This window comes from Ochotona curzoniae, unplaced genomic scaffold (genome assembly GCF_017591425.1).
Source record: "Ochotona curzoniae isolate NIBS_2020 unplaced genomic scaffold, NIBS_Ocur_1.0 contig_3498, whole genome shotgun sequence".
NCBI classification, from domain to species: Eukaryota; Metazoa; Chordata; class Mammalia; order Lagomorpha; family Ochotonidae; genus Ochotona; species Ochotona curzoniae.
In genome coordinates this window covers 2,979,369-3,123,547 of record NW_024465885.1, presented here as the reverse complement: position 1 = coordinate 3,123,547, position 144,179 = coordinate 2,979,369, and the positions used below count along the sequence as shown (strand labels likewise).

Below are 144,179 nucleotides of genomic sequence, written 5' to 3'. Positions count from 1 at the left end.
GTTGAGAAGCCAGTATTAAGTGAGCCAATCTGCAGTATCTTCCTCCAACTCACAACTCAGACTGATAGTACCTGGCAGTGGAAGCCACAAGGTTTTTTTATTTTCTTTCTCTTTTTTTTTCTTTCCTCCTCTTTTTTCTTTTCTCTTCTCTTCAAGGTTTAGTTTTATTTGCTTGAAAGGTAGAGTTACAAAGAGAGGAGGAGATGCAGACAGATCTTCCACCTGCTGGTTTGCTACCCAAATAGTCACAATGGCCAGAGCTTGGCCTAGCCAAAGACAGGAACCAGGAAATTCTTGGGGCCTCCCACATGGGTACAGGGGCACAGGCACTTCTTCATATGTGTATTACTACTGTGGATAAAGTGTTTCATCACCTCCAGGACACTGAAAACCAACATTGAACACATACTGTAAGGCTGAGGAAGCTGGGCACATTCACATCTGACTAGTGTCCTTGTGCTCCCATAACAAATGGTCCCAATGTGATGGCTTAAGTTGGCATAGTTATTATCCAACAGTTCTGGAGGCCAGAAGCTCAAAATAGGTCACCCCCTAGGGCTGCCTATGGAAGCTGTATGGGACAATCCATTTGTTTGCCTTTTTCAGCTCCTGGAAGCCACTTATCTTCCTTGGCTGAAGTCTCCTTCTTCCATTTTTTAAGCTATCAGTCCAGCTTCTTCAAATTTTTTAACAGTGTATTAATAAAAATAAAACTCTGAAGAACCAAAGGAACTTCCTTGTTCTGAAACAGATTTCTAACATAATAATTACCACTAATAATAAACTAAATTACTAAATAATACTAAACACTACTAGATTACTACTAAGTAATTCAATTATTATTACTAAATTATTACTAGCTAAGTTATTAAAAATAAACTCTGATAATTACTTTAGAGTATATCTATTAGAAAATACTATGTTCTTTATTTGATTCAAGAGTTTGTTCTTTACTTTAGAAAGTGGATGATGGCAGGATGATGTGATCCGCACATCAAGACAAACAAACTAGAGCAAATTCAAAAACACATAAATAACTTGTATTAAAACATTACAAAGCAGGAAACAAAGTTCTCCACAGAGCACCAAATACAAGAGGGTGAGGATATGTGATCAACAGCCCTGATTGCATGCCAGCTTCTGTACACAAGGAAAGAGGAGATGCAATGGAATAAACGATGGAAAAGAATGAGAACAAATTGTTCAGAGGAGCTCATGGGAGCACCAGTGGGCCGACTGGAAACAGCAGGAGGTTGTGCCCACCACCTGAGTGGGTAGCCACAGGAGCTTGTCATGAGAAGTGAAGAAGCAAACAAAGATACTTACACTGGAGCCACCAAAACTTCCCTGCTTGGACCCTGCACTGGGTAGAACCTTCTAGAAAATGCAGTCAAGTAGAATAAAAAAAACAGAGATAAAGAAAATAATTTTAAATGATGGTGGAGGGAATAAAGTTTGAAGAAACACTGAAGATTAAAAATAGCCACACATTGATCATAATCAGTTATTCAACATGTGTAAAATAGGATGGATTCTGTCACCATGGAAATGATAATCCAGTAAAGACTTAAATGCATACAAATATGTGTAACACAAAATAGTAGGAAATAGGGAACTGGCACTGTGGCATGCAGCATTGCCATCCCATATGGATGTCGGTTCGAGTCATAACTGCTATATTTCTTATCCAGCTCCGTACTAATGCACCTGGGAATGCAGCAAAAGATATCTCAATCGACTGAGTCCCTGCACCCATGTGGGAGACCTAGAACAAACTCCTGGCTCCTGATGTCAGCCCCACTGCCGTATCACAGAGGAGTGAGCCCACAGAGGGAAGATTGTGTGTGTGTGTGTGTGTGTGTCTTCTGTCTTTATGCAACTCTGCCTTTCAAATAAATAAATAAAATCCTAAAAAAGAAACAAACAAAAAAATAGTATGCAACAAGTGTCATAGTGGAGGCACAACCAAAATTTGGAGTTTGTCATTTACTATTATTTGTATGACAATTTCAAGCTTTCTGATCTCTCTGGGCATTTATCCCCTTGGTTGTAAAGTAAGGAAATTAAAGTGCCTTAAAACTCTATATTCTATTGGTCATCATAGAAAGGGGTTTTTACCAATACTCACCCTCACCTAGGTGAGAACTGCTCTCTTCTGGGAGTCTTCTTGCCTTTCTCTCTAGTATTTTAAGGTATGTTGCTGCTGTTTGAGACTAAAAGATTATTCACATATGGAGGCCTTCAAGCAACTTGATTTTCTGCAAAAATCTTCGTGAGTTTATCTCTAATTATCTCAATTATGATGGGAGACAAAGCAAGACATCAAAAATAAAAGCACTAACTTGAAACACTGAGAAGTAACATGATGGGACCTGTCATTTACTCATCAGAAGACCCAGGCATCTTACATAGATTGATTTTCTGGTTGTAATTTCTCCAGCCTACTTGAGACTGTCAGTGGTATTTATGATTTCCTGTTCATCCCATATATTGTTTTTTTTTAATTTATTCGCAATTCAGATATGCAGAGAGGAGGAGAAACAGAGAGGAACATCCTCCATCCGCTGATTCACTCCCCCAGCGGCCGCAACAGCCAGAGCTGAGCCAATCCAAAGCCAGGAGCCCAGAGTCTCTTCTGGGTCTCCCATGTGGGTGCAGGGTCCCAAGGCTTTGGGCTATCCTCGACTGCTTTCCAGGCCAAAAGCAAGGAGTGGATGGGCAGCGGCAAGGGATTAGAAACTGGGCACCACATGAGATCTTGGAGGTGCCAGGGTGGGACTCAATCACGTAGGTGTGTGCGAGCCATATCCGATATATTCTAATACTTGGTGCACAGCAAATTTTTTAAAGATTTATTTACTTGAAAGACATGAGGATTCAGAGAACAAGACAGCAAGAGAGACAAATCTTCATTTGCTGTTTCACTTCCCAAATGATTGCAACTGCCAAGGCTAAGCAAGGAGCCTGGAACTCCATCTGGGTCTCCATGTGTGTGGTACAGATCCTAACACCTGGGCCATCTTCTGCTGCTATCTCAGGCACAGTAACAAGAAGCTTGATCAGAAGTGGAGCAGCTGGGACTTGAACCAGGGTCCTTTGGGCTGCTGGTGTGGCAAATAGTGGCTTAACTTGGATGCAACACAACACCAGTCTCCATAGCAGTTGTTTAATAACTGCTTCTCAAATACATAAATGAATGAATGGGGATGACAAATTCCCTACAAAATATTTCTAAAATGATTCTGCTCTTATTTTTGTCTCTCTAGAACTTCTTTTGTACAGAAACTGTCTGTTTCTTGTTATGTGCTATAAGATTTTGTGATTTATGCCTCTAGAAAATGCCTGAGGTGGGTCCAGTGCAATGGCTCAATTGACTAATCTTTCCCCATCAAGCACTGGGATCCCATATGGGTACTGGTTCATGTCCTGACTGCTCCACTTCACACTCAGTTCCCTGCTTATGACTTGGGAAAGCAATGGAGGATGGCCCAGAGCCTTGGGATCCTGCACATACATGGGAGATCAGAAAGAAGATTCAGGCTCCTGGCTCCAGTTCGACTCAGCTCTGGCCATTGAAGCCACTTGAGGGAGTGAACCAGTGGATGGAAGATGTTTCTCTATGCCTCTTCTCTCTGTAAATCTGCCTTTCTAATAAAAATAAATAAATCTTTAAAACAGAAGAAAATGTGTTGGGCTGAATTGTTCTGTCCCCAGTACTTAAGTGTTGAAGTGTCCATGCCCAAGGTGAGTGCACTTGTGTTAGGACCTAACCAAAGGTAATACAGGTTAACAGAAGCCATAAGAGTGGAGGCCTTAATGCAGTAGGGCTGTTCTCCCTCTCTGACCCTTCCCTAAACCCTCTCCGCACCACAAACACTAGGTCTTATGAGGACACAGAGAGGGTGGCTGTTTACAAAACAGAAGGGGTAATTACAAAACAGAAAGGGTACTCCCTGGAAACCAAAGTTGCTGGAACATTGACATGGTCTTGTAGCCTCCAGCATGTGACAAAATACACTTCTACTGTGTAAGCCACCTGATCTATGATATTGTTCTCTGGCAGCCAAGGCAGACTTAACACTAGCACAGTGCCTTCCTATAATTTCTGTTACAGGAAATTCATTTTAAGCCACTAAGGCTCCTCCAAGTAGAAAACTTCAAAGTTTCCTTTGATTACAACCTGGAGGAAACACAGGATCCTGTTTTTGGTTTGTTTATTTCATACTCCAGATGCACTAAAATCATGAACACAGGTGTAAAAGTTACTTTTATACACCGTGAGACAACCACTTCCTACTAATTTACTGGTTTTAAATCCGTTTTTTGGTCACAGTCACTTTGAAAACTACTTGCCATTTGTTGAATGAGGGACAGGACTGTGATTGCTAAGGAGCTGAAAGTTTATCACTGTGAAAATCAAAGAAAAAGTTGTAAGGAAGAGTTTTGGGGGGAGCGGAGAGACACAGGCAGAACTATAGGGTGAAAAGTATCACCCCATTCCTATTTTTCATTGTGAAATACAGGAAATTTGTTGAGTTTATAAAATCAGTCACAGAACGCACCCACCCCACCCCATCCACAAAAAACCTAAAGAAGGCTCTTTAGCAACACATCCAGTTAATAATCTCTGCTGTCCAACATGGAAGCTAATCAGATCAAGATTGTTGCCAAAAACAGCAAAGGATCTGGAAGATTCCTGTACCCACAAGCTAACAAATTGGCTTGTGACAGTTTCACATATGTGGTAGAAACCCCAAGTTTCTTTGATAAGCTCTAAAGGAAAGTTGCTTTTTCACAGCAATAGCAGTAGCTGGAGTATCATTCTTCCGTTATGTAATGTGTTAAGCTTTATCCCATTCTCAGAGTGATGCAAAAAGGGCATATGGTATCTGCATACACAGTGATGGCATTATGAAGATGCACCTTGAACTTAAGGAACCAAAAAAAAAAAAAAACCCTGTTACAATGGGCAATAAGCAAATAATTGGAATGATTAATGACATTTTTCCAAGAAGGAGATTGTGTCTTTACAGCATTGTAGAGTAAGCAAATCTGTGCTTTCCTCTAAAGAAACTATATGTTTCAAGGTTCTTCATTATACAAATATCCTTTAAAAGATGGTCTAGAACAAAACTGTGAACGGTACATCTGGTCACAATATATTTATAGCTACTTGACAGTCCCTTGGAGGGCTGTCTCCCAAATGGGATCCACATATATTCTGTAGCTGATGGAACTGCTGACGATATATCGATTGCTTTTGAAATAAGGTCAGGGCAAGCAGAGCATGCACAGTGAGATCCTTTCAATTCAACATTGCACTGCAGGCCTAGTCACTGCTATGACACAAGAAATAAAAGCACATGTAAAAGACAAAATGTAAAACTATACAAGGAGAACATAAGGTTTACATGGAAGATTATAAGGAATCTACAACATAAAACAAGGAATTTGCACTTGATATTTTCTATTTATTTTTGTTTTAGTACAAACTACTTAGAAGATACCTTAAAATGCCAAGCGAATGTTCATTTTGATTTTGTATTCTTCTAAAATCTACTCCATGGGGACCATCCCATAATGTACAAAGCAGGATATATACACATATGTATTTACAGAAGTCTTCTGATTCTTATGATAAGAAAAACAGCAAATTATATGATTAGCTAGGAGACTAACAGAACATTCCCACAACTAAATACTAAACAACCATTGTCACTCATGATACAGACATACATTATCTTGATAATGACAGATGGCCACAAGGGTTACAGAACAATATAAATAACATATCTCCTCTTTGTCAATGTAGAGACACATCCATCCATATACCTACTTACATGAATCTGTAGATAACACACCTTTATATGCATTCAGACATGGAGGGATCACTAGATGAATATTTGTGAAAATATCTAAATTATTCACTCAAAGAAATGTGAATAAGTCTTTTATTTTCTTCTCTATACTTGTTTTTACATTTTACAATGAGCACATATCCTCACAAAACACTTACTACCCAAGGTTGGGTGGCAATAGAGCAAGAGTTAGAGGGGGGAAAGGAGGTGGAGGAAGAGATGAAGGAAAAGATATACTCACATAATAACATAAAAGTAAGCAGCTTTATGTATTTGTACAGAAATAATTTCCAAGACTTATGTGATGAATATGACCTAGTTTATACCCCTTCTAAATTCATCTGTTGAAATTCCAATAAACAGCACTGAGGAATATAATTCTATTTGTAGACAGGGTCTTTAAAGTGATTCTGAAGTTAAAATGAAATCATCAAGACAGGCCCTAACCCAGTATGCCTAATGTCCTTGTAAGGAGAAAAATGTGGATACAGATACTGAAAAAGATACTATCATAACAGTCTTAAGTCTGTTTTGTGTCACTATTAAAAAAAAAAAAAACGAAAAACAGAAACTGCGCAAAGAGGTTTGTTTTGGCTCGTGGTTTAGAGGTCCAAGAACGTGGTGTCTGAATTGGCGTCTGGTAAGGCATCAAGTCAGACAACATCATGTGGCAGGAGTACATCCCAAAAGAAGTCATATGATGAAAAAGGATTCAAGAAAGGGAGTTAAGAAAGCACAACTCAGGTTGTAACTGCCTGCTCTCAAGGTAAACAATCTAGTCTCCAAAGTCTTAACCCGCTCCCACAAGATGGGCACTAATCTCTCTGAGTGTGCTACACCCAACTGCTCTGGACCCTACCTCATACAAGTTCCCCCATCTCTCAATACCATTACAAGGTGGTCCAACATTTCCACATTGAGCCTTTGGCGGGGGGGGGGGATTACATTCATATCAGAAATGACCATACTTTACTCAGACTCCTAAATGTTCTTCCAGTTTCATGAGAACCTTGCTTATCTGGCAAGAACTGATACCGCCACCCTACCCCCAAAAGTTGATTAGGTTCCTCATACACCATGTTTTGCCAAGAATTCTTGTGGGTGAGGTTAGCCAGAATCTTGCTTACCCCTGATTCTTCCTTTCTATGTCAACCCTCTAATTCGCTCTTAGCTATAAATTTCCACTTGCTCATACAGTGTTAAATCTCATTATGGTGGTCTCCACATCTATTGATCTATTGATTGTCCTAAATATAAAGCCTACCTTCTTGTCTCTTTTTTTTTTCCTTTTAAAAGTTTTACTGCAAGAAGAAGATACAAAGTTCTTCCATCCTCTGATTCACTCTCCAAGTGGTTGTAATGGCTAAAGCGAAGCCTGTCCGAAGCCAGGAGTTTCTTCCAGTTTTCCCCACACATGCAAGTTCCCAAAGTTTTGGACCATTCTCGACTGGTTTCTCAGGCCACAAGCAGGGAGTTGGATGGGAAGTCGAACAGCCAGTACATGAACCAGCACCCATATAGTATACTGGCACTTGCAAGGCAAGGACTTAGCCACTGAGCCATCATGCCAGGTCCACCTTCTTTTCTTTTAATCAGTATCATTGGCATCACTGAATAATTTTTAAGAAAGTTTCCATATATTCTTTTTGTTGTTGTAGTTAATTTTAGCAAAAACCCACCAGAGGCAGGGCCAAGCCAATCTGAAGCCAGAAACCAGAAAGTTGAAGCAGATCTCCCACATGAAGGGGTGGCAGGGTTAGAGGCTCAATCATATGAGCTATCACTGCTGCCTCTCCAAGTCATTAACAAGAACATGCAGTCATGAGTTAGAAGTTGATATCAAACTCAGATATTCCAGTCTAGGGCATGGGTATCCTAACATGAGTCCTAATTCCTGGACCCGGAAACATTTTTTTTACGTATAACTTTCTTCTCCTAAGATAAAAATCTCTGTGAAAAACTCTAATACATCCAACACACAAATGCGAGTTGTCTGGGTAGACAGTGTTGGGAGAGAACTGGCTGTTGTCCCCTGCCCTCATCTTCATCCTGAACACTTCTGACGCAGCATGAACACACTAAAGGCTCTTGGAGGAAAAGGCTGAAAATTCAAATATTTAATTCATTATTTTAGAGTTGGGAATCTGAGGTGAGGTGCACTAGATGTGAAAGACTATGAAGGACACAGAGGTCACAGATAACTATACAATAATTACATTATGTGGCTACATCATCATTTTTCAATAAATGGAGGAGACTCTGAAGCATAAAAGAGGTTCATCAATACCATCTGCATTTTCCTTTAGAACAAAATAGTAGTAGGTGGGAGAAATGTGCTACATCTGATACCTCTCCAGAAACTTTAGATACTTACTGTTCCACTGCCCTCTGCTGGATGCAATTTGTGAAGTTCTCACAGTGGTTGCAGTCCTAAGCCACAGTCATGTCCATCATCACTCCAGCAGAATGCCTTTATCCTCCTAACTGTGTGGCAAGAAGGTGATATCCTTACTCTTTTGTTTTAAGAAAGGAAATGAAATAATGTCACATCACTTGGGATTAAATATAAATTCTATAATCCAGCTCCTAAAAACCTGCTGCTCATCAAATTTTATTTTCTTATTTAGCAGCTTTATGAGTGATGAATTTGGAATAGTAGCACCATCTGGGGCCTGTCGGGACAATTGTAAAGATAATGGCTAAAAAATGACATTGTTGCAAAAAAGCTTGAAATCTGTTCCTTTAACTTGTGTCACAATTTATCAGAGCGTTAAGTTCACACTTCAACTGAGAAGAAAAATATTTCTCAGAGTTCCCCAAAGTGTGACATGGTCTCCTGTGTTACAGACATGTGAGGTGCACTTGCAGGTGTCAGAAGTAGAAGTGGCAAGATTTTGAATTAGCAACTGCATGACAGCAATGCTAACTGAAATGGGAGAAACACCCAGAGAGAAGCATGGGTTTTTATCGGTAGTTCAGTTGGGGTAGCTGTTTTAAGTTGAATATACAAAGAGGAGTTTTGGTCTAGACATGTTAGTTTCATGAATCACATAGGTAACTCTACATAAATGTAGAAAAAGGAAAACTAGAGAAGAAATAACTTATTTTTCTGATTCCTATTTGAGATCTTTTGTGCTGTTCCATGTCTGTTTCTGATTGTTGCACGATACTAATTCTAGCAATGATAAATGACCAGACATCTTGTTTGCAACTCCTGCTACCACAGACAAGACGGTAATGGTCATCTTCTTATGGTCCCTGAGGTTCTCTGCATCCTTTTCTTTGAGGTGTATAAACAGGAGTGGTATGTACATGATTTTATTATATACTGCCAAATTTATCCCAAAATAGTTAGATCAAATCATTAAAAGGACTTCTCTATCTTCCCATCTTTGAATATTTATCCTTATCCAAGGGTTATTTTTTCTTTTTTCTTTTTTTGCTGTTGTTGTTTGCCAATTGACATTCGGTTTAAATTTCTCCTCTGGTTTGAAGATTTTTACATGTTTTGTTCACTTCTATTATGTGTGTGCATTTTTTTTTTCTTTTTGAATGGGATTGTTGACTTGTGGTAGCTAGCCTCCAAGATGGTCCGCTATGACCATTGCCTCATAGCACTCATATCCTTGTTTAGGTCCCTCCCCCACTGAGTAATCTGACCTAGGTAATTGATACTATGCTGAGGAAAGTGCAGTGTGTGAATCCTGAAAGTAGAGTATGAGACCTTTGTCTTCTTGCTCTCCCAGATGAATTGCTCTGAGAAACCAAGCATCATATCCCAGGAAAAGTAGGCAGCCTCCTTGGAGAGGTCAGAAACTGTCCTGGGCCAGCATACACTTAGCAACCACATGAACCCTCCTAGAAGTAAAACCTCTAGCCCTAGTCAAACAATGGTGGTTAACTTATAGATCACAACGATGAAACCTAGACCCAGAAGTACGTGCTAAGCCATTCCCAAATCTCTGATACACAGAAACTGAGAAAAGTGCTCATTACTTTTTTTGTTTCCCAGAGTTGTATTAACTGCATTATTTTTCACTCTGAAAAAAAAAATGGTTTACAAAGCAAACTTCAGACTTGTGTCAATGGAATTAAGAATGTGTGGCACCAAAATCAATGAGACTTAAGCCACTACCCATTCTGGTAACAATCTGTTATATAGCCACTGATGAACTGATGTCTAGTTTGTAGTTTATTTGCATTTTTCAGGATAGCCCTAAGAGAGGTGGATCTCAGGATGGGGCGTCTCACGCCTGGATCCCAGACTATAGCCACCATGTGCATGTGGTGAGCTGTCCCTGGGCCTGCCTAGGCTCCAGGGGCTGCTCCCTTTGGGGTGAGCACACCGAGTGGGGAGGTCTCTGAGACTGGGCAGGTCCAGGACCACCCGCCGCTTTCATTAGGTGGTGTATGGGATTGGGGAGGGGCGCCACCTTAGGCCTGGGAGTTTAAACTCCCAACAGCCTCCTGGCTGCTGATAGGTCTCAGGAAGGGGCGTCTCATGCCTGGATCCCAGACCACAGCCACCATGTGCACGTGGTGAGCTGTTTCCACGTGGCCAGTGTGCCATTTGGTGCCAGGCTCCGCCTGCTGACCACCCGGCCAGGGAGCTCTGGGGTTTTGGTTCTTTGAGTCACTGCTTAGTTAGCTCCAGGTTGAACCCATTGTGCTTCTAGGACGTGAAGCATTCATAAAGATTCCCATTGGCAGTAACTCTTCTTTTGTAAAACTTGTAATCACTGAACAATGCTGACCACCAAATACCAGTCCATGCAGAAGCTATGGCTTGTCCTTCAGAATTATATCATGTTACCTGACATGATGATGGATCAAGAGAAGGGTCACATCAACCACGGCCATTACATTAACTAGCACTGAAGAATCATAACCGCGGGTAAATTCTGTGAGGAATGTGTGGGCCACATCCTGTGGAAATTCTAGCCCCACTGGTTAGCCCAAGAGTTGGGCTGGTGATGGACTAAGCTAGGTGTGACCAAGGAGCCTGCCATCAATCACAGGAACCCCCAATAGTCTGGACTGGTCAGGGCAGCAGCACCCAAATGTGCATCCTGATTAGGGTGTGGGGTGGACTGGGCTGCCGTTCACCAGCTCATACAAGGCCAAATGGAAGGCCAGACTGTGCCGGGCACTGGCCTAAACCCAAGGGCATGTATGAGAACCAGGTCTGGGAGTGGATTAAGTAGAGGAACCTGGGAAACTCCCCTGGCAAGTCATAGCTCCCGCTGGTGAACATGTGGTCCAGACCTGGGGGTTGGACAAGCTGGGAAAAGTAGCTCCAACAGCTGGGTAATGTGTCAATTGGAAATGTAACAGGATAGATCAGGCAGGACTGAGCAAACCTTAGCCCACAAACAAAACTAGAGACCAGGACAGAGCACAGGTCATGCCGAGCTAGGCTCTTGTACCTATTGGTCTGTGTGAGCAAAGGAACGCTAAGCCACAGTGTCTAAGCCAGAGGTCAGGACAGGTGAGGGACTGAATCAAGCTGAGTCAGAACAACCACTGGCATGCGCGTGATGTATGGCTGGGAACAGGCCAGGTTGGGGAGCTAAGGGGACAACCCTAGCTGGGTTGAGGTTCCCACAAAGGGGCATGTGGGCTGGAATGGGGGCTGCATTCTGAATGGGACAAGGTTGTAGTCTTCCTTGGCACAAGTGTGGACTGGGATTGGATGCACCAAACCGGGCCAGACTCCAATACCCTCTGGTGTCCTGGAGGACCGGGATAGATGTGCAATGGACTAGGTAAGGCCTTAAACCCCTACTGGGCCATGTGTGAGCCATATGTGGGTATGGACAAACCATGGCTGGGCTGAAACATCCAACAGCAAGAACCAGTTTGGGTTGAAGGCCAGTCAGGAAAAGCCACAGTTCCTGCTAAGACAGAAGGTGAACTGAGTAGGGCTGGCTCATGGACTCAGTGGTAAGCGTGAAACCTGGCATTGGGAGAGGTTCTGATGGAGGAGCCTGGGCAACTCCTCTGGCAGGACACAGACCCGGCAAGTAAGCGCAAGAAATGTGATAGGAAAAAGCCCAGAACAGGCCATGGAAAGTTACCCACTGGCATACAATTGGCAGGGGTCGGGGGAAGACCAGGCTGAATCTGTCCATGTCATCCACTGGCAAATCCAAGCACCAGAACAGTGTGGGTCGACCCAGGTTGGGTCACAACAAAGACTAGTGCACAATACAGAATGCCAAGGTGAGGTTGCCTGTGCCGGAAGGGACCGCAGTGCCCAACCAGCAAGCGTCAGAACCAGGAAGGGAGGGGGCAGAGCTGGCAGGGGAATAAAGGGAGGGTTCCTTTGCTGGACAGCTACTCCCAATGGAGAGCATGGGCTGGGATGGGGGCAAACCAGACTAGGCAAGGCTACAACACCTGTGTGCCTCATGTGGACTAGATCAGGGAAAAGCCAGGCTGGGCTGATTATTCCTACTGGTGCAAACAAAATTAGAGTGGGAGAGGTTGTTTGGGTTTATCCACAGCATCAGCTGGCAGAAGCTGGCACTGGGGGCTAGTTCTGTCAAGTCAAACCACAGAACTACCTGGAGTGTGCATAATCTGGGAGTGGGAGAGGCCTGGGAGGGAAATAGTGGGTTCATCCCTCTTGGGTTACCACTTCCACGGAAGGGCATAAAACTAGGACAGCAGCTGGGGTGGAATGAGGTGTGGGACAGACTGGATTACTGCTACACATACTGGCAAACCAGGATAGGGGGCAGGCCTGGTGGGGGTTATTGCGGGTTGCTCCAACTAGGCTGCAGCTCCCACTGGTTTATGCGAGGGCCAAGTATGTGCTGGGCAGATTCAGGCTAGACTGCAACACTCACTGGTTTTAGTCGAAGTCGGGAGTGAAAACAGAACCAACCCAGCAATTGCAACCACCAGCGATGGACTGTGCCGGGCCCTGTACTTGCTAGCACATACAAGAATCTGGTTTGAGAACACCTCAGACAAAGTTTCTTTGGAGATCTTCCCAATCGAAATGCTGGACTCAGAACCCTAACCAAGAAAAGAGAGAAGACAGAACAGGTCAACCTACCATCTCAGCTATGATGCACTATGTAAATCAGTATATTCTTTAAGGTCCTCATAGTGCTTGGAGTGGCAAGATTGGCAGCAATTCATAACTGTTGAAATATCAAAACCACTTGAGCAAGAACCTCGGAGCATACCGTACATGCGAGACCTGGGGAGGGTGGGAAATTGGGTGGGCCTTCTCCCTTAATATCCCCCTTTAAACATGAAGGAAACAATATGGAAAAAATACTAGTCTTTCCCACTTTTCTGTAGCCCTTGAACCTTTTGACCCTAATTAACTATGTAAAGATTGTCAAAAACTTAAATAATTAATTTTAAAAAAGGATAACCCTAAGAGATGTGTCAGTTTCAGACTTTGCAAATATCCCGCCAAAGATGATTCCCTGTCAATTAGTCTACAGTGCCTTTTCAAACATACAGCCATAACTTGAGTATATCATTCATCTTTTCTCTGCATTACAGTCCATGATGGAAACCCTGGGAGATGAGGGAAAAATGGGTATTTAAACAGTACATTTACATCAAAATCCTAAGATACTTTCCTACATATTCCTCTAGAAAGTTCTTCATTTTACGCTGTCCAGGAATTCTGGGGTTAATATTTTTAACAAAGGCCAGATTTACCTCATTTCAGACATGTGTTTTCACTGCAACTTACATGCTGTCGGGGTCCCTTGGCCAGCAAGTCAAACCCAGACACTGGTTGTCTTTGTAGAACCTTTATTGCAGAGAACACACAGCACATACAGCAAAACCAATGTGCAGCAGCCGCAGCATCTTGAGGCATTCTCCCCCTTCCCGTTTCTCCGGCTCCCTTATATCGGGCAACATGGCCAATCTCTGTAAAGTTCACCTCTGCACACAGTGGGCAGGCCAATCCTCACACAGATCATGCTCTGTCCACGAGCCATCCACACAGCCCTGGGCCAATCACAGCAGACTTCCTGAAATTTGTTTTTCTCCTTACCACAGGAGGAAGCAGCAGTTCGGTGCCATCTTAGAGTGTGGGCTGCAGGCTTCCTACAACACGCTCCTTCTATTTTTTGTTCATGATTAGTTTCAGGGAGCTGGCATTGTAGGAGAGTGGGTAAAGCTGCTGCCGATGGCACCAGCATCCCAGGTGAGTGCCAGTTCCAATCCTGGCTGCTCTGCTGCTGATCCAGATCCCTGCTAATGACCTAGGAAAGGCAGCAGAAAATGGCCCAAGTGCTTGGGTATCTGCCATCCATGTGAAAGACCTGGAGGACGCTCCCCCTCGTTCCTAGCTTTGGCATGGCTCGAGACTCGACCATCATGGCCATCTAGGGAATGAACTAGCAAATGGAAAATGCCTCCCAATTCCTCTGTGTAACTCTTTCAAATAAATAAATAAATAAATAAATAAATAAAGCTAAAAAAACACAGCAAGTGTACAAATTATAAAGTATTTTCCTTTCGACAACTTAAGTAATAAGCTGTACCTGTAAATCAACTTGTTCAAGCTCATGTGCTTGTAACAGAATTCTAACTCTAGACTTGCTACCACTAGTTCCATTTTAGGCAGCAGGTGCTAAGTTGCCTCCCTTTAAAAAAAAAAAAAACAGAAATGCAAGTTACATACAAAATGAACCATGCATTCTTTAGATGAGTGAATTTGTCCAGAGTACTTTGGGTGCTCTGAAATCATTGTTTTATTTATTGTATTTTTTTCAAATGTACCATTTCTCAAACTTATAAAAACTGTAAAAATGTCAACAAACCACATATTAAATAATTTGTGTACCATATACCATCACATTACCTTGTACTTCAAGCATAAACAATTTGAGTGTGGTAGTCAGAATAAACACTGCCCCACCATTTAGCTTAATGAGAAATATATCTCAAAATTGTAATTCTTGTAAAGCCAAAGAAATTACTATCTCTGTGTGTAGAAAACTGCAAAAAATATTGCTTTCAAAAGTTGGGGCCCCGTGTGGTAACCTAGCTGCTAAAGTCTTGCCTTGCATGCACTGGAATCCCACATGGATGCCAGTTTGTATCCCAGCAGCCCCACTTCCCATCCAGCAACCTGCTTGTGGCCTGGGAAAGCAGCTGCGGACTGCCCAAAGCCTTGGGACCCTGCACCTGCATGGTATACCCGAAAGAAGCTCCTGGCTCCTAGCTTTGGATCCACACTGCTCCTGCAGTTACAGCCACTTGGGGAGTGAGTCAGTAGGCGGAAAATCTTCCTGTCTTTCCTCTTTTCTGTATATCTGACTTTCCAATAAAAATAAATAAATTTTAAAAAAATTTATTGCAGATAAAAAGCAGACTGACTTCAAATTCAAAACTCTGTAAAGTCAGATGTGAAGTTGCAAAGGGAAGTAGTTGTGACACAAGTTCACCAGGGGTAGTTCAGCGAGAATAGCTAATGAACAAGTGAAGGCAGAGTGCAGAATGGCAAAACAGTGTGAAACCCCTGGGACTAAAATTGCTACAGGGCGTTCACATCCTCTTACAGTCTCTTCTCCCATGAGCTGCACCTAGCACTCCCGTAAGAGCTCAGAAAGTGCCCCCTTGAACATTCCTCATGGTGCTCAGCTGAGAGAGAAGAAAGATAGCCATGTACAGGAAGCAGAAATTCCACTAAGACTCTCCTCCCTTCTCCATTGAATACAATTGCTTCATGAATACGAACTATCAAATTTTTCCAAGAAATTGTTCCATGTTTTAAGTGGTTGATTCTGATTTAACTGGTAGATTCTATTTTTGTACTTCTTCAAGAAAACAGAAAGAAACACTTCTCAAGTCACATCTAAAGGCCACTCAAACTCAAATTCAGATGAAGACATTGCAAGAAAATCACAGGCCAAAATTCCTCATGTGAACAGATGGAATCATCAAAATCTTAGAAATTCTACTATGGAATATATTAAAATGATTTATTCATACAAGAAGTGCAAAATAGTCTCAATAATGCAATTCATCAAATTAAAGGGCTAAATTTTAAAAAGTGATTAACTCAATCAATGTAGAGAAATTAGGGAAAAAACTCAGCACTGATGATAAACATTCTAGAAATAAGGACTATAAGGAAACTTTGTTAATAAAAGGCATCTACAGAAAGCTACAGCTAATCTCCTACTTAATGAGAAATTCTTTAAGATAAAAATGTCCCCTCATCATTCTTATTCAATGCTATTCCTGAATTCCTAGGCAATTTAAAGAGAAAAAAAATCATAAGCAAAACTCATTTGCATATGACAATCACATTAAAAATGAAAGGATCGATAATAAACTACTTGAATTATAAATTGATTTCAGGCCTAGCATTATGGTAACATGAGCTAAGCCATCAGAAGTAAAACTATCCATCTGCAGATGACAATCACACATTAAAAAAGGATCTATATAAACCACTCAAACTAAAAATTGATTGCAGGGCCAATGTTGTGGCATGGTGAGTTAACTCACTACCTTGCAGCACCAGCATTCCATATTTGCATCAATTTGAGTCCCAGATGCTCTACCTGCAACCCAGCTCCCTGCTAACAGGCAGGAGAAAGCAAAGGAAGAGGACTAGGTCCTTAGGTTCCATCATCCACAGGAGACGAAAAGGGGTTCCTGGATCTTGATTTCGGCCTGGCTCAGCTGTGGCCATTACTGTCATTACTGTCATTTGAAGAACGAGGCAGCAGATGAAGTCTCTCTCCATCTCTCTCTTTCTAACTGCTTTTCAAATTAACAAAGTAAACAGGGCCTAACATAATGGCTCATTGGCTACATCCTCGCCTTGTACATGCCAGCATCTTATCTAAATAACATGCTATTGATTGAACAATGAGTTGCTGAAGAAATGAAAAATTAAAGACCTTTCGGAAGCAAACAATGAAATTGTGTAATCTGTGAATCAGTGAGGAAATTAATAAGAAAAAATTTTGAGTGAATAAAGGCAAAACTGTCAAAATCGCTGAGATGTATCACAAGCAATATTGAAAGGGCTATTGATTTCATATTTTGCATGAAGGTTGCCTTATATCAGAGAGAATATATGATTTTATCCTTTTGGGATTCACTTGCTTCACTGAGCATGATGGTCTCCAGTTGGAACCCTTTTGTTGCAAATGGTATTATTTCCTTCTTTTTAATAGCTTAGTACTATTTCATGGAGTAGATGTACCAGAGTTTCTTTATCCACTCCTCTTTTGATGGGCATCTTGGTTATTTCCATGCCTTTGCTATTATGCTGCTGTAAATATAGGATTAGAGATACCGTTCTCATATGCAGGTTCCATTTCCTTTGGATATGTTCCCTGAGGTGGCATAGCTGGGTCATACAGCACATCAATTTCAATTCTCTTAGCACTCTCCATACTGACTTCCACAGTGGTTGTAATGGCCTACTACTTCCACCAGCAGTGAAGGAGGATGCCTTTCTCCCCACATCCACACCAGAAGGTGTTCTTAGTGGAGTTCTAAATATAGGTCAATCTCACTGGAGTTAGGTGGATCCTCGATATAGTTTTCATTTTTATTTCCCTGACTGCTAGGGAGCCTGAGTATTTTTTCATATGCCCATTAGCCATTTAAATTTGTTCTTTTGAAAAAATGTCTGTTCATTTCCTTTGCCCATTTCTTCGCAAAGTTACTTGTATGCTGTTGCTGAGTTTCTGCTCTTTGCAAATCGTGGATGTTAGTCTCATATCAGTTGTGTAGTATGCACATATTTTCTCCCAATCCATTGGTTGCTTTTTCTCTTGCTGATCATCTCCCTTGCTGTCAGCTTGATGTAGTCCTATTTGTTTATTTTGGCTTTGACTGCCTGTGCTTTTGACGACTTTCAAAGAAATCTTTCCCAATCCTTACAGCTTGGAGAGTGCTTCCTATGGTTTTCTTTTAATAGTTTGATGGTTTCTGATGGAAGATGTAGGTTCTTGATCCATTCAGAACCAATTTTTCTATAAGGTGACAAGTGCGGGTCTTGCTTTTTTACTTTTGCAAGCTGTTATCCAATTGTCCCAACAGCATTTTTTGAAGACACTAGATTTTCCCTACAGATCATTATCCATTCTCTTGTTGAAAATTAGCTGGCTGTACATGTGAGGACTTCATCCTGGGATTTCTATTCTGTTCCATTGATCTTCCTCTGTTTGTGCACCAGTACTAGACTGTTTTGATAACCACTGTTCTGTAGTATGTCTTGAGGTCGGAGATTGTGTATCATCCAATTTGGTTTTTATTCTTCAGGATAGCTTTGCTTATTCATGGTCTTTTGTGATTCCAGATGAATTTTTGTATCATTTTTTTTCTGAAAAGAATGTTGTTGGGATTTTGATTGGGATTACATTGAATCTGTGTATTACTTTTATTATTATCATCATCTTATGATACGGTTCCATAGACCCTGGGATTTCCCTTACCCTCTTCCCCAACCCTTACCTCCCCCACTGAGCACTCCTATATTATTACTATAGTTCTTCATAAACAGTCATATGTCCATCATTGCAGGCAGGGACAATGGCAAGGAGTCCAGCATCCTATTGTCAAGATATAATAAACAGTTTCATTAGGAGTCCATCTTTGGTCTGGAAGTAGAGATGCATACATTGTATCTTCACATCTGGATATAATAACCTCCATTACACAGTTACTATACATCCGTTTAAATGAAGAGCCACAATACAAGAAAAATAGAAATTTATACTGCCATGAAGTTTATATTCTGCTAGCTATGATAGTCTCCATTACAGTTACTATATATCCCCTTAAGTGAAAACCTACAAAACAAAATCAATAACAGGAAGAGAAATTAACAACACCATGAAGTTAAATAATATGCTACTGATTAATGTGTTTGAAAAATAGAAAATAGAATCAAGAAACTTCTTGAAGAAAATGATGCCACTGTATGATCTATGAGTCATTGAAAATTTAATCAGAAGAAAGTGTGCTGAAGAGATGAAATTAAAAAAAAATCTGTGATATATAGTTTCTGCTGATCTTTGTTAGTGAAATGTGTCTCCTGTAGGCACATAGGAATAGATGGATTTTGTTTTTTAATCCAGTCTGCTAATCTATGATGTTTGATTGATGAGTTTAAGCTGTTTACATTCAGTGTTAACATGAATGGGTGGTAAATTGGTCCTGTCCTTTTAGCAATGGGTTGTTCATTGACTAAGTCTTCTGTTGCTATTCTACTGGGATGTTCTTCACATTTGCCTTTCGTTTTGGCACGCGCTATTCCTCTTCTCTGTCAAGAGAACATCTTGAAGTATCCTTTGTAGGGCAGGTTTGGAAGAGGCACATTCTTTAATGTTTCTTGACTGTGGAAGAATTTTATTTCATTTTCAAAGACAAAGGAAAACTTTGCTGGGAACGTTATCCTGGACCAACATTTTTTTTTTTTCTTTTAGAATCTGGAATATGTCACTCCATTCTCTTCTTGACTGTAGATTCCTGTGAGAGGTCTCCTGTGAGTTTAATTGGCATTCCTCTATGTCAGTTTTTTTTTTTCACGTGTACATCCAACAATCTTTTCTTTATGTTCAACTGAAGAAAGCTTGACTCTCACATGTCTTGGTAAAGACTGCTTTTGGCCAAGCCTGTTGGGAGCTCTGTGCCCCTCCTGGATGTTGTTTCCCAATTCTTTGTCTAGATTAGGGAATTTTCCCCTTATTATTTCATTGAATACACCTTTAAGCCCAGTTTCTCTTTCTGCACTTTCTGGGACTCCCATAACTATTACATTTAGTCTTTTAATAATGTTTTTCAATTCTTGAATACTCCTTTTGGCCTGATCCAGCTCTGCTTCCAGATTTTTGTTTGTTTCCCCCTGGTGACAGGAAATGCTGAAATCCTTTCTTCTGCTTCCTTCATTCTATTTTTGAGACTCTCCATTGTACTTTTAATTTGTTCCACTCTATTCTTAATTTCTAATATATCAGCTTTCATTTGATTCATTTGTGTGACATGTTCCTTAAATTTCTTGAATGCCTGCTTTAATGCTTCTCATTGCTGATAAGTTTTATAACAAGTGTTTTGAACTCTGTATCCCCCATTTTCTTAATGTATTCCTCAGTCAACTCTGAGGTTGGCAAAGGATTTTGTTGCTTTGCAAGGGAGTCTTCAGTAATATTCACTGTGCCTGTCTCTTTTGCTCTTGGTCATTGCTATTCTGGTTTGTAGATTACTCTCATTAGGACTGTTTTCTAAGCTGTGTTGCCCCCACTGGTCTACGGGTCAGTTTTATTCATTGTTTGGTGCCAATTCCTCGTTTGCAGTAACTTGTGCCACTCTCCCCAAGAAAGTTTCACTAACGGGCCAGTGCTGTGGTGTAGTGAGTTAACCCTCTGCCTGTGGTACCCAGCATCCCCTAAAAGTGCTGGTTCAAGCCACAGTGTTCCACTTCCGATCGCAGTAATCCCCTTCAGGCAAATTCCTAAGGTGCATGTGCAACACACCATCTGCAGCTCCTTTTCCTCTCAGATGTCTCTGGCAGACTTTCCTATCAAACACAATCGTGCCCATGTTTCTGCAGGCTGGGAATGCAAAATGTGCTCTTTTTAATAAAATATCTCAGCTGTGGACTCGTAACATTTTTAATTCCTCATTAACAATGCTTATCCCCTTGTACTGCAACTAATCGCTTTTGTCTATTTTTTGCCATAAGATATGAACAACTCAACAATGAAGGCCAAGTCTTGGACACTTTTTATACCCTTACAACTTGGGATAGTTCATAGCACACAACAGGTCCTCAATAAAGATAGGGTAATTGTGAAAAATCTCCCTTTAAGAAAGACACTGCTGGGCCTGGCACTGTAGCCTAATGGTTAAAGTTCTTGCCTTGCCAATTCCTGTCCTGGCTACTCCACTTTCCTTCTAGCTCCCTGTTTGTGGCCCTGGAAAGCAGTCAAGAATGGCCCAAAGCCTTGGGACCTTGCACCACGTAGGAGACCCAGAAGCTCCTGGCTTTGGATCAGCTCAGCTCTGGCAATTGCAGCCACTTGGGGATGGAAGAGCTTTCTGTTCTTCTCTGTAAATCTGTCTTTCCAAAAAACAAACAAACAAAAAAGCACTCCATGGGTCTGGCACAGTGGCATAATCCTCCTCCTGTAATGCTGGCATCCCATAGGGACATTAGTTCATGTCCCAACTGCTCCTCTTCCATTTCAGCTCTGGGCTTATGGCCTGGGAGAGCAGTGGGGATTGACTTGAGTCCTTGGGACCCTGAACCTCCCATGCGAGAGTGGGAAGAAGCTCAGACCAATGTGGACATTTGGGGAAGGAACCAGCAGATGGAAAATCTCTCTCTCCCTCTGCTTTGACTTTTTCTTCCTTGTACTCAGGGAGGGAAGTGGAGTGGGACACTCACTGTTATCAACCTACATCATTTCCTCTATTTCTGCCTTTCAAAAAAAGAAGTTTTAAAAAATGTAAACTGAAATTCTAGAAAAGATACATTAAGTAGAAAAGCTAAGGAAATGTGAATAGCATTTTATCAATGTTAATTAAATTTTGATATGACTATCATAGTATTTTAATTATAAAATATACTATTAAAGGAAACTGAGTGAAGGGTATACAGAGGACTTTATGTTTTGAACTTCTATAAATCTAAAATTTCAAATACAGAAAATTAGCATTTACTACTGCTTATGTAAATCAACTCCTAAAATACTATTGAACTTGCAATTAAAATAAACTGCATGTGCATTTCAAGATTATCACCAATAACCTGAGTTTCAATGTTTCAAGCTTACTGAACTATACCACTCATCAAAACTGAGTGCTTACTGCCATAAACCTGCACTCACAGAAACATGCGTGTACCAGTGGCATACTCATTTCTGTGAATGTACTCAGAACCATGCAAAGATTTCAGTAGCAAAAAAGATCTATGATGAAGGAAAAAATGCCATCTAGTGGTGACTGAAAATATCAGTTCTCATTTAGCAAAAACAAAAATTTGAGGATGTCTAAGCATTTTATAAAAAGTACATCTATTTATCTAATTGAAAGCCTCTTTCTCTGATTGCAGAGAAAGAGGAAGACAAAGATCTTCATCCACCAGTTTGCTCCCCAAATGCACACCATAGGCAGTACTGGGCCAGGTGAAAGCCAGAGGGCAGGAGCTCTATCCTGATCTCTCCCAGGTGGGAGACAACGGCCATCTTATGCTTTCCCTGGACAATCAGCAGTGCAGCCAAGACTCAAACCTGCCCTCCAACACGGGATATTGGCATTGCGCGGCTCAACCTTCTCTGTCACAATGTTGGCTCCTATTGGCTTTTGGTAAGACTGAACTGGAAGAACGCTGACCGTATTATCACCCAATAAGGGACATCACTTAGATCTAATGTATTCAAAAACAAAATACTCTAGTAATGTCAGCTTGGAAGATAAGAGTCTAACTTTCTGGATACATGATCAAGCAGGATAGCTAAAGTATAATAGCATGCTGATTGATACAGAAAAAAAATTAGATTACTCACAGAGGGCGTTAGTCCCTTTACTCTGTGAAGACTAAAGAATTGGGACGCAGGCAATGTAGGGAGTATAAAAGAAGGTAAAAAGGGGGAAGTCAAAGGCTCTGCATTTTCCTTTGTTTAAGATGCGTACCCAGTGCAGAACACTTACAACTCTGAGCTGTACTCACATCTATAAACTATTAGGATTCAAAAGAGAGCTCTTTGCAACCACTGTAATGTGCATGATCTACGTCTGGCAACAGGCCCGGGTGGGTGTTATCGTGGGTCACTCCAACTAGGCCGCAGCTCCCATTGGTTTCTGTGAGGGCCGAATGTGTGCTGGGCAGATTTAGGCTGGACTGCAACACCCACTGGTTTGAGTGGAAGACAGGGCTGGAAACTGAACCAACCCAGCAATTGCGATCACCAGCTGATTGGGGCTATGGACTGTGCTGAGCCCTGTACTTGCTGGCAAGTACACACAAGAATCTGGTCTGGGATCATCTCAGACAAAGTTTCTTTGGAGATCTCCCCAAGTGAACTGCCAGACTCAGAACCCTAACCATGAAGAGAAGTGCAGGTTCCATGGTCTGCCTTGGAGTGCAAATGTCAGAGCTGAGCCTCCTTAGAGGCTCAGACAGAGCAGTGGACAGCATATCCAGGTGCACATGGAGGATACAGCAGTCCATCGCAACCTGCAGATAATACCTGGCACCACAACAGAGAACAGAACAAATCAATCAACTACCCCAGCCATGTATTGGCAGTAAAAAACTGGGCAAGCGGAGACTCTAAGGTGGGCTACGTCAATCAGTGGATTCTGCAACAACTCCATCGTGCTTGGAATGGTGAGAATGGCAGCAATTCATAACTGTTGAACTATCAAAATCATTTGAGCAAGACCCTCGGAGCATGCCCCACGTTGGGGACCTGGGATGAGTGGGACTTCTCCCTTTACCTCCCCATTTATCCCAGATACAAAAAACAAAATGTGGAAATAATAGTCTTAATCCCCCTCACCCCCCCAAAAAAACACAGGTCTTTAAATTTTAGCATTGTACCAGGAGAATATGATGGAAAAAATACTCCAGAATTCTTAATAAAAAAACAATTGCTGGGTATCAGGTTTAAAATCAATCAGTAAGATAACAGCATTCAGTTTATTTCCTAGCAGACATAAGGGCGCCATAGAAAATGAACTACTGGCAATTAAGAGACTTGAACAGAGAATAAGAAAAGGAGAACAAAACAAACAGAAAGGATAAGAAAGTAAGAAAGTCTAGCATCCAAGATTACTAAACATGTAACTTTCTCATAAAAGTGAACCAAAATACTTCGCTATTCTAGGATATGTGTCTCCAAAGAGTTGCTGTTTAAGGGAAAATATCTTCCAATAACAAGTGAAAAAACTTTGCTCTTCATATTCTTTTATTAAACAAATAAGGCTGGTACTGGAACATTTTTTTTGCTTAATGCAAAATCATATAAGTCCCTTTATTAAAGAAATTATACATATTGGTGAATATGGTCAATGGTCACATCTATGGGTTATTTTTTTAAAAACTAGAATCAATAATTGGGATGAATTCTATGTCCTCTTCATTACATGGTGAAATGTCTTGTGTAGTCATACTCTATTGTTGGAATGACAGCTTGTACAAATTTCAGAAAAATCAGAAGATACCTAAAGGTCTTTAGCTAAGGAAAGTAAGATTTTAATATTAAGTTCTTTAGACTGCCCAACCATCCACCCTAATATTTGATTTTCAAAGTTTAGTTCATGTAGGCCCAATTACTCTGATATGAAAATAGTAACAAAATTGTGCCAACACTGAAAGATCATAAATCTATTTAGCCTGAACCTTTACTGCTTTTAAGTTCACTACTGTATGTTAGACAGAATGAGACAGAATGAATATAAAATACTGTAACCAAAAAATAAATGAAAATCCTTAATAATTAACTTACTTAGTATATGTTCCTATTATAATTTTTTTCTATATTTTACTGTGCAATAATTCTATTGTACAATAGAGTAATAGATTATTCCAATATTAATCTAGTACCAACCCAATTCAAGCTATTCAGCATCTAAATGACTGACTACAAACTGCTTTTGATGAATATATGCTATGAACACACATTCTGAAATCCCATCTTGCCTGGACATTAATTCACTCTTCTTGTCAACTCCAGTCAACTGATTAGGTGAATCATAGAAACAAAGAAGACAGATGCTTGTCTCTGGAGACAACTGATTTTAAGAAACATTTGATTAACTTGAGTTCCTTGCTTCAAGAGCGCAGATAAATATAACCTAATTTTCCTTTTGTCAGAGAAAAACACTTTTTGGAAATATGTTAAGTTGGAAATATCTATAGGAAAAAAATGATCCTAAATTAGTAGGTTACCTCTCCAAAAAAGGTACAGCTACAGATGCATATTGGAATGTGTTCCAATCCTCCGAACAAGGCTCTAACAATATAATGTGCTCAAAAGAAAGACTCCTGACAGAACTTTCAAGTATGAAACACTAATATAAGTCATGGATACCATGTCATTAGAAGTGTACTAAATTATCCAAACTTGGAAAAAACAAACAAAAACCTAAACCATAAGCCATCATTCACACAGACTAAAAAGGATACATATGAACACCAAGTTCTCCCCCTCCTTCTGCAACGGTCTCAATGATTTTCTTCATCACCTCTGCATGCCTAAAAGGAAAGAATGTATCTTATTAGTATGAGTAGATTAGATCAAAAAAAGAGAAGCATGTTTTCAATTGTGAAGAAATTTGCTCTACTGTTGAGTTAATCTGTAACATGCTATCGTTATCTCCTCTTTACCACCTACCAAGTCAGATTGTTGAACCATATAGATAGTTTTACTGGAATAAGTGGTAATTTTAGAATGGCATAAAAACCACAATGAACATTAATGGCATTAATCAGTTTTTTGAAGAGAGGGAAAAGAGGAAGAGGAAATCAATTAGGATAAAGGTGGAAAATGGCTGTTACAAAAGAAAAAACAACAGATCAGATCAGGCCTATTCAAAGAAGAACCTAACAAGTGTATCTTTCCCCAAAGAGAGAATTTTTATAAATCTGTGATTCTCTCTAAATGTTTAGCTGAGAGTAGCCAAAACTAAGAGTTCACAAAAAACTAACAAGTCAGTCAAAAAGTTTTTACCTGTCTAATGGGTACACTAAAATTTATCTTACCCTATTTAAGAATAAATCTTGGCTTTATATGACAAAATGTATTTATCTGAAAGGTGTCTGCCCTACTCACAAATCCTTTCATGGATGACCGGGACCTCTCCCATGCTATAAATTAGTTTTATCAAAGAGCTTTTCTGGGCAACACTCAGACAATAGTTTTACATACTGATCCTGGAAATGACACTGCTCCAGCTTTTATGAACACACCCTTCGTGACACAGGCTGTCAGCTTAGAAGATGACAGTGATGTACTGCATCAAGGATTAGCACAGAATGAGGCAGCACAAGCAAATGAATATAATGAAATTAAATAAAATGAAGTCTCATTTAAAACTCATTTTTTTTGCCACATTTACTTGCCATTACATTTCATTATCTATTTTTTCCAAAAATGTCAATGTAATTATCAGCTGCACCACCATTGCTGACCCCATTAGGTGAACATTTCTGAGCCTAATATATAAACTCTGGAAATTGCAGGAGCTGCAAAAAGAAGCCAAATTTACAAATAAGCATTCCACACTTAATAAAGATACCAAATATATTCCTACGTATTAAACCTCAAATAAACTATTTTTTCATTTTTTATTACATATTTGACTATAAGAAACAATTTTGTTTGTAATTTTTTCTGTTAAGAGTGCTAGGTTAGCAAATTCCACAATGATAAAGTCATGGAACAAACACGCACACACAAACCTACAAACTGTGTGTTTAGATATATAGATACACGCACAGACCTGCATGGATGAACTGAACACATAGGAGGTGGTGGGAGATGAGGGTGATTTTCAATCGTCACTGTTTTCTTCACATGATCTTGACTGATATCTTCATACATGTGTTCAACTGTTAAAGGCTGTCGTTGCTGAATACATAAAAAAAAAAACTTAGAAATCACTATGTTAAAACTTTTTACCTCAACTTTAATTTTACATTATAGCCTCCCTTATACCACCTGCAATTCAGAATCCCAGGCTAATTAGAAATAAGCTGATTAGGGAGACATTCATTACTTATTTATATCGGGGGAGGAGGAAGGAATCTGCACACACAGGCTGACATTATCAGCCACTTATCTAACCAAGGAAGATAACACAAAAACACAAGCTGGCTGATGTCAAAATATCTTATAATTTTATAACTCATATTTTAGCCCTATTTTATTTCCCACCTGTTAGCATAAAAATGGTAAGTTGAACTAGCTGATCTCATTATTTGTTAACTAAGACGATGAGCTCAGAGTTTTGGCTCTTGAGGGAGAAAACATGTGACACGATCATTTTGTAAATGGCTACATATCCAACATATGTAATCTCACGGAAATTTATTAAAACTTACCAATTTCAATTTTCTTTACATTTTGAAGAAATAAGTTTAGAGGCAAAGTAATAAATATGTAATAGGTTCCTCCTTAGTTCTTAATATTAAAATTATCACACTAAATAAATTCCATTTATTCAAAAAAGAAACAAGTCCAGTACTTATCATCTACATATAAAATAAGATTTCTAAAATTAAAAGACTATAACAAAGGGATTAAGTCCAACAATTAAAATATTCACATTAAAATACAATTGTTTTTACCTCATCATAGCCAAACAGCCATAGTCGTGGTGTCTGGTAATATTTATCGTAAGTGATATAAAGGTCATAAGTTCTGGTTTGCAAAATAGCATCTTCACCTCCAGCATCAGCTTTAGCTTTATAAGCTTCTACCAGTTTCCTTGTGTCTAGGGTAGCCTGCCACACAACACAGAAATTTTACACCACCACATTAATGTAACTGTGACATTCTAGAAAAATCAGTATTTCTTACTATTTTTTCCTCAAAAGTATATTAACTTAAAATTTAAGCTAAGATTAAAGCCAATGAAACTGTCACAAAATGAAATGTAATTTAAAAAAAAACTAGAGGGGAAAACAGTGGAGAGGGGAAGGGCCTTGGGGAGAGGGACGGGAAATCCCAGTGCCTATTAAACTGTGCCATAAAGCAAAATAAAAATATAAAAAATTTGAAAAAAAAGTTAACTCAATGGAAGCAAAGAAAATTTCCTTGAAAATGCAATGCTATTAACAGCACTAAACACTGTTCCTTCATTAAAATCAACTTGAAAAAAAGTTTACGAACCTCATCTGCTTCCAATAATCCACTCTCTTCATATTCTGTCATAAAAAAGAACAGTAAGTTAAACAAGTTCAAGAAAATTCTGTAAATCAAAAAGCAGCAGGAGACTGGAGGAGACTGCAGACACTGGAGGAAAATAAAAGAATCTATCATCACCCACCTTTCTGCACACTCTAATCAAGGTCCACATGGGTGTGCAGCCCTCTCAACTATGAAATCAATATTTTAAAACATTTTAAATAAAAACTTTTTCTAAGAAGTTACTGAAAAGTGGCATTTCGATTTTACGCTCAACTGAGGACATTGAATACACATGAGTGAGTACTACAGCTCTATACTTTCAGAAGTGAATCCTTTATAAGACAAAAGCCCAGAGAAAGTCAGTGCTACAGTAGATTAATGACCGACTGCCAGAACAACCCTGTAGAATCCTCAGTGACTCAACGGTGCACACCAAGCTATTTCTAAGCAGTTCTCCTTTCTTATCTGCAGGGAAATTCGCACTGACTGCCACCACATGCAGCAGAACTACTGGAACTCACTCCATCTTCACCAGCACTTACACATTACAGCAATAACATTCACAGCTCAAGACACAAGAACAAAATTAGCGCAAAGATCTTTTTTTTATTCTTTACAACTTCATTATAGAAGACTGGCTCATCTCATGGATCTTAGCCGTATCAGCATGACTTTTCCCCTTTTCTTTTTAAATCTAAAGTTTCCACTTATTCACTGAAAGAAACCTCTTCACAGCTTCTTTTTTCAAGAACTTGAGTCTGTACTCTTTAGAGTCTGAAGTCATCACTCAGTAAAGTAAGGACAACCTGAGCCTAAGTATTATGTTTACACCAGATCTGATAACAAGACTATCAAGTGACAAATGGGTGGTTAGCATACACGGTGTGGATATACCAAAGGAATTCACAACCTCGTGGGATGGAGTAGGAGTATGAGAGATGTTATCACACAATTTAAAACTTGCACTTACTTAGGGAATTTCCCATTAATGTTTTCTGAATGTTGACTGGAGGTAATGTGGACCGCAGAAGGTAAAGGCACATAAGGGAGGAACTGCTCTCAGTGTACAGAATGGACTCATCAAGATCAGTGACATATACTTCATTACATCGACCAGTAGTAAATTTCCAGTTTTCATCTTCCTTATAATTTTTCAGGAATATCTAGAAAGATTTCTTCCTTCCTCTCTACAAGGCTCTAACTTGCTGGCATTTTTTTTGAAGATTTATTTTATTTTTATTGGAAAGTCATATGTACAGAGAAGAGGAGAGACAGAGAGCAAGATCTTTTGTCCAACGATTCACTCCTCAAGCGGCCACGACGGCTGGAGCTTCGTTGATCCGAAGCCAAGAACCGGGAGCTTCTTCTGGGTCTCCCATGTGTGTGCAGGGTCCAGCTTTGGGCTGTCCTCAGAACTGGATGGGAAACAGGGACACCGGGACACTAACCAGCACCCATATGGGATCCTGGTGTGTGCAAAGCAAGGACTTTAGCTGCTAGGCTACTGCGCTGGGCCCTAACTCAGTGGCATTTAAGATACCCTAATTTCCCAGTCTTCTTACCCACTCATTTACAGCTGCTCCTACAGTATCCCCTATGCTGGCTGCTCTGCATTTCCACTACTTTAGTCACACTTACTGCTTTGACAATTTCACTAAGACTTAATGGCTCTTAATGCTGATAGCTCCCAAATTTATTCCCTGTGTGCAGACTTAGATATCCAATTTATTCTTCATCACTCCACTGGATGCCAATGGGCAAGGCAAATATCTAAAACTGAGCACCTGGTTCCTTACGTAATGCTTACTACTTTTAATTCTCCCCATCTCAGTCAAGCACATTGTTCCAGAATTCAAGTCAGAAACTAGAGTCACACTTAACGCCTCTTTCATATCCAGCATCCACCTAGCAGCAAATTCCTTTGGCCCTGCTAAAAATATGTCCAGAATTCCACTGCTTTTCACTCCCAATGTTACCACCACAGTCCAGGTTACCATCACTTCCAGTGGAAATGCTCTCCATAGCCTCTAACTGCTGCCCCTGCCCCGTGGCCTGTGGCCAACACTGCAGTTACAGGCACTCTTCACTCCTTTCATCACTCCCTCTCACCGCTCTCTGGCTCCAGATGTCTCCTGCGGTATTTTGTATGATGCATGTTCTCAACTCCGGATACTCAAACAGCACATCCACTCATGTTTTCCCTGGCTTTATTCAAATGGCACACACACTTGTAACCAAGTCATATAGAATATATGCTATTCATTAAAAAAAAAAAGATTTCTTTATTTTTACTTGAAAGGTAGATTTACAGAGAGGAGGAGAGACAGAAATATCTTCCATCCTCTGGTTCACCAGCAAGTGGCCACAATGACCAGAACTGAGCCCATGCAATACCAGGAGCCGGGGGGCTTCTGGCAGGTCTCCCATGCAGATACAGGGTACTGGTTTGGGGCCATCCTCTACTGCTTTCCCAGGCCAAAACTAGGGAGGTAGATGGGAAGTGAAATAGTCGGGACACAAACTGGCATCATATGGGATCCCGGTGTACTTAAGGTGAAGATTTGGCCGCTGGGCCATTGCACTGAACCCTCGCCTATTTTTTAATCTCCACAAACTTTGTCAATTCCATAAAAGTTATGCTAATTGCTTTCTCTCTAGCACCAAAACCAGTGCCTGATACACAGATTTTATATTGCCCAATATTTTGTGAACAAATGCACTGAGTTACTTTTTATAGTAGTGATCAACACTTTTCTTAAGCAAAGTTATATATACACCAATTCTTCCTGTAACTAGATTTTCACTAAAACTAAGGAGCAGCTACACAGGTAGATTTCGTGTACACCTGAAAATGAATTGAGAGATACTTTTAGTTCAGCAAGCATTCACTCCCATTGTAGTGCTTGGGTTTAACTTGGCACTGCCTTCTATGTCAATATGCTACAAAATAAAACTATCTTACCCTAAACTACAGATTTGGGGGGGACTCAATCGTCTTACAGCCTCCAATAACTTTTTTTCATATTATTTTCCTTTGTTCAACTTCTCTTTTATATTTATTCATTATTCTCATATTTAAACTCTCACAGAATAATGTAATTTTTCAGTTACTTTCTATTGTACAAATCTCCATGCCAGGTAATGGCAGCCACTAGAGAAATCTCAAAAGCAGAGAAGGTAGACATTTGGCCGTGGTTTCGATGCTGCTGAGGCAGAGTATGCAGCTTACACTCCTGGCTCTGCTGTGCATTTCACGGCTTTCTGCTAATGTGCAACCTAGGAGGCAGCAGATGCAGTGTTAAGATGCCCACAAGTCACATGGTGTTAAGACGCCCACAATAGTGTTACAATGCCTACATGCCTCATGGAGACGACGATCAAGCTCTGGCTTCCTGACTCTGGCCTGATCCAGACCTGGTTTGTTGCAAGCAGTAAGGGAGTAAGCCAGATCCAGATCTCTTGTCCTCCAACTCTGTGCCCTTACGTTTCAAATAAAATGAAAAATTTCAAAAAATATTCTTAAAAAAGATTATATAACATCCGGGAGTTTAGAACCTGAGCAGGAAAAAAAGAAAACCTTATGAAACACTAATGTTTAATAGCTGGATTAAAAAAAAAAATTCCCCCAAAACTCATTACAGTCAAAGGAGGAAGAAAACTCCCTATCATGAAAGTCAGAAAATAAAAAAAGTGGTTAACAGAATCTAATAATGCAGAGAAAATTAAGCATAATAAAGAAATGGTTTGCATTTAACAGAAATTCTCCCAGTGGAAAGTGTTTCCATCTGTCAATTCATTCCCCAAACATCAACAGGATCACAGTTGGGAGCTTGGAACTCAATTTCCATCTCCCATGTGGAGGCAAGAACCCACTACTGGGACCATCACTGCTGCCCCCTAGGTCTGCATGAGCAGGAAGCTGGAGCCAGGACCCAGAGCCAAGTATAAAACCCAGGGACCCCAATACACAATGCAAGAATCCTGACAGGTATCCTCATTGCTAGGCTAAATGCCTAACATTTCACATTTACTAAACTCTGTGAAGCTAATGAAACATGAAGCTTTGGGTAGCCATGTAGTCACAGACCTGTTTTACTTACTATGTTTTGTTAATAGTGGATTTAGATCTCATTATAATGAGCCACTGAGACACAGGTTCTTAACTGGTAGCCCCAAAACATTTTAGAGGCTGTGAAGGGATTTTCTGTAATTCAAACAGATCCATCTATTTGTTGCCTACAGGAAACACATCTCACAAAGATAGATCAGCAGAAACTATATCTCACAGATTTTGATTTTTTTTTGTTAGTTTCATCTCTTCAAAATGTTATTAAATTCTTCAGTGACTCATAGATCATAGAGTAGCATCATTTTCTTCAAGAAGGTTCTTGGTTTTCTTTTTCATTTCTTCAGCAACATATTAGTCATTCAGTAGCATATTATTTAACTTCATGATACTGTTAAATTTCTTTTTTCTTCCTGTTGGTGATTTTGTCTTGTGGATTTTCATTTAAGAGGATGTACAGTAAATGTGTAAGGGAGTTATTATATACAGATGTGCGGATACAATGCAGTATGCATTTCTATTTCCAGACTAACGATGGACCTCCAATGAAACCTTTTACTGTATGTTGACAATAGGATGCTGGACTCTATGCCATTGTCCATGCCTACAATGATGGACTTATGACTGTTTATGAAGAACTATGCTATAGTAATAATACAGGGGAACTCAGTGAGGGGAGAGGGATTTGGGGAGGGGAAAAGGGAAATCCCAGGGTCTATGGAACTACATCATAAAATAATTTAAAAAAAAAAATCACTGTTTTAAAGTTTGGATGGATAGATGGTATCAGCAGGGATAAAACAATACTAAGTTGTACGAAAATTTTGTCCTGCTCTATAAGTAGTGTTAAGAATTACTATCTGGGCCTGGCACAATAGCGTAGTGATTAAAGTCCTCGCCTTGCACACGCTCGGACCTCTTTTGGGCGCTGGTTCGAATCCTGGCAGCCCTGCTTCCCATCCAGCTCCTGGCCTGGGAAAGCAGCTGAGGACGGCCCAAGACCCTGGGACCCTGCAACCACGTGGGAGACCCAGAAGAGCTCCTAGCTCCTGGCCTCGGATTGGCTCAGCTCTAGCTGTTGCGGTCACTTGGGGAGTGAAACACTGGACAGAAGATCTTGCTCTCTGTCTCTCCCCCTCTCTGTATATCTGCTTTTCAATAAAAATAAAAAACTTTAAAAAATGAATTATATCTGGCAGCTTTATCCAAAATTAAAATTCTTTGAGTGGAAATAATTCTGACGAAACTCTTCAAAGTTTCAGGTAAAAAAGTTCAGGATCAAGAAGGTTTTTCATTCATAAGACTTAATTAGGCAGGACCAACACAATGGCTCAATTGGCTATTCTTCCACCTATGAGCACCAACACCCCATCTGGGTACTAGTTTGTGTCATGGCTCCTCCACTTCCCATCCAGCCCTCTGCTCACAGCTCGGGAAAGCAATGGATGGTGGTACCCCATACCCAGGTGACTTAACAAGAAGAGGTTCCAGGCCCGGTGCGGTGCCACAGTAGTTAAGGTCCTCACCTTGCATGCCTGGGATCCCATATGGGCACCGGTTCTATCCCGGCAGCCCTGCTTCCCTTCCAGCTCCCTGCCTGTGGCCCGGGAAAGCAGTCGAGGACGGCCCAAAGCTTTGGGACCCTGCACCTGTGTGGGAGACCCGGAAGAGGCTCCTGGCTTCAGATCGGCATAGTATCGGCCATTGCACTCACTTGGGGAGTGAATCATCGGACGGAAGATCTTCCTCTCTGTCTCTCCTCTCTGTATATCCGCCTTTCCAATAAAAAAAAATAATAAAAATAAATCTTTAAAAAAAAAAAAAAGGAAGAGGTTCCAGGCCCCATATCAGCTTGGCTCCTGCCGCTGCAGCTATTTGGGGAGCAAACCAGTGGACGGATCTTTCCGTTTCTCTTCCTCTCTGTAAATCTGAATTTCCAATAAAAATAAATCTTTACAAAAATATTTTAAAAATAAAAAAATTAAGCAAAAATTCTCTATAGGTTACTCAAAGTTAAATTTAAAATGGAGATTTCTTTTCCCATGTGAATTACAAACACCCCAAATTAATATTAAAGAAAATGTGGAACATCAATACCTTCCATATCTGCAGCTTCCCCTTCATCTTCCTCTTCTTCCTCTTCACCGAGTGCTGAGCAATCCTGGAGTTTTATACTGTCCTAAAAAAAAATCAATCACATTTAATGTCACCTAAACAGGTCCATTATTTCAAATGCTGGAGACTCATATGCTAATTAGCACAGTGCCAACTACTACAAAATTAATAAGAAGACAGTTCTTGCCCTCAAGAAACTCAAACTCCGGAGGGGACGACAAATTCAATAGTGCCATTACTGATAATTACTTATACTAAAAGTATCATGGGAACACCAAGAGCCACCTAAGCTAGCCCTTAAAAATAGCTGCCAGCAGAGATCCAAATAAAACAGTATTTTAAGTTAACTAATTCATTAGTATTAGGAAATGTGTTCAAAATTGCTTAAACCTGTACATTTAAAAAGTAAAAAAAGAGGAATTGGTGTGATAAGCTCAACCAGATAACCCTCCATCTGCAAGGTCCAGCATCCCATATGGTGCTAGTTCGTATCCCAATGATTCACTTCCAATTTATTTCCCAGCTCATGTTTCTATCTCTTACATATACATTTTATTTAAGTCATTGAATTCAGAAATATAATTAACCAGTACCTTGCTTTCCAGTGTAATTTCCTTGACTGCTTCAGTTATTCCTGTAATGCCTGTTTAAAATTTAGGAGAAAAAGATAACTAAAATTAAGCTATAGATATCCAAAATATGTGATTAAAAGCAATACAAAAACACCTAGCTTCTTAGCCTTTACAACTTCTCTGAAATGTTTAAAGTTGTTTCATTTTTCATTTATATTCCTTATCTAGTATTCTTGCTGGAGTTTCTATCACCCTACATTCTAAAAATTAATAGATTCAGGCTACAGAGCCTACATATACACTTTAACTATACCTGTACCAAAATTTTCTCAACTAACCATCAGTTACGTTAAATGTTACTTGCTTCAGAAACCAAGTATATCCACAGGTAGTAACAATTCACCACATTAATACGAAACTTTCTACTTCACTAAGTGTTTCTACATTATATCTAATTGTCATAAACACTATGTTGTGAGGCAATTAAACTAATAATTTCTAACTATGAATACACAATGTCACCAGAGGTATGATTATTTGTCTTTTATCCAGGACTAAAATCCCTACTAGCCGACCTTCAGTTCGATGAGGACTCTACTGTATTTCACTGAGTAAATATCTAAAAATACAGTGGTCCCAAAAAAACTGACCAGTAATACCACAAGTCAGCCAGATATTATTAAACATTTCTACCTCAAAATACCTCTCAATGTTCTCAGATTCACGCCAAGTGATCCATGCTCCATAGGATCCCCCACCCTTGTGGCTCATAAACCAGGCACCCACTTTGCAGGTAGGCCCCATGACCCAGTCCGGGCAACCCAAGCCCCACTGGATCCCCTAACCCTGGGCTCACAAACCCAGCATGCCCCTTGTGTGGCTCATGAATCCGGCACCCACCTAGTAGGTGAGCCCCAGGACCCAGGCGGGTGACTCAAGCACCACTGGATCTCCTCTCAGGTTCACAAACCAGATATCCACTAACCCCAGGCTGGCATTGCTAGCCTCAGCTCAACATCCACTATTGTACTGCACAGCCTGGCTGAGTTCAGCCTGTCCCCAGTTCCAGCGCCTGCTGATGCTTACTATAGTTTAGCCCAGTACAGCCAGATCCCCATCCTGGCTCTAATATGAACAGCTGGTATTGCGGCCTGACCTGGCCCCTCCTGCACCCTGTCCTGGTTCTCAGATTTGCCAGTGGATGTTATGAAATGGCCCAGCCTGGTCTGCCCCAGACATGACCCACATGTATGCCAGTGTGTAGTGTAACCTGGGATAGTCTGGGCTGCTCCTTGCCTTAGTTCTTGTGCTCACCTGCAGGGACTGAGTCCTGACAAAGGAGTTTCTCAAGCTCCTCTGTCCGGTCTCCTCCCATTGGCAGAACTTGTGCACACAAGTGGGTCCTTGGCCAGGTTGACTTTGCCCACCTCTTGTTCTGACAGAACAGTGGTCTTGTACAACCATCCCACACCCATTCTGGTTCTTACTGTTGGATGTTGCAGCAGAGTTACACATGATCCACGCCCATACACAGCTTTCATGTGGTTCAGCAGGAGTCAAGACCTAGCCCTGCCTGTTCTATACCCAACCTGGCTCTCATGAGTACTGGTGGGTTCTGGAGCCTAGCCCAATCTGTGGCTACCCAAACACAGTCCACACGCCACTGGGGGAGCTTGCAGCCCTGCTTGCTGCCCTCAATCCTGCTCTCATCCTCACCTGTGGGAAGTGAAATCCAGCTGGGGCATCCCCTTAGCACCTCGTCCAGCTTTTGGATGTACCAGCGGAGATTATGGTTCCAATGGGTGAGCCCACATATCCCCTCCAGATTTTGCTATCAGACCCACCTCTTTCACATGCTAAGTATTGGCATGACCCATCCTAACACCATCAATCCTGTTCCAACTCTCATTGGTATGCCCCAGCCTTGGCTTTAGTGCATGCCAGTGAGTGGTGCTTGGTGCTGGTCGATGCTAACTACCCCACCTCGGGTCCCCCACATGTGCTTGCACTTCAGCCTGATCCTTACAGGCCTTCCTGCTTACATACATATGCAGTGGCCTTATCCATGGAAATTCCTCTGCTATAATTCCCCACCTAGGCATAAACACACAGACCATCACTCACTACCATCTGTATGACCTCCCCCCGCCCCATGCAAATCCAGATCCCTAAGTCCCCAAAGCAAGCCACCAGGCAGCCCGAGGGGCTTCATCCAGCATCTTTGGCACCTGCCATCCCATATGGGTTGCTCCACTTTCAATCCAGCTCCCTGATAATGGCCCGGGAAAGCAGTGATGGATAGCCCAAGTGGCTGGGCCTTTGCCACCTACATTGGAGACCCAGTAAGCTCCTGGATCCTAGCTTTGACCTGGTCCAATTCTGGTTGTGTTAATTTGGGGAGTGAATCGGTCTTTCCATCTCTCTTTGTAACTTTTTCATATAAATTAATAAATCTTTTTAAAAAGGGAAGGGAAGGGACAAAAAGGAAAGAGAAGCTGTGACTAAAGGGCAATAGATTAAAAGAAGAAACTCAGGAATAACAGGGCTAGAGGAACACTAAGTTGAATACAGCACCTGGGCCTTGTCAGTCCACTGGAAACACTGTCCTCATCAAATTAGGACATACTGCAATTTATAAAGCTAAAATCCTAAGGCTGTTTCTCAGAAACAGTATTACAGATATTAAGTGAGCTATAGTATAACACTGCTTTATGTTATTTATCCCCTTCATTATTACAACACTTTTTAAACTCATTGTGGCCAATCCAATCATACCAATATACTTACATCTCTGATAAATGACTGAACCTTTATGTCCAACAAGGGATATAACTGCATAGTCAGTGAAGAAGCCGACAAATTCCAGATCAAGGAGCTGAGGTACTGCATCTGTACCCACATCAACACATGCAATATTCTTTATGTAGAGCAGGAAGGGAGTTTAGGAGAAAGGCATGCTATTCAACACTATGACTCCTACATTGAGTCTCAACTGAGGGCAGCAATTCTTGTCCTCTTACTCAGATTCTGCCAGTGTCTGGAAGAACCCAGGGTTGTCACAACCAGGGGCTGCAAATGGCATTCAGTCATTAGAAGACAGTGATACTGCTAAACATTCCACAATGCACAAGAAATGCTACACAAAGAACTATCTTGTTCAAAATGTCAACAGTGTAAAGCTTAAGGAATCTTGTTCTATCTCTGCTGCTGGGGATGTATCTCCTGTAAGGAGAAAACTTATGTAAAGATACATGTCACCCAGGTTTCATGTGTCTACAGCAGAGGCCCAAGAACTTATGTCATCCTCTGCTGCCTTCCCAAATAAATTAGCAGAAAATAGTTAGGAAATGAGGTGGATGTGACTTCAATACACAATGCTGGCATCACAAGTGACGGCTTAAACTGTTGTGCCATGACATTGAACACAAAAGCATGATAGGTATGCATGAACCAGAGTTACATAAATGCCATGGCCAATACGTTTTTAAGCATTGGAACGGCAGGCATTGTGATGCAACAGGTTAAGCTGCTACTTAGGACACCTGCATTCCACATGAGAATGCCAGTGTGAGTCACAACTACTCTGCTTCCAACCATCTTCCTGCTAATACACCTCAGAAGGCAGTGGATTACAGTCCACATGTAAGTATTTAAGCAATACAGAAATCTTTTATACTCCAAGGGCTTCTTTGTCTATTACTTCAATTTGCATTACTACTTCTTTCAGGTGAAAGTCTCCTAATAGCAATACAGCCTTTTGTACTCCTTTTTAAATTTAAGGCTCGTCACCAGTGCTGATTAGAGTCCTGGTTGTTCCACTTCCTTTCGCTCCAGCTTCCTGCTGATGCACCTGGGAAAGCAGCAGATGGCTCAAGTGGTTGGGTTTCTGCAGCACACGGGAGACACAGATAAAGCTCTTGGCTTTGGCCTGGCCCAGCTCCTGCCAGGGGGGCCATTTGGGCAGTGAATCAGTGCACAGAAGATCTCTCCCCTTTCACTCCTGTAAATCTGCCTTGCAAATAAAACAAATCTTAAATACAAGCCTTCTATGACTGTCAAAGTTTAAAACTAATACACCAATCCATTTTCTTACCTGTATTGTGGTATGTGTCTACCCATCCTCCATCACCATCATCTTCTTCAATGATGGCTTCTAATTCATCTGAATATTCCATCTGTTTGCACCGTTTGTAGCATGGCACTACATATAATGATAAATACAATTACTGACATGTAATTTGCTAACCACAAACCTACTGGAAAGAAAAAGCTTACTCTATAAAAAATATTTACACAAGCAAAATACTAAGAATATATTTATTATGAAAACAGTTATGAATTGCATTTAGCTCACAGGCACATAAATATGGGAACATGTTTATCTTTCCCTAAATTTGTCAGAAGGCAAGTTGAAAGGATCCAGAGGGAGTGCTCTCAGTATAGTCTGTGAACAGCAGGTTGAAGCTAGATACAACATTTTTCAATTTCAGACTAATGAACATCATCTTTTTTTAAATAGCTTTGAGAATAAGGCAGTACCATCTGTCACACTCAGCAGTGGCAAAGGTGACCTCTGGTTTACAACTCACAAAACGAACTTACAAAATGCATTTCAGAGTTAACATATTAAAATTCAAGTTATCCACAATCAATACGTTTAAAATTCACCAAACTGAAAAATTTAACTTCAAAAATTAATGTTAATCATGGAAACAACCCACTTTGAGGAAAATCACCTTTGCTTAAGGCCCTGGAAAAATAGAACAAAAAGGAGATAAACATCAAAATGGGGTGGCTGGTATTGTGGCTCAGTGTAAGCTTCCAACTGCCATGTCAGTATCCAACATGAGCTCTGGTTAGAGTCCCAGCTGTTCCATTTCCAATCCAGCTTCCTGCTAACAAGAATGGGAACTGAGAATACTATGATCCAAGAGCTTGGGCCCCTGCCACAAACATGGAAAACTTGGGCAAAGTTATAAGCTTCTGGTTCTGGCATAGACCAGGCATGGACACTAAAGCCATTTGGGGAATGAGTCATTGTATGGAGGAGGTTTCTATTTATCTCTCTGAAAATCTTTCAAATAAAAAAAAAAAGACCTTTAAAAAACATCAAATAAGAGAAGATTATTCCAGCAAAACAAAATCCAGAGTTTCACTAAATTTTCAATTGTCTGAGAGAAGCTATAAGCACAGCTTTATTCAAAAACTGGGATCAGTAGGTAAGGCTTGCTTTGTTTCTAACACAGCTCTGTGCAAAGCTGTTAATGTATACAACATACTGCTTACCATTTTTGGTTACCAAGAATTGTTTGCCTGTAGGTAGATATGCCTTCACTTTCAATTCTTCCCCTGTAGCCCTTTAAAAACAGTGAAAAGCATCAAAATAGAAAATATATTTTAAAAGGCAAATACAGAAGACATCACATGTAAATCTCAAAACTACAGAATTCACATCTCTAGAAAATTGTTTACAAACTGATTTGAGAAGTTTGCTATTAACTGGTATATGTCAGGGCACAAAAAAGCACAGCAATGTAGTAGAAGTATACTCAGAGATACAGATAACACCCGGAAGAATTTGAATCAAACATTAGACAATCTACGTAGAATAACGTAGGACTACTATCTCTAACAAAAGAAAAAAAAAACCGTTTCCTTGTGAGCTGTGTACCAATGTATATCTTCGGAGTTTTAACCCCGTTCACTTCGACACTATGAAGAGGCAGGAAAAAAGCTTCACATTACATAACAAAGTAGGTGGCTGGCAAGATCCTTGTTCCTACTACTACATTAAAATTGGAACAAAGAGACAAAAGATATTTTGTACCACAATACTGAAAATAATTTTTATTGGGAGCATATTAAGAGCAAAACTTAAAGAATCTATTTTTTCCTAACTAATTATTATAAGAGTAATATTTCCATTTTACAGGCAACTAACTAAAGCTTAGAGAGGTCAGGTTGCCTACTGTGAAAAAGCCAGTGACTCCAAGGCTTCCACTCTAAAATAGTACAAATACTACTTCCTCTGCGGTCACAGCCAACCATCTCACTTCAGAGCTGCACCGGTGTCTCTAACAAAACTTGTGCATATTCTTTTATGGGTTAGCTAACAGAACTGCCCAGAGCTGCGGAGACATGTGGTGCCTGTCACAGGCAGAACATTAATTTGGACTTTTGCTGCCTTTTGAAGCTTCAGTCTAAAGTGGAAAGCCTGGATTTGAGCATAAGCCAGGAAATGCTATAACATCATATGACAGCTTTCTAGGCTTTTTTGACTTAATCTCAAGAGCGAACTTTAACAATGCTGGGGAAATGCTAAAGTTCTGAAAGAAATTATCTAGTTCACGAAGATACTATAATAGAAACAATTTGTTTCTAGCACTGATTTAAAACAAATCATTCCTTTGACAAAAGCAATTCAGCCAGAAGTGCAGATACTGAAGTGGGGTATAATTATGTTCTGAGTTACAATAAAATTATTTCAATCATCCTAATGCCTAAAATGGCACTCTTAATTAGCACCTGCTAAAAGAATATCTTGTTTACATACACTAATCTCTATAATAACATATCCCAGGATCTATTTAGACAATTAAGCAGTAAAACAAAAATCTCAATAAATGTGTGTATCATATTGAATAAAATCCCCTTATTTTGTCAAATTATTAAATTTTAAGCATTTGATTTGAAATACAAGTAAATTGTAGAACAGAACACTGAGCTAGACAGTTTTAACAGAAAATTTTAGAGTGGAAAGATAACTCTTAATAGATTTATATGAATTTAATTTAACTATAAATATGGAACAGAAATAAGGGTAGAAATGAACAACATATAAAAAACATGGGCCCTGCACAGTAGCCTAGTGGCTAAAGTCCTCGCCTTGCATGTGTCAGGATCTCATATGGGAGCCGGTTCTAATCGTGGTGGCCCTGCTTCCTATCCAACTCCCTGTTTGTGGCCTCAGAAACCAATGGAGGATGGCTGGTTCAAGGTGGCTGGTTCAAGGCTTTGGGACCCTGCACCCATATGGAAGACCCAGAAGCAGCTCCTGGCTCTTGGTTTCAGATTAGCTCAGTTCCAGCCATTGTGGCTGCTTGGGGAGTGAACCAGTGACCAGCGGATAGCTCTGTCTCTCCTTTTCTCCATAAATCTGAGTTTCCAATTAAAAAAAAAAAAAAACAAATCTTTAAAATAAATAACCTGAGAGCTTGGTCTTTCTTAATAATAATGTCCTAGAAGATATAGAGCAATTGATAAAAAGCAGTGATAACTGTTTGCAGTGTATGTTAAATATGAAAAATGAAGGGGAATAAAGTATACCACAGATGAAAGAATTCCAATTCTGGCTTATAATCCTTTCACTATTTAGATTCCTTAGAAATTAAGAAAAACATTATTAATTAGAACCTTATTAACTACAGATTTCCATACCCTGCCACCCTCACCAACTTCATTATTCAACCACAATTAGGAAAAAAGTGTCATTATGGGGGGAAGGGTTATTAAACACTGAAGCAAATCTAAAGGCAACAATCTTAAGCAATTCTAGCCACAAAAACCAGCCCTGCAAAACTGGCATCCCTGTTCCAGCTACTATCCACATTCTAGAATACTAGGACTTCATAGTAAAACATTTATTTTGAAAGTTATTATTCAGAATATTTAAAAATGCTTTTACAGTGTAAGCAATTTAGTAATTTCCACTTTGGTTGAGTTGTTAAACTGCTTAAGTTATTATCATGATTAAAAGTTAACGAAAAAGGAGTCAGTGCGATGGTGCAGCACGTTAATCCATCATCCCACACAGGCACTGGTTCATGTCCTGGCTGCTCCACTTCTGATCCAGTTTTCTGCTCATGGCCTGGTAAAGCAGTGAATAATGGCCCAAGTTCTTGGATCCTGTGCCCACGTTGGAAATTCAGGACAAAGTCCTGGCTCCCTGCTATAAATCAGCTCAGCTCTGGCCACTGCAGCCAGTTGTGGAGTTAACCAGCAGATGGAAGACCTTCTCTATCTCACTTCCTCTTACTGTAAAATCTTCCTTTCAAATAAAAATAAATATTTTCAAAAACAGTTAATGAAGAAAACAAAATCTTACAAGCAAATTTATGGCAACACAAACCTTCCACTTCATCTAATTTCCAAAGAGGAAAGGTATTCAACCTAAAACTCCATTAAGTCCTTCCTGCATTTACTGTCCTAAAAGATACCAACTAAAAAAGTAAATGTATATATCTCAAATACATACACTTTATATACTAATACAAAAATAAAAGAGGGAGCTAAAACGCTCACTTTTTTCCTTTCTGTTGGGCATGGCTCAACAGAAAGTCTATTGAAGGGTTAAACCAGTCATTTTACTTTCCATGCACTAACCTCTGCAGCTGCCATAATTTCGAAGCCATACCTTTTACTTACTTGTATTTTTTACTTAAGATAACTTACCATTGCCATGTTGGACAGTGGTGGACTAAATGATCTCCAGCTGCCACAAACTATTCAGGAGTCAAAAGGAATATAACAAAAAAGGGGGGAAAAATTGAACATCAACACAGTATGGCAAAATACCAAACTGATCACCCCAGGTAATCCTAATACCCAGCAACCAATTATAATACAAATACTTTCAAGGCTGCTATCTCAAGATTTGTTTTTTCATTACTAAACTGCAATTTTTTTTAACATTCATAAGAATTAACACTGAAGAAACAAATACCAAGTACTAATTTTTAAAAATTCATACTGACCATTAGATTAAATAACAGCAAGAACACACACCATCTTGAAGTTATCAAGGTAAGGTTACAGGGTCTAAGATGTCAAAATCCCAGGCAAGCCTTCGTCCCACTATGACATTAGGAGTGCCGTGCCCCAGCCCAGAATGGCTCAGGTTAAAGCTCCCTTTTGGTTGCTGATTATAGCTCCTTGTAAGGACGTCTCAGGAGGCAGCCATGCCAACTCAAGTAGCTGGGTTCCTGGCACTCCAAGATGAAAGTCCTGGACTGAGTTCATTGGTCACTGCTGAGAAGTGAACCAGCACATAGGAGCTCACTCCATATTTATGTACGTGTTTATCTCTTTCTCTGTCCCTCAAATAGAGAACAATTTCCAAAATGTCAAAATTCACTCTATGGCAAAACAAAATACAGATTTTTGCTAATGACTGAAAACAAAAATATTTGCAACAGTTACTAAATAGACATGTTTACTATGTAAATTGCTGCTTATTTGACATTTAAGTAATGGAATGACTTAGAAGATTAAGAAACTGAATTCTCCACAAACTTTGGACATTAACTGGACATTGAGCTTAGTTTAGCTTAAAAACAATACATAGGGCCCGGCACAGTGGCCTAGCTGCTAAAGTCCTTGCCTGGAACATGCCAGGATCCCATATGGTCGCCGGTTCTAATCCCGGCAGCTCCACTTCCATCCAGTTCCCTGCTTGTGAAAGCAGTCGAGAACGGCCTAAAGCTTTGGGACCCTGCACCTGCGTGGGAGACCAAGAAGAGCTCCTGGCTCCCAGCTTCAGATTGGCACAGTACTGGTCGTTGCGGTCACTTGGGGAATGAATCACTGGATGGAAGATCTTTCTCTCTGTCTCTCCTCTCTGTGTAACTGACTTTACAATAAAAATAAATAAATAAATAAATCTTAAAAAAAAATACACAGCCTGCACTGTAGCATAGTGGGTTAAACCGCTGTTTATGGCACTAAATCCAATATCACTATGGCACTCCAGATTGGAATCCTGGTTTCCTGCTAATGCTCCTGGGAAGGTAGCAGAAGCTAGAGCCTTGGCTCCCCACGTTGACAATACTGCATGGAGTTCCCAGCTCCTAGCCTCGACCTGGCCTCGACCTGGCTTTGCCTTTTGGACAGTCACCCAGCCGACAGAAGTTTGTTCTCTCTCCTCCGATTCTCCTGACCTACTCTGCCTTTCAAATACAATAAAATAAAATCTTGAGAAAAAATAAAAATTAAAAGAAGACTCAAGGAAAACAATTGAATATTTTAAGACTTCCAAATACAAATGTACATAAGCTGGTCTTATAGAAGAACAGAAATCTCTGGGGCTGGTGCTATGGCAATAGTAAGTTAAGCTAATACTAGCAGTGTCAGCATCCCATAAAGGTACCTAGTGAGTCCTGGTTGTTCCACTTCAAATCCTTCTTCCTCTAAACATCCTGGAAAAGCAGTGAAGAATGGCCCAAGTACCTGGGCCCCTACATCATGCAGGCCAGTTCCTCGCTTTGGCCTGGCCCAGCATCGACCGTTGTGGCCATCTGGAAAGTGAACCAGCAAGTGAAAAGAATTTCTTCTCTCTGCTTCCCCCTTTCTGTAACTCAGTCTTCCAAATAAATAAATAAATAAATAAATCTGAAACAAAAACAAAAAAAAAAAAAGAAAGAAAGAAAAAGAAAGCCTGCTACTGCTGAGAGCAGAAAAGCAAAGTCTGGTAAGTATAACCTCAGCATCCAACTCAAGCAACCCTCACATACACTTTTCCAACTCTATTTCAAAACAGCTCTAACTTAAAATCTTGTACTGCTCACAGGTTTATCACATGGCAAAAATCCACTACTACATCTAACGTTCTAATGGTTTTCCGAAAAATTGTGTCCATATAAAATATTCACTGAATTTGAAAGTAAAATTCTATCAAAGAAGAATCTGAAGAACAATCTCCTTTAATGTGATATATTAACAAAGTCATTTATTTAGGAATTGTATTCCTAACGGAAACCTTACAAAGGCTGTTGCTCCTCAATTTTAAACAAGCATCTTGTTAAACTAGTTAAGTAGACAAAAGTCAAAGAAAAAATACATCTCCTCCTCCAAGGTTTAAGCATTTTTGAGAATACAGTAATCAAATGCTACATTTAGCTCTCTAGTTGTCACAAACTAATTTACTATCATAAGTAATTAACAAAATGTAATTAAATAATTTAGAAAGTCTTTAATTATATTGACAACAAGCTCAAGGACTCAGATCTTAGTATTTTATTTATTCCATGGTCCCTCTGAAAGTAACCAAATAACCAAAACCCTAGAAGAAAACTTACAAGGACAACGGAACTGCATCAATAAAGCAGTGCAAGCACACATCCACCTTCACTAAGCAGTGGCCCTCATTACATGCTTCACATTCAAGTGCAATGCAATCTAGGATACACATTCAAATTCCTAAATTGTCAATATCATTTAAAACAGATTTCTCACATTGACTAGCTCCTTATGAGACTAAAACATATAATTCTTAGTCCAATAAGACAAAATTAGGCATTTACATCTTGGTGAGCAGCTGTACTTCCTAAGTACTCTTCTGTTTAACCTAGTTACAAACACATCTAGTTCCTTCCTCGGTGACACAAAACAGACACTGATTAACCCTCTTTTCAGGCAATGCTTCCATACCCCTCAATGAAATTTAGCTGGGGACCTAAAATAGCCACAAAGCAACAAATGCACAAATCAACCCAACATACAGTATTTACCCAAAGCAAATGACATTTTCCGATTATTCTCAGATTTGTTTCTAATCTCACTCAACTGTGTTATAGTACTTTATTACAACCAAACATTATGTACCTGGTACTCATCTGGGCCAGATGTTCAGTACTATATTCGTTTAGAAAGGAGAAAATTCATCAGCTGCTTTGTGATGTGATCAAACAGTTACTATTCCTAGGATGAATCAGCCTTTCAATACAGTTACTCCATCCAATGACTAGCCACCTTCAAAGAAGAGGTGACGTCAAAGAGCACCAAAACAGCTCTGCTCCAGACTGCAGATAAAGAGTCCTATCAAAATTATACCTCTGCTTGGCATTAATGCTAATGACACTTGAGATTAAAACTTAAATTTCATTTAGTATTAGAGGTACTGAACTCATAGAACCTAACATAGAACAAGTCTTTTGGAATGTCCAGGCAAAAGTTTTCTTTTTATGAGATAGAAAGATGCTCAAATGACCTACCCAAATGAGAAGAAATTAGAGAAACGGGTCTAGAAAATAAATCTCATAGGTTCTTTCCATATTACCATGAAACTTCCATAAAATAAAGACAATTTTAGACAAGAGATACATTCACCAAACTATTCTTCTTCTTATTTTTTTAAAGATTTATTTGAAAGGCAGATTTCACCAAGAGAAGAGAGACAGAGATGTCTTTCATTTGCTGGTTCACTTCCCAGATGGCCACAAGAGCTGGAGCTGAGCTGATCCAAAGCCAGGAATTCCTTCTGGCTCTCCAACGTAGGTGCAGGAGCCCAAGGATGGAGGCCCATCCTCTGCTACTTTCCCATGCCATAAGCAGAGAGCTGGATCTGAAGAGGAACATCCAGGACACAGACTGGCACCCATTTGGGATGCTCATGCCAGAAGCAGAGCACTAGTCTTCTATGCCAATGTGCCAGGCCTCCCACCCCTCCATCAGCCACATCTCACCCAACTATTCTTAGAACTCTTAAGGATTCGGGCCTAGACAAGATCACAAATGAAAATGTAAAGATCAATTAATGCTTAGGCTTGAAGTCTTTAAATATGGAGTAGCAGTATTATCATACAACATGGTTTATTTCAAACCGTGCCATTTAAAAACAATAACCACATTTCACTGTCAATGAGCTGAATTTCCAATCAAAGATTGTGGGCCCAGCATGGTGGCCTGGTGGCTAAATCCTCACCTTGCACATCCTGGGATTCCATATGGGCACCAGTTCTTGTTCCAGCTGCTCCACTTCCTATCTAGCTACCTGCGTGTGGTTTGGGGGAAAGCAGTGGAGGATGGCCCAAAGCCTAAGAAATCTGCACCTGCATAGGAAACCCAGAAATTGTTCCTGGCTTCCAATTGGTTTAGCTCCAGCTGCTGTAGCCACATGGGAATGAACCAGCAGAGGAAAAATCTTTCTCTGTCTCTCCCCTCTGTAAATCTTCCTTTCTAATAAAAATTAAATACATCTTATATAAGAAAGAAAGAAATTAAGTAAGTTAATGTTTGAGACCAAATAAATTTCCTGCCTTTTTAAGAATATAGTCCTGGGTCCAGTGCCATGGCATAGGACGCTAAGCCTCCACTTGCAGCATTAATATTCCACATGGATGCAGATTCAAATCCAGCTCTTTGCTAATGGCCTTGGAAAGCAGTGTGGACGGCCCAAGTACAAGGCCACCTGCACCTACATGGAAGACCCAGAAACTCCTGCTCTTAATCAGCTCAGTTCTGGCTATCAAGGCCTTTGGGGGAGTGAACAAGAGGATGGAAGGCCTCTCTCTCCTTCTAACGCTGCCTTTCAAATAAATACATAAGTAAATCTTAAAAAACTCTTAACGCAATCACAACTATTCATATAATTAGTCTACATCTCTATTATAGACATGATAAACACATGACATGATCCTTCAAAACCAAAAGTTCAATTAAACACAACTGGTTTAACAAAACAGCTTTTTTAGCATTAAGCAGTTTCGATGTTACATGTTTAGGGAAAAAGTGAAAAAAAAAAAAAAAAAAAGAAAAAGCAATGTTAAGCGATCAACAACAAAATTTTTAAACTAGCAAGCAAAGTTCACACCCGGCATAGACCAAGCCAAAACCCAGCGAACAAGAGTTCACTGTGTAGCTCAACATGACATAAACACAACATACAGGTAAGTGACCCCACGACTCTCCCATTCTCTCTGTGACTCTCATTTCCCAATAAAAGGAACTAACAGAGCAATATGAGAAACAGCATAGTGAGGGGAAGTTACATCTTCCAGGGCATGGAAAAATCCCCATTCATCACTAGTCCACAAAATCTAACTTAAAATTAAACTTCAAATTGCTTTGGTGCAAAACAGAAATACTACCGATTTACTATGACTATGGCTTCAAAATACCTTTAACACTTCAAAATACCTTTAACACTCACCTCTTCTGGTGTTATGACACCTGTTTCCTTAAACTTTGATTCCTAAACAGAGCAAAAAGAGCAAGTATTACATCACCTTTCACCTCCAGCTGAAACATATTTGAGGAGCAAACATATTGCTTGGTATCCATCCAGGGAAATGGAGAAAATACAAAACGCACACACACACACACCCCTGACAACAAGAAACACACAACTGTAATGTAGGAAACAAACATGAATATAAGTTCAACACAATTTGATCAGTGTTGCTACACACTAAGGCTCTATGGACAAACAAAAGAAGTATTTAAATCAACATGAAGTCTTTTACACAGTGCTTCTGTGTAAAAATCAAATACATTTTACAGCTTTGCAAAAATGTCTTAAACATGTTAACATCTTTTATAATTCATCCCATGCAATATTAGAAACTGAAAGTAGAAATCATTTAACATGTTCCTATCATTTTCATTTCCACTGAGATATTGATACAACACTGTCTAAACAAGAATTCTATACTAAATGAAACTTTTTTTTACACGTTAGATTTTGCAATAGAGACTACAAGGATGAAGAGATCCATTTATGGACACTACTCATTAAACAAATATTTACTAATTACTATGTGACAGGCATTAATCAAAACACTGAGAGGTAGGTATGAATAGAATAGACCAAACATCCTTGACCTTGTGAAGGGTTTTAATATTGGTAATAGATACTAAGTCAGACAGGAAAACGCAGTAGAGAGAAGCTGGGAAGAGACAGCTATTTTAAAACAGAAGGGTAAGAACAAAGAATTCTGAAGGGGACTGGAACACCTTAGTAATGGGCACTGGAGAGAAGGCTCTGTGCGGGAAGAGTAAGCGTGTGCTGCACGGGGTCCCAGGGCCGGGGAGGGTGGCACGAGGAAGGGATCACAGGCCAGCGCAGAGATGACCCAGGGCCTCCACCCACCAGAGAGCGCGCCCTGAACATCAGGAGAAGGATTCTGGCTTTTCTTCAATACATATTCCCAAAAAAGCAAAATTTTCCTGAAACTTTTACTTGTAGGGGAAGGCCACTATTTCTTTCCTTAAGATTTTTTTCTCCTTGTCTTCTCTCATCTAGCAGGAAACTAAGAATTCTCCCTGTAACTTCATAGTTTACACAGGACTGACACGGACAGGGTCATTAATTCTGCTTTCCTTTAAACTAAAAAAATACCTACTGACATACTTAACACTTCTTTTTTTTTTTTTTTTTCAGTTTCCTGAAGAACTAACTGATTCTTGAAAAAATACCTCTATCATAAATTCAGTAAAACACAACTGGGCTATGGAAGTTACAGTTCATCTGAAAGGCGTCCTGCTTATTTCTGCCTGAAACTAAACAAAAATTTCACAAGGATGCATTATTAAAACTCTTAATACACATGTAGATAAACTAAAGTTAACATGGCAGGGGGCAGCACAGTGTCCTAGCCAGCTAAGCCTCTCACTGCAGCGCTGGTGATGTCTTTGAGTCCTGGCTGCTCCACTTAGAATCCAGCCCCTGAGTATGACCAGGAAAGCCAGCAAGGATGGCCCATGCCCCTGGGAGCCTGTACCCACACGGGAGACAAGAAGCTCCTGGCTGGATCAGCTCCGCTCTGGCGTTTATGGCCATTTGCAGTGTGAACCAGTGGATGGACGACTTCTCTATCCTTCTCTCTCTAAATCTTCCCCTCAAATGAACAAAACAAATTTTTTTGAAAGGTTAACACGATAATATGTAAGAGAGGCATCCGATTCAACTGTTAAAATTACCTTCAAGTTTTAAATAGTTAACTGAATAATCAACTGAAATTGCCTTCACAGTAAGCAAATACACAGAGGTGGCATTCTCATTTATAATTGCTGTTCTTACTTGATCCAAAAAAGTATCGCTTTAAAGTGTTTATATAAATAAAATTTTTAAATGTACTGATCCAATATTCGTGACACTGAAAGGGAGCAAAATAAAACTGTCCACAACTCTTCGCATCGAGTATTTCATCCCATCATGTTTGACAGAATTCTAAATTAAAGCTTTAAAAAAAGGCAAGAATTTGCCAGCTATTTGGTATCACTGCTCACTCTCCACAAGGCAGAAGTTACAACAAAACTCTCCAAGAGTTATAAAAGAAAAATCTGAAGGCAGTTCTAGAAACTAGTCGTTTGGAAAGGAGTCCCGGGTGTAATAGCTACTATGTCACAATTTTTTTAGAAACGCTGGACTTGTTGTCTTCACAGTAATCCAGAAGGGTCAAACTGTTCCCGTTTCCCAGCGAAGGCCAAGATGAATAACCAATAACAGCTATGGCTAAGCCTGGGGAGAGGCAGGCTTCGCTCCTTAGCTGGGTTCACTGCCTCTGAGATAAGGGTTCCGTTTCACCTTCCCGTGAAATCTACCGCAGGTGGAACCTCGCTCACCAGTTACCCATTTCATACGTATAATTAAGAGACTTTTGGGGACACCAGAAAGGAAAAAAAGTGACTGTCACTGCAGTTTCAAACACCGATTATCTGCTCCTTTAAAAAATAATAGCAAACCCCAGGCTGCCCAAGTTTCCCAAACTTCCGATGTCAGGTTTACCGTTGTGACATCCACTCGGGGACCGACCACCTGCCAAGCCCATGGAGACCCGCGACGGTGGACACGGCAGCGCGCACGGGAGCGTCGCCCCACGTCCACCCAGGGGAGCCAGGCGGCCCCGGAGGACGGCGGCGGGGACAGCACCTGCCTGTCTGCTACCCTGCGCCTCCGGGGCACACCGACTCCGGGCAGCAAACAGCCCCGAACCCGAGGCCGGCTCGGCCCCGCTTACCTTGAGGACCGGGGTCAGGTACTCAGCTACTTCCAGTGCCTTTCCCTTCACGGTGTTAATCACATTCTGCATCCTGGGGCCGGAGGAACGGCCGGCCCCGCGACGGGCTGCAGAGAGCAGGCGGGTCAGGAGCTGGGCAAGCCCACGTCCCCCGCCTACAGCCGAGTCAGAGACACCCGGCCGGCGGCGCCCGAGGGACTGGACGCGACGCGACGGCACCAACGGGCCGAGGAGGCGGGGCCCGCCGCCACCCGACCGCGACACAGGCCCCGGAGCCTCGGGCTGCAGCTAGGGACAGGGGCGGGCAGCGCGCACCCTTCGCCCCCGGGACAACTGTCTTTTTCCCCTGCCGGGAGCTTCCCGCGCGCCCCTTCCGGCTTCCCCTTCCTTTTCCCACTCTCTCGCCGTAGCGCAGCCGCCACCTGGGCCTCACGTGACCCCGGCCTCCCTCCCGACACGTGACGTGAGAAAGGCCACGCCAGGGCGGGCCCAGGCCGCCGTCGCCCCGCCCCCGGAAGCGGCGAGACCGAACGCGCTTGCGCAATGGGGGCCGCGTCGGCTCTTTCCCAGCTGGGAGGTTATCGTGATTTTCGTTTCGGAATACAGACGTGGATGCGGAGGGGATTTTTTGGCCTTTGTTTCCCTCCCAGAGAGTTCCTGCCTGTGAATTCCTTAAAAGATACTGCTGTTTCTCCGGGACTAGACAGTTCACTGTTTCAGCCGTAGGATGCGCATGCCCTCGGGAGGTTTTCGCCAGTCCGAGGTAACCGCGCCCCGCGGGCTGAGAGCTGCGCGTGCGCGGCAGGGATGGGTGCACCGGAGCGATCGCCTCTGCGCATGTGTGAAGGGAGGGCTTCCAGACGGGAGGAAAACCTAGCCTCCTTCCAGAGGGGCGGGTCTCATCACAATGGGCGGGGTCTCGCGAAGGGGCGGGCCTCACAGACGGGCGGGGTCTCGCGGAGGGGCGGGTCTCCTTGTAATGGACGTATCTCGCGGAGGGGCGAGCCTCATAGATGGGCGGGATCTCGCGGAGGGGCGGGCTCGTAGATGGACGAAGTCTCGCGAAGGGGCGGGCTCACCGCGTAGGAGAGGGTGCTGCCTGCAAGTGACCGGGTCTTTTTGCAGAGCGGCGGGGCGTCTTCGCGCCGGGGCGGTGCTCCTCGTAATGGGCGGAGTTTCGCGGGGGGCGGCACTCCTCGTAGGTGGGCGGGGTCTCGCGGGGGCTGCCCTTCTCTTAGATGGGCGGGGTTTCGCGGATTGACGGGGTCTCGTCGCAGTCCTGTGCGCACGCGCCAGCTGGCTGTCACCTGGGGCTTTTCTCACCGGTTTCCGCCCCCGGCTCTGAGTGGCCGCCCTGCGGAGACGCTGGTCGGCTCTGGGCAAGTACTTACCCACCTGCGGGTTACCTGTTCTCAGCTCTTCAAAAAGGATCATAGATACTTTCTGTTTTAGCACACGGCCTCCTGTAAGAACAGCGGGTTTTTCTTTTTCGTTTTGGTCCTTATCACGAAAATCCTGACAATCTTTTTTTTCCTCTGCCAAGGGAGGAGCTGCTACAAGAAGGAGAATGCAATTATTGAAATATCCTTTGCGTAGCAGAGTTAGGAGAACTAAAGCTTAATTGATTTTCTGCAGTCCCAAAGTGTCTCTTCCTCTCTTGCTACTTTTGGCAATTAATTCTATTGGTTTTTTTCTTGGTTTTTTTTTTTTGTGTGTGTGTATGTGCTGCTGAAGCAAGCACAGTATTTCTACTCTATTTTCTACAAGAATTTGGCTTTTTCATTTTTCATTCCTCATACTTTCTCCTGTACCATTCGTGTGTCTTGGTTTTAATTGATATCCATAGCCAGACTTTTTTAAAAACAATCTCATTTTTGTTCATCAGAGGTTTTATCAACAAGGTCCCGGGGAAGCATTCTTGCCCTGAAAGCAATTTGAAAACGGAGGAATGAAGCGAAAGTGCTGCAGTCACCCCAAGATATGCCCCTCTTCAGCCATGTATACGTCAGTACTCGCTGCCGTATTCATTGCTTTAAGTTCCAGTCGCATCTTACTGGTAAAATACTCCACCAATGAAGGTAAGTGTAGACTTGGAGCAGCTGTGGAGCACCATGTGTTAGCTCTCCTGTCCTCTGGATCATTGTGTATAGAATGGGACTAACATGTTTGTATTTTTCATTTGTATGAATGATTAAAGCATGTTTAAATTTGATGTTTTTTAACTTTTATTTTTGATTAATGATTACATGTTTGGTCAGGGTGGGAAGGGATAGGTGGGTGGGATAAGTGGGTAAAATCATTGTTTCCAAATTTGCTATTTCTTCTTGGCTCTGGGGGGCCAGCACCCAGGATGGGGAACTGCTACCCATTATCACCCCAGGGCCCCAATGTAGGACATATTCCAAGACTTCCGCCCACATGGTTTGGATAGCTCTGAAATGCTGTTGATTTCACCGATCCAAAGGTGAGGCGATCATCCCAATGTCCATTGACTGACATAGGCGACCTCAAGTCTCCACCCAGATTTTTGCTGTCATCATTTCCTGGGGTAGTTGTCCAATTTACTCTGTTCTCCTTTCTCTGCTGCCATACCAAATGGCTACCATGTTTTCCACATGCAACAGGGTCTGTATCCACAGCTCCACCTTTTTCACTTGCAGGGAGGTCCGAAGACCTGGGCCAGGTGACCCACGCCCTGCTGGAATCCTTGTACCCAGAGCTCACAAACCCAGCACCCAGCTCTCAGGCAGGCCCCAGGATCCAGAGCAGGTGACTGGAACCTCACCAGATCCCTGATCCCCTGAGGCTCATGAACCCGGCATCACACTTGCAGGCCCTGGAACCCCAGGCTGGGCAGCCTGAGCCCTGCAAGATTCCCTACCACCGGGGCTTATGAATCCAGCACCCGCCTTGCAGGCAGGCCCCAGGAACTGGGCCAGGCAACTCAGGCCCTGCCAACTCCGAAAACCCTGGGGGCTCACAAACCTGGCATCCACCTAGTAGGCTAAGCCCACGACCTGGGCATTTGACCCTCGCCACTCCGGATCCCCTGCCCCTGGGACTCATGAACGTGGCACTACTGTCCACAATCTGGCATGGCTCGCATTACTTCAGCATCCACTATCACATTGTGCAGCCTGGCTCAGTCCAGCAAGCCTCCAGTTCCAGCTCCTTTGGTGGGTGCTGCAGCCTAGCCCAGTACAGCCAGAACCCTGTCCTAGGCCCAGTGTGAACAGCTGGTGTTGCAGCCTGAACCTGGCCCCTCCTGCACCTTGTCCCTCCTGCACCCTGTTCTGGTTCTCAGGTTTGCCAGTGGATGTTATGAACTGGCCCAACCTGGTCTGCTCCAGACATGACCCACATGTATGCCAGTGCGTACTGTAACCTGGAATGGTCTGGGCTGCTCCTTGCCTTAATTCTTGTGCTCACCTGCAGGGACTGAGTCCTAATGAAGGAATTTCCCAAGGTCCTCTATCTGGTCTCCTCCCGGGGCTTGGCCCAGGTTGGGTTTGCCCACCTCTTGTCCTTGCAGGAATGGTGGCCTTCCCCACCTGGCTGACACCCATTCTGGTTCTTACTGTTAGGTGTTGCAGCTCAGCTACACCTGTTCCATGCCATACACAATTTTTGTGTGGTTCAGCAGGGAACAAGACCTAGCCCAGCCCATTCTATGCCCAACCTGGCTGTCACGAGTACCAGTGGGTTCTAGAGTGTAGCCCAGTCTTGCACTTCCTAGACCCAGTCCACACCCGCACTGAGAGAGGCTGTAGCCACATCCAGCCCAGCCTGCTGCCCTTAGTCCAGCTCTCATGCTCACCAGTGGGAACCCCCAACCCAGCTGAGGTATCCCCTTAATTCCCCAGCCAGGCCTGTTCCCATCCACATTTTTTAGGCATGCCAGCAGAGGTTGCAGTTCCATGGGGGTGAGCCCACATATCCCCCACAGATTCTGCCACCAGACTCAATTCTCTCACATGCTAGTTATTGTTATGTCCGAACCTAGCTTCACCCTTTCCCTGTTCTGACTCTCACTTGTGGGTACTGTGATCTTGTCCTGTCAGGTATGCCCCAGCCTTGGCTTTAGTGTGTGCCAGGGAGTGGTGCTCGGTGATGGTTGATGCTACCTACCCCAGCTCAGGTCTCCTATGTGTGCTGGTGCTTCAGACTGACCTTGAAAGGTCTCTCTGTTCTCACCTCTGAACCACTTGGTCTCAGCACCCTCACTTGCCTGAAAGTACAGTGGCTTTGTCCATGAATGTCCCTCAGTAGTCATTCCTCTCCTGGACGTGAATCCTGAGGCCCCAGTCAGTCTCATTTGTGCCATCATAGTCCATACCCCATATAAGCCCACGTGCCCAAGTCCCTAGAGCAGGTTGCTACCAGGCCCAGTCTGGAGTCCCCTCTGCTTTCACGGGATGTATAGAGGCAAGAGGACCCTGTGTGTGCACGCCCCCTGAAGTCGCCCAATGCTCCTGTTGAGCATACAGGATTAAGATTACTCCAGACAGGCCAAATCTGGAGTTACCTCTGTCGCCACTGGAGCTGCAGAGGCACGAGGACCCCATGCATAGACCCAAGTTTGATTCTTTAAGGTTTTACTTACAACAAAAGAAAAATGAAAGTTGACGTTAGATGAAATTTTGATCATTCAAGAATCCAAACCTCTTGGGCAAAGCAAATCATAACCTTTGACTGTTGTAGCAGTCACCAGATATTGCCAGCCTATAGCAAGATACATAATTAAAGCTTTTTTAAAAGAATTTTTTTATGGTATGGTTCCATAGGCTTAGGAATCTCCCCTTTCAACCTTCCCTTTTCTGCCACTGCTTCCCTTTTCTGCCACTGCTTTTGGCCATATTAGTAAATTAGTGGCATCCCGCAACAACAGTTACAAATCCATCATTGTGCTAATTGTACCTTATTTTAAAGCAAATTGCAGGCTATATTTGTTTGTTAACTTGGTCTTTGTTGGCTCCTATCATAATTGTATCAGTACAACAATATAGATGATTAAGATTTATTATAAGAATATGCTCAAGAAATTTTCTATTTTTAAATATAGTAACTTGGTTGATTAAATTGGATTTTGTGGCATTAAGCTTTTAATCCCACATGACTATGATTAGGTATTTTTCACTAGGTAATAATAGAAATGTATATAGAAAAGCAGAAGTAGTGGAGAGGAAGAAGTAGTGTGTTCTGTTTCGGGGAGAGGGAGATGGTTTGGATGCACAAGGATCAGGAAGCCTTCCCTGGTTAGATGACCATTTTTGATCCACAAGAAGATAAAGTAGGGAAAGGTATTTATAAACAGGCAGCAGCCTATAAAAAGCAATGAAGGCATGAAAACAGCATATATTATGAGAACATGGAGTTCAAAATTTTAAAGAAAAATTAAGGGCCTGGAGAGAGACATGGAGTCCTGACTGGGGAAGGAAGTAACGTTGACTGTTAAAGGACTTTCTATGCCATGATAAAGAGCTGAGGCTTTAGTTGCCACAGTCTACAGTCTGGAAAGTAAGAAATACTTCAAGAATTGGAAATAATAAATTAAAATGAGATGCCATTATGGCAGGTGGGTGGTAAAAAAGAGATCTGAAACGGGTAGCCAGTGGGGTGCCTTATTGGAAATTCAAACCACAAACAGGAAAGACTTTAGAGCTTTATATGTAAGAATAGTCAAGATAGACTTGGAAAATATTCAGAAGAGAAAAACTGCGATTTGGAGAATGTATTGGATGTTGGGAATTAAAGGAGATAAAATAACTGGATAGCTTTAAGGTTTCTGATTTGAGGGCTGAGTGAATTGGTGATGTTTTCTGTTGAGATGACGATGACCAGGAGGAAGAGCAGGACAGTGACAGTTCAGAGAGGTTATAGAGTTAGCTTGTGCCTCCGCGAGGCCAGGACCGCTGTCTTCATTCATTACATTTTCTGTGCTGTCCAATACATCATGTATGTGAGGAATGAGGAAATTAAATGCACATCACTCCTGGAAATAGTGTGAAAACCATATAGTATAATACGATGAAATAAGGATTAAAACATGTCCTTTGAGATTCATAATTAGAAGGTGGCTGATAATCTCAGAGTAGCTAGTTTGAGTATAGTAATAAAAACAGAGACAGGGCTAATAAGGGAGAAGATCTAAATGAAAAGTGGTCAGAGGTAATGAATGCTGACACCATTTTCTGTTGACAAGGAGAAGGTATAGTGGGCACAGGAAGTAGTTGTCTGTTTAGCCACATTAAGAGTTTTGACCATGTTTGTAGTCCCATGGCAAGAAGCCGGTTATACAAAATATAAAAGAAATACATTGAAGCACAGAAAATCCTTCTAACAGCGAATTCCTGAGGAGGGGAGAATGGTAAACTGGAGAAGACCATAGTGCTTTCTTCGGGATTGAAGCCAGTACAGACAGATGCAATGAGGATTTGTGAGGATGGGTAGATGAGGGGGTGGAGGTCACACGTCCTTCGGCCCCATGGTTTTGGACCATCCATGAGAGCACTACAAGGGACAAACACAGAAGCCTGAAGAATAGTGACAAGGATTTCAACATTGTAATTAGAGCCCCTCACCCTTTTATCTACATGTTGGCTTTTGTGTGTCCTGATAAAGATTGTGAAATGTATGCCTGGATGATAATCAGATATGTCTAGTTTTGAGCTCAGAAAGGAAGATGATATAGTTAAGCTGGGAATTGATGGGAAAGACCAGCACGTTTATATTTAAATTCAGGCGAACCTATGTTAACTACAGGGCTTGAAGTGCCACATGTGTGGGTTAACATGGGGCCTTGCACATAACCTTACATTCCAAGGTTAACGTGAGACAAAATAACACAATGTGTTGTTACTATTATAAAAGGTTGTGCTATAGGAACAACAGTAAAGACTTGAATGCTGCTTAGGTGGAGATCAAGGGAAGCCACAAAAAAGGAAGAAAGAGCTTTCTTAACAGAGGAAATCTATAGTCACTTTTTTCCTCTATACTTGACCAGTTTGCTTTTAGTATGAGCTAGAGAGATAAGAAAATGTTTTCAGAAGCAAGAAAACTGCATTTCTCAAAAGCACCTGATATCTTCAGCATGCTAGCAGCATATACAAAAGGATGAGAACATGTTTATCATGTTCAAAGTTAATAAAAAGCTGACTAGACGGCCTGGTACAGTAACCTAGCAGTTAAAATCCTCACCTTGCATGCATTTGGGATCCCATATGGGCACCGGTTTTAATCCCAGTGGTCCCACTTCACATCCAGCTCCCTGCTTATGGCCTGGGAAACCAATCAACAAAGACCCAAGGCCTTGGGACCCTGCACGCATGTGGGAAACCTGGAGGAGGCTCCTGGCTTTAAATTGGCACAGCTCTGGCCACTGTGCTCGCTTGGGGAGTTAATCAACGGATGGAAGATCTTCTTCCCTGTCTCTCCTCTTCTCTGTATATTTAACATTCCAATGCAAATAAAATTTTTAAAAAGCTGACTAGAATAGGGATAGCTAATATATTAAATGAATTGGTTATTCAGAAATCCGAAGAGCAGTGTCAATTGGAAGATACTCAGTATAACCAGCATTAATTTTTTTTCTGTTGTATTTCAGACAGCAAGTATGATTACCTTCCAACTACTGTGAATGTGTGCTCAGAACTGGTGAAGCTGGTTTTGTGTATATTCATCTCATTCTGTTTCATAAGAAAAGGTGAGTCTTGAAATGCTACATATACTTGCTAAAAATCTCAGAAACAAAGTATGTTAGAACTGGCAGGAATACTTCATATCATTTAGTCCCTTGATTTTTATAAGAAAGGAAGCTATGATACAACATATGGGTGGAGTAACAGACTCAAAGTGTCATGCAGAGCTGAGTAGAAAAGTCACAGCCAGTATAGTAAGAAATATAAAGGAAATATCCTGACACCAAAGGAAATACTTGTGAGGTGTAATCCATGAGGGGAATTTTCTGTGATGGTTTTGCACAGCAAGAAAGTTTTTATTTAGATTCAGGGTTTCTTGAATCACTGATTTAATAGATATCATGTTACAGTTCTAAGTATTTTATGTGAGGAAGGCAGCGTAGTGCACAGGAGTCAGAGATGTTCTGGAAAAGAACCATTAAGATGAAGGCACTACACCATCTTCAAGTGTGCAGTATTTGGCCTCTGGTGGAATGTTTGTTCTCCATCTTAGTTCCCTAGTTTTTGAGCTACAGCTCTCTTTGTCTCTTTGATTTACCTTTACATTGATGTGAATAGAATTTAGAGCATATGCTTACCTGAGAGGCTGGCATTGTGGTACAGCAAGTTGAGCTACTATTTGGGACCGAGGATGCTGTATCAGAATGTCAGTCCGAGTTCCAGCTACTATACTACTTACTCATCTGGCTTCCTGCTAATATGCCTAGGAAGCAGCAGATAATGGCTCAGGTACTGGAGTGCCTGCCACCTACACGGGAAACTTGGATGGAGTTCCTGACTCCTGGCCTCAGCCTGGTACAGCCCCAACTGTTGCCATCATTTGGAAAGTGAACCAGTGAATGGAAGATCTCTGTTACTCTGCCTTTCAAGTCAATGAATCTTAAAAGTTCAAAAAAGAAAATGCTTGCCCAAGAAGATGCTTTTTTATATTCAAAGGTTTCAAATTGTACAGTTTCTCATTAGTAGACTACATTTTACCTCAAGAATCTCATGTATTACTTGTAGGATTTAAGCTTAAAGCTTTTGTTTTGTATGTTTTTAAAGATTTACTTATTTGAAAGGCAGTGTTACAGAGAAAGGGAGAAATCCTCCATCTGCTGGTTCATTCCCCAACAAATGGGAGGAGTAGCCAAAACTGGACCAATCTGAAGCCAGACCAATCTGTTACACAATTCTGGTCCCATTCCTGGTCCCTGGGTAACCAGGGATCCAGGCTCTTAGGCCATCTTCTCCTTCCCTGGGTACTTAGCAGGTAGCAGGATCAGAAGTGGAGTCGCTGGGACTTGACTTGGTGCTCAAGATACTGATGCTGGTGATGGCTTAACATGCTGTAATCACAATGCTGGCCCCATTGCCTTTGTTTTCTCTCTCCATCTCTGTTGTAATTGCCTGCATTTTTTTTTTTTACATCTGGAAATGAACTAATATTTCACACTAGAATTAGTAAATTTTATCTAGGTTAATATAAAAAAAATTTCTACTTAGTGTCTCCTTTCCCCTGTCTCCTGGGGAGAAAATTCTAAATCTCTCTCTCTCTTTTTTAAGATTTACTTTGATGGAAAAACAGATCAGGTTTACAGAGAGAAGGAAAGACAGAGAGAAAGATCTTCCATCTGCTGGTTCACTCCCCAAATGGCCACAATGACCAGGGCCTGAATGATCCAGAGCCAGGAGCTTCTTCCAGGTCTCCCAAGGTGCAGGGTCCCAAGGCTTTGGGCCATGCTCTACTGCTTTCCTAGGCCACAAGCAGGGAGCTGGAAGGGAAGTGGAGCCACTGGAACACAAACCCCGTGCCTATATGGTATCCCAGTGCTTGCACGGAGAGGATCTAACCATTGAGCCATCGTGCCAGGCCCATGAAGAAGTCTTAAACCACTATGTCAGATGCCATCCCTGAGCATGAAGTGTTTCCCCCACACACACAGGGGGAGAGAGGAGCTTAGCTTACCTTAAGTTGTTAACCTGTTAACCTTCCTCTTGATAGTTTACTCTTCAGGTAGTTAGAGAATCCATATGTACAGCCATGTGTACATAGCCTGAACCCATGTGTACATAGCCTGAATCATGTGTACATTGTCTTAAATGATATTTTTCACTACCTCAAGTTCACAAAAATTAAGATAATCAGTGTCACTAATTGTCTTTTTTTAGATATTGCAGTGGCTTAAAGAGAGACATTAAGGAAATCCCTTGTTTGATTTCTTTAGGCTGGTTGTTATCACAGCAAGTTTACAAAACCTCTTTTTAAAGAATTGTACAGCAATCAACAGAATGCACTCTTCTTGAAAAATAGGGTGTCATCAAGATCATTTACTTATGTTTAAATTTCTTTCTTTAGAAGATCATCAAAGTAGAAATTCAAGATGTGCTTCCTGGAAGGAATTCTTTAATTTTATGAAGTGGTCCATTCCTGCCTTTCTTTATTTCGTGGATAACTTGATTGTCTTCTATATTCTGTCCTATCTTCAGCCTGTAAGTAATTATCATGATGAAAATACTACTAAAAAGATACAGGGACATGAGTTCCAAAACTAATCCTCGTTTCTCAATTTCCTTGGCATTGTTAGTTTCTCATACCCTTCTCTGATGTTGCTTTAATTTTTCCTCAGAACATGTGAGTACTGAATTGTGAGTCTGCCTACTAATTTCTATCCTTGCCATAGATGAACACATTAAGCTGCACTGAGTGCTCTATGGCAGTGGCTCCCTGGGATATGAAGTCAGCCCTCCTGCTATATCCCTAGTCAGTCCGTCTTCCGAGCCATCGTGCTCCTAGCCTCTCTCACCATCTAGAACCTCCAAGCAGATGCCCACGGGTAATTCAGAACACCCTACACTCTCTACCTCTCATTCATTCACTTGTTCTATTACAGCATATTTGTGTGCTATTATTTCTACCATTTTAAGCAACCAATTCTTTGAGGGTAGAGATTGTGTCCTCCTAGTTTTAAATGTCATCGACAATTGGTAATGCTAGGAATATTTCTCATCTTTGTTGGCATCATCTTTGTCATTTTGGAAAGCCATTAGCAATCAGAATTGGCATTTAGTCTTACATCTGTTTCTTAGTTTGAGTCACATGTGTATTTCCTCAGAATTCAATAAAATTAAGATTTATATTCAGTTCTATGAAATGAAGATTTTATTGCTTAAATTTGTCATGGGTATCCTTAAAACTAAAATCAAGCATGCATAGGTTTTTTTGTTGTTGTTGTTTGTTCTTTTTTTTTTTTTTTTTTTGCACTAGTCCTCTGCATGAAGCCTGGGTTTATCTTGAAATACTACAAGTCCTATTCCACACTACCCTGACAGAATTTGCATCACAAACCCAGCAAGTCACACAACTTTTGAGTTTCCCAGTGCATTCAAAAATTACACTGTACTGTGGTCTGTCAAGTACATGAAAGCATCATGACTTAAAGAAGAAATAACATGTATACCTCAGTTTAGAACTATGTTATTGCTAGGGCTGGTATTGTGACGGAGCAAGTGAAGTTGCCACCTGAGATTCAGGCATCCCATAAGGGCACTGATTTCATTCTCAGATCTTTCGCTTCTGATCCATCTCTTTGCTCATGTGCATGGGAAAACAGAGGTTGATGACTGAAGTGTTTGGGACTCCTGCACTCACATGAGAGACCTAGAAGAAGCCATGGGCCCTGGCTTTGGCCTGGCACATTCCTGGCCTTTGCAAGCAAATCGGAAGCGAACCAGCAGGTGGAAGGTATCTTTGTAACCTAAGCTTTAAATAATATATTATTGCTAAAAAAAAAAAAAAGGGAGGGGTAGTTTGATCTTCAGTGAGTTCTGTTTTTGCTGCTTGAGGGCCTCATCTCAGTGTTGATAGCTACTGATCAAGGAAGGTCATGTTTGCTGAAGACTGGGATGGTTCTGGCTATTTCCCAAAATAACAGCGATAAGGTTTACTGTATCCTTTGATTCTTCCTTTCATGGCAGATTTCTCTGCAACATGGAATATAGTTTGTTCGCTAAACTTTACTTATAAAAGTTCTTTGAAAATTGTAGCTAGTCCTTTCAACCCAGTTGGTGCTGTGGCAACCAAGTTTATGCGATTGTAAATCCTTCCTTGTCGCTTTGATAATGATCACAGCCTCTTCACTAGAAGTAAAGTACTTCTTAAGAAACCACTTTTTTGCTCTTCCTTAAGGAACGACTCCTCATCAAGATTAATCATGAGATTGCAATAGTTCAGTCACATCTTCAGAACCTTCTAGTTTTAATTATCTTACCATCCTCACCACACCTGTAGTTATTTTCTATTCTGGAGTCTTGAGCCCATCATAATCATCCGTGAGAATTGAATATACACTCTCCAAACTCTTGTGACTGTTGACATTTTGACCTTTTCCCATGAATCACAAATTTTCCTAATGATGTCTGGCTTGGTGGATCCATTCCAGAAGCTACTCAATTCATTTTGCTCAGATCCACTGGAAGAATTATTCATGGCCAATATAGCTTTGCAGAATAAAACTGACCAGTGTGCCATAAAACTGGAATTTTTGTTAAGAAACAGCATTAAGTTCCTAGTACATCTCTATCAGTGATGAACTCTTGGGTAGTGAAATGAATTGTCAATGAGCAGTTATATGTTGAAAGGTATCTTTTATGTATGTGAAACAGAATTGCAGAAGAAGAGTGGGAGAGAGATCATCCAGCTGCTGGTTCACTCCCTAAATGACTGCAGTGGTAGGGCTGGACCTGCCCAAAGCCAGGAGCTTGTTGCAGATTTTTCATGTGGGCACAGGGGTCCAAGGATTTGGGCCATCCTCTGCTGCTGTCCTAGGTACATTAGCGGGAAGCTAGATCAGAAATAGAACAGCCAAGACTCAAACCGGTGCCTGTATGGGCTGCCAACACTAGAGGTAGCTGTTTAATCCTCTATGCCAAAACATCCCCAAAAGAAATCCTAAAATGCATCTGCAGGTTGATTTCTTTCTGGCTACTAATGTCGCGACAGTATCTTTTTCCAGTCTCAATTTGTTTGCTCCACGTTAGTTCTCCTTTGTAAAAGACTGACTTATTTATTTGAAAATCAGACCTACATAGAGAGAGGGAAAGTCACAGAGAGATCTGCCATCTGCTGGTTCTCTGCCTAGATGGCCACATGGGCCAGGGTTGAGCCAGGCTGAAGCCAAGAACTAGGAACTTCAGCCAGGTCTCCTACATATGTGATGGTGCCTGAAACACTTGGACCCTCTTCAACTGTTTATCCCAGGCCGTGAGCCAGGGAGCTGGATCAGAAGTAGAGGAGCTGGACAGTGGCAGAGAGTCCAGCATCCTATTGTCAAGACATTTAACAGTTTCTTTGCAAGTTCATCTTTGATTTGAAAATAGTAATGCATACTGCATTACATCCTCATAACTGGTTATGGTAGGTTCTGTTACACAGTTACTATACTTTCCCTTAAATAAAAAGCTATAAAATAAAATCAACAATAGGGAGAAAAATAGAAAATTTACAACATGAAGTTAAATAACATGCTACGGAATAACCAATATGTCGCTGAAGAAATAGAAAATATCAAAAACCTTGAAGATAGCGATGCTACTGTATGACCTGTGTGTCACTAAAAAAGTTAATAAAGAAAAAAAAGAAACTTTTTTGAAGAAATTAAATTGAAAATAAAAATATCAGAACCCATGAAATGTAGCAAAAACAATATTAAAAAGGACATTGATAGTATGTCCCTGCAATGTCCCTTGTGTTTTGTAGTAAAACAGTCTTATCAAGTGTAGGCTTGACTCCAACTTTTTGCTCTTTATGTGGATCATGAGACTGTTGGCATAAGCAAGGGTAGAAGGTTTAATACTGTGTTGTCTAGGTATATTTAGAAGTTTTATTGGGGCATCTACTTTTATCCAGTTGTACAGATGCATTCTGTCAATTTTCTTTGACTCCAGGTACTCTGGTTTCCATTACATCCTTTGTGAGATTACAAGTATATTTTTATTTACCTTAGTTTTTATTTTGCATTCTCAATGGAGGCTGTCTTATATTAGAGTGAACGTATGCTATTTGTCCTTGGGAGATTGGCTCATTTCACTGAGCATAATGATCTGCAGTTGGGACCATTTGGTTGCAAATGGTAAATTTCATTGTTTTTAATAGCTGAGTAGTATTTCATGGACTAGTTGTACCACGTTTCTTTATCCAGTTCTCTTTCAATGGGCATCTAGGTTGCTTCCATGTTTTTGCAATTGTTGGTTGTGCTGCAATGACTATAGGGGTGCAGGTTGCTTTCTCATGTGTATGTATCAATTTATGTATTTTTTATTTATAGTATATTATATATATTATATATCATTTTTATATAATATAAATTATATGAGATATATATGTATAGTATATATATATATATATGTATGTATGTATGTTTGTATTCCCAAGAGTGGGATTGCTGGGTCATATGGTAGTTGAATCTTCTGTTGCCCAAGTTTTCTCCATACTGACTTCCAAAGTGGCTAAACCAGTCTATAGTCCCACCAGCAGTGAAGTAGGGTACATTTTTTGCCCACATCCTCACCAGCAGGTGTTGTTTTCTCTGTGTATACCAATCTCACTGGGGTTAAATGAAATCTCTGTGTGGTTTTTATTTGAATTTCCCTTAGTGCTAGGGAGCTGTGAGTAGTGTGTAGTAGAGACTGTCACAGTTGTCAAAATACAGTGCAGTGTGCACCTCTACTTCCAAATCAAAGATGGACTTCTAATGAAGCTGTTGAGTGTATCCTGACAATAGGATGCTGGACTCTGTGTTGCTGTCCATGCCTACAGTGTCAGGATATACTTAAATAGCAGATTGATGAACATGTGATTGTTTATGAAGGACTATACTACTGTAATAATATAGGGGAAATCAATTGGGGAAGGGGGTTTGGAAGGGAGGAGTGGAAATCCTAGAGCCTACAGAATTGTATTATAAAATAATAATAATAATAATAGTAATAGTAATAAATAGAGGAGCTGGGACATAAGCTGACACCTGGGATTGCAGTAGAAGTTTTACCTGCTGTGCCACAATGCCAGTCCCACCTTTGTTAGTTCTCTAGCTATATTTTCTGGGTAATTTGCTGTGACTTCTGCTCTAAGTTTAATGACTTTTAGCTTTCAAGTTGAAGTGAGAGATTTGTACTCTTCCTTTCACTTGGTCATATCAAGGCCATTTGGGGGTTTTTAATGGGCCCTAATTCCATATTGTGTTTCAAGCAATAGGAAGGTCTGAGGAGAAAGAAAGACAAGGAAGCATCCAGTTGATATAATAATCAGACACATGTTTTTAGTTACATTCACCATCTTATGTGAATGTGACTCATGGTTCTCAAAGTAATTGTAATAGTTAACATCAAAGATCACTGATTATAGATCTACCAGAACTAATATTTTTAAAAAATGGAAATGTTTAAAATCTTGCTAAAATTACTAAATGTGACACAGTGACATGACATGAACACATGCTGTTGGAAAATTAGCACCAGTAGCCTTAATATACAATTACCCATCTTTCATAAAAGAATACCACATCTGCACAAATACAAAGGCAAAGTAAAACGAGGTGTACCTTAGAAATAACTGGATCAATTTTAAAGTAAGATGAAAAGAGCACTTGGGAGAACACCATAGTAAAATATGTAAGTTGACACTTTTTCCACTTTTTCACAATTAAAAAGTTGTGTAACTGGGTAGGCTCCAACTGCACTGCTTTGGTTATCCCATCTGAAAAAATAGAATAATAATAGATCAGCTCAAAGACTGGATCCTGGGCATGTTGAATGTCAGAAGTGATCCATGTGGTTGGTCAGCCCTAAGCCCAGCTACAACGTGTGCTCTCCTAAATTCTTGTTTCCATTTTGTTTTCTAATATGAGAATTCTTATGCTTAAAAACATCATTTTTCGAATAGAGGGGCTTCCCCCTACCCCCTCCCGATACAGGAGAAGGAAGAAAAGGCAGTGGAAGCACTTGTAACCCACAGCAACTTCCCCCATACCTCAGCCCTCCCCTCCCTGATCATTGGTCTTCACAGGTGTGAGCCGTTGTCAACTGTGTAAACAACATAAAAAATAAAATTTAACTAAAGAACTCATTACTCACATTCAGTGAACAAACATTTGTTGTAACTAACAGATTCGTTCTAAATAGCCTTTTGCAGCACCGCTTAGTACCATATCCACATTGCAATTTCCTTCAGTCTGCCTCCAGCTAACTTCTTTTCTTCCTTCCTGCTTGTGTGCAGCCACAGATATTACAAAATAAATCATGTGACCTACTCTGTTGAATTCTGTGCCTCGGTATATATAAGGAATTAAGTAGAGATAATGGAAGGTTTGGGGCAAAAAGCGCTGATGTTTTACTTATTCTATGCTGTTGCATGAGAGGGTTTTCAGAACTTTTCAGGTCATTCGGGCTCCTTGGCTAGGTGCGTTTGTGCAGCACTTGTATGATTCTGTAGGGCCACTACTTGCCACTCTTGCAGCTTCTTTCCTCACTTCCTCTTATTCTTCTAATAGAGTTCACTGGCAGTTGTCTAGAATTCTCATAGTATGTCATGATCTTTTTGAAGAGCCCTCATATACATGGATTTCGATGATATTTTTGCACCAAAATAAAGATGTAGATTTTAGAGCAACCTTAACAATCCAAAGAACTGTCAAGTGTGAATTTGTTACTGTGTCATGTCTGCTCATCCTGGAAAACTGGCTCAGTTCCTGGGACAGTAAAGATGCTTAACACTATGTCTCATTTGTTTTTAACCGTGTAAGAGGGCCCATCATATGCTGTGTACCCATAGAAGCAGTATTAAAAGTTTGTAAAACCTTTTGAGAGCTTTAAAAATATGATTAATAAACATAGTAAATATTTTAGACCTACACTTTGAAATTTGTGGATTTTTTAAAATCTGCACTTAAGGATTACTTACAAAGTGCTACTTGGCTTTCAACACATACCAAAACCTGCACAATAAATTGACCATATCTATATAAATTTAACAAGCAATAAAAATGGAATTTAAGCCTTAAGTGAAGCAGTTGCCCTGATAAACTGTCTGGTTTTTGACTACAAAATTTAATGCCATTAAAATGCTTTTTTTTCTTTTTTTTTGTCAAGTGAACCACCAAATTGGGAGACTTTTGAGGTCAGTACTTTCTTTGGATTGTAACTCTATCTTTTCTTTCTTTCTAGGCCATGGCTGTTTTGTTCTCAAATTTTAGCATTATAACAACAGCTCTTCTGTTCAGGATAGTGCTGAAGTAAGTAATTTGCTGTGAAAGCATGCATCATACTTTAAAATGGCACAGCCTGGTTTCAGATGATACACTGAACCCTCACAATCTCCACACCAGAATTTTGTTCCTAATTGGCTTTGCGTATTCAGCAAATCTTTTGCTATCAAATGTATGAAATGTCTCGAGAATCTCAAAAACAAGACTTATTGGTGTTTTCATTTTTAGTGCCAAATTTAACTAGAGGATGGTTTACACAAAGAATCTAACCAAAATTAAAATTAAGAAGAAACATTAACACAGCAGTTAGTGCTGAGGATATAGGCCTGCCATCTCAGACTGGCAGGTTTGCTGCCTGGCTATTCCACCTTCCATCCAGCTTCCTGCTAATGTATATTCCAGGAAGCAGCAAGTAATGGCCCATGAACGTAAATCCCTGCCATCTGCAGGGGAGATTCACATGCAATTGGGGCCTCTGACTTCTGCCTGACTATTGCAGATATTTGGGGAGCAAACTAGTAGATTCAAGACCTCTATAATCTCTGCCTGTTTGCCTTTTAAATAAAATGAAAATTTAAAATTTTAAATATGAATATATTCACTTTTTAAAAAGAATTGTAGTAAATAAAACAGTAAGATTTTAGATTTTTTAATGAGCTTTCATCAGTGTTACTACCTCCTGTACAGCCCTGCATAGTATCCATGATTTTCAGTGAGTAGTCCTCCCACAAGAACCAGTATGTGCTAAGGTGGGGAGATGGATCTGAGTACTTAACTCCAGTTTAATCTGTGACTCAGTGATAATTCTTGTTAAAAAAAAAAGAAGAATTAACTTCTGCTGTCTTTGTTGTGGTTATTCTTTTCAAGTTTGATATTCTTGTGCTCTTGTTAATTTCTTGTTTCTTAATATGCTACATGGTAGTGTGTTCTTCCATAAATTATGTGTACAAAAAGATGAATGGCTTGGTAAACCAACACTCTAAATATTTGTTAAGATCATGATGCATTTAATGTGTTATATTAAAACTCCTAAGTCTTTTATTTAATCCCGAGGAAACATATAACAGTTACTATTATAGAAATAAATGAATAGTGCATTTATACTACTTCAAATGTTAGACATATTTGCTTTAATTGTCAAATTCTTCATTTTATTTGTGAATTAAGGGAATAATTGTATAACTTAGCAAATTAAAGAATGCTGTTCCAACACGTTTCGCATTCTCTAAAATAAATATATGAAAATCACTGTGTAGAATAAAAAATTAACTTTGAATAAATATCTATGTAAGCAATAATTTTCATAATGTTAAATGTGATTAAATTAAAGGCGCACTTTTATGAAAAAAAAACTTAGTAGTAAGGAAGAAATTACAAGAAATTTAGTAATAAGGAAGCATAGGTTTCAAATATGTAAAGTTTATTAAAGTTTGTGTTTATTTTACAAAAGAGATAGCAGACAGACATAAGTCTTCCATCTATTGATTACTCCCCAAGTGCTTGCAAGAGACAGGCATGGACCAGACTGAAGGTAGGAGCCTGGAACAGAATCTGGGACTGCTGTGTAAGTGACAGGGACCCAAGTATTTGAGCCATCTTCCACTACCTCTCAGGATACGCATCATCAAGAAGGTAATCCGGAGTAGCCCATCTTATACTACATAGCCATTAAAAAGAATGAAATCCTACCATTTGCAATAAATTGGTCCCAATTGGAGACCATTATGTTAATGAAATAAGCCAATCCTAAAAGGACAAATATCATGTTTTTTTTTTCTAAGACTAGACAGCCTTTATGCAAAAGACAGCCTTTATACAAAGTATGAAACAGATGTGTAGGTAAACAGGTATATATATATTTTCTCATAGCGGAACTGTATATTGGAGACTAGCATACTGGAAAGTGAAGTTACATTGTAGTAAGCATCTCTATTCCTGAATAAAATAAATCAATCAATTAAAATACCTTGACACTATGATACTGGATTTTCTATCTTAGCCTGTATCTGCAATGCCTTGGTACACTTAAATGGCAGAATGTTAAACTTGTAACTGTTGCTAAAGGACTATGGTGGGAAGGCATAATGGGTAGGGAATAAGGGGAGGGGAAGGAGGAAATCCCTATATTTACAAAACTGCATCATGGAAAATAATAGTAACAATTTTAAATCAAAGAATGAAAAAAAAAAAGAAGTGAAGTAGCTGGGACTGGTGCCCATATGGGATACTAGCACAGTAGGCCACAACTTTGCTTGCTGTTTCCACAGTGCCAGCCCCTCAGGGCATCTTTTATTATCATGTCTTTAGTGTCTTTTGCTAATATTGGTAGCCAAAAATACAGGAAAAAGAAACATTTACTATCTTAAGCAGTTTTTCAGTGTACAGTTCGGTAGTAAATTGTTGTAAAGCAATCCTTGAAATTTTTCATCTTGCAGATTTGAAATTCTAAAACCATTAATCAACTCTTCTTTACTCTCCCTCCCAAATCTCTGTTAAGTACAAATCTACTATTCATCTTAAAGAAACTTTCTACTTTAATTATTTCTATAATAGTATAATCATATAGTGTTTTGCTTTCTCTAAATTATTTCATTTAACGTATTAGCCTCAATGTTGTATCATATAACGGTATCCCTTACTTTTAGAGTTGAATAATATTCCATTATGTGTATATACCTTTATTACCACATTTCAAAATCTACCTTGTTCTGCTTTGAGCATTTTGCTGTTTATACTATATGTTGTTTTCCCTTATTTTATACTCTTCATAAATCTTCTAATAACTTTTTGTCCTGGGAAATGAAATTTTAACCTAGGAGCAGTAGCCTCAGCATTTTATTGCAATAATAAGTTTGTATGCTATAAGTACATTTTTCATTTAGAATATTAGAACTGTACTATAATTGACTCTGTTAGAGCCATCAAATACTTTCCTCTTGGAGGTACAAATAAATTAGACTGCATAAGTGGAAGATGTAAGTTTGGTGACTAATGCAAGAAATACAAGAAATTTGGAAGTAGCAGAAAATATTACCATCTAAGTGTTCTATTGTCTATTCTGCTAAATATGTGGATTTGTTCCTAAAGATATTTCTGCTGGTTAAAAATAGAAACTGGTAGCAGGTATTATTCCTCAAAGGTTGCCTCACTGTTCTTAAACCTCAACACATTTGTGTAATTTTGTATTAAGTTGTTTTCTTTTTTTATTATTATTATTTATATTGGAAAGTCAGGTGTACAAAGAGGAGGACAGAGAGGAAGATCTTCTGTCCATTGATTCACTTTCCCATAGGCCACAACTGCCAGGGCTACACTGATCCGAAGCGAGGAGCCAGGAGTCTATTCTGGGTCTTCCACATGGGTGCAAGGTCCCAAGGCTTAGGGTCATCTTGACTGCTTTCCCAGGCCACTGCAGGGAGCTGGATGGGAAGTGGAGCTGCTGGGATTAGAACTGGTGCCCATATGAGATTCCAGTGCGTTCAAGGCAAGGACTTTAGCTGCTAGACTACTGTGCGGGGCCCTAAGTTGTTTCCTTTTTTTCTTTTTTTTTTTTTTAAGATTTATTTATTTTTATTACAAAATCCGATATACAGAGAGGAGGAGAGACAGAGAGGAAGATCTTCCGTCCCATGATTCACTCCCCAAGTAACCACAAAGGCCGATGCTGCACTGATCCAAAGCCGGGACCAGGAACCTCTTTCCTGGTCTTCCACATGGGTGCAGGGTCCCAAGGCTTTGGGCCGTCATCGACTGCTTTCCCAGGTCGCAAACAGGGAGCTGGATGAAGTGGAGCTGCCGGGATTAGAACCAGCACCCATATGGGATCCCAGAATGTTCAAGGTGAGGACTTTAGCCACTAGGCAACACCTCCGGGGCCCCTAAGTTGTTTCTTTATCTTTAAAAATAACATCATTCTAAGTATTGTTAACTTCTGAGAGCAGTAAAGAACAAAATGAGCACCTATTTTTATCTACAAAATGTACATAAGTTTCACAGTTTAATGACAAAAAACTAAGAAAGAATTATTTAAAAACACTTCGTAACATTTATATAGGCTACATTGGAATTTATGATATAATTACTGTCTGAATCAACAGCAGGATAAAGAAAAATACCAGTCTGTATAGAAGCAGCTTCTCCAAACTCATTGCTTCACTGGGTAAATCATCTTTTTTTTTTTTTTCCCTCAAGATTTATTTATGTTTGTATTTCAAAGAGAATGAGGAAAAAATCTTTCATCCACTGGCTCACTCCCCAAATGTTTGTAACACCCAGGGCTCAGGTAAGCTGAAGCCAGGAGACAGGCACTTAATGTTGGTCTACCACACGGCCCCAGGTATTTTGACCATCTTCTGCTGCCTTCCCAGAGTAAGTTAGCAGGAAGGGGAATGGAAAGAAGAGCAGTCAGGACTCAGACTGGCACCACAGTACCAAATGCTAACACCAGATGTAGTGGCTTAACCCTTTGCACTACTATACTTGCCCCAGTAAGTCACTTTAAAGAAAAGATTTGGAAGAGTTACAGAGAGGGAGACACAGGGATAAAAGAGAGAGAGATCTGCCCACTGGTTCTCTCTCCAAATGGCCAGAACGACCAGGTCTGAGCCAGGATGAAGCCAGCAGCCTCATCCGGACTCTCACTTAGATGGCGGGGACTCAAGTCCTTGGACCATCTTCCGCTACTTTTCCCAGGTCATTGGCAAGGATCTAGATCAAAAGTGGCATGTCTGGGGCGTGAATTGATACCTGTGTGGAATGCCTGGGTCATGAACAGTGGCTTTACACACAACATCATAATGCCAACCCCAACTCCCAATAAATCTTTATAATTCTTCAGTAATATGGGCCTGCTCATTTTCTCTATGTAAGTAATAAATGAATAAAGTTTCCTTTGAAAGCAATTCTGTGAGTCAAGTTAGTTGTTTTCAAGCTCTGCCTTGGCCTACTACCACCGAATACAATAGAAATATGGTCTAAGTGCTATTGTCTGATACCATTTGAATCTAATTGTCAGGTTACTAGGAGAACCCCAACTGGGAAAGCATTACATGTGTACACAATTGTCCTTTGGTATCTGCTGAGGATTGGCTCCAGGATACCCCCATGGATACCAAAAACTGCAGTGACTCAGGTCCCTTACAAATAATAACAATGTATTTGCATACAATCTACACAGGGTCTCTGGTATATTTTAAAGCCCCTCTTGATTTCTTACAATAGCTAATGCAGTGCTAAGCCTGTGTAAGTAGTTGTTATACTCTTGATTAGTGAATGACAAGGAGAAAAGTCTATACATGTTTAGTTCCTGTATAAATTTTTACATTTTAATATGAGTGCTTAAACACTCATATTTGAAAAAATGGAAGTAAAAAGCTCATTTTCATTCAGAACCTTTTGGAATCTATGCGTAAGAAACTACGTCAGGCCACTGCAGTGGCTCAATAGGCTAATGCTCTGCCTGTAGTGCCAGCATCCCTTATGGGTGCTAGTTCTAGTTTCAGCTGCTCCACTTCTGATCCAGCTCCCTGTTAATAACTGGGAAAGCAGTAGAGGATGGCTCAAGTCCTGGGCCGCTGTAGCCATGAGGGAGACCTGGAAGACGCTCTTGACTCCTGGCTTCAGCCCTGTCCGTTGCAGCCACTTGGGAGGAATGAATCAGCAGATGGTCGATCTCTCTCTTTCTCTTTCATTTTCTCTGTAAATGTGTCTTTCAAATAAGACATAAATCTCTTAAAAAAAAAAAAAAAAGTTCACAGAAAGAAAGGGATGTACTGTGAAAAAACTATTCCTGGCCAGCACTGTGGCACAGTTGGTTATGCTACCTCCTAGTGCTCTGGCATCTCAAGTCAGGTAACTATTTCAAGTGCTGATTGCTCCTCTTCCTATCGAGCTCTCTGCTGATGCACCTGGGAAAGCAACATAAGATAGTTTCATCCCCTGTGTCTTCATGGGAAACCCAGAAGGAGCTCCTGGCTCCTGCTTCCTATCTCCAGTCTTCAGCCTGCCTAGCCCCGGCCACTGTGACCATTTGGGGAGCAAACCAGTTGGATGGGAAACATTTCTCTCTTCCTCTGCCTCTCCCCCTTTCTTTAACTCTGCCGTTTAAATAATATGCTTTTTTAAAATTGCTTTTTGAGTAAAAAAAAAAAACTATTCATAGACTTCAAAAGTATATTACACCAATGTTAAACTTAAATGCAGTTTATCCAGGAACATTTTGAAGTACCTTTGTACTTTGAAATCACAGTTTGAATGCAAAGATATGGAAAGCTGACTACACACAGACACAGAGTAGCGCCTCCCGTATTATCTGCAGTAAATCCTTGAGATTCTAGGCAGTACCAAGTACTGTGCATGTAGTTTTTTTTTTTCCTGTACATGAACACTACAAATCTAAAACCAGGGTTGTGGCATAGTTGCTAAAGCCACCACTTAGTTGTGGTGGCATCCCATAGGGTATTGGTTCAAGTCTTACCCACTCTACTTCCAGTCCAGCTCCTTGCTAGTGAACTGAAAAAGGCAGCAGAAAATGACCAGAGTTATTTGGGCACTTGCTACCCAGTGAGAGGATTGGATGGGACTCCTGGCTCCTTGTTCAGCCCTTATCATGTAGCCTCTTGGGGAATGAACCAACACATGGAAGACTGATGCCTCCCTCTCTGTAACTCTGCCTTTCAAATAAATAAATAAATCTTCAAAAGTAAACACAAATATAATCCCTTTTCTACCTTAACCAAGCACTTAGTCTGCATTATGGCTTTAACTTGCAGTTAAGACTGCTATAGCAAAATAACATCAATGTTTCTTTCCTCCTTCTTGATGAATTCTTAGCAACCTCAGCGCACAGTATTTTCCCTTAAGAACTCACATTTTCACGTAAGGGAAGCATTTTCCGGCTCTCCAGTATAGCTACATCAGTGCTCTTGCTCTTCACGTCCATTCAATAAAATAAGGGCTTTATGGTTTTTTTTCATAGCAGAAGCTACGAAGTGACTAATGGCATAATAGCTTAGATAGACACTGTAAGTACACTTGGTAAAGGATGTCTCACATTCTGTGTAAGACCAAGCAGAAACAAAAGAAGAGGTTACCATTATGCTACTCAAAATGGCACAGAGTTTAAAACATATGGATTGCCTGTTTCTGAAATCTTCCAGTTAATTCTTTTGAATAATGGGTGATAGGTAATCAAAACTGGAAAATAAAACCATGGGTAAGCAGGAACTACATTTGCAGATATACACAGTATGTGTACATATGAGATTGTAAGTGACTTGAACCTGAGCTAAGGCCTTTTTGTTGAGAGAGAAGAGAGAGTGTGTGTGTGTGTGTGTGTGTGTGTGTATTTTACTGGTCATCTTTGACTTCTTTCCTATATGTCACTACCCTCACTGTACATGACCTACAGGCTTCAGGCAGCCTGGATTTTATCAAGTCTTTAAGAACATTTTAAAAATATAACTTGCTGGACTTTCATTCATTCTTAGATTTTTTTAGCTCACCTGTGTATAATCAGAGACATTTTAAAAATTTGAGTGATGTGCCTTCAGCTAGTAGTCTTCTGAATGCTTTGAAAGGAATTGTTTCGGAACGGAGACTCTGGGTAAACAATTTGTCTTGGAACAGAGCCTCGAGTATAGCAGCCTTCCAGCCACAAGTGGTCAGCTCTGAGCATCAGTCACTGTGTTCTAAAGGGAGAGGTCAGCGAAGCAAGCTTCTGTGTAGCATCAATTAAACTGAAGAACAAATTCTGCCAGGAGTGAACAGTTATTATTTGTAAAATCACAGATCCTCAGCTAACTTTATAGGGTAATTTGTAAAGTTTTATTTTGCTTACTGAAAGTTCACCTTTAGCCCAAGTTCAATATTTTTTGCCTTCTCTAGAACATTACCTTGAGCGTGTAATTGTTTGTAGTAGGCACTGTTTTGCTTATTTGAAGATTTGTTTTTTTGTTTATTCTCTGTTACAATATTAGTGGATAACCAACAGCTATTGAGAACTTCTGAAGGTACTGGAGATTTTGTTATTGCCTGATATATCTGTCAGTCATTTTGATTATATAGTGATGTTCATAAATAAGACACAAGTTTTGCATGACTTGCCCTGTTTCCATTTAATTTACTTTCAAGTATTTGACATATACCAGCTGCAGCTTCAAAACTTGAAGAGACTGGTATACAGTTTTTAACTTTGGAAGAGAGCTGGCTTCGTTGCAGAGTTCTAGAACTAGTTCTTCATTTGTTTATTTTAAAAAGATTTATTTATTTGAAAAGCAGAGTGTCATATATAGCGAGAGAAAGTAGATTATCCCATCTGCTAGATCACTCCCAGAATGGCTACAACTTCCAGGGCTGGGCTAAGCCAAACCAGTTTCCTGGAACTCCGTCCAAATCTCTGCCATAATGTAACAGAAAACCATCATCCGCTGCTTTCCTGTTGCATTAGCAGGGATCTGGGTGGGAAGCAGAGAAGCTGGGACTCAAGCCTATCCTAACATTGCAAGTGGTAGCTTAACTTGCTGCACCACATTGCAAGCAGCCTAGTTCTTTGAAAATTATATACTTGAAAAAATAGGATGGTGTGCACAGATATGGTGTTCCCTAGGTTGGTCTCTACGCATTGAAGTTGTAAAGCATGAAGCTCTAACAATGAAATCAGACATATATTGTTGTGTTTGAATCCTGGAAGATCAAAATTAGTCTTTAAAAATATAACAACCCAGGAAGACAACGTACAAAACCATGGTTTAAATGCTTTCCTTGCTGTTTATTAAATGCATAATCTTAGAGAAGTCAGCTAACCTCTCAGAGAACTGCTTCCTCTCTTAATGGAGGAGTTGCTTCACCCCCAATAGGTTCTCAGTACATGTCCAGTGACATCAAACCTGTTTGGATTCTTAGCTATTGCTTCACATATCTGCCTTTGCTAAAGTTATCCTTTCAAGGTTTCCCATCTGATTAATTGATATTCAGATGCCAAGAGACCTTCCTGTCTACACCTCAACCCCAGCTGGGCTTTCCTCTTTTCTTTCCCAGCATCAGACATTCGTGTTGCCTTTCCGGAGACCCTTCCTTCTGCCTCAATATCTCACTTATTCCTCTTTCACATGGTAAACTTCACTATAGTTTTCATTCTTTAACTAAAATATAGTTTTCTTTTTCAAACAAAATCTGATTCCACCTGTAGATTCCATTGTTCTCAGCTCTGTGTGCCCCAGTTATTCTGTAAGTCACTTGTGACATGATTTACTGCTGTCAACCATTTTCATGGTACTCTGCTTAGTACACCAGAAATTCATTATGGATGGAGTCTTTCTGTCCGGGTTACCTGGCACATGGTAACTGCTTATTAGATGTCTGTTGAATTGAATTCATTGGCATATTTAATTATAGCAATACATGTACTTAGTATCTCAGAAGTTTCTTCTTGGGTAAAACAAGTAAGTAAAGTAAAGCATTGTTAGAATTTTATTTTGCTTGCCTTATCAGCCAGCGGTTTGCTGGAATAATGCATAGTAATGAATCCAGAACTAGTTTCCTCTTCAGCTCTTTGAAGATTTGATAAGCTCTAAGGAATCTCCTCTGTATAGAATACTTCTGAGACTTACATCCTTTCTGATTCACAGGCTGAGAATTCCACTCTTGCTTAACTTGATAGTAAGATAAAGATTATTGTACCCGATATCCAGGTTCTTTTCTGAAGGTAGAAAGATGGCTTAATTAAACATGCAAGTTGAATTGAAACCTGCAAAGAAAAGTGACCAGATGTCCCTATGGACAATGGATAAAAATGTCATGTTTGAGAATCAGAGGCATCTCCAGCAGCTTTTCTTTGAGCTTGAGTTGTAGAAAATTATGGCAAAATTCAAGGAGGCTTAATTCAGCCAGTACTCAAGAGTATAAACTTTCAGCAGAAACAGTGGACTGAGGAAAAAAGGAGTAACAATTGCCGTTTTCATTTTTGCACAGGCGACATCTCAACTTAATACAGTGGTCTTCCCTTCTGATTCTATTTTTGTCTATCGTGGCCTTGACCACTGGGACCAAAACTCACCATAACCCAGCAGGCCATGGATTTCATCATGACGCCTTCTTCAGCCCATCCAATTCCTGCCTTCATTTCATAAGTGAGTGTCCCGGAAAAGACAATTGCACAGCCAAGGAATGGATTTCTCCTGAGCCTAAGTGGAATGCCACAGTTGGAGTGTTCACTAACTTTCATCTTGGCTTAGGCCACATTCTTATTATAGTGCAATGTTTTGTGTCTTCATTGGCCAACATTTATAATGAAAAGATATTGAAAGAGGGGAACCAGCTCACTGAAAGCATCTTTGTGCAGAACAGCAAACTCTATTTCTTTGGCGTTCTTTTTAACACACTGACCCTGGCCATTCAAAGCAGTAACCGGGATCAGATTAAGAACTGTGGATTTTTTTATGGCCACAATGCGTTTTCAGTAGCCCTTATTTTTGTTACTGCATTCCAGGGCCTCTCAGTGGCTTTCATTCTGAAGTTCCTGGATAACATGTTCCATGTCTTGATGGCTCAGGTCACCACTGTCATCATCACCACAGTGTCTGTCCTGGTCTTTGACTTCAGGCCCTCTCTGGAATTTTTCTTGGAAGCCCCAACAGTCCTTCTCTCCATATTTATTTATAATGCCAGCAAGCCTCAGGGTCTGGAATGTGCACCTAGACAAGAAAGGATCCGAGATCTAAGTGGCAGCCTTTGGGAGCGTTCCAGTGGGGTAAGTGTGTAAGGATGTTGCTTTTGGCTTGTTTTTTCACAAATTCAAAGCATGGCTATTTAATTAAAAGAAAAACCAGTGCTGTTTTCATCAAGCAATGTATTGGATCTCTGTAGCTCAAAAGTCAATGAGCAGTCAGCATTGTACTCTGGAGTTTCTAAGAACTCATGATAAATTCTGTTAGAGATAAAGAAGTGCAAATCACAGCCTTGAGGACTTTGTATGTTAATATGTATCACAGAGAATTGCAGTATCAGAGACGTGGGCAGTGACTCACAGGTAATCTTGTCTAGTTTCCTATCTTTGTAAATGAAAAATTGGCTGACTGGCTAGTAGGACATAAGTAAAGGACTGAAACTGTAACCAAGGTCTGACACCTGGTCCTTTGCTCTTCTTCACAGTCGTTGCAGAAATAAACTTCATGCATATGAGTAGTTGATGTTTCAAATCAGAAACTCCAGCTCCTTAATCTTTTATATAGTATTCATAAACTACATTGTGCAAGAATGGCAGGGTTTGTGTATTTCACTAAGAAAGTAACTTCCAAAAAGATCTCTGGAAAGGAAAAGATGTAGAATTAATCTCAGTTACTTACAATTGTTTTGGAAGTATCTGTCAGTTATTTTATTAGCAGTGACCTTGTGGAGACTCAGTATAGGATTTAAATATGTACTAAAGGATGAAATAAGCAACCCTTGCTATTTACAGTGTTCATGAACACAAAAGTAGTGAAATATTTCACAGAGTGAACATTTCATTCTGGGAAAGCCTATTGCTTTTTTGAGTGTTCTTGGAAATGTGGTGTAATGCCTCTGAAATGGCGATAAAACAGATTCTAAAGATAAAAAGCTAGAAACTTAAGTTTCAAATGTAATGATACATGCCCGAGCATACATTCAAATGTACTGTATTCTTTTGTTATAGAGTAATAGGTGAACTCTAGTTAGTTTCTCCCCAAGACCAGAAGATGTTGCTCTCTGCCTTTTTGCTATGAACTGACACTCAAAGACTGACTTGAAAGCATCTTTGAATGACGTCATTGTGCTCTTAAAAGAACAAAGAACTTATTTAATCTGATCACACATATTAATCATTTAATGAAATAAGAATTGTTACTGAATGAATAAGACTACTATATTTTGTGAGACTTTCCCTTAGTGATCATCAAAAATGCTACCTCTCTAGTTTTGTTTGAGTTAATTACTGATTTCATATTTTCTTTTAGGATGGAGAGGAACTGGAAAGACTTACCAAACCCAAGAGTGATGAGTCAGATGAAGATACTTTCTAATTGGTGCCAAATAGTTGGCATTTCTCACAAACCTTATTTTCACATTTCAGCATTTCTGATATTTTACTTTTCACTTTGAAAAGCCAAGAACATGTCTATGATGCAATATTATTTGCATGTGTACAACCACTTAAAAGCTAAAAAGTTATAAGAAATTAACACAGGAGTAATAATATACAACTACATGTAATAGCCTGGTACTTGATAAGTCGGCAGCATATATTTGCACATTTTCCTTGTCCTCAAGTGTTCCAAAAAACTTGTAACAATCATGTTAGTTTTATCCTGTAAGTAGACAATAGAGATCAGTTTTTCAGATATTCATGATTGTCTATGTCTATCCTGGGTGCCTCAGTCTTCCCATTTTTATTATAAATATCTAGGTTTTTCCTCAAATGTGGAGGTCCTAAAGGTTGTCATTTTGCAGTTCAAAAGCAAAGGGACTCTTCCTGAAAATTTGGATTAAAGAAAGTAAAAATTCAGGTACCCCACATGCTTGTGGTAAGGTCATCTGTGGCCAATTATTCAGACTGTTTCAGAATTTTAGTTTTTAGGCATTCATGGAAATATTTTTTAACTGTATTTTGGTGTTTTTCTAAGTAAGTAAGCTTCAGTTTAGGTGCAATTTAATTCCCAAGTCACCAGAGTTACAGTTTGTATTTTGATTCATGTAACTAAGCTATGGTGGGCCACTTCTCTTTCTCAGCTTGTGTGTCACAAAACCTTGGCTTCATACTTTTTGATGATCAGTCATTGAATTTATGATTGTTACATGTGTTTCTTTCCTATGCCATTCCCAGGTGTCAAGCTGTAGTCCAGAGCGCTGGCTTTAAGAGTCATACCATAGTGTCAATAAGAATTAGGCCGAAGAGTTCCATTTTAAAAGCACACTTTGCAAACAAATGTTGTTTCTTACTGAAATATGAATAGTATTAATTTCAAAATATAAAGGTCAGTAATGAAATTACTTAACTGTGATATTACACAATTGTAGGTGCCGAGTATTTTTCAGAGTTGGTTGTGTCAGCTTGTTAACACTAGTAGATAGAGAAGGCAGAGGTGGATAAAACTGAAAACAGGGTCCCTTATTCAGGGTCACACGGGCGCATGCTGATGCAACAGCTAACTTTAGCTGACTTGTATGTTCAGAGGACGGTACCATAAAATCTAAGCTACAAGGTGATATCCTGCTAGGGTATACACTTCTCTTTCCCCTAATTTTTTTTTGCAAATTTATAAAAGATAATGCTACACTGTAATCCTCCTGTGATGTGTACAGTATTAAAACTAGCAAGCATTGGTGGAAATTTTAGTTATTAAATTTAAATTTTATGTTACCATATGACGCATGATGTGAAGTACGTTTACTTTCAGAAGTGGAGGTGAATACTTAGCTTTATGTTTAAGATGTTGTCTAAGATGCCACTAACCCACTTTGAGTATCTAGGTTCAAGACCCAGGACTGGCTGTAGCTCCTGATTTCCATTTGCTGTTGATGTTGACCCTGAGAACCATTAGTGATGGTTTAAGTGACTGAATCCCTGTTACCCACATGGGAGACTTGCAGTGAGTTTCTGACTCTTAGTTCCAATACCATTTCGGCCTCAACTATTGTGGGTATTTGTGAAAAGAACCAGCAAATAGGATAGATGCTCATTCTCTTTTTGTTACTCAAATAGATAAATGTGTGTGCATGTGTGTGTGTGTGTACATGCATATGTATGTATGTATATCTGCACATAAATATGTATTTTAATAGAATAAAGCAAAAACCAAAACAACTTTTGAAACTTTCTGAGTAGATTTTGACATTTAAGAGTAAGAAGACTGTTCACCTTTAGAACATGTGAACAGGAAGATTATTTGACTTATGGCAGTCATTTAAAAGGTGAGGAAAAATTATAGGAGTAATTCCCTGTTGTCTATCTTACTAAGTGTATAGATTACAAAAATATCTTTAGAAAAATACTGCCAAAGAATACATTGAAAGTAGATTCAAGTAATACATTGAAATTGTTTTTCTTATTTAAAATTTTTTGCCAGCTTCTTTTTTGGAAAACATTTTTGCCCAAACTCAAGTTTGCTTGTGTTGTCTTACCACTAATGAAAGAGAGAGAGAAATAATATAGTAAGAAATGTATGGATGTCCTGGAACATTGCATGTGCAGAACTTTTTTGAGGAGTGTAACTTGAAGGTGAGAACAGTAGAAACCATTTCCAAGGTGCTCTTGGAATCATGGGATTGCATACATTAAGAGAGAAGAATTACCATGCAGAAAAAGAACTGCAGAACCAAACTACAGTAAGAGTTCTAAGGTGAAAGTTATTCTTTGTTTATAAAGAAGGCTGCCCTAACAAGAGATAACTTTATAACAGGAGAAAAGAACTTCCTGAAGAGTAGTTGTCTACCCCTGAAGTGGTTAGGAAGAGAGTCTGTTATCAGGATGTTTTAGAAGATACCAACTTCATTGATCTTGACACTGGATTAAATGATTTTCTGAAATCTCTCCCTATTTTTAGATTCTTTTCTAGACAGTTGTGATGGGCAGATAATGTATCATCGGTTTTTTGATTGCATTTGATTGGACCGCTAGTATGGTTTGCATTGAACAAGCTGGTCTAACTGGTATTCATCATAAGATAAATGGATTTCTGTTGAGGAATGTGCCTAATGCAGAAGGGAAGCCGGAATGTGGCTTTTGAGTCAAGAGGGAAATGTGTTGCTTAAAACCGGGAGCTCCATGGTTGGCCAGCTGCATAAATTTTCAAGACCTGCATGCAGAGGGGCCACTGAGGATAGAATTACAGTTCTCAACTCCAAGGCTTGTCTGTTTCTTGGCCTCTGAGTCCCTATGCAGAAATAGTGTTGCTTGTGACCTAGATAAGACTTTGTGGAGCTTCAGTGAAGCCATTTCCTCTTCTGTGTGGGCCCAGCAGCTTGAAATACAGCCCTGTCTTCCTGGGTTTTTTTTTTTCACCTTTAGCTATATCCTGATGGGACCCATGAAATCTTACCATTGCAGTGACAAGAAGCAGCAGAGAAAGTCAAACTCAGTAGAAAGATCATGATTCTGATCCTTTAAGGCTTAGAGCAGAGTCTTTAAAACTGTATAATGCCCCTTTGAAGGAAAAACAACTTTTTTCATAAATCTCAATGTAAACCTTTTTTCTACCTTACTATTACTTAAAAACATACATACATAATATGTAGTATAGGCTTATTTACTTAGACTTTATATGAAAAAAAATACAGCTTTACAAACTAAAATGCAATGCTGTAAAACCATTAAGTTTTTAATTCAAATGTGAATTTAGTAACAAAATATTTTCGTCAAAAAAACAGTAGGCACCCAACAGTGCAGCAAAACATCAGCCTTCATTTGCTATTTTAATTACTTTACACATCTTCATATCTTTGCCAAGATAAATCTAATGCTGCTGATAATACATTTGATCCTGTTGGGATTTACCAACTCATATCCCCAGCAATCCCATACTGATGTTGCATCCCACTGTCCTGAGTGCCTTGAGTGGGGGAGGTGGAGATAAGATATATTTATTTGAAAGAGTTATGAAGCCAGAAAGACCTTCCATCTGCTGGTTCACTCCCAGATGACCACAGTGGCTAAACCTGGGCTAGGCTAAAAAAAAAATCAGGAACCAGGAGCTTCATCTGGGTATCTCATGGAGGTGCAGGGGCTCGAAGACTTGGGCCATCCCCTGTTCCCCAGAAACATTAGCAGGGAGCTGGATCAGAAATGGAGCATCCAGGATTCAAACCAGAGCCTATAGTGGTGCCAGCATTTCAGGCAGCACCTTTAACCAGTTATGCCTCAACAGGCCCAAAGAAGTTTTTCAATGTTAGCTGTATTCTTTGAAGTGCTGAAAGAATTCACCAGTCAAACAGCCTACACTGGCATTTTTTAGTTACTTTCACACATGTTGCTTCTCTCTTCCCTCACTTGCTGGCTCTTTCTCTTCTTTTTGGTTAACTCATTTACATTTTATTAAACTATACCATTTATTCAGATTTTTTGATGTGCATTAGAACTTAGGAACTATCATTTTAAATTTTGTGTTACTGTGGTTCTGTTTTCTTTCTCATTCATAATTTTGTAAATAATTTCTTAAAAATAGGTTAGCTATTTCTGTTAATTTTTTCAGACCTTTCTTATGGCAGTATGTATGTGGCATAAAAAATACTGTTTTAACTATATTTGACATACAGTTCTACAGGATGTAGTTATATTGTCTTACAGTCACTTCACCACCCCTTTCTAGAACTCATTTGGTGAGTGGAAGTCCATATTCCTGAACTCATGCAGAACCTTCATCTTAACCACTATGAAAACTTTCCTGAATGAACCTATTCAGAAATGCCAAGATACCTGAAACTGAGCTTCCTAGTGTCTATATACTATGCTATCAAATCCTCTTGATTATTGTAACCCTCCTCTACTGAGATCACTCTTTGGTAAACTTTCACATGGGAGCCAGATACAGTCACGGCCTTTGCTCACTTACAGTGGTCTATCATTGATAAACCAGGCCCTATTGTTATCTTCCTCTGTTAATTGTTTTTAATGTATTTCCCAAAGGGTGATGCATGCAGGCTGAGAGAAAAGGCCAAATTGCAGGAGTAGGAACTATAGGCACTTGAGCCAATTCTTTGTGTAACTTACTTGAGTCTTAGGACCTGCTCAAGCCTGATGATGAGTGCACCACTTCCATTTGATGGAGTTCTCCTGGACATGCTCAACTTTATAGCTTGGTGGGTCATATAATAAGTATCTGGATCATGACAGCTTAGCTGGCAGAATTTGGTGAATTTGTTAAATACTCAGTTTTCACTAAAAGCCCAGAAGCAGCCCTAGAACTTTCTCCAAAAAGGAGAGTGGTTATTGTTGGACTTGTTCCAAAATCCTGAGAGCCTTCACCTTGATTCTCCTTTAGGGGTTTGCTAAACGCTCCAGACAGTATCCCTGTCTACCTCTGACCACTCAGGTAGCACGGGATCTGCTGGGTCATGTGACCCTAAATGCAGCACAGCTTATGCAGTACCTGGGCGTAATACAGAGCCTTCTGTCCTGGACCCCACTGAGGACCAGCAGATGAGGAGTCACTCAGTAAATGAGCCAGAACAACTCATCGAAGTGAAGAATGTATTGCTCCCAAAATCCAAATAGGCTCAGTAGAAGTTGTGGCTTTCTTGGTTGCAGAAGGAACCAGATATCTACCACTGCAGAAGTAGCAACTTCACAAATGTCTCACCATTGGGTCCCTAGAAATTTCGCTAACAAAGGTCCCCAAATTTTAGTTGGATATACTTGCTGTGCTTTGACAAACAAGTGCCTTACCAATATGTCTAGAGTGGGTCTTCATTTTTTTTTTCTGTGCCCATGTGGTGTCATCTGAAAGGGAACAGAAATCAAGCTCCCTGTGAACCTAAACCATGTAATACCAAACTGGAGAATTGCTGTACTCCTAGGGTAGGACAGTGAGTTGTGTTGCTAACCTTGCCATCAGAAAGTAAACTGTGTGTTTCTTGGAGAAAGGGGGAAAAAAAGCATGTATCAGATCAATAGCTGCATACCAGATGAAACAATGAAATCACATCTGAAGTGGCTGCTGCAGTTAGAGGAACCACGTGGTTACACTTACAGTAATCCACTGTCATTGTGCAAGATCCAACTGTCCTCTGCACGGGTGGAGTTGAAATAGGAATTGATGGTAATCACCACCACTATGTCGTTCAAGTCCTTAACTGATGGTACTAATCTCCTCAGTCTGGTCTTCAGTTTACAACCTTTTTTGATAAAGGCAGCTTCCATGGCATTCATTTGGCTTCTTCCATCTTAATAGCCCTGATTCGATAGGTTAGGGAGCCAGTGGAAATGCTACTAGCTACTACTTTGCATTCTGGAACTGGGGTAATAATCACAAGATAGCTTTGTAGATGTACACAACACACTGCTAGTTGAACCTGAAATAAAACTCAATTTATTCCCTAACTTCTGTAAGCACCTACTGTGACCAGAGGACCACAGTGGTAATTTAGGTCTCCTGGAACTCAGTGTCAGTTCAGAGCCACCATCCAATAGTCTGAAAGCTCTCATTATGTTTTGTTTTGTTTTCCCTAATGTGAGTTACCCTGGGAAACAGCCATGTTTCACTTTGGAATGAGGAGCGTATTAATTGGCACTAGAAAATTGAGGTTCTTTGTGAAAGTAACCCAACCTCCACTTAATTCAAGGGAGTTTGGGTCTGTAGAATGACCCAAGTATTGAAATTGGTTGAGGAGTCATGACTTTACGTTCCGTTTTTATGATTAAAGTTCAACTTTTGTTTACTTGACCTAAAAGTTTTTTGCCTATACAGATTAAGAATTTGATAGACTTCTTATCTGTTTTACATCTAAAAATACCACAATTAGCCATTGTCATAAATCTAAATGATCAAGCAATTCTGATTCTTACTTTGCCTCTACTGTCCATTGAATTAATTGCCCACATTGCCTTTGACCTTGGAGTACTGCTGCTTGACCCCTGCTATCCTAAGATATAATTATCCCTGTTGCACTTTAAGTTTTCCAGTTGAGTGACTGGTCCCCAGGGTGAAGTCTAACATACATATAGAGAATAGTAACATGATTCTTCAGGAATGACTAATGAATGACTAATGTTCCAATATCCCTCAACCTTTGAGTACATTCCTCTATGTTAAACCAAAAGAGATTGGGCATCTCCACTTTGCTTAATGGAGGGCCATCTTGACTCATGTTTCATTGGACCAAACTAAGAAACAATACTCTTAGCTCCTTTACCAGCAACGTGCAATACAGAATTTCTGAAAAGAAGGCCTCTTCCCCTAAGATCATACTCTTCCAACTTTATGTTCTTTCTACTACTACTGTATGCTTAATATTCATTCCCAGATTGTTTGTCATTGTTCTGTTCATATAAATTAGGAAACCAAGTATTTCTTTAGGGATATGATGTATTTCTCCTGGATCACTTTTTGTCTCCGACCTTTGGGGGCCTGCTGGCCAAAGAGCAGTGAATGTGTGTCTTAAGGAGAACTAGTAGTGTCATGCTTAGCAGCTACCTCAGGAAAAGCCATTATTGTTTCCTTCGGAAATGCAGGGTTATTCCCACAGACAGAGATAGAACAGGCAGTACCACTGTGGGTGGAGGTACTGCTGCCACTAAGGGTGGGGAGCTCATTTCTGTGGGCAAAAAAAAAAAGACTTCAGAATTCAGGAGGTCGGTGTTTTCAGCCTCATTGGTCTTCCCGCACATCCCATTTCAACTTACAGAACTTTGTTCTCTCCAAACCCTCGCCCCTGCTTTAGTAATAGACACCCTTGGAGGCTGAAAGTTCAGCTTTTTTTGTAACTCAGCCAGTTGCATGATGAGAGCTGATGTTTGATTTTCAGCAATTTCAGTCTTGTGGTCACAGTAGCTCTTAGACTATTTGTGCAGCACTGGGACTGGGAATTTCCATCCCATCCCTACACTCATGCTCTTTTTTTTTTTTCATTTTGTCCACCAACATTGGAGGCAACCAGTCAGTATCTTTAAATTGCTTAGTTTTCCATAAATATTCAAAAGTAATATACAGAATTAACAACATGCTTACCTTACATACATGAATGATTGTGAATATACAAAGCAACTCTTTTGATTATCGTCAATTCATGCCATGGACCACCTGTGTTCTACTTTGTTTACTATTAGGTGTAGAATCCTTGGTGTTTAGAGCCTAATCAAATTAGATAGCTAATTCCAGAAACTGCAAAAGCAATTGATAAAACTCATTCTTAAAATTCTGTTCTTGTAGAAAAACAATTGTATTCAGATTGTACAGAGAGGGAGAAGTAATTGACAAATAGGTGGGGAAGTGGAGAGCTAGATGTGCAGAAAGATTTATTAGCCGGAAAAGAATTTGTTAGAAAAATTGGCTGACATGACTAGGGAGTTCACAGCAGGCCATCTGGTGAGAGTAGGAGACCATAGGATGCAGGCAGCATGGATCAGAACCAAGGAAACCAGTGGTGAAACTTCCAGTTGAACAATTGTTTGTTGTAAAGTTCAGAAGCCAAAGAACATGGAGTCCTGATGTCCAAGGGGCAGACAAAGTGTCTCCACTCCAGGAGAGACAGGAAATCACCTTTTTTTCTGCCATTGTTGTTTTATCCAGGACTGCAGCCACTGTGATGGTGTGCAACCACAGTGACTCTGGATCTTTCCATCCCAGTCAGCTGACTGACACACCATCACAGACACACCCAGAAATAGCACATCGCCACTTAATTAGGCATTTAATCCAGGCTAGCTGACATCTAAAATCAGTCATCACAAAGGAAAAAGTGTTAGTCTTGGAAATCCCCCCCACCCCCCCGGAAATCACTTCAGTCAGACAGAGGGCTTGCAGTAGTTGCGTAGAGTTGTCCTAACATCAGCTTCTATGTCTTTCTGCACCTCAGTGGTGAGAAGCACCAGAAGTGATGAGCACACAGACCCCGTTTTTAAAGCACCTGGAACCTTTTGCTTACCCTGTGTGCAGCTGTGTGCAAACTGCTCCAGTCATGACCACAGCTGCCTGCCACAGGGCTACAGGGAGCAGGGGAGGTGGCAGCTTCTCCTCTGTGAGCTGAAATGGGACAAAGTTAAGGGAACTTTACAGTCCAAACCCTCCTAAGTTGGAAGCCTTCAGACTCCAAGGTTCCAAAAAGTAGCTTCAGGAGACAAATTCTGCTACTGCAGTTGCTTTCTAAGTGGCAGACAAATGCCTGGTGCTTGCTATCCAGTTGTCTTTCAGGCTACCTGATTTTAGTGAGGTTCCCATTTTGTTAGGATTTAGTACATATTGTTTTTCCTTAGTAGAAATGCGTTTGCTTCCTTTTGTATTTGTTAATGAAATTGTTTATGGCTAGAAGAAACATTCCTTGAGGTATGTACAGTTCTGCTGTAAGGACTTTGAAATGCAGTGCTTCCTTCCCTGATTCTGTTTTGATTCAAGTATTGTGTGACAGGTTTTTCATTAACACTTTTGTTAGTTTCTAGTTTTCATAGACATGATTAGAGAATATGATCCTGTACTCTTCCAGTTGAAAATGTGCATACTTCCTTCATGTTTCATGGGCATTTCTGTTTCATCTTTTTCATTTGTGTTTCTAAACGGTTTTTTATTTTGTATTATTCACTATATTTTGGTACAGAAAAGGGGATGATAATTTTAATTGTTTTGTAAATGCTGTTATTAAAAATTTATGATTTTGTCATTGAATTCTCTTTAATAGCAAATTCTACATGTCCAGTATTACACTATTCAACTATTTTATAGCAAATGTGAAGTAATATCTTAATAATGGTAATAATGCTGTTATAATAATCCTAATATTGATGTATTACTACAGTGTTGAATTAATATTATGTTGAATACTGTTTGTATAGTTTTCATTGAATTATTATGTATAAATTTGCTTCTCATTTAACCTGAAATAAGTTGGAGGCATGGTAGCATTGGTTTGATGTCTTGAACTAGTCTGAAAAGTTATTAAAATATTTGACATTCCACTTGCTTTATGTTCTGCTCTATTACTGGTGATGACTCTTATATTTAAAACCAAACAAAATTTTGTATCAATTTCAAAAATCAAAAAAATAGTCATTTCTTTGTGTCACTGAAAGGTAAGAAACTTAGGATTATGTGTTTCCTCCAGTTCTCCTGCTGCAGTGTATTTCATCTATCCTGAAATTCGCATGTTCTCACATTCTACCATCCCGGAATCTGGGTTACTTTCCACAGGGGCGTGTTAAAGTAGCCGTGGCCTTGAGGCAGCAGTGCTAATGTTTTGCTTGTACATGCAGGCATTTAGCGTGACTGTGTAACGCACTTCTAACATTTCAGCCTATATACCAGTTAAGAACCACATAAGGAGGGAACAACCTTCATCATTATCTGAACATTTTGCATTGATACCTCTTGGTAAGATCAAGATTGTGCCATCCTCATATTCTACAGAACAGGTGTCAGTAGCTTAGAAGAAAATGCTGAAAGACAAGAGATTCTCTTACGAAATGATGCATCACCATCCATTCTCTCAGTGGCCCAAAGAACCATTCTTTGACAACCATGGCTTTTCCCCAAAAAAGAAATTCATAAGTTTCTGACTTGAATTGGGTATATGTTTTCTTGAGCAGCTTAATTTATATAACATAATTTCCCATTTTTTGTTATTAGAGAATAATATAAATATTTTAAAGCTCTTAAAACAAAAATAATTCTAAGTGACTAAAAGTTACGGTGTTGACTTGGCATTGAACGTTTACAATGAGACATAAAATAATAGTGTCTCTTAGAGTTGGTGTTGTCATGAATTTGGTGAAATTAGGAAGTTTACTTTTAAAAACTTTTTATGGAGACTAGCACTGTGTTGTAGTCAGCCTGAAAACCAACATTCCAAATTGATGCTGGTTTCTGTTTAGCTACTACACTTGCAGTCCAACTCCTTGCTAATGGTATGGTAAAAGCAGTGAAAAATGGCCCAGACCTGGATAAAGTCTGCAGCTGCTGGCTTCGGGCTTGCCCAGCACCGGCCGTTATGGCTATCTGAGGAGTGAACCAACAGATTTGAGCATCTCTTTCTTTCTCTCACTCTTTTGCTCTGTAATTCTGACTTATAAGGTAAGTACATCCTGTATATATATAAAAAATTATATCTCTTTAAATTTGTAATTCCAGTTACCACAACTAATGAAACAATTTTTTATGACATAGCTTTCTTATTCACAACATCGTAGTACTAATGCATCTGTCAGCTGAAAATTATCCTAAAACAGCTACTGCTTTTTCTGAATTTTTTTTTTGACAAACATTTCCTGGATTTTGTATTTATTATTAATAAAGAGTTTGGGATGATGCTTCTTATATTTTGTATTTTTATTATCATTTGTGTGTTTATTTGAAAGATCTTCCATCTTCCAGTTTGCTTCTAGCTGAAAGTTTACTTCCAGAAATCAGGAGCCTAGAACCCAAGACAGGTGTCCAACATCGGTGGCAAGGACTTTGGTACTTGAACTGTAACCTGCCATCTCCCAGAGCACAATAGCAGAAAGCTGGAATTGGAAGTATAGCTAGAAACTGAAATCCTGGTGCTTTGATACAAGATCGGGACCTCTCAAGCAATGTATTAAATACCTTCTCCTGTATATCATATGGCATTTTATGATTACTTACCACATAATTTTTCTAGTCAAATTATTGCTCAAAGACATAATGCACTTCTGACTATTTTTTGTAGCCATTTAATACAAATGGCAGCTTATGTGAAAAATAATGTCCAGGGCCCGGTGGCATGGCCTAGCGGCTAAAGTCCTTGCCTAGAATGCGCCAGGATCCCATATGGGTGCTGGTTCTAATCCCGGCAGCTCCACTTCCCATCCAGCTCCCTGGTTGTGGCCTGGGAAAGCAGTCGAGGGACCCTGCGCCCGTGTGGGATGCCCGGAAGGAGTTCCTGGATCCTGACTTCGGATCAGCATAACATCAGTTGTTGCACTCACTTGGGGAGTGAATCATCAGACGGAAGATCTTCCTTTCTGTCTGTCCTCCTGTCTGTATATCTGACTTTCCAATAAATAAATAAATCTTAAAAAAAAAAAAGAAAAATAATGTCCAGAAGTTATGCTTTTCTACTATAACATGTGAATGAGTAGATGTGTGTGTGTGTGTGTTTCTTTACTGATGAAATATTTTTTAGATGAGTGCTTAAATTGCTTTAGTATAGGTTTATTTGAAGTTTCTATGCACTCATCTTTGAATGCATTTGGTTCTATTTGCCACATAATAATGTGACTGTCCCTTATCTAATCCCTGTTCTGGACACTGAATGCCATCTTTAAACTTGTTTTAAAGGGCTTGCAAGCTGCTTCTGGGAGATGCAAGAGACCCGGGAGCCATAGAAAGCTATAGTAAGGAAAGTCTGGCTCTGTGCTTTCCCTCTGTAGTGACTGAGGCTCCAGCAGAGACAGGTGTACCACCCTGTCTGTGAGGAGGGCTGTCCCCGAGATTTTAGTTTGTCCCTTAATTTTAGATTGAGCCCCTACTTGGGTGAAAAGTCAAGTTTAAGTGTTATGTGTTGTATTCAGTTCACAAACTTTCTCTAACAACTGTGAAAGGGACTACTAGAAATGTTTTCGTATTTTACATTGTTCTTTTTTATATTTATGTAATATGCACAAATTTTTGCAGAGTTTGTGAAAATGCAATTAGAGGGTAATATTTTGGTAAAAAGTAATTTGAAGTCTATGGATACCAGGAAATCTTCAAAGAGCTCATGAAAAATGCTATGGAAAAAAAAAACCTCCAAATGGATTTCAAATTTTTTGTGCCAAAATGAGGTTATTCTTAAACTCCATGCTCCATGAACTTTTTCCAAATACCCTCATACTTACTATATTATACTATATTATATTCACTTATAAGTACACACATATTTTGTGCAATTGATATACCATTTCAAACATTTTCACAGATTGAATATTTCATATATATATGAATATTCAATATATATATATATTCCATCCTGGAAAAAATTTCCGTAGTCTATATAGTTCAATGATTCGCCAGACTTCACAAAACGTCATCATATAAGACTTTATGAAAGTTTGCAGTGCAGGGACTGAAGTGGCAGCTGGCTCATCCTCTACCTTTAAATGCTGGCATCCCATATGGGTGCCAGTTTGTGTCCTAGCTGTTCCACTTCCCATCCAGCTTCCTACTTGTGGCTTGGGAAAATGGCAGAGGATGGCCCAATGCCTTGGGACCCTGCACCCACGTGGGAAACTGGAAAAAACTGGCTCCTGGCTTCAGATCAGCTCAGCTCTGGCCATTGTGGCCATTGGTGAGTAAACCAGCAGATGGAGGATCTTTCTATAGAACTGCCTTTCCAGTAGGTATAAACCTTTGGGGAAAAAAAAGAAGTTACAGTGCAGCATACAAGAATACAAACTTGGGTGCCAAAGAGCTCTCCAGGGTCCTTGTTAACCCCTACAAATCATATTTTCTCCATATCTCTGTCAAACCAAGGTTATTACTTTAGGAAGGCTCAAAATAAGAATTTCCCAGTAAGGTTTTGTGCTTCTCTATACCTATAATCACCCAGATTTATTTAATCTGTTAAACCAATTGGAAACAACCATTAAAGAAAGTGATCATGGCTGCCAGAAGGATGGTTTCAGACATTACACACACATTTTAAATGCCAGCACCCTTATCTGGGCCTAGTGTGAGAAAGCAGACATTCTGATGCCCCCAGATAGAGAATAGAACTTTTCCAGTCTGGTAGATTTTGTCCATGATATGCCCTCACTACATCTTCCTCTCATTAGGGATGGAGGTATAATAGAAGGAAGGAAAGGCAGAACCTCACCATGTAACCAACCCAGGTCTTTGGTCTCCCAACCCAGCTGATCTCTGCATATGTGACAGACTACAAGTGCATCTTTCATGCCTGCTACTGCCTAATTCTACTCATAGTGAACATGGTGATAGTCCCATATTCCTCAAAGCTGTTTTGTCGTGATAATCTTTATTTTTTCATAGAAATTCACTTATTTTTGTTCATTTGGGTTTATTTCAGACAGCAAGTGTTTATGAATGAATCAATACTAGTGTCACCATCTTTTGTGGACATCCATACGACTGTTTTTAAGCTGGAATGTATAAAAGCTTCTCAGGGAAAGTTGGCCCTACACTGTGAATGTTCAGAAGCCATTGACAGGGTGACAGTGCAACCAATATTAGATATTCACTCAAATCACATAAAACATGAAAGGAAGAAAAGTGTAAGAAACCCTACTTCTAGAAAGAGTGCTGAACTATCACCACTCCCCATCTCTCCCTGGTCTCTTCCTCTCCTTCTCACCCGACCTCCCAAGAAAGACTTGTCACTGATTGTACACTGAAGCTCATGTGCTTAAGTAGTAGTAGTTGGAGGTTTCTATCACAGGGAAGTATCTTTTCCAGTCTGGGCTTCCTGGTTTCCAGGAGAGTTTGAATCACCCTTTAACTTGAGTCTAACCTCGAAGTTAGCCCAGATTAAGAACTGGAGTGAACAGTTGATTCCTTGTATATACCAAGGTTTTCAACTATTCCTGATGAGATCTCCCCAAATTTGAGCAAAGTCCTAGAATAGAACTTTGCACCTATTCTAATTTGAGTCTAAAACAGTTCACAACAACAAGCAAATCAAGGACAGAAAAACAGGCTAAGACAACCTGAATGATGGTGAAATGTACCGGGGAATTTACTCTTTTCTCTTACATTTTCAAGAAGGAAAATGAACCTTGTTTTCAGCACGAGCTGGCAATCTTCCAGAAAACATTGGCCAAGGTGTTCCCTGTCTCCCTCCTACAAGGATCTCCTTTTGCATTGTGGGTATCCTTGGGAGGGGTGGCACCCTTGGCCTATTCCTTACACCTAATCAGTTGTAGCCATCTATAAGCCAGTGTGGGGCATGGGAGAGGCGCCTGGGAGGAGGGGGAAATGACCTGGAGAGAGAGGAAAACAGTACTAGTGGGGGAGGAGGAAAGCTAAAAAGCACCATCTTCTAGGTCAATTGCAGCTATTTAAAATCACTCCTCACTTTCACCCGGTTCTCTGGACCACTGAGGGAGCCGAGGCCCATCATTTTGTGTTATAGAAGCAAAGCACAAATACTGAAGAGCATTGTAGTTGTCCCTAAGGGCTGCCTTGCTTGTTCTAGCTTCAGGACATCAGGTGGTGCTTGTGATCACCCAGCTAGGGAATTGTGGTGAAAGAAGCGCATGCATTCTTAGAAGGACTCTTCAATGCCAAGGATGCTCAGGATACTCAAAGCTCCTCGCCAGCCTGTGTGTTTGTGGAAGTTCCAGTCTAGCTGTAAGGAGGTGATGACCTCACTGAGACTAAGCTACAGCAGTGCGTTGAAATGGAAAGAATTCAGTGCAGTTAACCTCTTTTCCCCAGTTCCATGAAATCTGGAATCAGATTCTGAGTCATCAAGGCTGGTTTCTCTGGAAATTTGAACCTAAATTCATTCCAGGGAAGTGTCTGAACCTAGTGTTCCAAGTTCCAAAGTGATTCATGAAACTAAGAAAGGTACGTAGGCACAGATATTAACCTGATCATGTTACAGGTGAGAAACCAAGGCCCAGAGGAAAAGCATCACACCTCAGGTCACACAGCTATGTAGAAGCCAGAGCAAGGACCAGTATCTGCTTTACCTATGTCCGGGACCCTCTAATGACACCATCAATTTCTGATGCATCAGGCCCTTTGCCCCTTGCACCCTAATCTTGATAGCAGGAATCTTGATTAGGACCTGAAGAACACAAGATAAGGAAATCACAAACTGCACAACAATTTTGAGAGAGCTACAGAAGTGCTTCAAGTGTGCTTTCCCTGGACATGAAGAATACCTACACACCTTCTGTGTACTCCCAAAGCATGATGTGCAGATCAGCCAAGGAGCAACAAGGAGGAAAGGGAAGGAATCCTGCAGGGAAAAGTGAAATTGGAGACAAGAGCAGAGGTTTGTTTTGAGACACTGGTATTTTATTCAAAGCTCCACACATCATATATGGAGATTTATCAGTCAGAGCCCACAGAGGCCATCATTCACCTGATGCTGAGCTGTTTTTATCCTCCAGGCTTCCTGAAGCCAAGAAGGTATGGGCCTCCTTGTTAGCTAGATACCAGAAAGTGAGGTTGGCTCCACCGTATCTCCCTGGCCCCTGCCAACCTGTCAGAAGAAGGGTTTCTCTGCTGAATTACTATTCACCTCTGAGACCCGGGGAATTCACAGGGAAGGCCATTCTTGAAGATTCGCAGAAGGGAATGGTGACAACCAGCAACTTTGTCAAGACTGTATCCTGAGTATCTTTCAGGATTTTCTGATGCTAACAGGTAATTTTCCTTATAATTACTAAAATCCCATGACTTTTGTCAAAAACCATCTATGAGCTTTTACTTTAGGAGAGAAGCAGATTGGAAAGAAATGCCTCTATCAAAAACAAACATCTAAATTTGAAACTGCACCAGCAAAACAGATTGAGGTCCATCCTCTCATATTCTGCCATGCACTTTATATTTTTCCTCATACCACAAGGTGAGGACATTTACCAATAGCACCTCCTCCAGTGTGTTTTGATCCTTCTGATGAATTATGGCTTTTTCCAAAGGGTGACCCTTGTCTTCTTTGCTCACTCACTGGAGAAAGGAGAGTTCAAAGGCCTTTCTAATTAGGATCTCAGTGCCAGTGAAACAAGAAAAATGATGCATATTAATCTTGTGTTATGAAAAAACATTATCTTTTTTTGGCTCTAGGAGTTAGAACCTCATTAAATTACCCTGTAGGCAAATAGTTCTACTGTTCCTGGCTCATGGTTTCCTTAGCAGATGAAATTCTTTCATTATTATTTTTCTTGGAATTGAGCCTGTTTGAGCCTCTTAGAAATTGTCCCTGTCTGATTTCAGAAGCAACGATAAGGAAATCCAATTTTATTGGCGGAATGTATGGTCATGTGGGTGGCTGGAGCTTCATGACTTGAGCCGTCAGCACTGCCTCCCACACCTGCAGTAGTGGGAAGCTGGTGGCCAGAGTCAGAGCCGAGAATTGAACCAGGACCCCAGGATGTGGAACAGAGGTGTGAGCTGCTAAGACAAACACCCATTCCCTTGATTAGCAATATAGAGCTGGCCTTCACTATGCCAAAAATGCGATGTACATCAACTTGTTTTTCCTAGTGGCACACTTCACACAGCTGGTATAGAAGTCAAGAAAGGAGGAGGACATTTCACTAGCATGGGAGAGAGGCAAAATGGGTTCATAATTTATGTGATAGCAGTTGCATTCTGAAGTCATTTGAACTTTCTGGACTACAACTTTCTGTAAAACAAAAATTAGTGGTAGCTTTATGGAGAAAGCACAGAATTAATGATTTCTCAAATTCACTGAGCTACAAATTTTACTATCACAATAAAGTTTAGAGATGTGAAAAAAAGCTTGTGGATGCAATAAGCAGAGAAAAATCAAGTGAAAATATTCAAATGTGGCATAGATGCACATTAATACCTATACTCATTAAAATTAATAAGCAATACCAAAATATTTCAATTATTAGTTAATAATTGCAGTGGGAAAAATAAATATTCCATTATGAATAGAAAATAGTGTCTGGGAATTTCACTTTGTATCTGAGGACAAACTTGTAAATATGACTTGGTAATATTTTTGATAAATATTTGTTGAAACACATGTAAACTAGAAGAAATAGAAGAAAAGGAGATAAATATGCTTTGATATGTCTTATGAAACTACTGAAGGAAACACTCCAAGACATTGGCATAGGCAATGTTTTTTTTTAGATAAGAATACAAAAGAACAGCAATAAAGGTAAAAATAGACAAATGAAATATCGAAATAAGCTTCTGCACAGCAAACAATCCACACAATGAAGAAAAAAGCAACAAAAATGGGAGAGAATATTTGCAAGCTATGTATCTAGAAAAAGATTAAAATGCAACAATAGAACAATCCAGTTATCTGAATAGACATGTTTCCAAAGAAGAGATGCAAATGGTCAATAAACATTTGAAAAATATGATGTGTTTTGCTAACCACCAGGGAAATACAAATAAAAACCACATGAGAGATTATCTCACTTCAGTCAGTAAAAAAATATGCATAACATATTATTTGATAGATGGATATTTATAAATTGTGTCTTCACTGAATTATACCCCTTACATAAGAATATAGCCTTCTTTCCTGATTTTGTGAAGTTAACATATTCACCCCTACATTTTGTGGTTGCATTTTCCTTGGTGTATATTTCATTCTCAAACTTTCTAATGCTTTTTGTTTAAATGTATCTGTTACATATAACCTAAAGTTTGGTTTTGCTGTGTGATCTATTCTGAAAGCCATTTTATCCTAATAGAGATTGACTTTTATTAAAACTGTATTTTTAAACATTTATTTATTTTTATTGGAAAGGCAGACTTATAGAGAGGAGACAGAAAGATCCTCCATCCACTGGTTCACTCCCCAAATGGCTGCGCCTGCAAGAAATGAACTAATCTGAAGCCAGGAGCTTCCTCCGGATCTCCCACAGGTGTGCAGGATCCTAAAGTTTTGGGCCATCCTCCACTGCTTTCCGAGGCCATGAACAGGAAGCTGGATGGGAAACGGAGCAGCCAGGACATGAGCTGGAGCCCATAAAGGATGCCAGTGCCTGTAGGCAGAGGATTAGCCAATTGAGCCAACACACCTGCCCCAAAATTATTCTAACATGATGTTCAATACATAAAATCTAAATGAAGGAAATCATACTGGTTTTGCTTTGTAAATTAAAACAAAAAACCAAAAAAAACGCTAGTTTAGGGGCAAGCACAGTTAAGATACCACTGGGGAACATGCATTACTTTGCGAGTGCCTAGGTTCAGGTCATAGCTCCACTTCTGAGTCCAGCGTCTTGTTATTACACAACCTGAGAGCCAGCAGTTCAACTGTTCACATCCTTGCCACTCACTTGCAAGACGTGAGATTGATTTCCCCAGCTCCTGGATGACCTAGCTCAGGCCTGGCTCCAGTCACGGATGGCATTTGGAAAGTGTATCAGAGCATTAGAAAATCTCTGTCTCTGAGTCTCTTTCTACCTTAAAAGTGAAAATAAGGGCCAGTGCTGTGGTGTAGTGTGTAAAACTTCAGACTGCAGTGCTGGCTACTTAGAGTCCCAGCTGCACCACTTTGATCTAGTTCCCAGCTAATGCACTTGGGAAATTAGAAGAAGCTAGTCAAAGTATTTGGGCCACTGGTCTCGCATGGGAAACCTGGATGAAGCACCTGAGTTTAGCACGACCCCGCCCTTGCCATTCCTACCATTTGGGAAATGAGTCAACAAGTGAAATATTTCTCTCTTTCTATAACTCTGCCTTTTAAATAAATAATTTTTCAAAAATAATGAAAAATAATGAAAATAAATAGTTTAAAAGTACTGATTTGTATGTTTATTCTGGAAACATATTCAATTCAGTAATATCTCAAAAAAAAAACCTAGTAAAATAATTTAAAATGGACATGTCATATAGTTACAAATGGTTTAAAGAAAGTAATAAAATATCCCTGCTCCAGGTTTGGCTTTGTTTTGGTTTGGTTTTTGCGTTTTTTCATTCATTTATTTTTTGTGGTTTTGTCGTTTCTTATCCACAAAAAGTGCCCCCATAAAAAAGGATTCTATCTGGCTGGGCATTGTGACAGGCTAAATTAATCCACCACTCGGGATGTCCACATCCCGTATCTGCTCCCAATTCAAGTCCTAGTTACAAGACACCTCTTCTCCAACTTCCTGCCAACGCCCCTGGGAGGCAGCAGATAACAGCTGAAGTCACCCATGTGTAGGAACTTAGAGTTCTGAATTCTTGGCTTCAGCCTGGCTTGGCTCTAGATGTGAAAATTTGGGGAATGAAGCAAGGGATGGCAATACTTTCTCTCTTGCTGTCTCCCCTTCTCTCCCTCTCTCTGTCACTCTGCTGTTTAAATAAATTATCTTAAAAACAAAAAAAAGAGATTGAACTCTCATATTCCAGCTACACTTTTATTCGCTTGGTAATGTAACTTGGTAACACTGGCCTTTGGAAATATAAGGAACAAGAGCTTTTTCCTTGTAACTTTCTAAGAATCAAACACTAGTTATGGTAATAAGCCCATCAGCAAGCAAGTACAGGGGTGCAGATTTACCAGGCTGACACTGCCAGGGGCACCAGCTGCAGCGTCAGATTCTGGGAGGCCTTCCCTGACGGTGGGACTCCCGAAGGGAGTTCTGCAAGAGGCAGCAAGCAGCTTAGGTAACAAAACTGGGTATGATCTCCCTCTGCCTTCGGTGCCCACCACCACCGGACTCCTGAGGTGTCAGGCTTCGTGAAAGAAACTCATGCAGAGCAAAGCCATTATGCTTATCCTTAGATTGATGTTTGCATAAGAGTGAAGAAGCTATCTGTCCACGTATTTCCTGAATACATTCATGCTGTGATCTTTTCCTTAACAGTCATAATTTTCACAGAATAATTAACATGCCAAATAAAAATGTATAGATGCTATATTTCCAGAATTTTGTACACTATGTTCATAATATAGGGAAAAGAACAGTAATATTCACTCTCAGTACCATTATTTAGCACCAAATTTCCTCCAGTTAGAGAAACTAACACTTCTTTTATAATGTCTTTATGATTTAAGGCCCCAATGACAACTCGTGTGTAGGCGAAAGTTTGCTATTTATTGAATTGTGGAAGAACACTGAAAGGAACAGGCAGGGAATGTAGGCAATGTAGAACTTGATGTAGCTGGCCACATGTGGAGTCAGCAGCTGCAGGGGACACTGGCCAGAGCTAAGGTTACACACTTCCGCTCAGTAAGGGTATCCATGGTGGTAACTCTCGTGGTGGCGGTAGTCATCCTGATAACCATCTTGGTATCCTTGGTGGTAACTATGGTAACCATAGCCCGCATACTCATCTTCCGGACAGCGCATCCCCAGTGACTGCTGAATAGCCATTTCCTGTCTCCGAAGTTGCATGGAATCAATTAAATCATACACAATCACCATGGACCACATTGGGGAAGGATACCAGGATTTGACATTTCCATCTTTTCCAACTAGAAGCATGGAGAAGTACTCAGGGCTCACTTGAAAATAGTTACGTATGTCTTTCACCAAGTGGGCTGGCACATCTTCTCTCTCAACAACTGAGCTTCCTAGAACAGCATTGGAAGAGTTGTTAGTGGATTAGAGCAGACTTCCAAAAAAATACAAGCTCTGAGGCTAAAGAGTGGGCACATGAATCTCTTTAACTCCAAATCCAATTAAAACAATTGTGAATTTTTGTCCTATTAGAAATCAAAAGTTCCTGCTTGTCAGCAATGTGATTTTTGTCAAACTCTGAGAACCATATCTCTTCCATAGGAAGTGTGACAAGGTAAATAAAAGACACTCCTTTCAAGCTTGTTGCTAGCAAACATCGCATCTCATATGTCTCTTAGTTTATTTCCCATTATCTTACTTACTTATTCGCAATGACAGCTTTCTTTTTGACATGTCTTTACAACAAATAGCTTATTTCATTTTGAAATGTGAGAAAGACCAATTATGCTAAGATCTGGATTAATGAATTTAAACAATGCTGATAACGGGGGTCGGGGGTGGAGGGAAGAAAAGGAGAATAATAAAAGAAGCTAGTACTTTGTGTGCTCTGCTCTGCCCAGCATTTTATCACACATTTTATATATGACCCATGTATTTCATTAGACTATCCTGAAGTTAAATGAGGTAATAGGAAAAAATGCTTTGTAAATCATAAACCCCTATATAAAGTATTATTTACATAAAAATGGATACTTTGAATGGTTTTATAGTAAAATCAATATTAATCTTTGCACTCTGCCCTCCTTTACACACACCTGTGCACACCCACACATGTAAGACTGGAGGAAGGATTCAATTGAACTTTGTTCACTTTCAAGCCATACCTGCTGCTACTAACACACTAACTTCTGCTGTTTTAAAATAACAGCATTGGGCAGGTTTTGTGGCATAGTAGGATAAGCTATCACTTGGGACAGCTGCATTCCAAATGAAAGTGTTGATTCAAGTCCTGGCTCTTCTGCTCCTGATCCTGCTTTCTTTGAATGCACCATGAGAGACAACAGCTAATGGCTAATGTGCTTGAGTCACTGCTACCCGTTTGGGAGACCAGATGGAGTACCACCCTCCTGGCGTGGGTCAGGCCCAACCCCTGTCACTCCAATCATTTGAAGAGTGAATGGTCCAGATCCTGGGACCTGCCTTCTAGGTGGATTTTGGTTCCATGAACCCCAGGGTGGGGAATATGGTGGGGCTTGGGTCTCCTCATCTGGGTCCCAGGGCCCACATACTAGGTTGGTGTCGGGTTTGTGAGCCCCAGGGGTGGGGGATCCTGCGATGCTTGTGACACCTGGCCAGGTTCTTGGACTAGTCTGTAAGAACATGCCCTACTTAATGGAAAAGGTGGAGCTTTGGACACAGGCCCTGTTGTGAAAGGAGATTAAGGCAGCATATTTGGTGCCATAGCAGAAGAACAGAACTAACTGGACAACAACCCCAGTCAAACGATGACAGCAAAAATCTTGGTGAATGGAGCCAGTGGACATTGGGAGGGTGATGCAATCCTTGGATCGGTGAAGTCGGCAGAAATGCAGAACTATCCAAACCACTTGGACAGAACCCTAGGAATATGTACGCATTGAAACTCTGGGTTGATATAAAGCGGTGGTTCCTCATCCTTCGATTCTGGGATGTGTGGAAACCTGTGAATGTTTTCCCCTGTGTTTCTCCCCTTATCCCAGGAACAAGAAGAAGAAATAGCAAAAATTTTTGGAAGCAATGAATTCACCCAATTTCCCTTAAACCTTGATCCTTCCCACCCTGATCAACCATGTAATCATTATTTAAAAAAAAATAGCAATAAATTTTTAAAAAAGAATGAATGGAGAAGATTCATTCTTTCTCTTTATTTCTCTCTCTCCCTTACTCTTTGCCTTTCAAGTATATGAAAATAACTATTAAAAATAATATCATAAAGTAACAACATATTACCGTTAATTGGAAACAGTTCTAAAACTCCCCCAACTTCATCTCCAACGCCCAAAAGCTTCAGAATGGTTATATGGCGGAGACCTGAGACAAAGAGAAAGCCACAGAATTAGCAGAACGGAGTGTGAGACATCTGCTACGTCCAAGGACCTGATATCTGAAAGTTAAAGATCTCTTGAGGATATGGAATATCTCAATCATGTCGAATCACCCATTTTAAATTTTTCCTGTAAAAAAGAAAATATCTTATTTTAAAATTACAATTGCAGCTGTCAGCATTAACAAATAGATTAAATTTCTCTTTTTTGATAGCTCAAAATAGAATTTACTGTAAAGCTATGATTCTCACTCTACTAAAAGTAAAAAAAAAAAAAAAAAGCCATTGTAGCATTAAAAAAAATCTAAGCTGATTTAAGCTGATTAGTATTTTGGAGGGAAAAAAGAGAAGACAAGCTTGAAGTTGTGACAGTTTTTCTGGATTAATTTCCCAGAGAAAAAGCTGGAGATTCCATCAACAGTGTGTCGTTCACAAGATGGTTGGATGGAAACACATGTTCCTATTATTTAGAGCACACAATGGGGAAATGCAGGCAGGCACAGCCTTCATTTTTCTCTGCTGAAGTTAAGGCAAGAGGGGAGGGTCATACCTTAGCAACTTGTTGGAATCCTTAAACAAAGACAGTGATTTATTTATTTTTATTGGAAAGATAGATTGACAGAAGGAGGGACAGAGAGAAAGTCTTGCATCTACTAGTTCACTCCCCAAATAGCTGCAATGGCTAGAGCTAAGCTGATGCAGAGCTAGCAGCCAGGAACCTCCTGCAGGTCTCCCACATAAATGTATGGTCCCAAGGCTTTGGTCCATCCTCTGCAGCTCTCCCAGGCCACAAGCAGGGAGCTAGATGCGAAGTGGAGCAGCTGGGACACAAACCTGTGTCCATATGGGATGGTAGCACTTTAAGGTGGAGGATTAGCTAACGGAGCCATTGCACCTGTTGGAATTCTTTAGAAAATTAAGCCCAAGAAGGGATTCAGAACAAGATCAGAGGATAAAGAGGCTGCCAAGTCATCCTATCAAGATTTTATGATTTTAGATATGTTCTCAGCCTAGAAAAAGTAATAATTCATAAGTAATATCAAGCTATTGATATTAGTTATTGTCCAAAGGGAAAAAAATGACAAAAAGAGAAAGAAAGAGAAGGGGCAATATCGTTATTTTCTTAGAATTATAATCTCTTTGTCATACTGAATCTGTTCTCTTTGTAGTAAGACTACATTAACATGAAAAATAATAAAAATGTTACCTTAAAAAGTGAAAAGGTTATTTTTAAAAAATAATAAACTTTGCTTCTCTTTGATCTGCTTATTTTTAAAACAAGGCTATTGTTGAGCAAATATCATTGCTTTTTGGTATCCAATCATAAATTGAATTCTTGTTTAAAATTTATTTTATTTTTATTGGAAAGTCAGATAAACAGAGAGGAGGAAAGACAAAGAAGATCTGTCTGCTGATTCACTCCCCAAGTGGCTGCAACAGCTGGGGCTGAGCCAGTCCAAATGCAGGAGCCCAGAATTTCTTCCAGGTCTCCCACATAGATGCAGGGTCCCAAGGCTTTGGGCTGTCCTCTGCTTCTTTCCCAGGCCACAAGCAGGAAGCTGGATATGAAGTGGAGCTGCTGGGATTAGAACCAGCACCCATATGGGATCCCAGTGCATGCAATGAGAGGACTTTGCTAGGATACTGTGCTGGGCCCCAAATCTAATTCTTTTTAAGGGAAAGTTAATTTAGTATAGTTTGCTTTAATCAATGTTCAGTTCCAATACTATCCTTGTTTTAGAAAAATATTTAATTTGCAGAGAAATCTCCAGCAATGATTCTTATGTTAATACCCAAAGATTACCTAACTAAATTGAACTAACTGTGGTCATTCTGAGATAATTTTTTTATTAATTCAGAATACAGATTACGTAAATGATTAAAAATACAGCAGTAGATGTTTTCAAACACATCTATAAGAAGTTGAGAGGGGAGAACATTAAGGGGGTGGGGAGAGGACCCACAGATGACTAAAGCTGTACTCTAAAAGCAACTTTATACTCAGTATAATAGAATATGTGTCTGGGAATCTACAGTCTGGACTGGGAAATATTTGCACGCTAACATCTATGTTCCATTTTAGAATCAACCAGCAAGACAGTGGAATGGGAAGCAGTAATGAGATGGCTGCCCACTCACCAAAATTGCATGCCTGACCGCTGAGGGCAGAGAGCTGCTGTGAATAGGCCCAGTCGTCATCGTTGGGGGCAGAGATCACCAGCAAGCGTCTCCTCCACCGGAACCTGGAAGAGAAGCAGCAGGCTGTTACCAACGTTTCACAACGAAGGCCAGCAAAAAGCCACCAGTGTAACTCTGCCGTCGTTGGTCTTCTTCCCCATGCCTGAAATTTCAAAACCACTGACCAGGAGAACTGTGTCCTGGCTTCTCAAAGCCATTAAGCTGTATTACCACACTCCTGCAATTTCTGCTGCTATAATTTCACAGTCTGCCTACTTTGGTGTCTGCGTGATGCGTCAGACACGAAGCTGTGGTGGCCATGCCTGATGATGTCACTTGGGGAAGCAGGAAGTCTCTGAGGCAATGAAGACTGGCCACAATTACACACTCAGCTGTAGCAACAGAAGTAAGGCACTTGGAAGAAGACCGATGGGAATGCAAGTCTTGTCAGAGTTCTCTCTAGGCCTTGGAGAGGGCTGGGAGATGAGTATACAAACAGAAAAGAGAGTAGGAAAAGATGCTGAATTTTAAGGAATCAGCAGAGATGAGAAATTATGGGGAAATAGTTGAAAGTGTAAATAATGATCCCTGGAAAAAAGAACAAAAGCCCTGTATACTTTCCTCAGCACCCAGTAATTCTCTTTCAAAGCAAATATTCTAAAATTTAATCCTACAATCATTGCTAGGGAAAAACACATGGTACCTCTGTGAAGTGCAGTGTTGTCAAACCTGGAACTACGAAATTCCAGGCAGAAAACACAGCAGTCAAGTTGGTGTCTGCTCTCAACTCTAACACAGTAGAAAGAGCTTTTGAGTAATAGTGAAGAAATTTGAGTTCCTTCTGGGTGCTATGTTTTGGGCATCCCTGGGTAGGTCACTCAGTTCATCTAAGTCTCAGCTTTTCCTTATCCCTAGAACAAAAAATAAGCTTCCTGCTTTTGATAAATAATAACAGAATTAACTCTGAGGTCTATCAGTGTGTGTTATCTACATGATGACATGGATATAGAAGACTGTGGCTTGGTCTGCAAGTTTCTAAGTCCCCAAACTTTATTTATCAACAGACCACCAGCACTCTCCACTGTAGTGACATAATGCAACCGATTTAGTCCTTACACTTCTGTACCATTTTAAGCTGAGTTCTACTATATAATATCTGCTGCTCATTAAAACTCGGTGAAGGCATGCTATTTTCCTTTATCTTGTGGAGGACAAAAATGAGGCATAGAAAAGTAACTTGCCTAACTAGTAATTTCTAGTAAATAAGGCAGTAGTGAAATACAAGCTTCTTTGGCTCCTGGCCCTAGTCTATTGCCCTGTGGGGCACATGGTTGGGTGGTGCTGTCACAGACTCCAAGAGGGTGGCAAAGAAGAGAAGCCAGGCATCCAAGGGGGCAGTTGTGTGGAGTTATCCCAAGTTCCACCTTCAGTGGAGAAGCAGGTTCTCCCCCTCCCCCCGCTGCCTGCTTTGGGCGCAGGCACCCACACAACATCAGGACATTCACTAGCAGCCGGTTGGTTTTATCCATGGCCTCTCTGCCTGTACCCGTCTAGCCTCAGAGTGAACATAAGAATTTTTCAGTTTAGAAGAAAATGGCCTCTGTGGGGAACAGTGGTTTGGGCGAATGTGAGAAAATGATAGTCTTATGAAATAAAACTCCTGAATGGACGCCTGTCTCAGGACTTGCCAAGAATTGCTTGCTGTGACATTACGTTCACTTCCTCTGCTTATTTTTCTTCAAAGGCAAAGAAAAATAAAAACCTCCACCAAGGATAGGGAGATGAAGGCGTTTGGCACAGATGAGAGGAAAGGGGTTATTGCAGACCCTCGAGGTTTCTGGGGAAATTGAATTATGCTGCTGTCAGGTCACAGACATGGTCTCCTCTGCTTCCTCTGTTTCCGTGGGAGGTGTGCCAAACCATTACTGTCCCCACGCCCTGCGGGGACTCCAGCCAGGCCAGCCTTGCTGGCCTCGCATGGAGCTGTGGAGTGACCTGCAGGGAGCTATTTCAGGTGAAGTCTATTTTAACTTGTTTACCTGTGTGCGCCGCTGAATGCAGTCCTGATTGGAGAGCCACGGAGCCTGAACTTCCCTGTCCCAGACACAACCGAGAGGCCATTTCCCCCAAGTCATGACTTGGCTTCCCACAAACTTTGCTGTTATAGAGACACAGTCCTCAGGTCACAACGCTGAGAGAAATAACTGCCAAAGGACGTATGAAGAAATCTGATCCTGACTCAGGTCTTTATTTCAAATTGCTTCTGAATCATTCTGGCTTCTCCAAAAATCAAAGTCCTACAAGCCACGTGTGTGTTTGCGGCTGTTAGCTGGCACCCCCAATGAGTGTACCTACTCTTTGGAGCTTCTGTGTTTGGGAAAGGTAATTATAGCCTGACCCAAATGAGCTTTGCTGAAGACCAGAATGCCTTAGGATATGGTCAGCTGAAACAGACTATACAGATGCACCAATAGCTCAGCAAATTTGAAGGAAAATTCCCACTCATATACTGTTTATTCAAAGAGCTGTTACTGAAGTGTTTTGTGTGTGGTGTGTGTTTTTAATATTTCTCTTTTCCCAAGTGTAACTTTGAACAGTCCTCCGAATCTCTTTTACATATCCCCTAAGGACACATTTCTGTCATAGGAGTTACAGACCTGGTGCTAACACTATTAAAAATAGTGAGCATTTGCTGATTACTTACTTTGTACTAGGTCTTGGACCATCATTAACTTTGTAAAATCATCCTTCATAAGATTTTTTTTCCTTCATAAGATTTTTAAGAATACACACACTTATTGCACTCATTTTGCAAATGAGAAACTAAAGCCCAAACTGGTTAATAGGTGCAAGATCACACAGTAAATGGAGTAACCACAAATCAAACTAGTGCTTCCTTGTTTTGCATTTAATACACTATTTTACTCTAATTTTTAAGAATGATGATAATGATTTACAGATTGATATGAGCTGTGACCATAGTCAGGCACACATACAAAACATTTAAAATGTAATTTTATACCACTTAGAATATCATCATAAGACAGATAGTGTTCCTGAAATAGGCTAATTATAAGAATCCACACATATCCTAAATTTCATGGAAAATACATGTCCATATCTTAAGACCTTATGTAATTAAAAATATTTTAGATATGAAATATTTATATAAGTCTTCAAAAATCTGCCAAATCCAAACCAGGATGAGTACTGCAAGCTTTTGAGGTTGAACAAAATTGCGATAATGCTGGATATACTTTAAAATTTGAAACTGTTAGTATAGAAATTGCAAAGACACTGCCTGGGAATGATGACAATAATTCCTTAGAATGTCCATGACTGAAGTGCTGCTAACACCAAAGGAGTGGGCAGGAAATGCTTTAGAGTGGGAAACCAGAGTGTAGTTGGATTGTTCAGTAGATACGCATCTTTTAAACCTGGGAGATACAGAGTTAAGGAGAAAGGTTGCCAAAAAGTCAAAGGTATAGTAATAATATGTATATTTGAACAGAATTCCGGTTTTCTTTATAGATATAATATCTGTTCTTATGAGAGTAAAGAGAATTTAGCCTAATAAACTGACAGCCCCAAAACTCCAAATTACAATGTGTGACTGAATAATTGGGTTAGAAGTGTGGCTTAAGTAGGAATCTTACCAAGTGCATGTGGTGTTTGGAACATCTGAAAAATTAAATATCTGATTTCTTATTTAAAAAGATTTGGGCAGTTTATTTCAAATAACTGAACAGCATACACATATAATGATTTTGGAAGTGATGAATTTGATTAAATACTGGGTTTGCAAACAGGGTTAAATGTAACTCAATGTTGCCTTAAAAGTGATGAGCAAACTTTACTAGGTTATAAATAGGAAAATAAAACTCATGAGCCCAACTCAAAACTTTCAGGGAACCTGAGGTCTTCATTTTATAAGGTAAATATATTTAACACTAACTGTTAAGAGCAAAAGTAAACTTTTAAAAGATGTTTCCGCCTTTTAAAAAAAGGTATTACCATCAATCTTCTGAGTCACTGTGATCTAGAAGGAAGAGCTGGGAGCAGAAGCTGATCTTCAGAGCTGAACAAGCATTCATTTTCCCAAGGAATAGAATGTCCCTTGTGTCCCCAAGAGTGGCCTTAGAGCTGCACTGAGCCTCAAGACCTTATAAAGCCTTCCAGCTTCTATCTCCATTTCAGGTGTTTGTACTGCCTTGACAATTTGAATGGAGGAGAGCCTCGAGTTCCTTACAGCTCTGAAATCCTGTAGTTTGAGGAATGTTTTCCTTCACTCAGACTCTGAACTTCTGGATTCAGAACCAAAAATAATTCACATTGTATTTTAATGGTCAGGTGGTTCTGAACCCACTGACTCCTAGAATTAATTCTAGCTAATAATGAGCAAAAGTTGTTTTACTCTTCACTAACCTCACTTCCCTCCTGCAATCTGACAATAGTTACTACATTTAGAGAGAGGGTTATTGTGAGGATTAAACCAAGGAGTGAAGTTGGAGTACTTGGTACAGAGATGAATACAGAGAAGTGGTCATAGGGATGCCTATTTGGACCAGTGGCTATGACACCTTGTTAGGATGCCTGTATCTTCTATCAGAGTATGTACCTCCTGCCCTTGATTCTAGCTTCCTAATGCAAGATAGCAATGATAGCTCAAGTAATTGGGCCCCAGCCATGCATTCAGCCCTGGTTCAGGGCTTCAGCTCTGCCCTGGCCCCTAGCCACTGTGACTATCTTGGGAGCAATCCAGTAAAAAAAGAGGTAGCTACCCGTCATTCTCCTTGTCACTCTTGTGTGTGTCTCTCAAATAAACACAGCTGTATAAAGTTACCAAGACAACTCTGGCATGAAGGTAGGCATCCTTGTTATTATTTTCATTTTTGGGGTGAGTGACTGAGAAATGCAGAGTCAACATAGCCAGTAAGTTGCAGGAATGACAAGTCCTATGCTCTTTCCACATCGTGATGTTATTTCCTAAAGCACCCAAATCTCCTGAACAATAGGAATTCAGATTATCCACTTACTCATCATGTAATTCCTGATGTTGTGATTCATTTATGGAGAACATGCCTTTACAGACATGAGTAAAGATCTATCTCTCTATATACATATATAACACTGAACTTGTATTTCCGGAGCCTGTTAGCCAGGCAGCCTGGTTAGGGTGATGCTTATACGGATGTCTCTGAGTTTTTTTTCTATGAGTGAATCTCTGCAGCTCTTCAGTTCTTAAGTCCCTGAGGAATTTCCATCAGAGATCTGGGGAAGGATAGGGAAGGAGGGAAGTGAATTGTACCCCTGTTGTGTCCCTGTCACTCTGTAGTCACAAGCGTGGCTATGTGTTTCGTTGGCATTTCCGTTAATTTACTCACACATATTGATGCCTGTGTCTTCCAGAACTGCAAAGGTAAATGTACCTGGATAGGAAGTTCTCCAGAGACTGCTTCTTGTCATCCTTGCAAACAATGCCCTCCTTCTTTTGCTTCTCCATATCTTTGATTCGAGATTGGAAAGTATCAATCAGATCAAACACAGACTTCATTGCTATTGGCACCTCATAGTATTGCTGTTTAAGAAAAAACAGAAACTTTTTATAGAAGTAAGTTAAGATTCTACGTAAGTTAAACACATTTCATGTTGGGCCCCAAGCAAATGCTTGTTCCATTTCTGGGGCTCTTAGCCATACAACAGATTTCTGCAGATTTTTACTGATTGGAGTACATGACCTGGGCATTAAGGATAATCCATCCTCTGGTCCTAGGGATTCCTCTAGTAGGTGAACATCACTTACAGACAATGCTGTCATAGTCTCAGAAACAACTAGGGATCCAGCTTAAAAACAATTAAATTCAGTTTTCTGAATCATTCTGGACTTCCAAGAGCAACCAAACAAGGATTTGGGGGCTGGCTGGGCCTTGCTAGCATCATCCAGAGACCAGTCTTGACATGGCTTGGATCTGTGCCTCAGAAGAATTCAGCAAGTCACAGAAGGACCCGAGGGATCATCCAGTCCAACCTCTCACATCACAGCCATGGCAATACATGTGCAAAATGAATTTGTGAAGTGATTTATCTCCAGATTCAGAACAAAGCTGCAGTTATGACAGCCCTGCAACCTCTTCCTTAAAGTCTCTCATATACGCATGGTATGCCTTCAATAGATAGGATGGTTAAGATGCAGGTTCTGGAGTCAGCCTCTGGGGGTATGAAGCCCAACAAGATTAAATATTTTTGTTATAATGCTAATATGGCACAATTTTTCATGATTCAGAACCTTTATATGTGAGCATAATAATTTTTAAAAAGGTTGCTGTTAAACTCTAAATTTATCCATAATGAGCCAAGAAGAAAAATTCAACATGGGCCTAAATTAAATACAACAAAAATTTTTGTGAAAATGGAGTTAAAAGATAAGTTTGTATCTATCCAGAAGCATTAGATTCTATGTTGTTGTTGTTTTTTTCACAATACACATTTTGAAAGCACTTCATGAAGTGTCTTCGAGTGGAATTCTTGACAGTGAAGCTCATTCTTCCCCTTCATACTCAAGGCCTGGCACACCATGGCTATTCTACAAGTAAATAAGAAACGTACATCATGCATATTAAAGAAAAATTTAGCAGCTGTCAACTAGCTGGGACATGGGAGGTCAGTTACAATCCAGTATTTTCTGGACACATTAGTGTGTGCAAATGCATGAGACATTATGAAATACTTGGGCTATTTCAAAGCCTTCCCACTTATGAAACAGTCTGTGTGTAATTGTATATTTAATGGACTCTTTGACAAAAGAAATTCAGAATTGCTCTTCCAGCAATTGGCCCTTTATTATCCAAAATAAGAAACTATACCTTGACTCTTAGATCCACATCTGTCAACACCATAAAGAAGTCATTGTAGGTCATTCCATACTCTTTTCTCAGGTCACTGATAAGGTGTTGGTCTACCAAGTCCTCATCATCCACCACACGCATAGGCTTTTCATTATCTGAAATAAATGAAATATGAATAAATATGGGTGTGATAAGACAGAAATCAGTGCGAAGTGAATGGGCGGATGCCTTCATGAGTTTTAAATATTTGATTCACACTGTGTTTGAACAAAATGTAGAGCCAAACAAATGAATGGCTTTGATAGACTTTCTTCAAAAACTAATCAGAGCCCCGTGCTTACCCAACCTATTCACATGGAATCACGAGGTGAAGTGGGAGAGTGGTGGCTGCTGAGTCAACTTGGAAAAAGTAACTCACCCAGAAAGAATCTTCACCCTAAGCCACCAGGGAACAAGATCCAGGCTCTTTTACCGGGTCTCATTTCCATGATCACAGTCCAAAGCTGAAACTCATGTCTGTTCCTCCTCATTAGTGTAGAACTAAGTTATGGTCTCAGTAAATGCAAAATATTTCATATATTAAAAAGAAATGCAGGCTACCAGAGTTAGCTTACTATGTGATAACAGGAACATTAGTGAAGAGCTTCTATCAGCTATTGTCACATTACCACCCGGTGAGTAGCATTACAGTATAATAGCAGAAACAACCGCAATTTGCAAATAACACATTACAGCTTTTGAATCATAAACCATCACTCTTATAGCTAAATGAGGGATATAATTATTTAACTATTATTTTGATTAGGTTTGTTGAAAGTATTTAAACCAGGAATTTTATTTCTCCACAACAAATCGAAGAATTATTCGCTACATACGTATAATTCATTAAAAGATGTACTTTTTAAAATGCATTTGAAGGGTGACAGAGAGAGAGAGATGGAGAAACTCAGAGAGAGCGAGGACTTTCATCTGCTGGTTCACTCCCCAAATGGTCACAAGGGCCCTGGTTAGACCAGGCCAACGGCAGGAACCTAGAACATCTTCTGGATCACCATATAGGTATCAGGGGCCATGAATCCATCTTCTGCTACTTTTCAGGCACATTAGCAGAAAGCTGGATCAGAAGTGGAGCCATGGGGATTTGAACCAGCTCCCATGTGGGATGTTGGCAATAGTAGGCAGAGGCTTCACCTGCTCCATCACAGTACCAACTCTACCCCCACCTTAAAAAAAAAAAAGATCTATTTACTTCATACTTAAAAGGCAGTTACAAAGAGAGAGAAGGAATGAGAGAAAGAGAGAGAACTTTTCATTTTCTGGCTCATTTCCCAAATGGCCACAATGGTCCAGGTTGAACCAGGCTGAGTCAGGTTGATGTCAAGAGCCAGGAGTTTCACTTGGATCTCCAACATGGGTGGCAGGGGCCCAAGCACTTGGGCCATCCTCTGCAGCTTTTCCCAGGTCATCAGTAGGGATTCAGATTGGAAGTGGAGAGTGGAAGCTAAACAGGTACCCACATGGGAAGCCAATGCCACAGGCAGTGGCTTTACCTATTACACCATGATACTGGCTCCAAAACTATTTTCTCGAGTGTTCATTTTTGTTGTCATTAACAACATATAAATCAAGTTAAAAGAACTCTTATATTCAGATAGCTGAGTTTTTTAAAAGCATATATTATTGAGGATTAAAAGCAAGTTGCAAGATAAAATAGAAAGTGTGACTTTATGATTGATTTAAAAAGAAACAAGGCAAAAGAAAAAAAACCATACATATAGGAACACATACAACAAAAGGTCTAGAAAGAAACGTGATTGAACAAGGCTTGCCTTTGGGGAGTGAGACGGGAGTGGGCAGAAGTGAGGCAGAGACTTTCACTGTTTACTTTACATGTCTTGATTATTCAAACTTGCCAAGAAATATATTTTACTTTGTGAATAATAATGATAAATAAAAGCATTTTTTAAAAATCCTTATTTCTAAAAAAGGCCCTTAGCAATGAATGTCTGATCCCAGGACTTTAAAAGCATAATTCATCTTGCATCTAAGAATTACAACTTTAATTCCTAACATACGTTCATTTTTGCTTCTGTTTAATCAAAAGTAAAAAATCACCATTGTCTTTTGTAGGTCCTTAATAGGAGTTAGATTTAGAGATGAGTAACTAGGACAGAGAACCAAAATTCCACTATTAGCATTTACCTAAGGGACAAGCTCACTAAAACCACTGAGGGGTTTTGATGACAGTCAGAGATTGTAGCAGATTTTTTAAATGGACCTAACTCTTCTTCCCTCCCTACAGTGGTGAACCAGCTGAGCTGTCCCACATTTCTATTCTTAGCTTACCTAATGACTCACTTTGTTCTATGGAACACATGTAACACAGAGCCTAGAAATAAGCCCACATATTTGTATTATTTTTATCTCTACCATTGTCATGACAACATCTTCACAAGACCCTGCCGGAGGACAAGTCAAGCCTACTTGCACTGGTCTCATTCCAGTCAAAGTTATCCCACATGGTTGGCCGTCGGTTGAACCTCAGTATTGGTATAAACACTGCCAAGATCAGCAGAACCACCTGGGCAATGTGTAATGACCGGAGATGCATGAGCAAACTTAATCTATTTAGCATGATCAGCTGAACTGAAAAGACTTGTAATGTATTCATACTTACTACATACCACTGATATTTGTGAGTCTTTGCTACAAAGGCTTCTTGTGGCAATAGTTACCTGATAGACTTCAACTGGTCCAACTCAGTCATGCCATTGCCAATAAAACTACAAAGTGTAGTGGACATTGTGGTGCCCTATCTTCAGAACTATGGTTGCTTTGAATATCTGCCATTGTGTCCCTTTCTTAGATTTGTTCTCCTTAGAAGATAGCTGCTGCTTCCCTAAGCCATTCCCCTACAGGAGGATAGCTCATACTCAACAGTTGAGGCAATGCAGCGAGGAGACAGATACCAAAGTTGTCCACCTTGTAGTTCAAATCCTCCTCCAGTCTTGTATCCTGCATAACTCATGTTTTGTTCCTGAAAATATGACAAGAACATCCATCTTCAGAATACAAAACTCAGAGTCTCAAACTGAATCCCAGAGAATCCAGTCTATAATAGACTCTAGGAAGAAGAGTGACTTGCTTGAAGTTTATATAGTTAGTTCATCATACAGTGAATAGTATGGTAACCTTACTTCCCACCTGTCCAACACTCCACTACACCAAACAGCCTCTCATCTGAAGGTACACAAGACCTAGGACTAAAATTTAAGTCAAACTTTACTAGTATACTACAAGGAAACAATTTCTTGGCTTTGCTTCTCACTTTCACAAAATGGTTTCTGAAATATTTCAACCAACAAAAAGCAATGAATGAAATGATCAGTACTGGATCTAACTAAGATGGGAGGAATGAACTCCATAGGCATCCCTTCCCAGCAAGATTTTGAGGAAGGTACATCAGAAGGCACCCTTTCTTCAGCTGCCATTTTCTCTCAGCAGGCTCTGGCAGACTCTCCTACTGAACACGAACAAGCCCGTGTTTCTTTGTCTGAGAATGCGAAATATCCTGTTTGTAGTAAACTGTATCAGCTGTGTACTTGTAACATTTTTATATTCTTCATTAATAATGCTTATCACCTTGCATTGAAACCACTGTCTATTTTTGCCATTAGATATGCATAACTCAATAATGAAGACCAAGTCCTAGACACCGTTTAAAGCTTTATGGCTTGGTACAATGGACACTCAATTAAGACATGGTAATTGTGAAAAATTCTCCTTTAAGAAAGACACAACATGGAACCAGAACAGTGGCATAGCACACTAACTCACTTTCTGTAGCCCTGACATTCCATATTATTCCTGAATAGTATTTTATTGTGTGTTTATACCACATTTTATTTATTCATTCATTTGATAATAGACAACTTGGTTTATTCAAAATTTTGATTATAGTAAGAGTGATGTACTTGGTGGTGCAGGTAATCTTGATACAATATAGTCATGTCTTTTGGGTGTATATCCAGTAGTGGAATTGATGAATCATATGGCAAATCTACTTCTAGGTTTCTAAAACCGATTTTCATACTGTTCTGCACAATGGCTTCACTAATTTACACTCTCAGCAACAGTGAATGTGTTGCCCTTTCTCCATGTCCTCACCGGCATCTGCTACTCTGCTGGATTTTAGCCATTCTGACAGAGGTGAGGTGACATTTCATTGCAGTTATTACTTTTCACACCCTTGATGTTATCCATACCAAATGAAGCTTGAATCTTGATCATGGAACTTGAATTTCCTAAGACTGTTAACCCAACAACATATATTTCTAGCCTTCTCTTTCCCTATCCCATACACTATCTCTGTTCTGGATTAAAGATGGGTGTAAACCAAAGTCATCCTCTAAAAATACGGATTCCTGGATAACTACACCTGAAATGAAGAGTCATTATCGTGGAATTTGGAGGGCAGCAAAGAGCTTGAATTTTGTTTATAATCTAATTTATATGGAGTTTATGCAGTGAGCTGAAAAAGATCAACAACCTGGACCCGGCTTGGTAGCCTAGTGGCTAATGTCCTCGCTTTGCACATGCAGGAATCCCATATACGGGCTTGTTCATGTTCCAAAGGGTTCATGTCCCGGAAGCCCAGCTACCCATCCAGCTCCCTGCTTGTGGCCTGGGAAGGTAGTCAAGGACAACCAAAGGCCCTGAGACTGTGCAGCAGCGTAGGAGACTCAGAGGAGGCTCCTGGTTTTGGATCAGCACAGCTCTGGAACTTGCAGCCACTTGGGGAGCGAATTAGCAGATGGAAGATTCTCTCTGTCTCCTATCTGTACATCTGACTTTCCAATAAAAATCTTTTTAAAAAATCAACAAGCTAAGGAAAACATGAGCCAAGAAAAACAAAATAGAATGCTCCTTAATTACATGAAATGGTGTTCAATCATATTCAGCTAAAAAATGCAGGGATAGACATTGTATTGTAGCTCATTGAGTTAATCTGGGACTCAAAATAGAATGGTTGGGGCAGAGTCTGGCCTCCACTTCGGACCCAATTTCCTGCTAATGAGCACGGGAAGAGGGCAGATGATAGCCCAAGTTCTTGTGTTCCTGTCACCACAGACTAGACCTGAATGGAATTTTTCTCTCCTGATTTCAGCCTGGCCTAACTCTAGCTATTACAGACATTTTAAAAATGAACCAGCAGGGGCCCACGCGATAGCCTAACAGCTAAAGTCTTACCTCTTACTTGTGCCAGGTTCTAATTCCAGCAGCCCCACTTCCCATCCAGCTCACTGCTTGTGGCCTGAGAAAGCAGTCAAGGATGGCCCAAAACCTTGGGACCCCTGCACCCGTGTAGGAGACCCAGAAGAAGCTCCAGGTTACTGGTTTTGGATCAGCTCAGCTCTGGCTGTTGTGGTCAATTGGGGAGTGAATCAACTGACGGAAGATCTTCCTCTCTGTCTCATCCTTTCTGTGTATCTGACTATTCAATAAAAATAAAAAAACTAATAAATAATGAACCAGCAAATGAAAGAGTCTCTTTCTCTTTTTCTGTGTCTCTTCCCCTCTTTCTCTTTCACTCTTTTAATAAAGTAGTAAACCTTACAGACCAACACTGTTCTATATTGATCCTATACTGATACTTTTTCTAATATCTCATTAGTGATGGATATTCAAAAATGTAATCTCATTCTTTAGTTGGGGACACTTGGGGAAGTAGATGCTCTTTAACATTGTTGGTAAAGTTGGAAAATAATTCTTTTCTCGTGCAGGAAAAATCTGGCAGTATTCCACCAAAAATGGATATACTTCTTAGTTGACTAGAAAATTCTACTTCTTGGAATCTGTTATAAAGATCCATCTACAACTTCACTACTAATCATTTTGATTATATATTATTCTATATTATATGTGATAGATGCATGTATTTAACAAAATAGTTAAAATAATTCATCAACAAGCTTCTTAAACACACTATAGTGAAATCTTAAAATGGTTTAATAAAAAATAAGAGTACTCTACACTCATAAGAAAATAAGTGAAAAAGGCAAGATATAGAATATTATATATAATGTGCTGTAATTTGCAGAAGGAAGATGAATACAGGAATTTATATTTATCTCCTTATGCACACAGAAGCACTGCATGAATAATCATAAAAATGATAACCTTTAGGGGACATGGAGTAGCAAAGCAAAAAGATCAGGAATGGGTTTAAACTTGTATGAATATCTCTCTCTATCACTTTATTTTTGGAATCCTAATTATCACTGTTTTGAAAATTAGATTAAAAATACCTTGGTAGAGTCATGAACCACTCGTGCTTCAAGGCTTCTCAACTAAATCAGCCTGTTTCTCAACATTCTCCTATATTTGCAATATCTTCTCTTGCCACTGGAAAAGCTTATCCCTCCTTCATCCTTCATACACTAGTTTTGTACCTTTGACTCATGCGTACTTTTCATTCCTTGCTTATCAAGTGTTGTTCTTGAAACTGATAGGCTTGATGTTGAAGGCAGCAGAAGATGATGACTAGACAAATCAGAGACAGAATCCCTAGCCTTTGATTGATGAAGGCTCAACAGTTCTGGCAAGTGCAGAGAAATCTGAGCAATCATTAAATCTCCCCTAAATCTGAGTTTTAGGGTGGCACAGAGTAGAGGAAGCAGCTACCAGGAACCTTTACCATTGAGTAAAGGAGAGGTTGGGGACAAAGGATGCATTTTCAGCACTGCCATGGATGGAACGTGATGTTTCTGGATTGTTAAGGATCCTGATGGTAGTAAAGCATCTCTATTGAGGAAAATTCTCTTCAACAGGACCAAAAAAAGAAAAGGGTTGGCTGAAATCATATCATTTTCATTTATGAAAACTATCTTTTAAAATTCCCTTATTTCTTATTAATAATTAGGGAATCAATGTGTTGTTTTATTTTACTGCCATCAGTGTTATTATTTTCTTTTTTATTTTTACCCCTCTTTTACAAGGTTTATTTATTTTTGCTTGAAAGCAGATTTTAGAGAGAGAGAAGGAGGGACACAGAGAGGGAGAGAGATCTTCATCTGCTAGATCACTCTCCGAATGGTCACAACAGAGCTAAATTAATCCAAAGCCAGGAGCCAGGAGCTTGCTCCAGGTCTCTCATGTGGGTACAGACACCCAATATCCAGACCCAGCCTCTGCTACTTTTCCAGGCTGAAAGCAGGGAGGATAGTTCCTCCCTGGAGGAATAACCAGAACACTTGGCAACCAAATGTGAGTGCCACAGGTATAGGAAAAACCTGATAAGCCATCATCCCAGCCCCTTACCTATTACTCTTAAACTCTTCTTTCAAAAGCACCTCTTAAAGGACTTCCTTCTCCCTATTTGTGTAGCCCTTAACATTTAATATTCAGATACCAGAGTTAAAATTTTTTATGCTATATTTTACTGGAAAAGAAACCTGCTTTTTGTGTTCCTCTGCTGTATTTCTCTTATTCTGCAATAAATTACCTTTATCTAGCAAAGTTCTTTCTATTTGATGAACTGTGTAATCCATCCACTTAACAGGCTTACCATATTCCTAACCCAGATTGACATTAAATATCATTAGCTGTAAAGAATGCCTTTATCTGTTAGGTCACTTTAAACTCACATAAATAATCTACTCTGCTGTGGCAAAAAAACAGATAGGCATTGGAATCTGCTCAAGCATCAGTAGCTGTCTGGAGACAAACATCTGAAATCTTAATGTAAGCTATCTTCTGTTTGGAGGTCCATCCCTAATGGTCCAGACACAATTAGCATGATGGCACCAGCTGCTACGTGCAGTTCACACTGCAGCTGGATGTGGGCCTTTGCTTTCAAGGCCCAGAAAATGTCTGGAGGAATAAAGAGTGCTTGATTTATTTTCAAGCAGAAGTAAGGCCATCTGAGAGATTTCCAGCTGAAAACTGGTCAAGGCTGGGCTGGGTTCACTGGAACCACAGTTCATGCCAATTCTTATTTTCCCATGGCTGACTCCCAGTCTTGGCTGAAAGTTCTACAGCCTTTCCCATAAGGGTAACCTGGGACATAACCCAAAGAGAGAAAGGCCATCCAGGAATTAGATTAGGAACAAAGCATCCTCCCAACTTCAAATCAGGTACCAACTCTCAGTGAGACAAATCCCCAAAGAACAAAACCTGATATCGAAGAAAGCAGAAAAGAGAACCCCTGCCCTTTTACAGTGCATATTCAATCCAGATGTCCAGAAAACAATAGGAATATACAAAAAGTTTGCCAAGGCAATACCAGATGCTTATAAAAAGAACTGCAAAGAGATTGAGTTGGAAGACATAATGATTTTTCCAAATTTTTCTGAAACGAGGAATAAGAATAAAGAAGAGTTGGAGGGCAGCACATTTGACAATAGGAACAGTTGGTGGAGGAGGACTTTCATCACCAACCAACACCAATCTCTGTGCTGGATTAAATGCTTACTTCCTTTCTAGACATCTGGAGGCTGAGTTCACTGGCTCATATTATCATATGAATTGCAGGAAACAAATGGCTCAGTCCCACCTGACCACCAAATATGCAGCAATATAATATTAAACTCTTGGCCATCACTTTATCACCAAAAGTGTTGATGGAGCCTTACCTGAAGAGTTCAAATAACAACATTCTTTAATTAACAGACAACTGATACTGATCAGTATGGGCACCAAGGACGACATCCCAACTGTCAAGGAGACCACGGGGAATTGGAGTGCCTTTGGAGGCTAAGTACTCTGAGGTCACCCACTCCCACTTGAATCTCCCACATGGGATAGAAGAAGTCCAAATCCCTCCTCGCAGTGCCCAATGTCACTGGAACAAAAGCCGGGAGCCCTGAGCGGTCTACAGAAACAGAAGAACAATAAACTCCCTCCAAGACCAGGGAGAGGAGCTTTCTCTGGTCCTTGCTTAGTTCCAATCCTGGATCCTCACCCTCTCTTGCAATGACCATCAGGGTCGCCCTGGAGCCCCCCCAAAACAAAACAAACAAAAAAAATTAGAATAGACAGAGAACAACAGGGAAAGCTTAGAACTAGACAGGAAACAATCAGTGGGGACTCACATATACCTTACTAAATAGGACACAAAAATAAAATAGTCCTAACTAGGGTATGGAGGATTTCTCTGCACACCCCTCCCAACAGTGTTCTATGCCTCAGCGGGTGCCACATGCCTTGCTAAAGGTATAAGCTAGTTTAGACTATCCTAAAATCTGCCAAGTTCAGTAAAATTATACTTCAACACAATAAACTGCTAAATACTAAAATGAAAATAGACATGAGACAGCTGAATAGTATCCTATAGCCAATTTAAGGTAGATAGAAGCCAGTTGTATACAAAATATAATTGAAATGTTAATGAAGTAGTCACAGGATGTGGTTAAGAACTCGCATTGTCTAACATATCAGTCACTCAATACAATGTTACTTAACCCCAAAATGTTGGAAACTTGTTGATGTTATGCTATGGCTTTTAATTGGTCAGAATGATATTCTGCCAGCTATGTCTTCAGACTAGAGTTGGTCTCCCCAAGAAACTGTTGAATTCAGCTGGGCAATAAGGTACTGGACTCTATGCAAGGCACATGCTTGCAATGAAAGAAACAAGACTAGATTTGAACTGTAATATTGCAATAAGGTGGAGCAATCCACCATGGGGGGAGGGCACGGAGAAGAGATGGGGGAACATCAGAGCCTATAAAATGTTGTTATAAAATGAAATGCAATAAAAAATATATATAAATTAACAGACAACTAATTCTTTAATTAACTGTTTGGTGATAACTGTGACAGGTCATTAATCAATTAAAGACTGTCAGATCAGAAGATGGTGATAATGATGACCACAATCAATATTGCCTATTACCTATTTTTCTTATTTAATTTTCACCATGACCTGTGAAATGATCAGATTATCTCAGTTGCAAAGTTACTTTAGATATTCACCAATGGACACCTAACTTAAGGAGTCTGTAAGCAAAAAACTAAAACTTCCACTCTCCTTACTGCACCTCCATCAACGTTATCACCTCTGCTTTTTGACTGATCTTCTTTATGCCTTTCTGTCCAGAACAAATTACTAAAAACCTTCTTGAGCCAAATATCTTGTATTCTTTTTCTTTATGTACCAGTTTTACAAATAGTTTAACTTACAATTCTGCATTTTCTACTTACAATACAGCATAGATAAACTGCAGTGTTATTTCCTGAATCTATGCCCATACATGCTCATACTCAGTTTCAGGAATGTGCAGTAGTATACTTTAGCACTTCAATTTAGTTTAGCAACAAAGTTTGCTACAATTTACCAACATCATCAAAATGTTCATATACCAAAAGTAATATACCAATTCAATGTGATCCCAATCAAAATCCCAACAACATTCTTCTCAGAAACAGAAAAGATTCTACAAAAGTTCGTCTGGAAACACAAAAGACCGTAAAGAGCCAAAGCTATCCTGAAGGATAGAATTCAAGCTGGAGGAATCACAATTCCAGACCTCAAGACACACTACAAGGCAGTGGTGATTAAAACAGTTTGGTGATGGTGCAGAAACAGAAAAGAATATCAATGGAAAAGAAAAAAGTCCAGAAGTGAGTCCACACATGTATAGCCAACTAATCTTTGACAAGAGAATCAATAATAATCCAGATGAAAGGTCTGGCCTCTTCAATAAATGCTGATAGGACAATTGGGTAGCAGTCTGCAAAAGTAAGAAGCAATTTCCACACCTGTCACCTTATACAAAAATCAGCTCTAAATGGATCAAGGACCTACATTTGCCATCAGAAACCATTAAACTATTAAAGGAAAACATAGGAAGCACTCTCCAGGATGTAAGAATTGGAAAAAGACTTCTTAAAAAATTCACCAAAAGCACAGGCAGTCAAAGCCAAAATAAACATGACACTACATCAAGCTGAGAAGCTTCTGTACAGCAAAGAGATGATCAACAAAGTGAAGAAACAACCAATAGAATGAAAGAAAGTATTTGCACAATATACAACCTATAAGTGACTAATATCCAGGGTTTGCAAAGAGCAGAAATTCAGCGATAGAATACAAACAACCTTGTGAAGAAATGGGCAAAGAAAATGAGTACTTCTCAAAAGAACAAATTTAAATGGTTAATAGACATATGAAAAATGTTCAGGCTCCTTAACTATCAGGGAAATAAAAACGAAAACCAAGTTGAGGTTCCACATAACTCCAATGAGATTGACCTACATTCAGAACTCTACTAAACACTTTCTGGTGTGGATGTGGGGAGAAAGGCATCCTCCTTAACTGTTGATGATAGTATAGGCTATAGGCTAGTGCAACCACTATGGAAGTCAGTATGGAGACTGCTAAGAGAACTAAAAATCACCATATGATCCAGTTATCCCCCTTCTAGGAATATATCCAAAGGAAATAAAATCTGCGTATGAGAAAGGGATCTGTAACCCTATATTTACAGCAGCATAATAACAAAGGCATGGAAATAGCCAAGATGCCCATCAACAGAGGAGTGGATAAAGAAACTGATACATTTACTCCATGGAATATTGCTCAGCCATTAAAAAGAAGGAAATTCTACCATTTGCAATGAAATGGTTCCATCTAGAGACCATTATGCTCAGTGAAACAAATCAATCTCCAAAGGACAAATATCATATATTCTAATGTAAGGCAAACTTCATGCAAAATTTGTGCTCGGTAGTTCTTTCAGAACTGCTTGTGATACATTTCAGGGTTTGGGCAGTTTTGTATTTATTTTCATTCACTCAGAAAAGTTTGGGGTTTTTATTATTAATTTCCTCATTGGCTCATAGGTCACACAGTAGCATCACCTACTTCATGAAGGCTTTTGATTTTCTTTTTCATTTCTTCAGCAACACATTCGTCATTCAGTAGCATGTGTTGTAAATTTTCTATTTTTCTTCCTGTTGTTAATTTCATTTTATGGCTTTTCATTTAAGGAGAAAAGTATAGTAATTTGTATAGTAATTGTAATAGAAGCAAACCATGATATCCAGTTGTGATACAATGCAGTATGCATCTCTACTTCCAAATCAAAGATGGATTCCCAATGAAATTGTTAAATATATCTTGACAATAGGATGCTGGACTCTCTGTCATCGCTTATATCTACAATATCAGAATACACTTAAATAGCAGAATGATGAACTTACGACTGTTTATGAAGGACTATACTATTGTAATGATAAAGTGTAAAAGAGCAAGAGGAAGAGGGTTTGAGAAGGGGTAAGACAAATCTGAAAGCCTGTGCAACTGTATCATAACATAATTAAATACATTTAATTTAAAAAGAATGTTGTATCCTTCAATGTTTTACTACATGAAATAAGTAACCACTTGACTCACTCAGACTCCCTGATGGTGGGCTCTGAGAAAGCACTTGCCTAGGGAGGGTTCCCCTGCAGGGAAGCCCCAGGTATTCCAGCTAACATACTTCCAGCACAGAGGCAGCAGTTTGATCATGATGGTTTTGTGCACTTTCCTTTTTTCTGTTGATGCTCAAATTTTCCCTTCTTAGTTTGAGCCTTATGCAATGAGTTGATGACGTCATTACAGTTGTCAAGAATTTTATGTTTGCCTTTAAAGTTGATCTTGCTTTGAAGAGGTGATTAACTTCTGGACTAAAAACATTAAGTATTAAATTGTCCAAAGTTGTACATCAAATAAGTTGAGACTCTGAATTTGAATTTGTGTGCCTCCAAAACTTGTGTCATTTGTTTGGATGGTTATCATTGCTATTGCTTTGATTAAGAGCACATTTTTGTTGTTCTCTCTCTCAAACATATACACAACGCAGAGATAAATGTCCACAAGCCAACCATCAAACCATGATGACGTATGAAGGGACCCTGGAAAGAAGACTATCTATTTTTTCTTTCTAGTCCACTTAAGAGAAAGTAAGCTAACAAATATAGATAATAAAAAAATTGAAAATTTATACCTGCCTACATTCTTAGGGCCTGTTATACAGCAGTGTGCCTATAATTAAAAATACAGTATTTTGTATTTATGGATTTGTTTAGGAAGTACATTTTCTGTTAAGTGCTTTTCCACAATAAGAAAAATATTTAAAAAGCCAAATCATGGGCCCAGCACTGTGGCCTAGGAGTTAAAGTCCTCACCTTGAATGCACCAGGATCCCATATGGGCACTGGTTCTAATCCCGGCAGCTCCACTTCCCATCCAGCTCCCTGCTTGTGGCCTGGGAAAGCAGTCGAGGATGGCTCAATGCTTTGGGACCCTGCACCCGTGTGGGAGACCCGGAAGAGCTCCTGGCTCCTGGCTCCTGGCTTTGGATAGGCATGATACAGGCCGTTGCGCTCACTTAGGGAGTAAATCATCGGACGGAAGATGTTCATCTCTGTCTCACCTCCTCTCTGTATATCTGACTTTGTAATGAAAATAAAATGAATCTTTAAAAAAAAGCCAAATCACATTCAAATGGAGTTGACATCATCATGGCCTAATGATGATGGTTTAATTGTATCTGAAATAATGTGTTATATGTATTAAACTTAAGTGTGAATGGCAAATACTTTTACATTCTTTCAGACGTTTTTCTGATGAAATACATTTTACGAAAAAATATGCAGAATGGGAAAATGAAGGATTAAACTGAAGGAGTTTCATTATATAAAAACAGCAGCAAGAGTAGAAAAGGCATAAAAAGAAATGTTTTTAAGGTATAAAGCCCTAGAGATGCAATAATTATTTCAAAAAATGAAAGAAAGAAAACCTGGGTGGGTCAGACTTGGAGCTTCTTGACTAATCCCAGTAAGCCTTGCATCATTCCCATAAGAACTGCAACAAGTGAGATCTCAACTGCCCATCGTTGAGCGGTGTGCCTCATGAGTTCCACATGCACCAATAATATGACAAATTGTGAAAACTCTACATTCAGCCACATTCCTCTGCTCTCTGAAAGGACTTGGGTGCAGTTCAGTTCAGAGTTTCAGTGACTTTTCATTTAACCCAACAGCCTCTCTCAGTTAATTCCCTACTCAGTCTGGACAAAGCCAAGTACTTTCAAGGCTGGCAGGTCCCCAGCTGTGCTGAGTCACTTGCAGCATGAAATCTGGAGGATGACCCGATGCTATTGCTCAGACAGAAAGACTCAAGACCCAGAAGAAAGTGTTTGACTACTTTCCTGGTTGAACTCTGCTGTACGAAAACTCTCCAGAAAGCTCATGGAAAACACATACTATGGAAAAAAACTAGTCCTGGATTTTGAAATTTTTGAAATAAAATTAATTCTTTTTTTTTCCACGAATGTTTTGAAGACCCCATGTTCAACTTCATTTTTCTCTACCCAATGACCTTGTAAGCCAAGTGCTAAAAATCCTAAAACCAGAGCCATCTTGGTATGGCTGTGCAAGTACATAGGCAACAGACCTGCGTTACTACATCCCTCTAGGCACTAGAATGTTCCTTTTGATTTTCCAGTGACCCTCCCAGAAACATTCATTCCATTTTTTCATATGAGAAAAATACTAATATAATTGAAAGTTAGAACAGAACCTAGCTGGAAGTGGTCGATTTTCATGGTGCTGTTGCTGACAGGACCGAAAATGGTGATCACGGAGATTTTTCTGGTGGCCATCTTGCAGAAACTTTCCAAGTATTCATCACGCTGTTGGACATACATGTTGTTCTCTGCCTTGGGAGCAGTGATCAGCTGGGGGTCAGGGAAGAGAAACACATGTTACAGTCTTAATTTCATATTGAGGTAGAGTCCAAAGAGATTTAGAACAGACAGCTGGCAGTGACTAACACATGAACTACCAATTACTGTGTTGCACAAATGGGACAAAAAAAAAAGGCCATCTGGAAAGTGCTCCCACTCCCACCCCTGCATTTCTTCTCATGCTCCATACAGCTTAGAATTTTCTACCAGTTTCTCTGTGTCTTAATTTTCCCACTTGTGAACTTTGTGCAGGAACACTTAATTTTGCAAGGCTCTTATGAGTATTGCATAAATACTTGGCATGTAATCATTGTTTTAAACACTGTTAATCTCTTCACTCATTTTGACCCCCATTATCTTAATTGGCTAACCAGGCATCAGTTAATTCAGCAATTACTGACTTCATTTCACACTCGGTGGAGTTGAGAAAGTATCTCCAGCCCAGGACTTGACCTCTAGGACTGTTCTGTGACTTACTTAGACCTTTTACTCGGTAACCACGAAGACAGTTTTTATCAGGATCTTTTGAGCAATGATTTGTCACATATATAAGATATTCATTGTCCCATTAGGCCTCTGTAGAGCTCCTGGCAGACCGTTGAAACCCTTCAACTGTATAATTTGTACTTAGTTTAGCATTCTGTTTAGTTTAGACCTGGAGTTTTTCATCTACTACCCTTTCTTTAAATCCTCCCTTTGTAATCTCTGATTTCTGGTGGGATAAAAAACAAAGTGCAGGGCCTGGCATGTGGTCTAGTGGCTAAAGTCCTCTCCTTGAACGTGCCGGGATCCCATATGAGCGTCGGCTCAAATCCCAGCAGCTCTACTTCATATCCAGCTTCCTGCCTGTGCCTTGGGAAAGAAGCAGAGAATAGTCCAAAACCTTGGAATCCTGCACCCATGTGGGAGACCTCGAAGAAACTCTGGGCTCCTGTGTTCAGGTTGGCTCAACCCCAGCCATTGTGGCCACTTGGGGAGTGAATCATCAGACGGAAGATCTTCCTCTCTGTCTGTTCTCCTCTCTGTATATCTGACTTTGTAACAATAAATAAATAAATAAATCTTAAAAAAAAAGACAAAGTGCAGTTGAGATACATTAGGCACCAGCCATATGAGGAAGTATATCATGTTATCTTGGCTAACATAAAGATGCTACAGTTTTTAGAGGTGCTCTTAAATTCCCTTTGAGAATGGCTCCATGCTTTTCGTCTAGTCCAATATAAATGCTTCTTTACTACCTTAGTTTGGCTGTCCTTTTCTGAATTTTCTCTAGCTTCACTGGATTTTTCTGATCTGAAACCAGCCAGAATTGTGTACTACACTCCATTGAGTGAGGGGTGGAGGGCATGGTGCTATTCACTCTGTAGGTGGGAGAATATGAAATTTTGTTCTAATGATGGTGAGGTCTATCTTAATCTTCTCAACCCCAATCGGATCACCAAGCTGATGTATGGAGTCTAGTGCCTTGTAGACTAATCCCTGAGTCCAAAGCAAGGCTCTGTGTATCACTTTTTTGTATGCAATTTCTTGCACCTGACCACATCCAAATTTATTAACCACTTTCCTAACTACACATTTAAACTTATATTTTACTTTTCAAGTTTGTGACTATTAGCCTGGCATTTTTTTTTAGAGGGAAAGTCACCTTGCTGTTAACCTCTTATAAATATTTTATTCCCAAATGTTTAAGAAATCAGGTCCAAGCTTGATCCTACAGTTTATTTTTCTCTGCCTACAGGCTTTCCCTTCTATGAATTCTCAATGATTGACAAAATACTCTCCCTCAAGGACCTGAAAATGTGTTCAACAGCTCTTGAATAGAATGTTAATAAAAGTTTTTCTGGAATGAAGTGGGTTTTTAAAAACACTTTGTTACTCTTTCACATTATTATTTATTTTAAATAGACATGGTCTAATTTATTTTTGATTTTTGCATTTATTTGCCTGTTCAGATGGGCATGGTGAATAGGAAATGTTTGTTTTCAAAACATGTTTTCCCAAAGGGAAAAAATAATAAAATTTTCCAAATTATTTCATTGATTCACACTTAGCCTTGAAAAGATTTAAGATGGCAATAAAAACATGCCATGGTGGTGAGTTTGGCTGGTTGGTTTTTAGTTAGCTACATGGGTTTTAAAAATATTTCTTCGGGTTTTGATGGTTAGCCCAGATCTTGGAGTTATATTTTAAGGCATTCTATTTCAGGTTTTACTTTCTAGCTGTTCTTTGTTCATAAACACATGATTTTAAAATAAATAAAATTAGTAGCAAATATACAAAACAGTAAAAGCAAAGGTAAGACACAGCTGCCCAGAAACAGATATTAACAAGTACCTGCCTGTGGCCCTTCAAGCCTATGCATCAACTCCATTTCTCTGGTCTCATAATTTGCTATGAATCTTTGAAATCCATGCCCAGACAGGGTATGATAGGATTTTATGAGTTCTTAAAGCCTCCTCTAATCTTCTCCTCCCCTTTGTGTATAATTAAGAATTTCAAACAATAGTCAAACAGAACCTGATCCTCCCTGTGTGGCAACTTCTCCCACACAGCTTCACATACAACAGCCTTAAGCACTTAAATAAATAGAAATCTCTGGTGTTTGTTTTCACCTCGGAGTCAGCCCAAAGATGCCTCAACCTATCAGAGAAATGACATTCATGCTGCCTGACTCATTTTCTGGCTGCTGGCCCTCTAAGATCTGGCCCCAGGCTCTCTCTTAGGAAGCTTCTTCTGATTTCTCCCTTACATGACCTCAGCACCCAGAGCCAAAGCACTCAGAATTGTGAAATGGGATGATTCTCGGGCAAAGTGGCAGAGATGAGGGTGATCCCAGGCAAAGTCGGAGGGCTGGAATTTTTGTCCTAGTTCAACCCCTGCCTGGCATATGGCCCTAGGCAAGCCAGTTAACCATTCAAACCTCAGTGTGATCACTCTGACTGAAACAAGTCCCTGTTAATCTCATGAAATCGTAAGAATTCGGGGGAAGGATGGGAGGGGGATAGAAAGAATAGAAGGAAGGAAATAGGAGAGTATGTCTGCAATAGAACCTGTGTTCCCCAGCACACAGACACATCCTGTTTCTGAATAGCTCACTCACATTCCTTGCTGTGCCTCACACCCACCTGCCTCACCTGCCCCCATCTTATCTGAATCTGAGTCTCCAAGTGCAGCATCGATGCTCCATGAAATCTTCGCTAGCCCACACTGATCACTCCTTCTATGTTATTCTTGTCTGCACTGCCCACTTGGAATTATGCATTTGATTCACTTTCTGTTAGCTTCCCTTTGGTGTCCCACCTCCCCAACTACAGTGTGAATTCCTCAAGGCACAGCCTCAGACTCCGTGACTGTGCTGCGGTGGTATGAACATCTAGGTCAGCTGGGCTATGTCTTTCAAGTGCACAGATCCCTCCAGCCAAGGGAGAGAGGAAGAGCTCAGGAACAGGGGCTTTCTGGTCAGGAATGTCTAGATAAACACACAAACCAGTTGGTACAGACTCTCCCTTACGCTGAGTCCACGCTTCAAGTTTGCAGGAGGAACAACTGAGATAGCTGATCATCTAAACATGTTTCACAGACTTGATTGCATTAGCATCTGCCTCAAATCCATTTTCCTGTTTGGCAAGATTTCAAACAGTGTTTAACACAGAAGCCATATCCTTCCTAAAAACAGAGTCCTAACTCCTCAGAGAATGTCACTGGCAGTTGGCCTCTTTCCAGATTTGTGGCAATACATCAGCATATGTGTCATGAATTTAGAATTGTGTTGTGCTTCTTTTTCTGTGTTTGTTCCAACCGCTGTGTTGCCTCAGTGAACCTCAGAGGATGGGGAAACCTGTTTACATAAAGAAAGGGAGCAACAAGAATGGGAAGATGCTGGGGGAAGATGTTTTAAAGCTCAGTAGATCCTTACAGGATTCTGAGAAGCAACTTTCAAGCTAGTAGTCTGCATTAGTGAACCAAAAGTTTTTACTTTTTCTTCCTTTTTTAAAAATTAGTTATTTGAGATACAGAAGGTCAAATCTACAGACATGCTGCCAGACAGAGAGCACTTCCATCCATTGATCCACTCCTCAGATTTCTGAACCATCCAGGAATTGAACTGGTCTGGAGTCAGGAGCTGGTAACTGAATCCAGGTCTCCCAGATTTGTGGCAGGAACTCAGTTACTTAACAGCATCATCTGCTGCCTTCCAAGATACCATTCAATAAGAAGCTAGAGTCAGGGGCCAGGACTGGGACTGGAACCAGGTTACCAACCCAGGTTCTACCACCAGGCTCCTAAATCCTTTTCTAAAACTAAAAATAAGTAAGTAGGTTGTTGTGACAATATCTAGGTTTTTGAAGGAAGGCTGAAAATATTCAATCATTTGAATTATGGATGACTCAGTCATGAAACAATGCTTAAACTTGTGATGGAATTTTTGTGATTCAGCATGCTGCAGTCCCTTGCTAATGACAAGCAGGTAGATCTCATAGCACAAAACAATGGCTCGTCAACAGTACTCCCCATAGTTCAATGTTTTGTTGATAAAGAGCTTATCTATACTCATGATGGTCAATCCCAATATGGAACTATACAGTGTAAAGAGTCAGGTTAAGATGGACTGCAGTCTTTGATTTTTGGTTGGCTGAGGTACACAGAACTAGCTGGATATTACATGTAGAAACTCTACTTTTATACTTACAGGAGAACGTTTACAGTTACTATATCTTACACCTAGTTTGGTAATTTGAGGTTCAATGTGAATTTTTCAGTGCTCATATTTAATAACTGACAGAATAATTCTTCAGTATCTCTACTGTATGCCACAGGAAGTTCATATCCACAGGAAGACAGGATGGGGATGTAGCTTAAGCTTAGGATTTAAAATCAAACATACTTAAGTCCTGATTCTGGCTTTGCCACATGTTAAGTATATATCTTGATAACTTGTTAACTTCTATCAAATTCTGTTTTCTTATCTGCAAAGTGGAGTTAAAAAATCATTCCTTGTGGGATTGTGATGACAATCAAACAACATAGTCTCAGCAGAGCACCTTGCAGAATACACCTTTCTCGGCCAAAAGGTTGAGCAGCAAGAGGATAGAAGAATCAAACCCTGGCTTAAGAATTGGATGCATGACTCCACCTGAAGCATCATTGACTATCTCCAGGATGCCATCCATCCAACCACAGGTTCTACCACTGCTGTCAGAGTTTCTCTTAATAATTGTAAAGCAATGTTATTTTTATGCCTAAAGAATAGAACAGGTAGGGTCCGGTGCGATGGCGCAGTGGTTAAGGTCCTCACCTTGCACGCCCGGGATCCCATATGGGTGCCGGTTCTAATCCCGGCAGCCCCACTTCCTATCCAGCTCCCTGCTTGTGGCCAGGGAAGGCAGTCAAGGACGGCCCAAGGCTTTGGGACCCTGCACCCACGTGGGATACCCAGAAGAAGTTCCTGTCTCCTGGCTTCGGGATCGGCATAGCATCGGCCGTTGCGCTCACTTGGGGAGTGAATCATTGGACGGAAGATCTTCCTCTCTGTCTCTCCTCTCTGCATATCCGCCTTTCCAATAAAAATAAAATAAAATCTTAAAAAAAAAGAATAGAACAGATAAATGCAAAGCACTGGGGGTTTCCAATAAGTTTTATGCAGATATCAGATCACTGAAAAGCTGGAAAAATTAGCAGAAAGTCCTGCATAATTTCTTGGAATGTAAATGTGCTTTGAGTTTGAGCAAACTGGATTAAGTTCAGGCCACTTAATGGTAAATATTCTTAGCCATACTTGAGCAACTTGAGAGTGCCAAACCTTAACAAATATCAGTTGAGTCACTTAGCTTCCTGCATAACATTAGCTGAGCTCGATGGGGAAAACGAATGGAGAACTATTAAAGACATCAGCATCTTTGATCCAGAAACATTAGCCTCTTCTCCATCTGATGAAACTTTCTTTTCTTTTCATCTTTCATTTTGGTATCATGTTTAGTTTATTTTGTCTTTTCTAATCCATTCTTGCTGTCCACGTCATTAGATCTTTGAAAAACATACCTGTGACATGATCATCAATTGAACACACGTAGGACTGAAAAACTGAACAGCCTTCTTTTGATATATCTTCTTTCTAATAACAAACCTACTTCTCCCACTAGCCCCAAAGAAGCAATGTGGTCAAGCAGAGTTCCAGCTGGTTTCTGTTTTGCCTCGCATGACATCAGCACAAGCTGTCATTAGTTAGAGTTTCATTTGCTAGAAATTTATGACCAGGGATTCTGTGAACTGCAGAAAACATCCAGCTGGGCTTTCAGATCCCTGACTAAGGGAGTGGAAAAGGAGGGAGAAACGAAGGGCATGACTAGTACTTGGGGCACAGGAGGAAAACTTTCTTTACCTTACCAGTGGCAATGGAAGTATTTGCTAGGTGACTGGACAAGGATGATCCTATCATTATTCCCAGGGTTATCTCTCCCTAGTTATAAACTGATCATCTGAAGTGCTTTGTATTCCTGTCTGCTGAACAGAGTCGGGCCATGTGCTTTTCTGGGATGGACCAAACTGCAAGTTCTCGGGAGGAGAGCTGTGGAGTATACCAACCATGTTGTCCTTTGCGCAAAAGAGAGCGATTTGTCCCGAAGGCCCTCTAACAGTACAAGGCAGAACTCCACCCCCCAGTGATTCTGTTGGTTTTCATTGGAACATTTCCACTTGAATGTATGAACTCTGGGGCTCTCTGAACAACTGTTGAAGTCCTCTAACAGACAGCCCAGACAACCTAAGTTAATATAGTTAAATAAATACAACAATACACAAAAAGTTCCTAACAAGACACACATAACACATTTTTAGAACTAACTAGACTTTAGGTTTCTCCTAACCCATAGTTCCTCTTCTGGAATTAGCTAAGAGATTTGGAAGCCCGTCCCACCCAAGATAAGCACCTCAAAGAAAAGTGAGTAACATTTCAGATGCACCTGCAAACTTTTTGAAACCAGTTAAGATAAATGGGTGCCAGAGTCCCTCTGCCAAGATGACGGATCAGTCCAAACTCAGGTTAGGTGGAAGAATGGAAAGACCCTTTAGGAAGGAATGCCTAATCCTCCTGGCATTCCTTCCTGGAGTGCAAGATGAGGATGGAGGCACCTTGTGTCTCCTGTGGGATGGACGCTGTCCTCCAGGCACGAGCCGATTCCGTCATCCAGGGATCTGAGGAAATGCTCCCTGATGCACATTGCCTAACATTAGTGTAGCCACCTGCTATTCATTGCAGCCTGCTGTTTTCCTCCTTGATAATCTCAAGTAAAATGATAGCATCAAGAAGACAATGATAGAACTCTTAGAAGAGACACAGAGAGGACAAGAAGCCTCTTCAGCTGGTGGATGATATCTGCCCCTTCCATTTAGAGAGAGCTTATTTCTAGGCAAAGCCCCTCTTAGGTCTAACAGGATTTTGAGTTGTAGCAAGGAATGGTCACAAGACAGATTTATGAGATGAATTTGTATCTGGCTCTGAGAATGACAGGTGAAGTGGAAGCAGGATCGTATTTCTTATTTGACATCCCAACACACCCACAAACTCATTTTACGCAGTCTGGGTTCCAAACTCAGATACATACAGGCTATTGGAATCAGAGTAGCTAACCTAGTTCCTCCTACTCCATCCCTCTGGTTGCTATTGTAGTTGGGTGCTGATGGGGGAGGCAGTCTAGAGAGATTTCTAGGAGCTGGTTTTATAAATATTTGGAATCACATCAATAAAGACCTCTCTCCATCCCAATCACACCCACTTCCTAGTGAGGCTATCCGACTTTCCTCTATATGGCCTTACGTATTGCTATACGCTTCACTCAAGAGGAAATTGGAGAGGCTGGTGCAGTGACGTTAGCAAGTAAAGCTGGCAAGTAATGCTGGCATCCCACATGGGTGCTGGTTCAAGTTCCAGTTGCCCCAGTTTTCTTTAAATCGAGTTTCCTACTCATGTTCCTGGTAAAGTACCAGAGGATGCCAAATACATCCTTTGTATTCCTGCACCCATGTGGGAAACCCAGAAGAAACTCCGGGCTCTTGGCTTTTGGACCAGCCCAGTTCTGGCCATTGCAGCTATTTGGGGGGAGTGAATCAGAAAATGGAAGGTCTCTCTGTCTCTCTCCCTCACTCTCTCTCTGTGTAACTCTGACTTTCAAATAAATAAAAACAAACCTTTACAGAGAAGTGGAACACTGCAATTTCCCCAGACACATGTTATGGTTCCTAAATTTATGGGCTATAGTTAATACATTCCAAGTTAGAAACGCTTTCATTCTTTTATCCTTTGAATTTGATCAAAGCAACCCAAGTCCTCGAAGATGGCAGTATGAGTGGGTGTGGTGTGCTGACAGGTGTGGGGCAGGCTGCCACAGGTGCTTCGCCTGGGCTCATGCTGAGGTCTGAAGCTGTGGGCTCTGCACCCCCGGGGTCAGGAGTGCTATAGAGAGGTTCCTTGAACAGCCACATGGACTGGAACTGCTGACCTGGCTGGCTTCTCTCCCTGACAGGTTCAGCCACTGTCTGGTCTCTAGCAAATCTGTTTTACAAAACAAGCTGCAAACCTGCCAGGGTTCAACCCACAGGTCAATGCCAAGGAGAAGATTACTTACCAGGAGCCTTCGCTTGCCTTCGAAGGACCCCAGCAGGTCAGCGGCTGACTTCTGGGGACTCTGCGGGGGCTGCTTGGGGCTGGGATTGGGGTAGCCCCCCTGCTCACTCTTGCCCCCTTTCTTCTTCTTGTTCTTCTCTTTCTCCTGCTTGCTCTTTTTCTCAGCCTTCTTCATGGATTTTTCGCTCTTGAGCAGCTTGTCTGCTTTCTCATTCTTTATCTTTTTTTTCTTGTCCTTCTCAGGTTTCTCAAGCTTGTCATGCTTTTTGGAGTCCTTGGCGTTGGGGGGAGGAATCCTGCCCCCCTGCAGGTCCTCCTCCAGCTGAGAGGCGGTGGACCGGCCGAGGTCAGACTTGTCCTCATACTCATTGCTAAGGATTTTGTCCTGGGTTTTCTTTTTGGGAGGTTTCCCCTTTGCTGGCTTGTGAGGCCCTGGCACCACGCTTGGGTCCTGGTGGCCATGCTCCCGCCTGTCCGTGTGGTTGTCCCGGAAACGGCCAGGATCTGCAGCCCTGGAGCTGGGCTCTGAGGTGGCGGTGGGCGGCGCAGCTGTGAGGCTCTCAAAGCTGGTGGTCTTGCCAGGCCTCCTGGGGCCCTGAGGCCTCTCCCTCTGCTGTTCTTTCTTGGTTGGAGGGTAGAGATGTTCCGAGACGGAGGTTGCCCTGGCCGTGGTTGCCTCGGACGTGGCAGGAGACCTGTGGGGGGCCGAGGGGGTGTGCGCACGGGAGGTCCAGGGCCTCTGCGTGGTGGGGAAGGGCGTGGTGGTTGTGGGCCTTGCTGCTACTGTTCCCACCCGGGGTGTGACCCGAGTGGCTGTTGTGGCTGGAGCCGGGGACAGGGTGGTGGCCCTGCGCGTGGGAGCAGGTGGCAGAGGCGCGGCGGCGGTGGCGCTGGCGACTGCAGGTTTCCGCATCACCTTGACTCGTGTGTCTCTGGTTGGAGGGATGTGTGCTCTCCTTGGGTCTTCTTTCCTCTTCTCTCCGTCTGGGCTGGGCCTGCTTGTTCCTCCGTGCCCCTCGTTCCCCTCCTCCACCACCTGGCCCTCGACGCCAGACGCCTTGCATTTTTGGACAAAACCCTTCTGCCTTATCTTCTCTATGCGGCGTACAGGGCCCTGGTCGATAACCTCGTACATGGCCTCCAGCCTGACCGGGTAAGGATAGCGCTCCTCCACCTGCAGCGTCTTCTTCAGCAGCACCATGCTAAACTTGCCCTTCTCCAGCTTCAGGAAGCTCATGAGCTTGGGGATGAGGCTGGGCTCCAGCGGCTGCTCCAGGACGCGGCCCTCGCTGGTGATCCTGCGCACCTTACCCGCCTCTTCGCCCGCCTGGTGGAAAAGCACGATCTGGTGGATGTGCCTTTCGGCCAGCTCGCAGTACACGTCGTCCTTCAGCAGGCTCATCATGAGGCGGTAGTAGCCTTCTGAGGCGTGGGGCGCCGAGATAACCCACACCCGGCTCTTGCCCGCAAAGCTGGCCAGGATGTTGGGCGAGCCGGACCCAGAGGGGACGCGTAGCATCCTTGACCGAGTAGAGGACCCCTCATCCCGGACCATGTCACGGGAAGAGCTCCTGGCCGCTGGTTCCAGCTCGGGTCTCACCGGGGCCACGGGGCTGCCCTCGGGAGCTGGCAATGCCCTGGGGCGGGCTAGTCTCAACACGGGCACGCTCCTCCTGCTTTGCAGAGGCCGCAGGTTTGTCTCTTCCAGAGAGGCTCTCTCAGTTCCATGAGACCTCCCCACGTGCCTCAGAAACCGAGCTGGCCTGCTGCTGACCGGAGAGACCAAGGGCCCCTTCCGCCCTCCGGGGCTGCCTCGGTGTGTGGTGTGGGGGTGGGGCTCTGATCCACACACCAGCCACATCGCCAGCAGCATGGTGAAACGGGGTCCCATTCTCCACGTCATTGTGTAATGCACTTAAACTTAAGAGTGCAGTCGGGTCATCAAACAGAAAAGGGAGAGGAGAAGAAAAAGAGAAGAAAGACAATCATTTAATTGCAAACAGAGCTGATGCCTATCTCTTTCCCTATCTTGGCCCAGGGGACCAGGAAGGAGTGGTTAGAGAGGGGCAGTCAGGGAATGGAAACTAGGATGGGATCCTGTTGCTTTTAAACTCCTGTGATCTGTCAAGTGTTCAGCAGAGACAGTAACATTAAGCAGGAAACCCAAGTCAGCTCCCCAGTCGGCCACACTTGTACTGTTGAACGCTAGATGCTCCCGGAAAAATGCAAACCGAGCACATTAATTATGGCAACATTCACACGCATTCCTTCAAATCAGCAGCAAAAGAAGCACACCAAAGACACAAAGGGTTGCACACTTACATGCTGGCTCATGGAGGGGGGAGGCAGAGTGTTTGCAAAGAAATCTGCAGTTTGGTTCCCGGGACAGTTTCCTGCAGGCGAGGCTTGTCCCAAGCCTCTCTCGGCTCTCTCTGGGGCGTGCTGCCCGCAGCCCCAGCTTTCCAGCACCACCGCCGATGGCACAGCCTGTCCGGGGCTGACAGTTGAGCACAGTCCTGTTGGCTCCAGCTGTGGCTTTTACCTTCTGGACAAGTAGGATGAGATGAATCGAGCCGTCCTGTTAAGTCTCTGAGCCTCCATTTGTCTGCAGTTTCTCGGTGGTCTTGGGCGCCTGTGCCTGCTGCTCCCTTGTGCCGACAGCACAGCCTGCCCAAGGTCCCTCTTTGGAGTCCCCGGAGCCTTCTTATCACCCTTTCCCCCACAGTCTGGCTTAGTCTCTTTGTTTCCGGATGTAAAAAGCGCCAGGATTAATATGTTTTCCAGGCTCAGGGAAAACACAGGAATGTGATGTTGAAAAGGACTTTTTTTTTTTTTTAATTTGCCTCCTGCTTCTCTCCTTTTATTCCTCCCCAACTTATTTTCTCGTTTCCTGTTCCTTCGGCCACTTCTTTCTCTTGTCTGGATTTGGTCCCAGAAATGTCAGGACTCCCTCTGCTTTGCTCCACACCAAATTCAAGCAACAGAAGCCACTGGAAATCAAGGAAACTCCACGAAGAATTTAACAGATCAGCAAAACCCCGCCTCCTTCCCATTTCAGCATGTATGGAGCGGCTCAGTGGGGAGGGAGGAGGCTGGTCCTGGGGTGGGAGAAAGTTTTGAAACTCCACACATCATCATAAATCACTTCAGAATAGATGACTGGGGACTTAACCCCTTCCATGCCACATAAGCAGGGGACTACCCCTCACTGCTTGTTTTCACACTGCACTCCAGAAAAGAAATTCTCAGATTTTTGCATCTCGCTGCTTGGTTGCCTTAGAGATGGATTCTCATTTGGGTCAGTGTCCTCAGCTGCACACACAGACGATGCTTGTGTTTGTCCTCCCATGTGTGTATCTGTACCTCTCTCCCTGCTTCATGCTTTCAGTTTGAAGTTGGAAACGCTCATGGAAAACATGAGTGGGTTGTTTTTACTTCATGCTAACTGGGGAATCACATTACTGTGTGCTGGGTCCCACTTTCTTGGCGTGGAAGGAAGCTAGTCAAAGGTTAGGCACGCAGGCTACGGCTGCGGCCCTGAGATTGCGATCAAAGAACACGCATTGTGATGTCTGACTTCATTGCTCTGCCTGCGTTGGTGGAACAAGAGCATCAACCACGCAGGGCGTGAAGGGTGTGCGTATGTGTGTTTCAGTGTTTTTCTCTCCAGGGCTCTGGTGCCTGGAGACTTCAGACAGGTCTTACACAGACAGTGCTGTGCTGCCACTTCCTGAATCTGTAGTGATGCTTCAACTTTCAATGGGAAGTGAAGGGGCCTCAGGTTGGGTAGATATGTCTCCCAGTCTTTCCAAGGTCAATGTTAACTGTCATCAACAGTCCAGGAAACCTCATTAGGCCATGCTAATGATTTATCTCAGAACTTACTCCCAGTAGCTACTCCATGATCAGCCTCCATCTCCCCTGCTCATGTTTGCATTTCCTTCGTGTAAAGTCTGAGCATTGAAATGGGGAAGTCCTGTAGTGGAGTTGCCCGCACAGCCTCCAATGACGAGAAGGAAGGTCTGCCTGTGCTGCCCGACACCTGCCCACACAGCAATGGGCGTGAACTTCAAGCAGACATTCTGTGGGCCACAGTCAGAGATTTCAGCTTTCATGGAACTCACATGTTAGTTGGCCAAGAGCTTCTTGCTAAGTTGGGCAGTCCTGGATATAATTTCCTGTTTACTTACTAGTACACACTCCCTTTTTGACATTATTCTTTCTTTCATCTTCTTTCTATTAATAAAAGCTATCATTTATGGAGCATTTTTATGTGATGTTCTGAGCCTGGCACTTTCATATATATATGAATTTCATATATATGTATATATACCTATATATTCTTAACCCTCACAGAGTTCTTAGGCAGGAAGAATTGTTGGGTAGGGGATCCCAATTTCATAAGTGAAAAAACTTAGCTTTAGTGAGTTTAAACAAATGACCTATTATCACACAAAGTGGCGGGGAGGGGTGGTGGCTCACAGAATTAAAGCCTGGTTTAGAACTATCTACAACCAGGAAGTTATCCTACCCTTCCCTTACATTTTCTTCCCACTCCTTTATTTCTTTTCCTCCTATTCCCTTTTGCATTTCTCTTGTTCATAGCAGTTTCTCTCATTTGCTCAATCAGAGCACTTACACTTTTAGAGTTCTACTTTCTGGAATAATTGTGTAGCTGTGCTTTACTCAATATGTCCTTAGGTCTTTTCTTTTTTTCTCCAATGTCTCATGGCTTTCACAAGCATCTCAACGATGTGGACAGTACTTGCCACCTGGCACTGGGAAAGTAGAAATACAGTCACTTGAGCCATCTGCAATTGACCTCAGAAAGTTACCCGCACTGAGCTGTATATTTCCCCGGAATCCCTGGGTTTCTTCCGTTCTGTAAACACCGGTCACTAGATGGCGCTCTAAGCACACGCTCGGGAGAGAATCCACTGCTCCGCTTAGCCCCACTCCGCACCTCCACCAACCGCTGCGCGCACAAATGGAATACAGATGAGGGCCAAGTGGCCTCTTCTCGTGCTTATTCAGGATTTTCTAGCTCAAAGCCGAAGATCTTACTTGGGACTCAGAAAACCCTCCCTGATGGAACCACATGCCTTATAAGAACCATTAGGGGACAGGTTCGCTTCCACCCGGAGAAGCCTGTGATGTTTAGGACTTCCAGTGATTCTCAGTTTCTAAGAAACCTGTGTTCAAATGTCCCCAGGTAGCCCTTTCCATAGATCACAAACGTACGAAGCAATTAACCGGTTTGTGTGGGACAGGTGAGTGGGAGGAGGTGGAAGGGAGTCTGACAGGGAGAGATCGGTGCTGAGTCAGAAAAAGGCAAACAGAATAAAACTGAGAACTAAAATTTAGAAATGCAAATTTGGGGATTCACTCACAGGAAATTACCTGACTTTGATGGTGCGGTAGTTTTGGGGAAGAAATGGAAAAGAATTTTCCAACCCAATTTGCTGTAGGGAAAGTAGAGTAGGAGTAGGCACAGTTGTTGCGGTGAGCTTAAGGAGGCAGGGGACGTTCGCTGGACAATCCCCACACCTTCAGGAACCTGGGACCAGGACGAAAGGAACCAACACACCTCCCCCGACAACAGTGTTTTTGTTCTATGCAGTGGATTCTCTTGCATGAAGGATCACACTCAGTTCATATTATCGAACTAAATTAAAACCATTGTATTAATGCCTCGAAGAATGACTTACAGGAACAAAAAAAATATATTGGGCTCTTTGCTGTGGTCTTCGAGGAAAACCTTCCATCCTGCCCTGAAATAACCAACACTTTCTCACATCCTCACCAGGAACTGGGCACAGCCAGGTTGCCACATCTTTGTAGCTCGGGGACAGTTTTCACATTGAGGGTATGGTCATGCGCTTTTGCTTTCCATTTGTAGATGGTAAGCAAATATTCAGTCTCGAGCCACATTCACATCCTTCAGCATGCAGAACGACTCTTTCTCAATATTGAGTGTAGGAAGAAATAAAGAAATAATACAAGGCAGAGGGGAAGGCTCTTTCTGACTGTAAACTCGGGCTCCACTGCCGCCTTGGCAGCTTCTGAGAAAGGGTAAGACCCACCAAGAAATATTTCATCTTAGGGCCGCCTGCAATGGCTCAGTTGATTAATCTTCACCTTGGAAACTCCAGGATCCCATGTGGGCACTGGTTCACATCTTAGCTGCTCCACTTCCCATCTAGCTCCTTGTTTGTGGCCTGAAAAGCAGTGGAAGATGCTAGGGACCCTGGACCTGAGTGTGAAACCCAGAAAAAGCACCTGGCTCCTGGCTTCAGATAGACCAAGATCTGGCGGGTGCAGCCATCTGGGGAGTGAACCAGCAGAAGATCTTTCTTTTTGGCTCTCCTTTCTATAAATCTGCCTTTCCAATAAAAATAGTCTTAAAAAAATAAAATATTTCATCTTAGCTTTGAAATGTCAACAGATAAATCAAAAATTGAAGGAAATGTGTAATTAGAAAAAAATAATAAAACTTACCTGACAGGTTAATAATCAAAACTCTTGGGAAGAACAATTGTTTGCATTCTTTTTAAGATTCATTTATTTTTACTTCGTTTTTGGGGGGAACCTGAAACACCACCTTCTCCAGGTAGTTCAGGTTAAATCTTAAGGTCATGGATTAGAAGTTTGTTCTTCTCAGACAGGAGAGGTGTGAACGTGTGGGTTACATGAATTTGTTGTTCGCAATATTACTGTTAGGACTGGGGAGGGAATATAATTGAAGTCTTAACCACTGACCACTCCTTACAGAAGATTTCCATCATTTGGCTTTGATTCCTTAGGTAAAGCCAAGATGGTGGAAATGATGCAGTTTCTTTCTGTCTTTGCTAAGGGTCTCCCTTTAATGGGTGTCACAAGTGCAGACTTGGCAGCAGGAGGGATAGACAGCATTCTCGTCCTCTAGAAGCTCACAGCGCCCTGGAGGAAGTCACAGACTGCCTCCTAGGGACCTTGCCTTGTCCCTCACTGATGGCCTGGCTGGACTGACCCTGCCCTCCACGCACTGGCCACAGGACTCCAAACACCACTTTCACCAGTGCCTGTGAGCCAGCGGGGGCTTGTTCCTTTGTTCCACAGCTATCTACTCAATCCAGACACTGTTTTAGTCACGACTTTCAAGGACAAAACTCAAGATGATTTATTATGAAATATCACTTTAACTCATAATTAGTTACAATTACTATTAGGCAAAAAAAAGTTGTTTTTTTTTTTAAGGAAATGGAAATGGTAGCTAACCTACTTGATCTTCAAACGGTGATTACATGTATCTAATTAATTAATTAATTACATTTCAGTACAAAATTTTGTACAGTCAAGACAAGGTTTTTGAAAGCATCAGAAATGGACATAAAAATAGAGGAGCATTGGTTCAGGCCATTTGAAAGGGAATTGGGAAGTGAGTGTTAAGCTGGATTTGTAGACATGTCTGTAAACTGAACCAAGCCATTCACATCTGCAGGAGATTTTTAGACTTGGGCAAAACTGCAACGTACTACCTTTTGTAGACCTTTTGCAAACCTCTCAGTTTTCCTTATACCACTCAGAGAGGAGCAATACCTTACCACTTTCTTGCAAGACCATTTAACTTTGTTAGTATCAACCACTGGTCCCACTACCCCCTTTATGGCCTCTTGTAAGATCTTGAAGCATGTTTTCAAGGCAGCTTGAATCTGTGTTACTCAGATGGCAATCCTAGTTAACCCTAAATAAAGGCAATTTTTTTCCTCTTCACTAGGTCATTACTTATGGATGCAGCAGCAAACTTCCCTGACCTCAAGAAACGTACATTAATGTGGTGGCAAACAGACAATACGAAGCAATAATGTGTTCTTATAAGAGGTGTTTCCTTCCTTGGTTTGTTACCTGTGATCAGCCAAGGCTTGGAAATATTAAATGGAAAATTAAAGGGAAAAAAAGACTTTTAAGTTTTAAATTATGTGCCTTTCTAAGTAGCTATCATGTTGTATCTCATACTATCTTGTCCTGGCCTGTCCAGAGGTGACTCGTTCCCTTGTATCCATATTCTACACCTTACCTAACCAATATTCACCTAGCAGTCATCTCAGTTATCGGATTGATGATGGTGTTGTCTATAGGCTTGTACTCAAGGAGCCCCTATTTTACTTAACAATAACCCCAAAGCCCTGGATTAATGATGGTGGCAATTCAGTATACCAAAGAGAAGCTGTAAATGGTACCTTTAAGAGAGAAGATGAGCTTTGGGCAGCAGGACAGGTCGGGTAGATTCCAGTCTTGGGTCAGGGCGCGGGCTTAACCCCTCCACAGGGTGGCACTTGTGGGGGGCGCCCCTGCCGGACGGAACCCACTGGGGACTCAGCCAAAGCCCTCGCCACAAGGCTTTGGACAGCCAGTGCACCAAATGGTGCCAGGCTTTGCCTGCTGGCCACCCAGCGGCAAGCTCTGGGGTTTTTATGGTATGAAATAGCTGCTTAGGGACACCCATAAATAAGGCCAGCTTTAGTGTAGGTGAGACACGAATCACTGGTGATTCCCAGGAACAGGGACATGAAATTTTAGAGCAAGCATGGGACTGAGACCTGAAGGTTTGGCCTGAGCAAACCTTAGCCCACAAGCACGATTGGAAAACAGGGTGGCTCAGGACATGCCCAGCATGGTTTTGCCACCAACTGGTCTACATGAACCACAGATTTGAGTCACGGGGTCGCGACAGGTGAATGGGGCTGCGTTCGGGTCAAGATACAGTTATTGTCTCCCTTGGCACAACTGTGGACTGGGATAAGACGCACTGGGCCGGGCCAGACTGCAACACCTTCTGGTGCTCTGGAGGACCAGGGTAGATGT

General features: G+C 40.8%; 3 protein-coding genes across 5 annotated transcripts; 1 reads left to right on the top strand and 2 right to left on the bottom strand.

Annotated features, from left to right (window-relative positions):
- Positions 1–23,761: 23,761 nt before the first annotated feature.
- On the bottom strand, positions 23,762–51,540 carry ATG3 (autophagy related 3). Its single transcript, XM_040980487.1, has 12 exons — positions 51,211–51,540; positions 48,402–48,443; positions 42,929–42,978; positions 39,764–39,834; positions 38,571–38,678; positions 34,499–34,548; positions 33,888–33,969; positions 27,707–27,741; positions 27,163–27,318; positions 26,316–26,443; positions 25,000–25,068; positions 23,762–24,035 (listed from the first exon to the last, which is right to left on the bottom strand). The coding sequence occupies exons 1-12, from the start codon at positions 51,280–51,282 to the stop codon at positions 23,954–23,956; spliced, it is 945 nt and encodes a 314-aa protein (XP_040836421.1). The 5' UTR covers positions 51,283–51,540; the 3' UTR covers positions 23,762–23,953.
- Positions 51,541–51,729: 189 nt separating this feature from the next.
- SLC35A5 (solute carrier family 35 member A5) lies at positions 51,730–82,531 on the top strand. Of its 3 annotated transcripts, none has more exons than XM_040980486.1 (7): positions 51,730–51,973; positions 53,096–53,288; positions 58,814–58,912; positions 61,249–61,379; positions 68,109–68,176; positions 78,119–78,896; positions 80,122–82,531. In XM_040980486.1, exons 2-7 carry the CDS (start codon positions 53,159–53,161, stop codon positions 80,185–80,187), a joined length of 1,272 nt encoding a protein of 423 aa, XP_040836420.1. In that variant the 5' UTR covers positions 51,730–51,973; positions 53,096–53,158; the 3' UTR covers positions 80,188–82,531. The 3 variants fall into 3 exon arrangements, with proteins under 3 accessions (XP_040836420.1, XP_040836418.1, XP_040836419.1); XM_040980484.1 differs by having other exon boundaries at positions 61,246–61,379; XM_040980485.1 differs by lacking the exon at positions 51,730–51,973 and adding an exon at positions 52,363–52,675 and having other exon boundaries at positions 61,246–61,379.
- Positions 82,532–100,487: 17,956 nt separating this feature from the next.
- On the bottom strand, positions 100,488–137,238 carry CCDC80 (coiled-coil domain containing 80). Its single transcript, XM_040980825.1, has 7 exons — positions 135,337–137,238; positions 126,550–126,706; positions 111,999–112,135; positions 110,565–110,713; positions 105,097–105,200; positions 102,864–102,944; positions 100,488–100,987 (listed from the first exon to the last, which is right to left on the bottom strand). The coding sequence occupies exons 1-7, from the start codon at positions 137,236–137,238 to the stop codon at positions 100,641–100,643; spliced, it is 2,877 nt and encodes a 958-aa protein (XP_040836759.1). The 3' UTR covers positions 100,488–100,640.
- Between the last annotated feature and the right edge of the window lie 6,941 nt (positions 137,239–144,179).

Coding starts and splice junctions, on each gene's coding strand:
- SLC35A5 (XM_040980484.1), top strand. CDS start 53,159: ATGAAGCGAAAGTGCTGCAGTCACCCCAAGATATGCCCCTCTTCAGCC. Junction 61,380..68,108: donor TTCTGTCCTATCTTCAGCCT/GTAAGTAATTAT, acceptor CTTTCTTTCTAG/GCCATGGCTGTTTTGTTCTC. Junction 78,897..80,121: donor TTTGGGAGCGTTCCAGTGGG/GTAAGTGTGTAA, acceptor ATTTTCTTTTAG/GATGGAGAGGAACTGGAAAG.
- ATG3 (XM_040980487.1), bottom strand. CDS start 51,282: ATGCAGAATGTGATTAACACCGTGAAGGGAAAGGCACTGGAAGTAGCT. Junction 39,835..42,928: donor CACTGTCCAACATGGCAATG/GTAAGTTATCTT, acceptor CTGTTTTTAAAG/GGCTACAGGGGAAGAATTGA. Junction 38,679..39,763: donor ATTCTTGGTAACCAAAAATG/GTAAGCAGTATG, acceptor CATTATATGTAG/TGCCATGCTACAAACGGTGC.
- CCDC80 (XM_040980825.1), bottom strand. CDS start 137,238: ATGACGTGGAGAATGGGACCCCGTTTCACCATGCTGCTGGCGATGTGG. Junction 110,714..111,998: donor ATGTGGATCTAAGAGTCAAG/GTATAGTTTCTT, acceptor TTTCTTAAACAG/CAATACTATGAGGTGCCAAT. Junction 102,945..105,096: donor CGGTCAGGCATGCAATTTTG/GTGAGTGGGCAG, acceptor TCTTTGTCTCAG/GTCTCCGCCATATAACCATT.